Below are 144,179 nucleotides of genomic sequence, written 5' to 3' on the forward strand. Positions count from 1 at the left end.
TAAGGTGTGAGATGGTAATCCTCTTCATTCGTTTGCATATGGATATCCAGTTCTTCAAGCACCATTTGTTGAAGAGGCCATTCTCTCCCAGTTGAGTGGACTTGGTGGCCTTGTCTAATATCAGATGACTGTATATGTAAGAATCTATATCTGAACTCTCAGTTCAGTTCCATTGGTCAGTATGTTTATCCTGTGCCAACACTATGCTGTTTTGACCACTATAGCTTTGTAGTATGTTTTAAAGTCAGGTAGTGTGATTCTTCCTATTTTATTTTTCTTTTCCAATATGCCTTTGGCTATTCAGTGCCTCTTTCCCTTCCAAATAAATTTCATAGTTAGTTTTTCCAGTTCATTTAAAAATGCTGTGTTTATTTTTATTGGGATTGAATAAAAATGTAGATTAGTTTGGGTAGGATAGACATCTTAATGATATTTAGTCTTCCTATCCATGAACAGGGAATATTCTTCCATTTACATAAGTCTTCTTTGATTTCTTTTAACAGAGTTGTGTGGTTTTCTGTGTATAAGTCTTTTACATCTATAGTTATATTTATTCCTAGGTATTTATTTTCTTATTTTCAATTTCATTTAGATCTGCTCTAATTTTTGTTACTTCATTCTTTCTACTTCCTTTGGGGATAGTTTGTTGTTCTTTTTCTAATTCCTCCAGGTGTGCAGTTAGGTCTTTGATTTTAGCTTTTTCTTCTTTTTTAATATAGGCATATATGGCTATGAATTTCCCTCTCTGTAGTGCTTTTGCTACATTCCATAGGGCTGATACATTGTGTTATCATTTTCATTCATTTCAAGGTAGTTACTGATTTCTTTGGAATTTCCTCCTTGACCTACTGATTATCTAAGAGTGTGTTGTTTAACTTCCTTATCTTTGCGCCTAATCTGCTTCTCTGCCACTTACTGATTTCCAGCTTCATTCCATTATGGTCAGAGAAATTACTGTGTATAATTTCAATCTTTTTTAATTCACTGAGAGTAGTTCTGTGGTCTAGCATGTAGTCTATCTTGGAAAATGATCCATGAGCACTTGAGAAGAATGTATATCCTGCTGTATTTGGGTGTAATGTTCTGTATATGTCTATTATGTCCAGATCCTTTAATGTATTATTCAAGGTCTTTGTTTATTGATTCTCTGTTGAGATGTTCTGTCTAATGGTAATAATGGTATATTAAAGTCCCCCACTATAATTGCAGAGACTTCTATTTCTCCTCTTAGTTTTTCTAGTATTTACCTAATGTATTTTGAGATGCCCTAGTTAAGTGCATGAATGTTTGTTCTTTCTTCTTGATAGATTACTCCTTTCATTACTATAGTGGCCTTCTTTGTCTCTTACAATAGTTTTGCATTAAAAGTCTATTTTGTCCAATAATAGTGCATCTACTTCCACCCTTTTTTGGTTATTGTTTGCATGTAAAATTGTTTTCCAACCATTCACTTTCAGCCTCTTTGTGTCCCTAAGTCTAAGGAGGGTTTCTTGTGGACAGCATATAGATGAGTCATATTTCCTTATCCATTCTTTCAATCTGTGTCTCTTGATTGGAGGGTTTAATCCATTAACACTTAATACTATTGCCGTCAAGGAATTACTTATACTAACCATATTTTCTTTAGGTTTATGTAGGTGTTGCAACTCTGCTGAAATTCAGGGCTAAACTGGTACATGGATGGAGGAAGGTTCAAGTCTCTGGGACATGTATTTTTCAAGTATAGTGCTAATTATAGGTTCAAATAAAAGGGACAGAATAGCCATGTATAAAGAACCTATAAACTAGTCTAACTCTCTAACACTGGGGAGCATAAATTCCAAAGTAAAGCCTACTGACTGGGTGCTGAATTCCTGAGCCTGACATGCTTTTAGTTTCTGGATGTCTCTAGAGCCCTCAGGAACCCTGCTATTTGAGGCATTGTTTACTGTGGCAGTCAAGGTGATCCTGTTGCAACTTGCATAAGGATCTCTTAGCCATAAAAATGCATTTGTAGTTACCTTTTCCTACTTTTGATCAAGGTCTTTTTCCAGATGCATTGCTAGTTGGTACTTGGTAATAATATCTTGGTGCCAGGGAGGCACATCCCTGGGAGTCATGTCCCATGCTGGGAGGATGGTAATGCATTTATATGCTGAGTTTGGCTTAGAGAAATGCCACATTTGAGCAACAAGAAGGCTTTCAGGAAGTAATTTTTGGGCAGTATATAATACGATATAATTCCATCTTTATCTCATAACTTTTTTTTGCATTTAAAATCTGTGTTAGCTGATATTAGTATAGCTACCTCTGGCTACCTGGCCACTTGGTTTCTTTCTTTCTTTCTTTCTTTTTTTTTTTGTATGTAAATTATCTTTTTCCAACCTTTCACCTTCAGCTGGTTTGTATCCCTGGGTCTAAGGTGAGTCTTTTGTAGGCAGCATACAACTGGCTTATGCTATTATGATATTTTTATCCATTCTGTCAGCTAATGTCTTTTGAATGGGGACTTTCACATTCAATCCTATTACTATAAATGCATTATTTGCTTCCACCATTTTGTTCTTTGGTTGTCTTATGTCTTATCTTATATTCATCTGTCTTTTTACTCTCTATGCCTCTATTCTTGCTTCTAAACCACCCTCCATATAACTGCTATATTACCTTATTAAAGTTCATTTTACATGTTCTGATTATGTTATATCTGGTCCCCCAAAACATCCATAACCTGATGCTTCTCTTCATTCTTTCGTGCTGCATCCTTACCTTCTAGTCTATTCTCTCACTAACCTATTTTCCCCCCCGAGTCTTGACAGACAAAAATCTCCTACTCATCCTTTAACACTCATTCCTCATGCCTTCTCTTGTCTATTTCTTTCTCTGACTGACAGGCTCCAAACCTCAACCTACCTCATTTCTCCTTCATCTATAATGATAATCACATTGTATTCTATTCACTTATGTAACTGTTGTTCTCTGCTTCTAAAAGTAAGCACCTTGAATTCATGAACTCCCTCATTCACTGTAATCCCCCACAGTCAGCACCATGCCTGGCAAATAGTAAGTGCCCAATAAATATTTATTGAATCAAATTTGATAGACTAAGTACATACTTGTCATTCTTTTTGATTGCCTCTATCTGAAAGCACTTCCTGTGCTGGGTGAACTTCTCACTCTTAGAAGCTGTACGAGAAACAGCATCTGCTATCCTTTATTGAAGTTGAAATTGACTTGCTTTCCAAGTTCATTTTGCTAGTATTGTCTGTGACTGAGGATCTACCAATCTTACATCCACTCTGGACTTCAAAGGAGGAAGGAGTTATGGTGAACTCTCTTTGGCATCCATGGTTACACAAGATATAATTTTGAGGATAGCAGAGGCAATGGTACCTGCTACAGGAGTATACATTTGCCATGCCAACAAACATGTTAACACTGTTATGTACTGTAATTCATGGCATTGCTTTAGGAAGTTTCTTAGCCTGTTCCTTCAGCCTTCTCTGAGATACTCTCCCCAAACCAACTCGTTTTATACTTAAATTGGACAGTCTGTTTCTGTTGTTTGAAAGAAAAGAGCCCTCAAAAATTCAGAAATCCTGCTACTTTCTGCCCTTACAGCTTTGCTCAAGTCAATTTATTTGTTGGGAATGCCTTCTCCTGCCTTCCCTTTGCCTGTAAATTATGACCTTTCTTTGGAGATCCATACAAAAGGTCATTATTGCCATGCATCCACCTTGATACTTCTAACTTAAAATTCTCTCTTTCTCTCTCATTTGAACCCTCTCAAATATGTAGTTTCTTTAATATGGCTGTTATAGCCTCATGTCCTAATCTTACAATAACATGCACTCTTGCTTTATTTATTTTGAGGGCAGAGGTTGGGTTTTACCCAGTAGTCTATGGAGAAATTATTAATAATGATTGCTCTGGGGAAAATGTATTTATGCATATGTATCTTTATCTAACTATAGATAGATATAAATGGATATACCTGTGATTATTTATACATGTATGTTTATATATCCACATAGGTTTATTAAAAATCTTACTGATTGTGGTGGTTTGGAGCTGTATGTGCCCCAGAAAAACATTGTGAACCCATTTAAGTAAAACATTTTAATGACATTAATTCAGTTAAGATGTGTTCCACCTTAATCAGGATGGGTCTTAATCCTATTACTGGAGTCTTTTATAAGAAAATGAAATTCAGAAAAGGGAGGAGAAAGCCACAGGAAGCAAGAGGTGTGGATATCAATGGAACCTGGAAGGAAGGGTAGAGTTCATGAGATATCACCATGTGCCTTGCAATGTGACAGAGAAGTCAATGATTACCAGCAGCCAGTCCCAGAATGCCAGTCTCTGAGTAGAAAGAGTTGCCTTGATGATACCTTGATTTGGACATTTTCCTGGCCTCAAAACCCTGTGTGAATAAGTTCCCATTGTTTAAGCTGAACCATTTCATGTTATTTGCTTAAGCAGTCTAGGAAACTAAAACAGTGATATAACCAATTGATTCTCAGAAAAATTCTTGTAACCATAGCCAAATTATTCCTGACAAAAAGTATGTTTCCTACATGGATATGTTAGTTTATAACATATTTATATATGTTATTTAGTAAGACAAAATTAAAACAATGGAGATGTATATCAGAATATAATTTGTAAATGACATAAGTGACTTCTTTGCCAATTTGGGTAATAGTTTTTGAATATGGAAGAATATTTCTCCAATATTTTGTGCTATTTATAACAGTTACAGATATGATAGTTTTGAATTTAATCTGCCTTATCAACATTTCTGCATCACTTTCTTATATCTAGTTGCAACAACAGAACAATAGCTCAAGCCTTGATTAGCAGTATTTGTCCATTTTCAAGCTATAAATACTCCCTCCATAACTGATTTAAAATTACCAACTTAATACTATTCAATGCAAAAATGGGAAATGATAGGCAGTAGCATACCATTATTTCCACCATAAACATTCAATAGATGTAAACAACCTCAAGAGCACAGATAAAAGTAAAATGTAGAGACAGATGAGTTTTCAGTATGGTATTTGTATTTAATATAACTTATTCAACTTTAAGTTTATATAATTTATTTTTAACAGCTGGCTCATAAAACTGAAAATTTAACAGAAAGCTCCCATGAGATGATATAAGCCAGCATTAGCACACCATTGAATTACTGGCTGTTTTCCAAGACACTATACAAGCCACCATGGGGATATAGAGTAGGTGCTCAGTAAATTTTTACTAATTGGCTCATAGTGGAGCTTATCCTCTTTAGACTATGCCATTTTCAAAAGCAACTACAAGGTCTGAATTGACCTTAAGCCCTATGACATAAAGCATGGGTTAGGTGTTCACATCATCAGCCTCTTGTGGCACAACATTGCCTTGGAGGTTATGAAGAGGTGGAAAAAAAATGAGTTTTCTGTACCAGTTACCTGAAATCAGCACAACCACCGGGATTCCCATAGTGTTCTTAAATGATTCCTATTGAATACATGTCCCTTGGATTTTCTTAGAACTATTTTTAGTTTATCACTGGGAGTCTGAAATGTCCTGTGCCCCAGATATTTGAAAGTGGAAAAGGACAAGGTGATGGCTAAAATTTTGCAGTTAAGCAGATCTATGTTAATATTCCACTTTTCCCTTGAGGTTTTATGATTTTAGGTAAGTCCTCACTAAATGTGAACTAAATCATTGGCTATTAAGCAGTCCATAAAGTCAACTAAATGAAATTTATGCAGGCCCACGGATTCAGTTGCCTGCAGAACTGGATATGTGTAAGAAAATTACAGTGACCAACTCCCACCCCCCTCAACACACTCCAAAATACTATTTTTTATTAAGGGAGAAGACATTTTTTAAAAGGAGGTACTAGAAATTGAACCCAGGGCCTCGTACATGCAAAGTAGGCACTCAAAAAAAAAAAAAAAAAAAAAAGGTAATAATTTTTCACTTAATTTCATGTTATTGTGAAACTATTCTTTAATAGTTTAATATTTGTATGTCTTCTTGCCCCACTTCTTCATCCTTCTCATCACTTCACATCACATGTTCACCCCAAGCTGGAGTACAAACTCCCTGAGTGCCGCAGTATTACCATAAAAATAGTTGTTGTTCAATTGTTTATGTTATCTAATAAAAGTTTAGACTCAAGACATTGATATGTATTTATACAAATTGATCCCTTAATCCTGGGGCAGAAATAAGAATACTTCAGATTTTGTAGGTTTGAGTGGTGGTGCTTGGAGACTATCTGACCTGATTTCCAAGGAAGCTGGATTCATTCACAGCTGGAGGTAATGAACTTCGATAAGAGGTTGTCTTACTTGCTTCATTACCCAACAAATTAGCAGTATAGCAGAATTCAATAACTCCAACTCCCAGTTTATATTGTGACTAAACCACATCATCATAGAGGCAATTACTTGACACAGATTGCTCAGCTAGACCAAACGAATATTTTCCTCACCTTTTCTTCGTTCAACATAATCTCCCCTACAGAATCCAGAAAACATCAAGATGAATTTTAAAACAATAATCAGCACTTCCTTGGCAGATATGAGAAATGGTGTTCTATGAAAAGAAAAGATTTTCCGATGGTCTGTCACATTAATTTAAAAAACTCAAAGCTGAATATGATGAGCTTCTGATAAAAATGAAATTTGTTTATAGTCAGTTTGAGGTGAGTAATAATCTATGATGTCAATAGCTCAGGCCACGTCCTGAGTGCCTTAAAAAAATTCAATCACACTTTCTACTATAAAGTATGTGATGATTCTACAAATTTTCAAAACCAATTTAATTTTAAAAAATTTTATTGGGACATAATTTACACACAATAAAATGTATCTATCTTAGGTGTTCAGTTCAATAAGTTTTAATAATGGTATACAACTGTGTAATTACCAATCAAAAGAAGATATAAGGAAATGCATTTGGCTCAAGCAATTAGGCTCCTGCCTACCACATGGAAGGTCTGTGGTTCAGTTCCTGGTGCCTCCTAAAGAAGACAGCGATCTGGTGCAACAGAGAGGCAAGGTGAGCTGATGCAACAGGATGACACAAAAGATACACAAAGAAAAACATAATAAGAGACACAAAAAGGCAGGGAATGGAGGTGGCTTAAGTGATGAGGTGCCTCCCTCCCACATCAGAGGTCCTGGGTTCAGTTCCTGGTGCCTCCTAAAGAAACAAAAAAGAAGATAAACAGGCACAGCAAGTGTAAATGAGGTGGTGAGAATAAATAAATAAATGAATGAATAAATGAATGAATGATACAGAACTTTTCTATCACCCCAGAAATAAAAATGTCAAAAAAGGAGTGTTTTCTAACAAGCCTTTTCAGCCAATTTTCTCCCAAAGGGAAATTCTTTCTTTCCTTTTTTTAATGTTACATTAAAAAAATATGAGGTCCCCATATACCCCCTACCCCCCTCTCCCTACTCCTCCCATATCAACAATTTTGGGACATTCATTGCATTTGGTGAATACATTTTTGAGCACTACTGCACCACATGGATAATAGTTTACATTATAGTTTACACTTTCCCCCAGTCCACCCAGTGAGACACGGCAGGACATACAATATCCAGCAACTGTCCCTGTAGTACCACCCAGGACAACTCCAAGTCCCAAAAATGCCCCCACATCATATCCTCTTCTCCTTCTCCCTACCCTCAGCAGCTACCGTGTCCACTTTTTCCACATCAATGCTACATTTTCTTCCATTACTAATCACAATAGTTCCAGAATAGAGTATCAGTAAGTCCACTCTAATTCATACTCTATTCCTCCATCCTGTGGACCCTGCAGTGGTTATGTCCACTCCACCTCTATATCAAGAGGGGGCTTAGATTCCACTTGGATGATGGATGCAATTCTCCTGCTTGCAGTTGTAGGCACTCTTGGCTCCCTGGTGTGGTAGTTGCCCTTCATCACCTCCCTGTTAGCTGGCTGGGGTAAGACCAATAAACCAGAGGGTAAGAGTTGCAAGTTTGTTGAGGCTCAGGGCCTGGTTATCACATGGACAGTCCAGAGATTCAGGTCCCCTGCGTACAGACTAAACTCCAGCACCAACCACAGACAGGTCCGGTAAAAGTAACTGGAGAGGCTTGTGAATTCTGACTAACAACAACATAGATTCATAGATTTGTTTTGCCTGTTCTAGAATCTCACATAATTAGAATCATATCGTATGTCCCTTCTTGTGTCTGGTTTATTTCACTGAGAATAATATCTGTGAGATTTAAACATGTTTCAGGTGACTCAGTAGTTTGTTCTCTTTACTTCTGAGTATTGCACTGATGCATATAACACACGCATTTTTATCCATTCTTCTCATGATGGACATTTACTTTGTTTCCAGGTTGTGGCTATTATAAATAAAGCTGCTAAAATATTGTTATAGTAGTCATATTGTGGGGATGTGCTTTCCTTTCTCTTGGGTGTATTTATAGGAGTGGAATTGCTAGTTGTAGGAGAGATATATGCTTAACATTGTAAAAAATAGTGAAATAGTTTTCCAACATGGTTGTGCCTTTCCACACTTGTACCAACAAGGTATAGAAGTTCCCATGGCTCCACATCCCTGTCAGCATTTGCCAACATGTCAGACTATTTTATTTTAGTCATTCTAGTAGGTGTGGAATGGTTTCACATTATGGCTATACTTTGCATTTATCTGATGACTAATGGTGTTGAAAATCTTTTCCATGTGCCTATTGGTCATTCTTATGTCTTCTTTGGTGAACTGTCCAAACTTTTTACTCATTTTCCATTTTTTGATGAACTTTTTCATTTACAACAGTTTTGGATTTACAGAAAAATTGTCAGGATAATACTGAGAGTTCCCACGTATCCTACAACCAATTCCCTCTATTAGTAAAATCTCACATTACTATGGCACAATTAATAAATATTAATATATAATTATTAAAGTCCATATGTTATTCAGATTTCCTTAATTTATCCAATCTCCCTTTTCTGTCCAGGATTCAATCCAAGATGCTACATTACATTTAGTTGTCATTCCTCTTGGCTATGAGAGTTTCTCACACTTTCCTTGCTTTTGAGGACTTTATAGTTTGCAGGAGTACTACACAGGTATTTTGTAGAATGGACCTAAAAGGAGATTTGTCTTTTGTTTTTTCTCATGACCACAGAGGTAAAGTGCCATTCTCATCAAATCATATGAAAAGTATATACTGTTAACATGATTTATCACTATGTTAAACTTGGCTGCTTGGCTGAAGTGGTGTTTGTCAGATTTCTCCCCTGTAAAGTTACTCTTTCTTCTACCCTTTCCATCTTTGAAAGAAAGTCACTATGTACAGCCAATGTGAAAGGAAAGGTGAGTTATATTTTACCACTTTGAAGGTGGAATATCCATATAAGTAATTAAAATTTCTTCTGCACAGGAGACTTTTCAATTCTCCCCATTTATTTTTTAATTATTTATTTATGTCACTATGGACTCGTGGGTATTTATTTTATATTTTGGGTTATAATTCAGTACTACTCTATTTATTTTGTGGTTCAAATTTTTCCAGCTTTGGCTATTGGGCACTTTTTTCATTTGGCTCATGTGTCCCTTTGACATACCCCCATCATTGAAGGGTTTTTGCTTTGTTTTGTTTTGTTTTTTGAGACTCTCTTACTTTCTGACACTACAAAACGCTCCAGACTTACCTTGTATAGTTCTTGCCCCAGTCCTAGAAGAAGCCATTTCTCCAAGGAGCTCTGGTTCCTTTCATCAGAGATTAGTATTAGAAAGGATTTCTTGTTGCAATGGAGAATTTTGTTGCTTCTAAGACTTCTCAGCTGATAAAGCAAGGAAATGTGTGTGGGGGTGTATCCTAACCCATAAATATAAACGTATTTTTAAGTATTTCTATAGGTATCCATCTGTAATTATACTAAGCTAAACATGAGTTTGTACTGATGTCTCCAACCTTATATTATTACCACATGGATCATTCTAGACTTCTCCTCTTGCTTATATGTAATATCACACTCCCAACAATGAGAAATCAAGCTCCCACCATCCACCATCCATTTACTAAACTGTTCAATACCACTATACATGCATGGTGATATATGCATTGTTAAGCTGTAGGATACAAATTTGTCACCTGAGTGTAGTGCTTATGTAAGTTTCTTTTTCCTTTAATCGTACAGAATCAATTTCCAAAGTTTCTTAGGTCAGCACCTTCTTCAGAGAGATTGTTTAATACTTTTGTAATATAGTTAGATTCTTTTGCAACATTCTGCAATCCATCTTCGGATCCCTGACCTCCTAAATGATTTTTAAAAATTTGAATATATTAAAGTTCACTCTTTATGCTGTAAAATTCTATGGGTTTTGACAAATGTGTCGTGTCATATATCTACCACTACAATATCACACAGAATAGTTTCACTGTTCTAAAATATTCCCTGTGCTTCACCGATTAAATTCTTCCCTCACTATGAATTACTGTGAAGCACAATCCCTTTACCATTACTCTTGTTTTACCTTTTCCATAATGTTATATTGGAATCAGAGAGTATGTAACCTTTTCAGATTGGCTTCTTTTACTTATATATATTTAAAACTCAACTATGTCTTTGCATGGCCTTATAACTCATTTTATTTTATCACTGAATAATAATATTATGTATAGATGTACCACAGTGTGTTTATACATACTTATTATACATTCATACAAAGCACATCTTGGTTACTACAGTTTTTAGCTATTATAAGTAAATTAGCCATAAACATTTAATGCAGGTTCTCAAGTGGACACAAGTTTTCAAATCAGTTGGGCAAATACCTGCGAGTTGGCTGAATCATATGGTAAGACTGTGTTCACCTTTGTAAGGAACTGCCAAACTGTCTCCCACGGTAGCTATACAATTTGCATTCATTGAATGCAAGTTTTCTACATTCTCTCTAGCAATTGTTGTTGTCAGTTGTTTTGTTTTTATTTTAGCCATTGTAATAGGTATGTTGTAGTATATTATTGTTGTTTGGTTTGAAATTTCATAATGACAAATTATTTTGAGCATCTTTTCATATGCCTACTTGCCATTTGTGTATCTTCTTTGGTGAGGTTTAGATAGTTTGCCCATTTAGTTCATTGTTTGTGTGTGTGTGTGTTGAGTTTTAAGAGTTCTTTTTATATTATAGATAAAAACTCTTTACCAGATATGTGTTTTACAAATATTTTCTCCCGTTCTTTGGCTTGTCATTGGATTCTCTTAATAGTGACTTTCACAGAGCTGAAGTTTTTATTTGAATAGAGGCCAACTTACCAATTTTTTTCATTCATGGATCATGTTCTTGGTACTGTGTCCAAAACTTTACCACCAAACCAAAGTCATGTTCATTTTATCTTCATTTTAAAGTCTGCATTTAAAATTTAGGCTTGTGATCAATGTTATTTAGTTTTTATGAAATAAGATACAGAGTCTGTTTCTAAGTTAATATATTTTTATTACAGAAGTTGTGAACTTTTAAAAAAATCATACACGTGGAGAATTCCCATACAACAACATTTCACTAATACACCACACCATTATGAAACATTTGTTACAGATTATGAGATAATATCATCAGACTATTACCACTGTAGAATACATATGGCATATTTCCATATCCCTCTATTATTAACACTGCACATCTTTGGCATTGATACAAGTTTTGCTGTTAACCACAATCCATAGGTCACACCAGTTATATTTTTCCCATACTTTCCCACAATTTCCCACAACCTTGCAATAGTAATGTACATCTGCTTTAGCTCACAGAAGGACACTCTTACATCTGTACCATCAACCACAATTCTAATCCACCTCTGGGTTCACTGCATTATTCAGTGCCCAGATTATTTCTAACTTTCTTTCAATTGACATTTACATCCCTAGACTACCCTTTTCAGCCACAATCATATTTACAAACCAGTTGCTAATCACTATAAAGTGTTATAATCAACTCTATCCATTTCCACCTTTCTACAGTCCAGTTAATTAAAACTTCTACATACATTGTCAGTAGTCCTTCTCAGCCCTCCTCTTATCTCCTAATAACCTATATTATAGGTTTTAACTCCATGTGTTTATTCTTCATACTTATATTAGTGAGACCATGCAATATTTGCCCTTTTGGGTATGGCTTATTTCATTTGCCATATAATGTCCTCAAGATTCATCAATGTATTGTATGTGTTCCAATGTCATTTCTTCTCATGGCAGTATTCCAACATACATATATACAACATTTTGTTTATGCATTCATTAGTTGATGGACACTTGGGTTGTTTCCATCTTTTGGCAATTGTGAATAATGCTATAAGCATTGGTGTGCAGATGTCTGTTTGTTCTGGATATATTCCTAGTAGAGGAATTGCCAGATCATATGGCAGTTCTATATTTAGCTTCCTAAGGAACCGCCAAACTGTTTTCCACAGAGGCTGCACCATTTTACAATCCCACCAACAGTAAAGGAATGTTCCTATTTCTTCACATCCTTTCCAGCACTTACAGTTTTCTGTTTTTCAAATAATGGCTGTTCTATGCAGTGTGAGGTGATATCTCATTGTCATTTTGATTTTCATTTCCCTAATAGCTGGTGATATTGAGCATTTTTTCATATGCTTTTTGGCCATTTGTATTTCCTCTTTGGAGAAATGTCCATTTAAGTTTTTTGCCCAATTTTAAAAATTGGATTCCTTGCTCTTTTATTGTTGAGTTGCATGATCTCATTATATAGAATGGATATCCAACCATGAGATATGTGGTTTCAAAATATTTCTGCCATTGAGTCGGGCTGCCTTTTCACTTCTTGATGAAGTTCATTGAATAACAAAGGTGTTTAAGTTTGAGGAGGTCCCATTTATCCATGTTGTCTTTTGTTGCTTGTGCTTTTTGGGTAAGGTTTAAGAATGTATCACTTACCACCAGGTCTTGAAGAAGTTTTCCTATTTTTCCTTCTGGAATTTTATAGTTCTTGCTTTATATTTAGGTCCTTGATTCATTTTGATAAAATTTTTGTATAAGGTGTAAGATAAGTGTCGTCTTTCTTGCTTTTGGATGTAGTAATCCAGGTCTCCCAGCACTGTTTGTTGAATAGGCTGTTTTGGCCCAGCTGGGAGGACTTGACTGTCTTGTCAAAATCACTTTACTGTAGATGTCTGGGTCTATTTCTGAGTTCTTGATATGGTTCCATTGGTCAATCTGTCTGTCTTTTATACCAGTACCATGCTGTTTTTACCACTGTAGATAAGTAATATGCTTTAATGTCTGGAAGTGAGAGTCCTCCAATGTCATTCTTCTTTTTTAAGATTTTTTTTGACTATTCAGGGCTCCTTACTCTTCCAAATAAATTTAAAAATTGGAATTTCCATCTCTGCAAAAAAGGCTGTTGGAATTTTATAGGGATTGCCTTAACTTTGTAAATCAGTTTGGATATAATTGACATCTTAATGATATTTAGTCTTCTAATCCATGAATACAGAATGTCTTTTCATTTATTTAAGTCTTCCTCAGTTTCTTTTAACAATGTTTTGTAGTTTTCTTAATACATGTTCTTGAAAATTTTACTTCTTTTCCTATTTGAGTGCCTTTTATTTCTTTATCTATCCTAATTGCTCTAGCTAGATCCTCTATCACAATATTGAATAACAGTGGTGACTGTGGGCATCCTTGTCTTGTTCCAGATCTCAGCAAGAAAGCTTTCAGTCTTTCACCATTGAGTGCAATGCTAGCTGTAGATTTTTCATATATGCATTTTACCGTATTGAGAATGCTTCCTTCTATTCCTATCTTTTGGGGGTGTTTTCATCTAGAAAGAGTGCTGTATTTTATCGAATAACTTTTCTAAATTGATTGATAGTATCATGTGATTTTTTTTCCTTCAATTTATCAATGTGGTTTTTAAAACTAATTTATTTTCTTGGTTGAACCATCTTCATACCTGGGATAAAACCCACTTGATCATGGTGTATGATTCTTTTAATTCTTTTAATTTGGATTCCATTTGTAAGTATTTTGTTTAGGATTTTTGCATCTATACTCATAAAAGATATTGGTCTGTAATTTTCTTTTTTTGGAGTATCTTTATCTGGTTTTGGTATTAGTGTGATGTTGGCTTCATAGAATGAGTTCAGTAGCATTCTTTCCTGTTCAATTTTTTGGAAGAGTTTGAGCAAGATTGGTATTAGATCATTTTTGAATGACTGGTGAAACTCACCTGTGAAGTCATCTGGCTCTGGGCTTTTCATCTTTAGGAGGTTTTTGATGACTATTTCAATCTTTTCACTTGTGATTGCTTTGTTGAGGTTTTCTATTTCTTCTAGGGTCAGTGTAGGTTGTTTGAGTGTTTCTGGGAATTTGTCCATCTTCTCTATATTGTCTAGGTTTTTTGGCATACAGTTGTTTATAGTACCCTCTTATGATCTCTCATTTCTGCGGTCAGTGATAATGTCCCCCTTCTCATTTCTGATTTTATTTGTATGTATATTCTCTCTTCTTTTCTTTTCAGTCTATCTAATGGCTTTTCAATTTTGTTGATTTTCTCAAAGAACCAACTTTCAGTTTGGTTGATTCTATTTTTTTTTCATGATTTTATTTATTTCTTCTCTGATCTTTGTTATTTCATTCCTTCTACTTGCTTTGAGTATACTTTGCTGATCATTTTCTAGTTCCTCCAGCTGTGTAGTTAGGTCATTGATTTTAGCTTTTTCTTCTTTTTTAATGTAAGCATTGAGGGTGATAAATTTCCCTCTCAGCACTTTCTTTGCAGTGTCCCATATGTTTTGATATGCTGTGTTTCCATTTTTGTGCATCTCAACTATTTGCTGAATTTCTTGCAATTTCTTCTTGAACCCATTGATTATTTAAGAGTGTATGTTTAATCCTGTTATTTATGAATTTTCCCTTTTCCCCATCCATTATTGAATTCCACCTTTATTCAATATGATCAGATAAAGTATTTTGTATAATTTCAATCTTTTTAAATTTTTTGAGACTTGTCTTGTTACCCAACGTATGGTCTGTCTTTTTAAAAAGGATTCATGAACACTTGAAAAGAAAGTATATTCTGCTGTTTTGGGGTGCAATCCTGTATAGATATCTGTTAGGTCTAGTTATTTATCATATTATTCAAGTCCTCTGTTTATCTTTTATCCCAATGTTCTGTCCAATACTGAGTGGTGTACTCAAGTCTCCAACTATTATTGTAGAGACATCTATTTCTCCCTTCAGCTTTACCAGTGTGCGCCTCATGTATCTTGGGACGCTCAAGTTAGGTGTGTAAATATTTAATATGTTTATTTCTTCTTGGTGAACTGCCACTTTTATGAATATATAATGCCCTTCTTTATCCCTTATAAGAGATTTGCATTTGAAATCTATTTTGTCCAACATTTGTAACACTGCTCCAGCTCTTTTTTGATTATTAATTTTCATGGAAAATTTTTACCAAACTTTTACATTTAACCTGGCTATGTCCTTATGTCTGAGGTGGGTCTCTTACAGACAACATATGGAGGCTCATATTTTTTTCTTTTTGCCTTGTGGGGCACCAATAATGCATAAGTTTTTTTTTTCACATTGTCATTTAATTCCTTGAGACCCTTTCCATTTTTTCCATTCTTTTCTCTTTCTGTTCTCCTGTCTTTTCCAGTTCAGATGTTCTGTCTTCAAAAGTATTAATTCTGTCTCCAAACAGTTCAAATCTGCTTTTAAGTGCCACTAATGTATTTTTAATCTCATCCATCATGTCTTTCATTCCCATAAAGTCTGTTTCTTTTCCTTGCAGGCTTTCAAATTGTTCTTTATGCTCACCCAGTGTCTTCCTAATATCTTTTATTTCTTTAGTCATATTTCTTATAAATTCGTTTAACTGGTTTAAGAGAGTTGTATGATTATCACTGATTAATTATCTTAAATCCTGAATCTCTTTAGGATATTTGATTGGTTCCTTTGGTTGGTCCATCTCTTCCTTTTTCCTAGTGTGACTCATAATTTTTTGCTGATTTCTAAGCATCTGCATTGGTTGGTAAATTTACTCTGATGGCCAATTCTCTCTCTTGCCAATTTCTCCACAGTTCTTTGATAATTGGTTCAACTTATTCTGAGTCTTAAAAATTGTCCAGCTCAAGGTATCAAAATCTGGCCAGAGAGGAGGCGCAAGATGGCGTCTGAGTGAGTGCACCTTATGATCTCTCCTGCCAAGAGGCAGCTGAGTGGGAGTGAAGTCTTGCCAGAGCGGGCTGTCTTGGGGGTTTGCAGTGCAGAGGGTGTGTGGACTTAGATTTGGAGAGAGAGTGGCAGAGGTGGTGCTTGCTAAAGGTAGAATTGCAGCTTACAAGTACAGAGGTTGGAAGCTGTGGGCTGGCAGGACCCTTCCCTCTGGGGCTGGCGGCTGCGGTGTTTCCTGAGATCTGTCGGTTGTGCGGTGGCATTCCTGGGCCCTGTGGTCCCCGGATACGTGGTCCCCAGGCCCATGATTCTGAGCCCCCATAGCCTGTGTTCCACGGACCTACGTGCCCTGGGTCTGCAGAGTCCTGGACTTCCCTTTCCCAAGTCCAGCGCTCCCGGAGGTCCGGGATTGCCCTAGCCCTCCGGTTTTGGACTGACTCCGTGGGTGGGAGGGATTCGGTTAGGGGTGCGGTGGGGGGGCCTGGCTAGTGTGGGTTCAATTTTCTGGTGTTTACCCCCTTCTTTGTTCTTTTCTTTTTTTCTTTTCTTGTACTCGGAGGTGCATACCGGCTGGTTGGGGAGAGTCTGGGAAGAGAGGAGGATCGAATTTGCTGAGAAAGCCCGAGTCACCTAAATACCCTAGAATAGGAAACTTGGCCTGGGAGAAGGTGGACTCAGAAAATCAACAAGCCCTCTCATAGCACACCTAAAGGACAGGGACTGTAAGAGGTGCTTCTCAAGCCTCCAATAGCATACTTGAGGTTCCTGGTGAGGTGTGGGTGCTCTTTCTCTGGAAATTCAGAGTCATTGTTTTCTGTGTGGAGCTGATTCAACAAGGACCCACTTAAATCTCCTACTGGACCTCTCAGGCAGCTTTCCTGCTGCCTGGGAAAGAGGGAAGTGAGGATGGGAGAAAATGGGAAATGTCAGATCCCTAAGCATTTTATTTAACTACAAACAAGATTCCTTGCTTGAAACTTTCCCTAGTATTTGGTTGGTTTTTCCTTGTTTTTCCTTCCTCTTTATCTCCCCAAGGCCCTTTTTTCTATCTTTCTCTTTTTCTTTTTCCTGCTTACTTTCCCACTCCCTTTTGTCCCTTTTTTCCCCTCTTTCTTTCTTTCTCTGCTTTCTTATTTTTTTTACATTAGGTGCTACAGGGAGATCTTCACATTTGCTTTATCTCCTCATCCTCCATTTACTCTTTTCTGTGTGTGTTGATTTTGGCCACCAACACTATTTCCTTTCCTCTACATCTTTCTATCCTCTATCATTGATTGTTTCTCTTACATTATACCTCTTTTTGTTTGCCTCCCTATTTTTTTGACTTTTTTTTTTTGCTAATACCTTTGTTCTGTTTTCTACCTTATATTCACTCTTTATATTATTGTCCTCTCTTTTCTCCTTCCCTCTCTCCTGAACACACGGGTCTTTTAATTCACACTGTATTCCTCCCAATATTCAGATTACCATCTCATTTTACGTACACTACTTTTCTTACTGTTATAACTCTACATACCTTACATGAGTCTAATATCCATTCTCCTATATCTCACATGGTTCCTCTGTTAATATTTACTATCAATACTACTATTATTCATTGTCTTTCTTGCTCCTTTTGCTTTTCCTGGCACTAATATTTTCCTTCAAGTGAACTTAGCCAACAACAAGGAAATAGAATAAGAAGAACAAAGTGACAAAGAGAAGAAAACGACAACTAATTAAACTCCAAACTAGACAAAGAAGCTAAGCAACTGACTAAACCCATCAAGATAAAATGATGACCAGACAGAAACAAAAAACTACAAACCAAACCAATAATCAGGAAAATATGCCCCAATCCAATGAACAAACTAAAAATCAGGAAGAGGAGCAGAACATTGAACAAATAATTAAAGATCTCAAAACATATATTAGGGACCAATTTGATGAGGTGAAGGAAGAGATTAAGAATATGAAGAAAACACTTGGAGAGAATACAGAAGAAATTGCAATCATACACAAAAAGATAACAGATATGATGGTGATGAACAGCACAATTCAAGAAATCAAAAATACACTCTCAGCAAATAAAAGCAGATTAGAAGAGGCAGAGGAAAGATTAAGTGATGTGGAAGACAGTACATCTGAAATCAAATAGATAGAATTAATTGATAAAAAGATAGAAAAAATCGAGCTGGGACTTAGGGACCTGAATGACAATGCAAAACGCAAAAACATACATGTTATAGGCATCCCAGAAGGAGAAGAGAAGGGAAAGGGGACAGAAGGGGAGTTGGAGGAAATAAAGGCTGAAAACTTCCCAAAACTATTGAGGGAGATGGGTGTACATGTCCAGGAAGCACAGTGCACCCCAAACAGCATAAACCTCAACAGGCCTACCCCAAGACATATACTTGTCAAATTATCCAACACTCAAGACAAAGAAAATACTAAAGGCAGCAAGAGAAAAGAGAACCATCAAATACAAAGGAAGCTCCATAAGATTAAGTGCGGATTTCTCATCTGAAACCATGGAGGCAAGAAGACAGTGGTATGACATAGTCAAGATACTAAAAGAAAAAAATTTCCAAATGAGAATACTCTATCCAGCAATGTTATCATTCAAAACTGATGGAGAGTTCAAAATATTCACAGATAAACAGAAACTAAGAGAGTATGCCAACAAGAACCCTGCCCTTCAAGAAATACTAAAGGGAGTTCTGCAGGAAGAAAGAAAAAAATGAGACAGAGTTGGAGGAGAGTGTAAGAGCAACTAAAAAGTCAAAAAGAGAAAAAGAAAATCAAACAGATTATGACAAACACAAATCCAAAAAATATGGCTAATATAAGTAATTCCTTGAAAGTAATAGCACTGAATGTCAATGGATTAAAATCACCTGTCAAGGGATTCAGACTGGAAGATTGGATAAGGAAATATGACCCATCTGTATGCTGTCTGCAAGAAACACATCTTAGACCCAGGGACTCAAGGGGGTTGAAAGTGAAAGGCTGGAAAACAATCTTACAAGCAAACAATAACCAAAAAAGGGCAGGAGTAGCTATATTAATAGCAGACAAAATAGACTTTAAATGCAAAACAATTGTGAGAGACAAAGACAGACACTACATATTAGTGAAAGGGATAATCTTTCAAGAAGAAAGAACAATGATAAACATTTATGCTTCTAACAAGGGTGCCTCCAAATACGTGAGGCAAACACTGGAAAAACTAAGTGAAGGAATATATGCTTCTACAATTATAGTGGGGGACTTTAATACACCACTATCAACTTTGGACAGAACATCTCAAAAGAGAATCAATAAAGAAATAAAGACTTTGAACAATATATTAGAGGAGCTGGACCTAATCGACATATATAGAACATTTCACCCAAATACAGTAGGATATACATTCTTCTCCAGTGCACATGAATCATTCTCCAAGATAGACCACATGCTAGGCCACAGAAAAAGTCTTAATGAATTCAGAAAGGTAGAAATCATGCAAAACAATTTCTCTGACCACAGTGCTGGAAATCTGCAAGGGCCAGAGACCCAGATTTGGCACCAAGATTTGGAAGTTAAACAACAGACTCTTAAAAAAACAGTGGGTAAAGGAGGAAATCTCAAAAGAAATTAATAACTACCTTGAAACTAATGAAAATGATAACACAACATAGTCAAACTTATGGGATGCAGGAAAAGCAGTAATGAAAGGGAAATTTATAGCCATAAATTCATACATCAAAAAAGAAGAAAGAGCTAAAGTTCAAGAACTAAATACACACTTGGAGGAATTAGTTAAAAAACAACAAACTAACCCTACAGGAAGAAGAAAGAAAGAAATAACAAAGATCAGAGCAGAACTAAATGAAATAGAAAATAAGAAAACACTTGAAAAAATAAACAAAACCAAGAGCTGGTTCTTTGAGAAGATCAAAAAAATTGACAAACCCTTAACTAGATTAACAAAGAAAAAAAAAAGAAGAAACAAATACACAAAATAAGAAATGAGAAAGGAGATATCACCACTGACCTCACAGAAATAAAGACTATCACAAGAGGATACTTTGAAAAACTATATTCCAAACAAAAACAACAATTTAGAGGAAATGGACAAATTCCTAGAAACACATAAGCAGCCTACATTGAAAAAAGAAGTTGATGATCTCAACAAACCAATCACAAGTAAAGAGATAGAATCAGTTATTAAAAACCACCCAACTAAAAAGAGCCCTGGGCCAGAGGGCTTCACAGGTGAATTCTACAAAACATTTCAGAAAGAACTAACACCGATCTTGCTTAAACTCTTCCAAAAAATTGAAACAGAAGCAACATTGCCTAACTCATTCTATGATGCCAAGATTACTCTAGTACCAAAGCCAAACAAAGACACCACAAGAAAGGAACATTACAGACCAATCTCTCTAATGAAACTTGATGTGAAAATCCTCAACAAAATATTTGCTAACTATACTCAACAACACATTAAATGAATTATACGCCATGACCAAGTGGGATTCATTCCTGGCTTGCAAGGATGGTTCAACATAAGAAAATCAATTAATGTAATACACCACATAAACAGATTGATGGGGAAAAAATCACATGATCATATCTATAGATACAGAAAAAGCATTTGACAAACTACAGCACCCTTTCTTGATAAAAACAGTGCAAAAGATCATAATAGAAGGAAACTTTCTGAACATGATATGAAAAACCCACAGCCAACATCATTTACAATGGTGAAATCCTAAAATCTTTCCCTCTAAGATCAGGAGCAAGACAAGGATGCCCACTATCTCAGCCCTCCTATTTAAATAGTCTTAGAAGTACTTGCTCAAGCACTGAGGCAAGAGCCAGACATAAAAGGCATCCAAATTGGAAAGGAAGAAGTCAAAATTTCACTATTTGCTGATCCTATACATAAAAAACCCTGAGAAGTCTACAACAAAACTTCTAGAACCTAAAATGAGTTCAGTAAAGTCGCGGGTTACAAGATAAGTGCACAAAAATCAGTAGCATTTCTGTACAGCAATAATGAGCAATCTGAGGAGGAATTCAGTAATCAAATACCATTCACAATAGTAAATTTAAAAATCAAATACCTAGGAATAAATTTAACTAAAGAGGTAAAAGACTTATACACAGAAAACTACACAATACTGTTCAAGGAAATCAAAGAAGACCTAAGTAAATGGAAGAATATTCCCTGCTCATGGATAGGAAGACTAAATATTATTAAGATGTCTATCCTACAAAAATTGATCTACAGATTCAAAGCAATCCCAATAAATAATTCTTTAATAAACTAGAAAAATTATGAAATTTATTTGGAAAGGAAAGAGGCCCCAAATAGCCAAAGATATATTGAAAAAGAAAAATGAAATTGGAGGAATCACACTACCTGACTTCAAAACATACTATAAAGCTACAGTAATGTAAACAGCATGGTATTGGCACAAGGAGAGACACACTGACCAAGGGAACCAAATTGAGAGTTCTGATATAGATCCTCATATATACAGCCATATGATATTTGACAAGGCCACCAAACCATCTGAACTGGGAGAGAATGGCCTCTTCAACAAATGGTGCCTGGAGAACTGGATATCCATATGTAAAAGAATGAAAGAGGATTACAAACTTACACCTAATACAAAAATCAACTCAAAATGGATCAAAGTCCTAAATATAAGACCCATAACCATTAAAGACCTTGGAAAGCAAAGTAGGGAAGCATCTACAGGACCTCGTAATAGGAAACAGCTTCATGAACTTCACACTGAAAGCATGAGCAGCAAAAGAACAAATAGATAAATGGGGCCTCCTCAAAATTAAAGCCTTCTGCACCTCAAAGGAGTTTGTCAAGAAAGTGAAAAGAGAGCCTACACAATGGGAGAAAATATTTGGTAACTATATATCTGATAGGAGACTTATATCTTGCATACATAAAGAACTCTTATATCTTGAAAATAAAGACAAACAGCCCATTTAATTAATGGGAAAAAGATTTGAACAGACACTTCTCCAAAGATGATATACAAATGGCTAAAAAACACATGAAAAAAATGCTCAAAATCCCAAGCTATTAGGGAAATGCAAATCAAAACAATAATTAGATACCATCTTACTCCCATAAGACTGGCAACTATCAAAAAATCAGAAGACTACAATTGTTGGAGAGGATATGGAGAAATGGGAACACTCATCCCCTGCTGGTGGGAATGCAGAAGGATCCAGCCATTCTGGAAGACAGTTTGGCGGTTTCTCAAAAAACTAGCTATAGATTTGCCATATGACCCAGCAATTCCACTGCTGGGTATATACCCAGAAGATCTGAAAACAAGGACACAAACTGATATATGCACACCAATGTTCATAGTAGCACTATTCACTACTGCCAAAAGTTGGAATCAACCCAAATGCCCATCAACAGATGAATGGATAAATAAAATGTGGTGTATACATACAATGGAATAGTATGCAGCTATAAGAACAAATACAGTACAAACACATGTGATAACATGGATGAATCTTGAGAACCTTATGGTGAGTGAAGCAACCCAGGCATTGAAGGACAAATACTACATGACCTCTCTGATATGAAATAAGTAAACCAAGCTGTCTCAGAGAGCTAGAGACTGGATGATAAACTTAAAGGTATTTGGGGGGTAGAGGAAGGTTGTGAGCTGGCAGCTACTTGGGTGAAACCTGTGATAAGCTGGAGGTAAGTATTTGTACAGGGAAAGGATAAAATTGGATCATAGGGATAACTTTGGGTGGGGCTGTGTTGGCTTTAGGGGGACTAGGAATGGGAAGATGGGTCAGATTGCCCAAGAAATTGGGGAGAGGATGTGGTAACATTAGATCATGGGAGACTGTCAGGTATGTGGTTGAAATTGTGGTACAGAGAAAACTCTTTAGAGAATGTAATGTGGAAGCTTGCCTGTTTGGGGTGCTTGGGGGAGCATCTTACACAGGGCAAGCTTCTGGGGAGTGTGTGAGTGTTCATTTTGCCATACTGGATTATATCATTGGGTGGAGACCCATACAATGAGAGTGAAGGTATACCCACATCCTGGGGAGGACTGATGTTCTCAAACAGAGGGAATTGTATCTCTTGAAAGAATCTGTGGCTCCCAATGGGTTAGGGCAGTCAAGTATGTCAAACCCTCAACATTTTTGCAAGTATCTCTGAATATGGTCCCTCAAGTAATGAAGATTGATTGTTATGGTGGGCCCTGAGGGGAGGGGGAAAGAGGTGTTGAATACATGGAATCAGGGTAACTGTGGGGGAATGGAAGTGTTCCACAAGATCATGCCATGATGGATATAGGACATGTTAAATACACCAAAAATGTATAAAAGCCTATAGGCTAAAATGTAAACCATAATGTGAAACATAAGATAACTAAAAATTTAGAAAATTGTATAGTCTAAAATATAAACCATAATGTAAACCGAAATGGAACCATGTTTGAAAACTATCATTTCAATATCTGTACATTAGCTGCAGCAAATATAATACAAACATGTAAAAAGATCACTGTTGGGGAAGGGACAAAGGGTTTGATGTTTGATATGTGGGAGTACCATATATTGTATATGTGAATTACTGTAACCTAAAACTTATGTCAAGAGAAACTTAATAATCGGGAAAAAAAAGAAAGGAGGTAGACACTGAGGAAGAAATGAAAGATATTGCCTTGCCACTGTACATACAGGGCAATACCTATAGCAGTAATGAAAGGCAAGATATCAAAAACAAAGCTTTTTCATTTTTTCATTGTTTGATACCCCAATTTATTTTTCCTTCATTTAATTTTTCTAAATTTCTATGTATTCTATATCTAACCTTTAAACCCATCACTATCCATTTTTCTATTAATGGAACCTGGCAATATATTGGGCTTCCTTTTTGAAAAAGTTTTGGACTACAGAGAGGTTCAACTATGGTTGGGGAGGAGCACTTGCGTGGGGTATCATTGGTCGGGGGCACACGGTTGGAAGGGAGTTCTCCAGGGCATGTATACAGGGAATATAGAAAGGTTTGGATATTTTCATAGTGGTTTCAGTTGTATACAAGAGAGGAGAGAATGCTGAGTTCCTGACTAGGGGAGCTCTATCACATTCCCCAATGGAACAACAACAATCCTCCAAATGCAATGGCAAAGACCAATAAAGGTGGATGGTCCCAACAGTGAGCCCTTGATACTGATGGCTCCAATTATGAGCCTGTGTACCTGAAATATGAACTAGGCCTATCGCTGTGGGGTGCCTAAGAGTTACCTCCTTAGAGCCTCCATGTTTCTCAAATGTGGCCACTCTCTAAGCCAAACTCAGCATGTAGATGCATTGTCTTTCCCCCACGTGGAACGTGACTCCTGGGGATGAGCCTCCCTGGCACCAAGGGATTACTACCAAGCACAAGCTGATAATGTAACTGCAAAAAGACCATGAACAAAGAGGTCAACTCAGACTGGCAGAATATCTCAGCCTACATGTAATATCAAGTGTTCAAAACTGCTTTTTGACTCTGGATAAAAAGGGGGAAATGGGGAAAGTACAAGTGAGTTTATATGGCTAAAAGTCTCCAAAAAAGAGTCGGGAGGTCATCAGAGGGTAATGCTTATGCACCCCTCAGAAGGGTACCAGAGACAGCCAAGGTAGATGGAAACCCAGGTGCTGGTTCTCCTGAGGGCTGCAGTGACCCACAGATTCTATTGTCAAGGCATATGGCTCTGGAGTTCAGGGCCATATCAGTTTGCTCTACTTTGGAGTTTGTGTTTCTGAATGTAATGGAGTTGGACTCAGATATAACCTTTCTACACATGCCTCTTCTGTTACTTTTACCAGACCTGTGGTTGGCATTTGGGTTGGTGTATACTCAGGAGACCTGAATCTCTGGACTGTCCATGTGACAGCCAGGCCTTGAGCCTCAGCAGACTTGCGGGTCCTACCCTCTGGTTTCTTGGACTTACTCTGGCCAGCTGACATGGAGGTGAAGAGGGTCAACCACCACACCAGAGAGCCAAGAGTGCCTACAGCTGCAAGCAAGAGAATTGCATCCATCATCCAAGTGGAATCTAAGCCCCCTCTCGATGTATAGGGGGACTGGACATAGCCATCCCAGGTCCACAAGATGGAAGAATAGAGTATGGATTAGAGTGGACTTACTGCTGTTCTGCTGGGGAACTATCATGATTAGTAAGGGAAGAAATTGTAGTAGTGATGTGGAGAGGGTGGCCACAGTGGCTGCTGATGGTAAGGAGAGGGAAGAAAAGATATGGTGTGGGGGCATTTTCAGGATTTGGAGTTGTACTAGGTGGTGCTGCAGGGATGGATGCTGGATGTTGTGTGTCCTGTCATGGCCCATTGGGTGGACTGGAGGAGAGTGTGGACTACAATGTGGACCACTGTCCATTTGCTGCAGTGGTGCTCCAGAATGTATTAGCCAGGTGCAGTGGATGTGCCACAATGATGGAAGAGTTTGTTGATGTGGGAGGGGTGGCGTGGGTAGGGTGGGGTTATATGGGGACCTCATATTTTTTTAATGTAACATTTAGAAGAAAATAAAGAAGAAAAAATTTAAGAAAAAAAAGAAAAAAATTCAGGCCAGAGACTCACTAATGGGGCACAGATTTTCTCCCAGTAATTAGGATACAGAGAAACAAAGATTTTTGTCCATGCAATTTCTAGACCAGCCAGCAGTTGGTACTTATCAACCCACTTTTCTGGGAAGGTGTGTTTCAGTCATAGCTTTCCTATGTTCCTGTGTTGACTCTCCAGAGTGAAGATTCAAAGCAATCTCTGTTGGCAGAATTCACTGAAGAAAAGGCCCCCAACTCCCCCTCCCTTTTTCCTTGAACTAGCTGACATTGTGGTAGATGTTTGTTCTCCTGTCAGTCACCTGTAGTGAGCCAGGGGTTTTATCCCTGCTTAATATGGTGGTAGGGGAGGGAGCCCTTCCAGCCACTGTGGGGTCTTGGTAACTCATGTTTGTTGTTTTAGCTTCTACGTCTCCTGTCCCTCACCCTGCAAGTTGTGTAGCACTGTCCTAGTCCACTGACCCCCAAAGCAGGTCCCTAGGACAGATTTTGGCTCTTTCTCAGTTGTTTTTGTGAGAGCATTGAGCTCTGCCTGTTAGTTAGATGCCATCTTCCCACAACTCCCTTAATTTATTTTTAATATGAACATCAAATTGTTTCATTTGTTGCAAGATTATCCTTTCCCCATTGATTCACCTTTGCTCCTTTCTCAAAAATCAGTTGCCTATGTTGGTGTGGATTTATTTCTGGGCCCCCTATACTGCTATATTGATCAATGTGTCTATTCTTTTTCTAATACTATACTGTTTTATCTTTTATTAGAGAAGTTGAGGGTTTACAGAAATATTGTGTATAAAATATGCCCTATACAGCCTATTAATTATACTTTGTATTGGTTAAAATTGATGAAAACAGATTTTTATAATTACAATTTCCCATTAAAAAATATAGTAGCCTTTATAGTAGATGTGAAATGATAACTCTAACTGCTTTGATTTGCATTTCCCTAATGGCCAGTGATGATGGACATCTTTTCATGTGCTTTTTGGTCATTTGTATATCTTCATAGGAGAAAAGCCTATTCAAATATTTTACCCCTTTTGTAATTGAGTTATTTGTTTTTGTTGTTGAGTTGAAGGATTTCTTTATATATTCTGGATATTAAACCTTTATCACATATGTGGTCTCTAAGTATTTTCTCCCATTATGTATGTTGTCATTTTGCTTTCATGACAAAGTCCTTTGAGGCACTGAAGTTTTAATTTTGATGATGTCACATTTATCTATTTTTCCTTTTGTTGCTTGTGCTTTGGGTGTAAAGTCTTAGAAACCATTGCCCTGAAGATTCTTCCCTTCATTTTTTTCTAAGAGTTTGATAGTTCAGCTCTTACATGTAGGTCTTTGATCCATTTTGAGTTGATTTTTGTATATGTTGTAAGGTATGGGTCCTCTTTCATTCTTTTGTATGCAGACATCCAGTTTTTCCAGCACCATTTCTTGAAGAGACTATTTGTTTCTGATTGAGTGGTCTTTGCCCTCCATGTGAAAAATCGTTTGGCCAAAATTGCGAGGTTTTGATTTCTGAACTCTCAGATTCCATTGGCCTATATGTCTGAACTTGTGTCAGTATCATGCTGTTCCAATTACTGTGGCCTTGTGATAATTATGAACAAGCATAAGTAGGGAATGCAATTATGGAGTAGACCTTATTATTCTAGCAATGGAAGAACTGTAACATTGCTATAAATACAGTGGCCTCAGAGCTTGTGAGCGGTGGGAGAATTGGTGTAATGTGGCATTTTGAGGACATTGGAATTGTGGCATAGCAGTGATGGATACAGACCATTATACATTCTATTAAAACCTATAAAATTGTGTGGTGCAATATGTAAACTGTAATGTAAACTATAGATTATTTATTGTTAGTAGCAGTGCTTCAGTATGTGTTCAAATGTAACCATGGTAATGAAGGACGTTGTTAATAGGAGAAAGTGGGGAGGGGATGGGAATGGGGTATATGGGAATCCCCCTATATTTTTGATGTAATGTTTGTGTAATCTAAAGCTTCTTTCAAAAAAAAAAAAGAATACATTTTGATAAAGGAGCATAAACCAAGATGTTTTCCCAAACCTTGCACACAAGCCCCTGGTATTTAGCCACTTTTGTTCCTCCACCATATATAATCTGTAGACCAGTTGCCATAGGTGTAGACTTATTCAGGTGAAACTCTTGACAGTCTTGCTGCCCATCATTATGTAGTTGCAGCTCTTTGTATGTCAGTTCCCCTAATAAATGCTTTCAACTGCTCACCCTGGAATTTACTATTTCTTTTTTCAGTACTTCCACCAACTCTCTTGTAGGGCAGTTTGGGGCAGTTTCAGCTGAATCTTCTGCTATGTCTTCTTTCGAGGTTAGTCCTATTGCTGGATTAGTGTATGGCAATCATATCCTTCTATCACTTTAGATGAACTTAACCTGTTTTTAAACTTCATATAGATGAAATCATGCAACTTAACTCTGTTTTTTATCTAGCTTCATTTCCAGATAGTAAAGGGAAAATATTGTAAGGACCCAGTTACTTTTTCACAGATCAAATAATAAAGGTTGAACTTAGAACTGAAAGGCAATGAATTAATAACTGGCACGGTATGTCATAAACGCCACAATATAGTGTTGTTATTTTTGTTTAATGTAATCAATTTTCTCTCAAAATTAAGGACAAAGTGTATTTAACCACATGGTCAATATTTCTGTTTCTTTTATTCTTTTCTCTAGACCAACTTTTCCGTTTGATGTCATTTCACCTCAGCTCAGAAAGCTTATACCTTCAGTCTTTGCATTGTGTTCTCTTCGTTCTTCAGTACTTAATCCCCAACTGCCCTAGCTATAGAAGCTCCCTCACTCTTTTATTCTTTTAGTCCCTTATTTGCCTCCTTTATAGCTCTAATCACAATTTATAACATTCTGTTTGCTCATTTGTTTCCTCCATTAGACTGAAAGCTCAGGATCATGGTTGATATTATAAGTATTTTTAATTATAGCCTTTCTAATAGTGCATAGTGGTATCTTACTGTTTCAATTTGTATTTTCCAAATGACTAATGACATTGAATATCTACTCATATGCTTGTTAGCCTTTGGTATATTTTTTTTGATAGAAGTCACAGTTACTACCTTTTTCACATTTAACACTTTTTGGTCTTATTATAGAGGTATGTCTTCACTATATATTCTGAATACAAGTCCTTTTTCAGATATATGACTTACAAATGTTTATTCCTAATTAGTAAATATTTAATTTTCTTGGTGGTATCTTTGGAAGCAAAAATATTTTCAGTTTTAATGAAATCTAATTTATCTTTTTATTTCTAGGATGGCTTGTATTTTTGCTTTTAGAAATAAGTAACCTTTGCCTAACCCAGGGCTATATTTTTTATGGTGTAAGTAAAGATAAACAAGTTTTCCAGCATTAATCACTGAAAGGATTATCCTTTTCCTATTGAATTGCCTTAGCATCTTTGTTGAGAATCACATAAATGTGAAGGTTGAATGCTAGACTATAGTCTGTTTCATTCCTCTCCATGAATTTCTTATTACACACTGTCTTGCTTAGTGTAGTCAGAGTAAAATTCAGATTCAGGTTTTCCACTTAGTTATTTTCCAAAATTTCCCTTGTTTTTCTAGTCTCTTTGCATTCTAAGTAAAATTTCAGAATAGCTTGTCAATTTCTCCAAAAAAAGTCTGCTGGAATTTAAAGAAGGATTACATTGAATCTATCTATCAACCTGGAGATAATTGTCATCTTAACAATATTGTCTTCTGGTTTGTGAATATATCTTTCCATATATTTAGATTTTCTTTTCTTTTTCTCAGTAATATTTTATAGTTTACAGTGTATAGGTCTATACTGCTTTTTTCAAAAAAAAAATATTCCCAGCATTTTGTTCTTTTTGATGCTAATGCAATGGAATTGTTTTCTTAAATTCATTTTAAAATGTTCATTGCTAGTTAAATGTATGTGTGTACAGTAATTACATAATTTTGTGGTGTCCTGTGACTTTGCTGCACTTGCATATTAGATTTAGTGGTTCCTTTGAAGATTCCTTAGAATTTTTCTAAATCAAGATCATGTCACCTACGAATATAGACTATTCTACTTATTTTTTTAATCTGAAGGTTTTTAATTTTTTTCTTAACTTTTTACCCTAGCTAGAATCTTTGGTAAAAAGTTGAATAGAAGTGGTGAGAGTGAACACCCTTCCCTTGCTTTTGATTATAAGGGGGAAACATTCAGTATTTCTCACTGAGTATGTTAGATATAGGTTTTTCATAGGTGCCTTTAACAGTTTGAGGATGACTCCTTGCATTACTATTTGTTTTCTGCTCTGATCATATGTGAGTGATGGATTTTTCCGCATGCTTTTTCTGTATCTATTAAGATGATCATGATGTGGTTTTCTCCCTTATTTTCTTAATAAGATATTACTGCCTTAATTGATATTAGGCTGTTAAACTAACCATGCATTTCTGTACTAAACACCACCTGGACATGGTGTACTATCCTTTATATATGTTGCCATATTGAGTTTGTTAAGGATTTTTTTACTTCTATATTCATGAGAGATATTGGTCTGTAGTTTTCTTTTCTAGTAATGTCTTTGTCTTGCTTTGATATCAAAGTAAAGCTTGCTTCATAAAATTAATTAGAAAATCATTTCTATTTTCTGAAAATTTTTGTGAAAGATCAGTATTATTTATTCTCTAGGTATTTAATAGAATTGATAATAAAGATTTATTTTATTTATTTCTCTCATCCCCCCCCCTCACCGTTTTCCGTTGTCTGCTCTCTTGTGTCCATTCCCTGTGTGTTCTTTGTGTCCATTTGCATTCTCAGCAGCACCACAAATCTGTATCTTTTTGAGCGACATCTTGCTGCATCAGCTCTCCATGTGTATAGCACCACTACTGGGCAGGCTGCACTTTTTTCGTGCGGGGCAGCTCCCCTTGCAGGGCGTATTCCTAGCACCTGGGGCTCCCCTATGTGGGAGACACCCCTGCATGGCTTGGCACTCCTTGCACGTGGCAGGACTGCACATGGGCCAGCTCACCACATGGGCCAGGAGGCCCTGGGTTTGAACCCTGGACCTTCTATATGGTAGGCGGACACTTTATCAATTGGGCCACATCCACTTCCCTGGCTTTTTCTTTGTGGAAGATTTTTATCTTTTAATTCAGCTTATTAAATTGATATGATCTATTTAGAGTTTCTGTTTCTTATTTTAAATATTGGTCATTTGTGTCTTTACAAGAATTTTTCCATATCATCCAAGTTATTTTATCTATTGACATAAACTTGTTAATAATATTCCCTTGTAATCTTTTCTGTAGTGTCTCTAATGCTGTCTTTCTTTTATTCCAGATTTTAGTAATTTTGTATTATATTTTTTTATAAGTCTATCTAGAAGTTTATCAATTTTTTGGTATTTTCAAACTTTTGATTTCTTTAACTTTATTTCCTCTTTTATTAATTTCTATTTTCTTATTCATTATTTCATCCTTCTACTTTGAACTTGAATTGCCCTTATCTTTTTTTTTAGCTTCTTAAGATGGAAGCCTAATTTTTGCATTAGTTCTTTCTAATGTAAGTATTTAATGATAAAAATTTCCTTCTAGTCTCTGTTTTAGCTGCATCACAAAAATTTCAATATATTGTACTTTCATTTTCATTCAATTAAAGATGTTTTCTAATTTCTCTTGTGATTTTTCTTCAACCTATGGATCTTTTAGATGTCTCATAATCCCTAAATATGTGGGATTTTATAAATTTGTTGATGTTAATAGCTGGGTTCTCATTTGCCATTCTGCAATTCGTTTTCCATATATCATATGCTTAAGAATATTTATTGGTTGCCATCTACTGATTATTTGTTTTAGCCATATTTTTTTAAAAATATTTTCTAAGTGTTTTTTTCCTAGGGATTACAGCATGAATATTTAACCTGTCACAACATACGTCAGATATATTCTTACTTAATCCCATTAAAGTATAGCCTAGTTGCTACAGTGTTGCTCTATTTCCTCACTCTCCATTGTGCAATGGTTATCATATGTATTAAATCCATATATACTGTAAACCCAACAATAAAAGCTGTAATTACTGTTTAAACAATCATATTTTAAAAATTAAGAGAAGAAAATACTACTTCATTCTTGAGTCTTGGTCACACTTAACTATTCTTTCTTTTGACTCACAATATTTTATTTAAAACTGAACATTTCAGATACTGCATTGTAGCAACTCTGGATTCTGATTTGTATAGCCACATACTTATGATATCTGGTGATCTTTTTCCTTCCTGTAGAATAGAGTTCCCATCTGGTGTCCTATATTTTCAGCTGAAGGACTTCCTTTATTTCTTGTAGGGGAAGTCTGCTAGCAACAATTCTTTCAGTTATTTTTAATTGTATGAATAATTTAATTTAACCTTCATTTTTAAAGAATACTTTCACTTGAGTGCTTTTTCTCCTAGACGTACATTGAGTATGTCATTCCACTGCCTTCTTGTTTTCATTGTTTCTAATGAGAAGCAAATATTTTCTCCAGCTAGAAAAATGTGGGAGAAAGAAAAACCTGAAATAAGATTTGGAAAGAAATTTCACTGGTAAAATGAGTCAGGTAAGAAATAGTCAATATTACACTACAATATCTTAACTTCTTCTATTTTAAGTTTTTAAAGAGCAAAAATATGCTTCCAAAGTAGAGTGAACAGAAAGGCTTACCACCCTCTTTCATTCTCTTATCTCTTTGTATCTATGAGTATATATATGTGTGTGTATATGTATATGTATATATATCTATACATGTATATATATATATAATATGTATACATATATAAAATTACTTTAAGACCTTAATTGACTCCATTCTCATAGTTTGGGTTTCTTTAGCAGCAGATCCTGAGACAAAGATTTGAGTACAATCTTTGGGATATATTAAATCTGTATATACTGTAAGACCAGCAATAACCTTCTTTGACTAGTCTCCAATTCTGCCCCCAAGTAGAGTACCATTGTCCTTTGCTGCATGAACCCTGGCTCTAAATTCTGGAATGTTATTCATTTTTCATTATCTCTTTTGGCTAGATCTAAAGTATGTGCTGGGGAAATTCCCTCCTTGTAATATGAGCATATTTCTTCGTTTCCTTCTTTCCCATGTAAGGTTGAGGGCCCATAGGTTATCTTAAGTCTTAAGTAAGCACATACCCTTAGTCTAGGACAATGATTCTTTCGGCAGTAAAACTCTCTCAAAAACTCAAAAGGTTTCCTAGGTTTCCTATAAATATTTTATTGTACTCTGTTCCATCAATAACAAACTCAAAATTATTTTCAAGATACAATCCTCATGTCTACTATAATTCTTCCTACTCACTCCATGCCTTTACTTCTCCGTGGAGTTACATATATTTTGAGGGTATAAGGCTATGGTGGGCAGCCACTCTATTAGTCTTTTCTCTCCTCTATGAGTAATTTTATCCATTTAAAAGGCTTTGTGGGGTGCTACCTTAATCCATTCAGAGGTTTTTAAAAAGACTGTATGATAGCTTTACCCTTGGTTTGATTCTTGCTGCAATTTTGAGTTTTAAACTTTTGTTACTCAAAGCATTTTTCAATTTTATCTTTCATATTTGGGTTGAGAAGAATTTTCTCCACTAACAAGTTTCTAAAGTTGTGGGACCTCTGTATTTTCTTTCATTCCTTCCTGAAACCTGCTCATTTCTTTTTTTCTAATACCTTGCTGAACATAGTTGCTAGCAACCAATATAGACTAATAACATTCTCTGTTTCAACTCCTTCCCTATTGCCAAGAATTCATTAAGTGCATGATTGGCCTTCCAAGTTATTCTAGACATTAGTTCTACCAAATATTTTGCCAGCATATAATATGGAAAGATTATGAATAGTTATTCCCACCCACAATCTGATCCTTAAGTTAATGTTACATACTTTAAGTTAATATTGTGGTGTCATCCCATTTCTAGGTATATACTTCTGCTTTAGTCAAGAGAGTATAAATTATATTGTGATAAGAAGCAATCTCAAAAAAAAAAAAAAGCAATCTCAGTGGCTTCAAATAGCAAATAACAAATCTCAATCATGCCACATATCCATCATGGGTTGGCCAGGAGTTCTCCTTGGTGTCCATCTTACTCTAATGATACACTTAATAGACAAGCAATCATCTTGAAATTTGCTATTGAGGATTAAAATATATGCTCTGGAAGGTCTCACACCAGCAATGAAATACTCCAATCCCAAATGGACATGGGACTTCTGCTCACAATTCATTGGCCAAAAATAGTCACATGGCTCCACCCAGACATAAAAGGGCCTGAGAGGAGAAAAGAGCCTAATATTTATTAAGCATCACAATGACTACCAGAGCCAATCACTAGGGGACGATCCTTAGCAGAAGAGACTCATGCATTGTCTTCTCCCATCTCCTAGTGGTACCTGAAGTAGGGAAGCAATGATACTCTATCTTCTGAATACATTCATCAGGCATTACCTACCAACACAGCCATACATAGTCCCAGTCTTTTGCCAGCTCCAAACTGCTTGAGAATGTAGGATCTGGAGACCAGTAAATGTTAGTAGTTGATGGAATACTTGATATATTAATAATATAGTCATTATTTTTTAGAGATAAGGAAACTGTTTATTTTTACCACTTATTATTCATAATACTAATAATTATCACTTCTTATTTTTTTTAGGAGGTACCAGGGATTGAACCTGGGACCTTGTATATGTGAAGCAGGCACTCAACCATTGAGCTACACCCACTCCACAATTACCACTTACTGAACAATTGCTATGTATCAGAAACTGTGCTAATCACTTTACTTGTGTGTTCCCATTTAATCCTTCAAACAAACCTTGAGGAAAGCACTATTATTTTCAGCTGCATTTTATGGATTAAAAACTTGAGGCTAAGGGAGGTTCAGTGACTTGCTTAAGGTAGCACAGCCAGCAATTGCCAAGTCTTGGATTCCACAAACCCACCTGTGTCAGAAGTCACCGTTGTGAAACATTGCCTGATATCTCCTTCTGTGTCTAGTGTTTCACTTACCATTATTAGATTTTCATTCTCAGTACATTGTATTTTAATGCAATAATTTGTCATAAAAACCCATTATCTCTCTTAATAATAAAATTAATATCTCTGAGTTATATGTTAAGCATAAAGGAATACATTTGTTGAACTGTTGCCAGTACAGACTGAATCCCCAAATCCCTGGATGTTTCATTATTGTGTCCAGATGCTGAAATGACAAGTTTTATTTACATGTCCCTCATTTGTTTTCATGCTTGGTCTGATCCTTGGGGGCATTTCTGCTTACTGGAACAAGATCAATAAGAAAATCTGTTTTATTAACCTCAACAAATGGCAGAATAACTGGCCTGATGGTCACATTTTTGTAGCTCTATTATCAGGGTTTTGTTGCTTTGGATTTTTTAATTGCCTTTTCTCAGGGAAAGCAGACAGAGAGATGGGAAGAGAGTCCCAAAGAAATTATGTGAATCCATGGGTCCAGCCATGCTTGGAGATAGGTTACTCCCTATTCTTCCTGATGAAAGTCTTTTTAGTCCTTAAGGAGTTTGCCGTGAATTCTATCACTTGAAACTGAAAGTATTCTAATTAATATAGTTCTTTTATAGTATTATGTTGTTAATTTAATTCATAGTGATCAAAGTCCATTCACAAATATGAAATTCTATGGAAAAATAGTTATACTTTCTAGTCTTCATTTAATTTCACTTGAGTAAATAATTCTTTTCACCCCAAATCTATATGAAGAAGAAGTATTCTAAAGGACACAGATTAATCCCCACTTCTGGGTTTTAAGGCCTAGCTTTGCATGAATTTAGTCTGACAGAAGATAGCTTACTTTGGCAAGACCGTCTAGCCTTCTAAAAATTTATCTTTACTAAATTGCACTTTGACATTAGCTTTCATTACAGGTCATTATAATGAAGCGCCTATATCGGTTTCCTATGGCTGCTGTAACAAATCATCACAAACATAATACCTTAAAGCTACACAAATATCTGGAGGTCAGAAGCGGATATCAGTTTCACTGGATTAAAATCAAGGTGTCTGCAAAGCTGAGTCCTGAGGGCTCTAAGGCATCATCCTTTTTCTTGCTGTTTCTAGCACCTATTGCTATATTTTTTTCACATTCCTTGGGGTATGGCCTTTTTCTCCATCTTCAAAGCCATAGTGCAGCATTTTCAAGTCTCTCTGCCACTTTGCCTTCTCAGTAATGTTATCTCCTTCTGCCTCCCTCTTAAAAGAATATTTGTGATTGTGTTTCAGACCCACCGAGATAATTCCAGATCCTCTGTTCATATCAAGATCCTTAACTTAATCCGGTATTTTTGCCATATATGGTAATATTCACCTTTTTGTTATATAAGGTATTGCTCACAGTGTCCAAGGATTAGGAAGTAGATATCTTAGAGGGACATTATTTAGTCTACCACAGAGTCCTATGGAAACTGCTTCTGTGTTTATTATAAACCCTAATTTGAAGAACTTGTCTCATCATATATAATTACTATATGTGAGGGATGCTGTTTTGAATTTCATACTGGGAAAAAAATCTTAAATAGTAAGTAAAATTTTGATACATTTTATATAAAATATCATGGTTGCATCTTTGTCCTGAATTTCAGAAAGCTGAAATTAGGAATCCTAATAATGGAAGTATACTGATTTTATGGGCAAATATTTACCTCTCTTCCCTTTGTGGTCATATTTTCAAATTATAATATTTTAACTATAACTATATATTATATACATATATATTTATATGTGTGCCAATACATACAGCACACACACATATATACACAAACACACATATTGTCAATCCTCATTATTCGAGGATTCCATATTTGTGAAGTTGCTGACTCACTAAGATGTATTTTAAACCCCAGAATCAATACCTGTGGTGCTTTTGTAGGCATTCGTGAGCATGTGCAGAGCAAACTTTGAGTCACCTGACAGATGAGCATGTTGAATGAAAAAGGCAATACCCTGCTTTCTTGTTTCAGCTCCCATGCCATAAACAAGTGTCCTTTTCACAGTATATTTAGTGCCATGGTTTTTGTATTTTTTTGTGATTTTTGTTGGTGATTTTGCTGTTTCAAATGACCCCTAAGTGTAGTGCTGATGTGCACTGTGATATTCCCCAATGCAAGAAGGTTGTGATAGGCCTCAGGGAGAAAATACATGTGTTAGAGAAACTTTGTTCAGACATGAGTTTGTTATAGAGCTCTTGGCCATGAGTTCAATGTTAATGATTCAACAATATATATTAAATAATATATTAAATAAATAAGGTGTCTTTAAGGACAACCACACATAAAACAAGACTATCTAAATGTCGGTTGACAAAAATGTTGTGACTAGAGGCTTGCAAGACTCTAACCCTGTATTTCCCATAGGAGTGATGGTTCAGTTGCTAATTCAGTGTCCACAGCAACTTTATGGAAATAGTTAGTGCTATTAACATGCATTGACTGTATTTAGTGCAAGTTATTTTGATCTTTTTAAACAGAAACGGGCACTAGGCAATGTGCTAGAGATGCAAGTTGTTTACAGGCCAGAAAAATAAGGTAGGTGTGCAAACAGGGTAAGACAAAATGTGTATTGAATAGCAATATAAATTTTCTTAGGGTGAAGTGAGTATTCCTGGGGGAGTTAAAAAATTTTGAGTAGATGAAAGAAAGGGAGGAATAGTAATGAATTCCAAATTGAAGAGAATGCTCATTCATTATTTAATAGAGATCTCTTGAGCTGTTGTTATGGAACAGACACTGTTATATGACTGGGAATATCAGAATCACCAAGAGAGATAAAGCCCTATTCTCATGGTTTTTGTATTCAGTGAAAAAGAGATGGACAATTAGCACATAGACAAATGTGTAGTTAACAAAGCAAAAAAGTATAATGAAGGAAATTGTCATGTTCCAGGGAGCATAAATATGGCCTATATGCCTAGAGCAGTAGTTCTCTACCAGGGCTGATTTTCTCCCCCCATGGATTAGAGTGCCTAGAGACAGTCTTTGTTATCATAACTGGAGAGGTGTTACTGGAATCTAGTGGGGAGAGGCCTGGGATATTGCTAAATATCCTATCACGCACAGTACAACCCCCATGCCAAAGAATCATCAGATCCACAATGCTAATAGTGCAAAGACTCAGAAACTCTGGGCTAGTGCATAGAAAATGACAGTGAAATTGATAGGAATTGCAGTCAGAAAGTTTGGCTGAGGCTGTTGGCAGTGGTAAAAATTTGGATTTCATTCCATTTGTAATGGATAGCCATCGGAAAGCTTCAATCAGGGAAGTTAAATAATTTCATTTACATTTAAAATAATGTAATGTCTGGTGTAGACTGAACTGTAGTTAATTCCACAAGAATAACAAAACAATTATAAGGCCATTAAAAGAATCCATATAAGCTAATCATGATGACTGTACTGCTTTTAAAATATGCCCACAAATTCTTGAAATTCCTCCCTTCACAGGGCAGAGCTGAATTCCCCTTCCCTTGAATGTGGACCACATTTAGTGACTTGTGTCTAAGGAATAGAATACGATGAAAGTGACAGCATGTACCTTCTGAGATTAGGTCCCAGAAGGCATTACAGTTTCTCCTTGCCCAGTCTCTAAGGAATACCCAGGTGTTATGCTGTGAGAACACTTAAACCCTGTGAAAAGTTTCATGTTGCGAGGAACTGAGCCTTCTGGCAAAGAGCAAGCAAGGGACTGAGGACTCTGCTCAAAGCCATGCAAATGGGCCATCTCAGAAGCAGTTGCTCCAGTTCTAGTTAAACCTTCAGATGACAGCAGCCCTGGCCAACATCTTGACTGCAATTGAATGAGAGACTCTAAGCCATCTAGCTAAGCCACCGCCATATTCCTGACCCACAAAAACTAATGCAATACATGTTAGTTATTTTAAGCTGCTGCTACGGTTGGGGGTATTTGGTTATGCTGCAATAGACAATCATTACAGGCAAAGAACCAGGACCAACTGTGTTGCTTCCTCAGGACAAAGGAATTATGAAATGGGTAGAAGAGAAAGAAAGTTCTAAATACCAGCTACAAAAATGCAACCCAATAACAGAAACAAGGACAGTAATAGTTATAAGCATTTCTTCCACCATTTGATATGTTCATGTATAGATTAACTAAATATTTTTGTTTCCTTTCTCTCTCCTATTTTCCTACTCTCTAATATAAGATGCGTTGATAATAAGTAACTGTATTTCAAGATTTAAGTTGCAGGAGTTTGAATAGCTACAAAAAGAGTGAACATCACCTTAAAGAGAAAAAAAAATGGATTTCGCATAATTTCAGGGAGAAAGGATTAGCATGTTTTCAGTTACATGTGGAAGAGCTATCTAATGTTAGGTGGAACATGATTTTCTTTATTTGGAAGTTAGTATAGGTATGGTTTAATGAGGTATGTATGGGTGCCAAATTGATAAAGTGTGTACTGTGATGGCTTTGTAATGTTGTCATCTTCCCTAGGTTGAACTAAGTTTACTAGAGTAATCCTCACTATATTTTTCTGGTTAGAGTGAGCCATAAGAGACATTTCTAAATGCTGTTTGGAGGGCAGAAATAATATCCCAGCCATTTTGTATTTTACACTTAGAAATTTGGAATGGGTACCTTTGTAACTCAACTTTTTAGTACAGGGAAGCAATCAGGCCTGCAACTGCTTGAATTTACCCTGGATTCTCAGTCAACATCTGTGACTCATTGTCAGGTGTGTGCTTAGCTCTTATTAAAGCACCAGGACTCCCCCTTCATCAAGGTTGGAAGCAGTGAATACAGACACAGAGTCCAACTTGTCCTATGGGTTCCCTCACACGTCCCCAATTTACATTCATTTTCCTTTACTCACAGCCTATATTGTAGATTTCAAGATCCTACATCAGATGCAATGACCACAGTTTTATAGAGGCTGTTTAACTGGCTTCCTCAATTGAGTAAGGTCAAATCTCTGCAATAAACAATACACGCACACACATGCACACATATCCTAGTGGATCATCTCTGAATCCTGACTCTGGGGTTAGTGAAGAGGTAGTAAGAAGTGGTTAGATTTGGGATGTAGTTTGAAGGTAGAACCATTGGAACCTTCTGGGGGTTTTGATCAGGAGACTGAAAGACAGACAGGAATCAAGGATATCCCTTAGGTTCTTGGACTGAACCACTAAGTAAAATTAGAAAGAATGAGAGTTGGGGTGGGGGTGGGTGGGTGGGGAAAAAGGGAATTATAAATTCTGCTTTAGATACCTTAAATTTGAGATGATGATAAAGCATCTAGGTGAAAGACCCAAGCAAGTAGGTGGATACAAAAATGTAACCAGGAAAGAAGTCCAAGTTGGAGATAAAGAATAGATGGAGAAAAGAAGGGCAGTAAAAGCTGAGCCCAACATTAACAGAAAATCAGACATAGTGCTTACAAGGTCAATTGGAAGGTAACAGCAAGGGAGAAGAAAAACTGGGTGTGTGAGTCATAAAAGCCAAGAGCAAAGAGCATTTCAACAAGAAGTGAAAACTGAAACCCAGAGTGACTGATGTTTCAGGAATAAGGGGAAGGCCCTAAACTCTAGGCATTTAGATAAGATCACGGCTCCCTACATCCACACCTTGATTGACTGGAGTCAGTGTAGACCTAAAACCCTGAATATTTTTCAAGTGCCTTCCTTCCAACAACATTCACAGTTGCCACTGCTAAACTTATTATGCTATTTTTCCCTTGACTGACTTAAAGATTAAGCTCTAGAAGACCAGAACTCCCATGTCATTCCTCATCTCCTGAAATCTCATCTCCATATGGCTCGTTGCCTCTCTAGCATTGCCATCAGCTTCTGTTATCCCTCGGCAACTCTGAAACATTTCCATCATGACTCCAGCCTTCACAGACTCCAGTAAAAAAGATCCCAAATTTTCCAACATCCTCTCTAAAAGCTCAACTGAAAATTGGTGGCTCTCCACCAAGGCTTCTGGTTGTCCTTTGGCCCTCTCAAATAATAGCATTTTGTCTCTCACATTCCACATGCCACAGGGTCAAGAGTGGGTTGAGTGTCCCCTTGCCACTTCCAAACTGAAATCATCAGCTGTAAATATCATGCTATTAGACTGCCCCACCTTTCAGCCGTTTCCTGACACCCTCATCCCCAAGCTCAGAGAACTCCTCCTAGCTCGTCAAGATTTTAGCTCTTTGCTCACTGACTCTCTCCAACACTAATTCTGTCATAGTTCTTGGGGAATATCAATTTTCATGAAGTCAATCCCCCCAGTATCCTGGACTGTCAGTTACTGAATCATTTCAGCTCCAATAATCTTGGGCTGCACCACAACTCAGTCACCCACTCCCATAGCTGTACCTTCTATCTCGTCATTACCATTAACTCTCCACTAACCCAATTTCAAGTACCTTCTATCTTTCCAGTTCACTCCCTAAAATACCTCACATCCAGCAACTGAGCTTTCAGTCCCCAGCACCTGCAGTTGATTGATCTTACAGCTCTTTCACTGCCCCTCACTATTCCCCTTACATAGTTTAAATTCCACAGCTCATCACCATAAATTGTCTTACATATATTCTCACTTCTCTGGCACCTCTTTCTGTGTTTATTATGCTTGTCTAACAAAATCCCAACCTTGGTTAAACCCATTCCTCTATCTATTTTTGTACTCCTCTACCAATTACTGAACATGGCTGGAGAAACTAATAAACATGATGACTAATTAAATTTTAAATTCTTAAGTACTAGCTTCAAGTAACCCTTAGTGGGACTTGACAATCATATTTCTCTAGTTATTTCATTCTCTTAGTCCTCTGGATGACAGTTCTGTGCCATATTCTTAGTCTTCCAACAGCTTTACTCTCCCAAATCTCATCTAATAGCCTTGCTTCCTATTTCATTGTGAAAGTACAAGGGAAAAGAAAAAAAAAACTTCAAGGATGTTCACCACAACTAACCACGTGCTTGCATTTGTGCACATTTATTATCTCTCCCCTGCCTCCCTCCCCCCCCCCCCCAGTTGTTTGCTCTGTGTCCACTCACTGCGTGTTCCTCTGTGACCGCTTCTATCCTTATCAGTGGCAGCGGGAATCTGTGTTTCTTTTTTGTTGTTGTTGCGTCATCTTGTTGTGTCAGCTCTCCCTGTGTGCGGAGCCATTCCTGGGCAGGCTGCATTTTCTTTCGCCCTGGGCGGCTCTCCTTATGGGGCGCGCTACTCGCGCATGGGGCTCCCCTACGCGGGGGACACCCCTGCATGGCAAGGCACTCCTTGCATGCATCAGCACTGCACATGGGCCAAGGAGGCCCGGGGTTTGAACCGTGGACCTCCCATGTGGTAGGTGGACGTCCTATCCATTGCGCTTCTCCTATTATGCATTCTTGTCTGTTATTATGGATGAACTGATCTTTTAGTCTTTACAACCCTTCCACTTATACATTACATCTCATTTTCTCTCACTTACTCTGGAACATTTTTCTGGGAATTCCCTCCTCTCCCATGCATCATCAATTCTACTCTCTTTATTTGATCATACTCTAAATTTACAAACAGCTTATTATTTTTCCTACCCCAGTTAAGCCTTTTTTTTTTTACCTTAATTCTCTCTTCCATCTACAATGCCAATTTTCTGCTCCTTTTTATAGCAAACATTTCCAAGTGCTTGCCTATATTTGCTATCTTTAATTCCTCTTCACTCTTTCTTGAATCCCCTCTATGTACTTTCACTTCCCGCTACTCCATTAAACCTACTCTTGTCAAAGTTACCATTGACCTTGCTGCTACATCCAGTGGTTAATCCACAGTCCTCATCAGCTACCTTTTACATAGTCAATCGCTTCTTAAATATTTTTCTTTCTTGGCCTTCCCACATCCTCTTTGTTTTTAGACTGCCTAATGAGTTACTCCTTCCCAGTTTTCTTTGCTGAGTCTTTCTCATTGTCTTGACTTCCAAACTTTCTAATGCCCAGGGCTCAGTCTTTGAATACCTTTACTTGTCTAGCTACTTTCTTCTTTAGGTCTTCCCTTATAGTCTCATGCCCTAACTCTCAGGGTTTTTTTTCTCTATAGCTCAGACCTTATTTCTTGATTTCCTAATTATTTCTTGAACTGTTCCCTTTCCCATTTAGAAATCTATTAGGTATTCCAAAGGCACATGTCTAAAATCCCAACTCCTGATCTTCCCCACCATATGACAGCCTATGCAAAGCTGCCCTTCCCACAATCTTCTCCACCAAGTAAATGACAACTCCTTTCACCAAATTGTTTAGACCCTAAATCTGAGAGTCATCCTTGAGGTTCATTCCTCAGAATCTTTGCTCTTTATATTTCTTCTGCTTATTAGACTTACTTTCCAGACAAGACAGAGGTAGTTCTCTCACACCTCCAGGTCTTTATTTTCTTGTCGGAATTTCCCTTACCACCCTATTAAAAAAATTACACCCTCCTCCTTCTTGCACTTCTCTCTCTTTCCTGATTTATTTTTCTCTATAGAATTTATGATCTTCTGACATTTTATGTATTTTCCATATTTTTTGTGGTCTGCCTCCCTTCATCGCCATATAAGATCTACAAGGACAAGTGTCTTTGTTTTTCACTCTTGTATCCCTAGTGCCTAAACACTGACATATGGTAGGTGCTCAAAAAATATTTGTTGAATGTGTGAATGTGCCTTGACTGGCTCTAATTCCTTATGTATATTTAGGTCTCAATGAATGACTGTTGAATTCATCTTTGTTCAAAATGGAAAAGAATCATCCAGTCCAATTCCCATATTTTGCAAATGAGGAAACTAAAGTCCATAAAGGCACGAGACTTGCTGTAATCCTACAAATAGTAGAGGACCAGAACTAAAAGTCAGATCTCCTACAAGTACACTGACATTTGTTTGACCAAAATTAAAGCATCGGTTCACATGATCCAGATAGTTAGCAGTGGGGGTCATGATTCATATATTCAGTTTTATATTCACTGTTCAAATATTTATCAAACACCTGTTCTTGGGTCTGTGAATATAAGGTTGAACAAGGTAGGACAGATCACCACCTTCATTGAACTGTCAAAAGAGATGATTAAATAAGCACTTATAGCAAAACCTAATAGGTGATAAGAAACGGAATGCTCTACAAGCGTATAGAGAAAGACCTAACCTGGGAAAAGACTTCCCAGATGAAATTACTTTTAAGTTGGAACCTAAAGATGAGTAAGAGAAACTGATTTTAGGTATTCCCTAAGTGAAATGTCGAAATTGTAACTAAAGTCTTTCCATTTGATAATCTTAGAATCCAGAATGTTAGACAATCTAATTGGATTTCCATTAACTTCTTTACATAATCCTCTCAATGTTTATTACCATTGTTATCTCTGCCATCAGCATTATCGTCATTACTACCATTGTTTTAGTTCCTAGTACAGAGAGAACTTTGAACCTTATCTGGAAAAAAAGTGAGTATTTTTAATGTAATTATACAGTGTCATGAAGGTTGTAGTTGTGTTTAATTTCCACGAATGAAACTTGAGAATAAATATTTTCCAAATACCTCTGAAAGTCATTATATAAAAAATCTGTACTTGCTGGATAACCTGTTAATCTCAAAATACCCAGTATATTAAGATCTTTTTTTCTCTCCTATCTACTTCAGCAGCACTTTAAATTGTTTATTAGAGCAGTTAGGCATTTAGAATATTAATGCAGAATAGTATATTTACCTATTAAGTTACAATGACATGTTAAAATTTAGGAATTTGGTGTCATCTTTACTTGGGAGTTTGGACCACTAATAAAGGGAACACAGAGCCAAGGTGATTTTCAGATCATTTTAACAGGATAACTAATGTAAAATGATAAGAATTTCTATCCTGGGCTGCTTTTCATTTCAAAGTTGATGAGGACGCTGTTCTGCTGGCAATAAAGATAGAAAATTTATGAGGGCATGCAAGGCAGATTATGGTACAACCTAAATGCTGAATTTTTCATCTGTACTATAAACAAAGAAGGATGAGGAGCAGCATTTACTCTGCTTCTCAAAGAAATAAACATGAAAAGAGACTGTAGGGTGGGAAACCAGCACAATTACATTTCAGTCTTTAAAATGTCACTGCATTTTGGGCATTTCTGTATACAGCTTCTCAATTTTACTTTTTCTAAAACTTTATAAAACTCCTATCTCATTTGGAGAACAAGTCACTGATGAGCAGCAGCCAAGGGATTGTCGATCCCAACTGCATTATAGTTTCTGAACTAAATGTCACTCCAGTATTTCAGTGCTGCTGTGATTAACATTAGGAGATTTTCCTATCTTGGTAACCTGCTTATCCTACAAGACTCTACAAGACTAAATCCTGATAACCATCCCTGAGCCTAGGCAAGATCTTCACAAATGTTGGCAGAAAGTGAAAACTGGAAATGCAAAATTAACTGTCTGAAATTTTAGTGGCCACCTGTCATTACCATAATGAATAGTTGTGGAGATTTTGGCACATGCTCAGAAGATGGAGAGAAAGACTAAACCAAATGCCTCTGACAGTGACATCAAGGGACTTTTAAAGGTTAGGATGTTTCCCTCTTATATCAGACTCTCTGACGCCACCTGGGATCAGTGTTGTCTTCGTATTAACATCAGGTTAGCAGTTAGTCGTTTCTTCTGAGTTGAGTAAAATTGATCATAGTCTTTCACTATTTGCCTTCCCTTACTGTTTGTGTGATGACCATCTGTCCTCTAGGTATTGTTTTTATTTCTTTATTTTCTTTGTTTTTCTGTGTATATACCCATATGTATTACAGTAAACTTTTCTCTCTAATTTACTTTACAAGGTGTGTTATTCAAGGGGGAAAACTTCATTAATACCTATGAGTCACTTTGGTTTAACAGATGGAATGATTCAACCTTAAAACTGACTTTTGCATACCCACAGTGACTTCTTAGTAAATGATAATGGATGTGTATGCTTGTCCAAGGACGTTAAAGATGCCACACCTGTGATGCATTTTAATCATTAGGAATTTAACAAATGTACTTTGGCTTCGTTGAAACTCTGTTGCTCCATGTTTATAGGCATAAATTAGAAATCTGAAGTCATATAGAAGGCTATGGCATAAGGTGAATTTTGTGAGCAGGTGGCCCACAGTTATGTTTTATTTTTCCGATACAGTATTTTAACATTGTTTGATTGACCAAAATTTAAAAATCAAGAATATTCACAAAAACAGCTGCATTTATGTTTCTCTTGAAATACTGGGGAATCTGGAAAAACTTGGTCTGTATTCAGTAGTGAGGTGGTAGATGTTTAACAAGCAGCTCTCAAAAAAAAATCCTGATTTATAGCGTTTGATTTGCCAATTTCTGTAGTGTAAATATTTCTACCATAGCAGATGTCAGTCTACCATTGTGGCATTTACTAAACTGGAATTCGGGATATGTTCTTCAAAACTGGTGTGAGCCAGCTCCAATGTACCACTGTCTGTTTTTCTTCAAAAAAACTGGCAGAAGTTAGTAGTTGCCTCCTTCAGATGAACCACAATCCCACTAGTTCTTCATATTCCCTATCCCATCTGTGCCACTTTCTTAGGTGACCTAGTAACTCCCATGAGAATTTTGTTTGTGTTTCTGATCTCTGGCATAAGGAATAATTAGGTTGATAATTAAGACATGGAATCTTGGAAAATTAAATAAACTCAATGCTACTTAAGTACAGATTGTGTAGTTAAGTATAGGCCTTACTACAGGAAGCAGGTGCTCAACTGCTTAACATCCACTCCCTACCCAAGTTTTAACTTATACCTTCAATGGAGGGGTTTCCACCTAAAATAAAAGCTGATCTTAGGGGCCCATCCTCAATTATGCAAACCAGTAAAGAGATTAAATACATTTTATATCTCTAACTTCTAAGGGTGCAAGTGAAAGCTAAAGAGGCTAGTGTAAAAAACAACTAAGTAAATTATATGGAAGTAAATAAAAAAATATAAAAGCTCTGCTTGTTATTCTCCCTTGCAGGTGATATGCCCTCCTATAGAAATTTCTTTCTCTTTTTGGACTTGATTATTTCTGGAGTAACAGCAGGAGCTGGGCTCTCTTTGTGCTTTGTAACTACCCACAGAGCACCCTGGGTGCTTCCGTATGTTCCTGCTGATAGACTCTAATGCAGTTTTGAAAAGGAAGGTGTTGGACCTGACAAGATCCAAGCAACAAGCTGTATTATGTCAGTGGCCAACACCATTAGCTTTTGAGAGATTGCCGTTTGTCTTAGTTTTCCAGACTCCTATAACAAATATCATGCAGTGGTTGGTGTAAACAATGGGAATTTATTGGCTCAAGGATTTGAGGCTAAGAAAGGCTTGCTTCTCCCTGGGATTGGTACCTTCTGGTACTTCACAGTCCTTGAGGTGGCTTGGCTTGACTCCTTTCCTCGTGTCTCATGGTGATGTCCTCTCTTTTTTTTCTTCCAGTTCTATTGACTTCCAGATTCTTGCTCCTTCCTGTGGCTTTCTCTTTAAAAGGCCTCCAATAATCTGATTAAAATGACTTCTTCAAGAGAGTCTATTTACAATGGGTTCACACCACAGGAATGCAGATCAAGACCAAGAACATGTCTAAATTTGGATACATAGTTTAATCTGCCACACTGTTGATCTCTGATCAGGTCTAGTGAGAGTCTAGGTTTTTTGTCCACTGGTCCTCATCCAGAGCCCCAGTCCTCATCCAGAGGAGCACAGACAGTAACCTCTGCCACTCTAATTCCTTAACAACTTGACAAATGCTGTGAAGGGAGTTGAGCTTCCAAACACTTACAATTTCATGTTAAAGATGAATCCTTGCAAGTTTGAATTTCCTGGATTCTGTTTTTCATTCTATTTCCACCTTGCTATTCTCTATCCTTTTAATATTCTACTTTTTCCAACCCTCAGACACTGAAGCTTGCTATGATTCCCTCCTTCTTTTCTCTAAAACTCTACCTTTTAAAGATATTTCCTTTGCCAGTTATAAATGACAAAGTCATTTCTCCCTAGTTTTGTCTTCTCTTGTGCAATATGAAGACCTTCCCTCCTCTTATTCTTTCTTTTCTCCCACTTCCCTCTTTTCCTTTATTTTTTCCATTCTCACCCTTTACCTTGTCTGTGAGCCCTTTGCCCTAGCTGTGCCTGTAAGTTTGGTTAGTGTTAGCAGAAGTGCAAAGGGCATGCATATGTTTTTTGTATCTGCTTTGAACCACATCCAATGCCACATCATATCCAGCTGTGTTTTTCTGATTTGACAATAATACCACCAGAAAATACATTTTTCCCCCAGGTGGCTCATTGAACTTTTCAACTTCAAACCATCCATGCTAGGTCTCTGGCAGGAAAAAAAGGCCCATCACTTGACTTTATTTATGGTGGTGTCTGTTCAAATACAATAACAGGTGTAGAAAAGCAAAGGAAATAGGTTGGGAATAACAAAGGCATTAAGGCTTTCTTCTAAACTTGTCGTGATATTGGGAAGTTATTGGCCTTTTATTTTCTCATAGTGTTTAACGTAAGATAAGCTGTTGATAAATCAGCAATGCTTTGGGTTAGGGTTCAAATGGTTAGGTGTCTTTAAGCTAATGATGTCCTTTTCCATAGGAAAAAACACAACACAACAAAACAAACCCCTACCATAGGGTATATAATGCCAACTTGGGCAACATGGCTCAAACGTGAGCAGAAGGTGCTTGTGTGAGACAAAAATGTCACCCACATGTCCCATGCTAGGATGGCATGAGGCAGGACAAATACTGGAAATGCTGAACTCCCATTCTCCTTTACCTCTTTGGCTGGGTGGCTGTAGGAGAATTCCCTATTCAGGGTAGGTCCCCCATCATCCATTAGTTATGGTTCCACCAAAGAAACAGAACTAACAGGATATATATTGAGAGGTTGTGAGGGCTGGCTAGGCACGTCAGAAATCCACAGAGCAGGCCATCAGGGAGGGCAGCTGGAACTCATGGGCATGAGTTGAAGCTGCATCTACAGGTAGAATTTCTTCAGAACAGCCTTGTTCTGCTCTTACTTAATAAAGTGATTATAGACTCTGATCACATCTACAAAATACCTTCAGAGCAACGCCTAGATTAGTGATTGATTGAATAATTGGGGATGACAGGTGAGCCAAGTTGACACACGAAAATGGCCATCACAGCTGCTAAGTGTGCATAGCTACCTGTTTGCCACAGAATTGCCTTCAGCTAATGGGGGCCACCTTAATCAAGAGGATACACACCCACTTAAGCGCAGCCCACAGTCAATGACTGACTGATAGGGGGTTACAAAGGCCTGCCCTTTGCCTCAAGGTAGGACAAGTCTGTGGTACAATTTATGCTTAAGTCCCATGTTTCCCACCAAGAATCAGATGAAGATGAGACTTTACCATCGGAGGCCATGCTCTTGACGGCTTCCCCTGCCCTACCTGATTTCCCTCATTTGCTTACAGGTTTTCCTTGAGGAGCACACCCTCAGGAAATCACCTGCACCAGAACCCCTGCCTCAGGCTCTGCTTCCAGGGAGCCCGACCTACGACTGTGTCATTGTGCCATGCAAGTGCCATTCAATTATCCAGCAGCCCTGTGTGTGATCCTCCCTTATTTTCTTTTCAGCAGCATTCATCTTTTTTCTCCCATTTTATTTTTACTAGAAATACTTTCTTGATCAGGTTTAGTCTACCTTTGCAATGCTCTTAAGCTTCAAAAGCATAGAGTACCCCTATAGTTAGGACAGGACATGGGCCTGGGTTTAGTTGCTCATAACAATATTTTACTCCCAACTCTACTTTATTTCATTTTTTGTTATGTTCTTCCTCTCCCTCGCTGTCTCAGCTCCATTTCTTTCTCTTTTCTCCATTCTCTTTCCTGTTTCTAATGCCTTGGGCCTGCCAGTGGCAGCCTGTGGGCATGGGCATTGTTGAACTCAGCCAGGAGCCTGCCTGGGAAAGGAGGCTGCTAACCTTTGTTCTACTGCATGGTGTTAGATCAACTGTCCACAGGGCTTGTCATCACAAGAGACAGCATACTGTAGTGGAAAGAGCAGAGGACTCAGAGTCCCCTACGGTATTTATCTTTTGATTTCTGCTTTTTTAGGTCATTTTTTCGAAACGCTACCCTGGTCTCCCCTGCCATTAATGTACTATGGTCTAGCTCCCTGTACAGCGAACCCAGTGCCAGTGGCACTGTGCTTCACCCCCACCCCTTAGCCTCCCTGGATGCAGTGGCTGAAGTCTTCAGGGGGCCATTCCTGTTACTGTTTGTCTCACTAGAGAACAGAAAGTAGGTGCCTGGTTCTCTCAGAATCCAGAAAGAGAAATCCTAGGGACAAACCCTATCCAGATGGAAACCTCCAGGGAGGTCCCAGAGGGAACCCCCCAAGGGCCTCAAGCTGCTTAGGCTTAAAAGCCCTTAAACCAGGGGTTCTTAACAAGAGGCCCATGAGCTTGAATTGAAATTCAAAAAAACATTCCTTTGTAGAGACATATTGGTGCAGGTGTGATAGATTTATTAAATAATACACAGTATAGTGTGGACTTCGTAAGGACTCCATGGTTCTCACCTGACTGACAAAGGGGTCCATAGAACACAACAGGTTAAGAACCCCTGTCGTAAACACTGTAGTGAATTCATGGCATCCACATGCCTTATTCTTACCCTTCTTGGGCCAACTCTTCTAACATCTAGTGTTCTCACCCAGCTCAGTTCTTCTTGGTTCATTTTCCTTCTGTGGATATTCCTTCCCATTAACATTTGTTAGTATGCTTTCTAAAATTGTATTCTGTGGTTTAATCTATTTTTGCCCTTCCCATTTCCCTACACTTCCTGTCTAGGGATGCCGTTTTCCTTGCAATCCTCTCAAATGGAGGAGTTTGTCTTCATTTATATGCCTTATCTTTCAGTCAGAAGTGGTTGGGAAGGCTAAGATGTGTTTGATTCCCTACAGCCACTTTCAAACTTTTGTTCTTCTCTTGAGAAAAACAAATGTTTACAATTATTGTCAACATCACAGTACAATAGATTTCCCTTGTTCCTTATCACCACCTTGAGTAGACCTTCTCTGTGACCCCAAACCCCAGTCTTGCTCTCTGACCATAGCCTCCGTTCTTTCCTCTTGCACACTCTCCATATCTGGTCAGGTTTTTCCCTTTACTTGAGTGCCCACAAGTATCTTGTCCCACCAATTCCCTCCTTGTCTATTAAGATACCTCATCTCTGTATCTACCTTCTCTTTCTTCACTTACACCCGGAGTCCTTGGCTAATCATGTCACCTACTCCCTACCTAGCCCTCTCTCAGCACCCCTCCTCTTCTAAATGTTGCACGAAGGTGGAGAAAAACTACCTAAAGGTGGAAACTGGTGCCATATGCATTTTGGCATTGACACTATTAATTTCCTTCACAATCAATTCTGTGTATCCTTGGAGAGACCTCTTGTCTATTTCAATCAATAGCTCTCTCAAAACTGCAGGTATTTACTAGTATTAATTTAAAAGAAGTTATGATTCTAATTTATGAAATTATGACTAATGTTTTCTAGCTAGGCACAGAGCAGACAGATGCTATAAGACATGAACTCTCTCAACTTCTTGCTGCCCTCCACTATCTACAAAAATAAAATGAAACCTAATGGGTTTTGTAAATAAAGTGGTAAAGTGGACTTTCCAGTTCTCAGAATCCCACAGATACTTTTTGGAGAGAAGGACAAAGAAGATAGGTAGAATGTACCCAGTGTATGTTCTCTAAATCATTAGCAAGGTTAAAACTGAAGGTTTGTGTGGTCTTGCAGCTGTGACAAGGAATTTTTGCAGTTAACCAAGTTTTATGAGGAAGTCATTCTATATAGTTTTTGCACAGCTCTGTTGATAACAAAGACATGCTACAGAGATATTTGACAATTTTCTTTACAGAGCTCATTCTCAACACAGCTCTGGACTCAGAGCTTAACTTAGCTTGCATATTGCCTGTCAGAGCAGGGAAGAAGACTGAAACTTCAAAGTCTTTGAAGGCAGTGAAGGAGAGAATGAGATGTACAAAGGCATTTTGACTTTCACTGTCTTTTCACAGTTTTGACCAGAGAATTAAAAATAATTGCTATGGTGAAGATTTGGATATTTAGGGGGAAACAGAAATAGTGTTATTTTGATTGTTTGCTGTTGTTCTTTTCAAATAAGTGATAATTATGACACAAGTGATCTGTGGAATTATGGTTAGGAACAGTTTAAAAATTAGGTTGTAATAGAAGAATGGTAAAATATAATATGCTCCATTAATACGAGTAATAGGTGACTTTTAAAAAAAATTATGGATTTTGCAGGATATTTTTTGACTTAGGAAAGGGTGAAAAAGAACAGATTATCAAACAGGGCAACCCAGCTAAATATATGTCACAATTGGTATGCATGTATGCATAGACACATTGAGATAGCCTGGAAATAAAAACAGCAAAACTTTAATAGCATAGTTTTTTTATCTGATATAATTATGGATAATGTTGATTCTTAAATATGTACTTTTCTTTAAATTCCTGTAGGATTTCCTTTTAGCTCTTTCCTGATTTCTCCCAAAATACCAGAAGAAATTGGAAAACAGAAGACTCCACTTAATTTGACCTAATAATATAATAGCTAACGTTTAGGAGGTTACTATGGGCCTAGGTATACTTCTAAGCATTTTTCATAAATTATCTCATTTAATCCTCACAGTAACTCCAGTATTATTGAAATTCATTTAACAGATGAGGGAATCAAGGCATGGAAAAGTTAAGAAAGCTGTTCACAGTAAACCAGGTAATAAGTGGCAGGGTTGGGGTTTAACACAGGCTCACTCACTCCAGAGCTTGAGCTCACGATCATTAAACTCTAGGGGGTGAGGGCAGAGGCAATGGGAGGACGCAATGACCTGTGCTTGTATTGTTTTGGGGAAACCATATTCCAAGTCCCAGTCTGTTGAGAGCAGTGAGGAAGATTAGAGACTGAACTTGGTGAGGAAAAAGAGGGTCTCTGAAATAAGAGGGCAGTAGCTTTGCCCAGATGTGTGAGCTAAAACTTCAGATTCTACTTCAGCTCGAATAAGCGCCCACTTTTTTTTTTTAAGGATGTATCGGGGATTGAACACAAGACCTTGTACATGGGAAGCAGGCGCCCAATCACTGAGGTGCATCTGCTCCCCAACTCACACCTTTTGTTAGCCTGAATGATGGCAGCATAATTTGAACTTAATTCCCAGACAGTGGGGAGTCTTTGAAAGTTTTTGACAGGATAGTGGCATACAACTTTGTTTTATTCAGCAACTATTATTTGAAAATGTATCATGGGCACAAGGTTCAACGAAAGGGCTTTTAAAGCTGGCTTGGAGTGAAGGGAGTCTGGAGGCTGTTATGATATACTGAGCTAAGGTTCTGGAGCTTAAGAAGACAAGTTAGGATTATCAGACAGATAAGAATGGTCACTGATATCTGCATGCTATGTAACAGTCTCCAACGTGACTTCTTAAAATTCTTTTCATTTTACCCACCAAAGAACCTTATAAAATGGAAAGGCAAGCACTATTTATCAAGTACTCACTATGCACTAGGCTCTGTGCTAGGACCTTTGCTCACTCTGGCTCATCTAACTCCCTTAAAAGCTTCTTTCAGGAGGTCCAGGTCACATATTAAACAACTGACGCTCAGAAGAGTGAGTAAATATCTACCAGGTCACATGGTTGGAGTTGTGGAACCTCCCAAGCTGAAACCATATGCAGAACTCAATCCACGGCACTGTACTTACCTCATGGGATCTGAGTCACCAAGGCTGAAGTTGTTAGAATAGATAACATTTCTCCAAGAGAGATTATCTTAATCAACTTGCTACTTCTTTTTGCTCTTTTTCTACCTATAAAAGAATTTCCAGCCCTAGATACCAGATGGATTCTCAGAAAATCTCCAGTTTTACCTACCATTCACCATCTGGGTTGGGATCCACTTGATAAGCTTGTGGACCCCGACTCCAGGCCTTACACCTTGAATTTAATTTTTCATCCTCATTTGGCCTCCATTAGATTTAGGGATCAGCAAACGGTGGCCTGCAGGCTGCTGTCTGTTTTTATAAATAAAGTTTTATTGGAACCTGCTCATTTGCTTACCTATTGCCTATAGCAACTTTCATGCTATAATGGCAGAGTTGAATAGATGTGACAGAGACTAACCTGCAAAGCCTAAAGTATTTACTATTTGATTCTTTATAAAAATGTTAAGCATTAGATGCTTTGTCATATTATCTGCCTTAGTCCTATATTTCTATTCTTCTCAGATGCTATTTTATTTCAGTTTTATCTTTGCTCTAAGTCTAATAATATTTTTAAGCCAATCCTGTCCCCTGCCTGCCTCCACCCCATAATTAGCCTTAGACATGGGTTTTTTTCCCTCTGTCACAAAAGATGTTTAATGATCTTTTTATGGTTCTTTTGTTCACTTGTTCTATTAGAGTTGAATAAACTTTAATAACTTATTTGACAAAAGGAAGCCATAGGTATAACGGATAAACCTGGCAGGTGGTCCAGAAATGAGGGTGTCGCAACTTAATTACTTAACAGAAGGGCCAAGGACCTGCTGCAGGCAGACCTTGGCTGGTCCAGAGAGCTGTCCTAGCCATCACTCATGCCCTCGCCCAGGACACACACATAGTCAGTGTGCAAGCCTGAGCTCTGGATTCCGTTTGGTGGGAAGAGGCAGGCCCACACAGCATCTGTGGGTAAACCTTACCACTGAGCAAAGATGCCCAAGGAACATGGTGCATCCTCCACTCAACGCCCCCCCCCCGACTGCACTGCTGATCTGACGTGCAGGCCCTGATCTCACCCTGCCTTTGTGAAGCACAGTGGACTCCTTATACATGTCCCATATGTGATCCTTGCAGTAATCCCTGTGAGGGAGGCAGAGCCTGGAACTAACCCCATTTTAGGCATGGGGAAGCTGAGCCAGTGATGTTCCCAAGGTCATACTCAGACTGAAAGTAAAATGCCAGTTGACCCTCTTTCTCCCATGCCACGTGGCCTGCTGTGTCTGAGTGAAAACCTTACTTTTCACCTAAAATGTCCTGGGTTAGGGGCCCAGGCAGGATTCTGTGCCAAGGGCTGGCCAAGGTCTCACCAAAGTGCTGACCCCATAGTCAGTCCCAGTGATGAGCCCAGGCCAGGGAGGCAGGTAGAAAATTTGGGGGATGTCTGCTTCTCTTCAGGCACCCCTGTTGCCTCCAGATATAGTTCTCCACAAATGTGGGAGTCAAATTCCGTTAGAATTACTCAAGGGAACAAAGGTCTCTGAAGGGATCCTACCCATGAAGTCTTCTTTCAGTGTGTTTTTTAATGAAGCCTGGCTTTCCAGCCATCTGGCTAGATGTAGAGAAGAACCTGTCTCTAGTTTCTGCTTCTCCCATTACACTGCTCCATCTGTTGTCCCATGGACCTGGAGCAGGGAAGTGAGATGTCACCCAGGGGTGCAGACCCAAATCTTGGAGTGGAAGATTGGACCTGTTTCCTTGCTCCATGGTTTTCCCACTGCACTGGGCCAAGATCAGGGTCAAGAGTCATCCTCAGTACGAGGCCCCTACCCAAATCAAACTCTGGCCACAACTTCAGGGCATGAATGCCAGGAAACCACCATATGTGTACAAATATGTGTGCATGTATATATACAGATGCATGTGCATGCGTGCATGTGTGCTTGTGTACATGTGCATGTATATATGTGTGCATGTATAGGTAGAGCAAGTGCTTGGGCCTAGGTCTGTGACCAAGTTCCAATACAAAGATGCTCTGTACTGGGATACTGGAGCCATTCCAACATGAAAACCAAGAATAGAACCTGGGGAATGAAGAATGCTGTGCTTGCTTGTCTGAGATCAAACCTCAGAATGTTGGTTTGAAGAAGTCTTTCTTCAAAAAAAAATTGGAATCTTAATAGGCAAGACAGATAAAAGCAGAGTTGTTCTAATGGAAGTGGGAATGAACCTATCCTTTGCCTCCACCCCTTCTTCCCCCCCTTAGCAGCCTCTGATAGAGTTCTGTGCAATACCAGAGGTTCCACAGCACCTGGTTTAAAGCCACTGTTGGTGACATGAACATTGACACTGATGAGTTCTCCATGCTAATTAATCTCCTTATCCAGAGAGTTTTCTAGGCACAAGGGCTTGTCTGACATGAGGAACTGCTCCTGATGTTCTTATAGTAACTGTGGGCTGGGAGCTAAGCATATTGAACCCTCCAGATGACAGGAGCACAGAATTCTTCTCATGGATCGTCTCCTCCAGATTCTCTGCAAAAGGCTTTGACTTCACAGTCCATAGCACAAGCCTTCCCTGTGCCTTCAGGCCCCACCTGCAGAGCATGGACAATAGGTAGAGATCTCAAAGGTGAAAGGGTAAACATGGTTGACCAGCTTCTTGATGAGGCATTTCTACAGCCATGGTGTCCCTCTCCTCTGGGGCCAGTGGGGAGGGCCACACATTGGTCACAAGCAGGTCCTTGCAAAAAGTCAGGCCCAGGACATCCAGGTCTCCTTGCCATAGCACACAGATTCTTCTCTCCTTGAAATACTCAGGATCCACCAGGACCATGCCATCCACAGGGTCCACAAGGTTGATGTGGTCCAAAAAGTCCCACTTTCTCAGGTGGATGGTGAACTTTTTCCATTTCTGCTTGCCATCCTGAACACTCATGTCCCTTTGTCGTCCAGGTCTGGCAGCCGCAGGGAAGTTCGTGGTGTCAGCAACCCCTTCTGGGGCTCTGCTCTGCGTGCCCCTGGTGCCCTGCTCTGCGTGGATGTGAGAGTAAGAAACACACAGAGGGGATGCTTGAGAGTGTCCACAATTATAAGGAAAGAGGAAAAGCAGAACTGTCAGCAAACAGGGTAGCATAGCCTCATAGAAACCAAGGGGCAGATTTCAAAAATTATCAGGCATTTAATGGTGTCTAGAATTGCAAAAAAGCTCAAGAAAAACAAGAAATGAGAAAAGGCTACTGAATTTGACAACGGACAGGTCACGGGCAACCCTTACGGTTATGTTATTAGTAGAGTGAAAGGGGTGGAAACCAAAGTTTCTGCAGTAAAGATAATGATTTGGATTTTCAGAATGAACTTGGCATTACTGGACTGAGAAGGTTAACACTTCCTGCCTCACTAATTTCTCATGGGCAAATTCGTGATTCTGTGTCTTTATTTAACCTCTCTACACATTGAGAAAGGCTCGTTACACGCATCACTGTAAGCAAGCAGCTGTCATTTCTGGAGGATCTCTCAATAGCCACAGTTCACACACTTGCACAGTTTCTCTAATTGAGTGTTTTGGTTTATTTGTATTTTTTTCTTCTTTGATGTAGAGATACAGCCTTTGCCCTGGTCTGTGCTCCTTGATTCCTTTGCTAGCAGATGCTCTGAAATGTTAATGAGGCCATGTCTTTGCTGGTGGACAGAGAGATCAATGGCTTTCAGGTGTTAATGAGATGTCCTCAAAATTTATGCCCATTGTTAGAGAGCTGATGGCTCCCTGCTGGATTGTTAGACCTTGCTTAAATGGACAACCAAAGGCATCTTTCAGCCCTGCATAAATTTCAGTCATCAGTCAAGGATATTCAGTAAATGCAACAAAAATTCAAGCTATCTCAATCATAAACTTTCTTCCCCTCCACCTTCAAACTTTGATGTCTCTGACCTCAAAGAGAATTGTTCCTCTTCCCTTCCAAGGTTAACTTCTCCAACTGTGCTTTTGATCTCAGTTCCTATCACCTGCTCTAGGCCTTCATCCATCATTTATCCTGTCACTCAGACATTTTCAATTTCTTTTCTTCAAATACTTCTTTCCTTCAGCCTCCCCCTCCTAAGGAAAGTATCCCACTTTTCTCAAGTTATTGCATTCTTTGCTACGTTTTGTGTATCGTTTCCTCATCTTCTTTTCTCTTCTTTATCCATTTTGGCTTAGGCCTCACCTTGATTTTGAAAATGCTTTAGAAAGGTCACTAATTACCTTCCAACTGCCAATATCAATGAATTCATCTTGGCCCTCTTCTCCCTGACCTCTTGAGCCACATGGTTCTTTTCATGACACTCTCATAACATTGCATCCTGTAAAGGAAATGTTTTCTGGTTCTCCCTTTCTGATTACTGGCTTCTTGTGTCATCATATGTGGATTCCTGTTTCTACGTGTATTTTTTTTTCTTTTTTTAAAATTTTTTTCCTATGATCTCTTTATTTTTTTTTCAATGTTACATTCAAAAAATATAAGAGGTTCCCATATATCCCCAATTCCCTCACCCAACTCCTCCACATCAACAGCCTCTTTCATCATTGTGGCACATTCATTGCATATGGTGAATACATTTTGGAGCACTGCTGCACCACATGGATATGTATATTTCTTAATACTGGGATTTCTCAGATTTCTATTTGAGGCCTTCCTTTCTTTCTTATTTTAGAAATTCTTCCTGGGACCCCTCATACTCATAAATGAATTCAAATATCTTCAAAATGCCCATATAACTTTCAAATCTGTATTGGTGGTCTTTTACTCTCTCCTCAGCATTGGACCAGTAGTATCCAATAGAACTTTCTGCAATGGTAGAACTGTTTTATGCACTGTGTGATAATGTTGGCATTAAACACATGTGGCTATTGAGCAATTGAAATGTGCCTAGTGTGATGGTGAATTTAATTTCTTATTTCATTTAAGTTTAATTTAAATTTTAATAGCTACATGTGGCTAGTGACTATTTTATTAAACCCTTTGTTTGAAATCCTGCATGAGATATTATTTTTCAACATTTTTCCTTAATATATCCCAAACCAGGGAAGTGGATTTGGCTTAACTGATAGAGCATCCACCTACCACATGGGAGGTCCAGGGTTCAAACCCAGGGCCTCCTGACCCGTGTGGTGAGCTGGCCCACGTGCAGTGCTGATGCATGCAAGGAGTGCCGAGCCATGCAGTGGTGTCCCGGTGTAGTGGAGCCCCACGCACAAGAAGTGTGCCCTATAAGGAGAGCCGCCCCGTGCGATAAAAGGGCAGCCTGCTCAGGAGTGGTGCCGCACACATAGAGAGGTGATGCAGCAAGATGATGCAACAAAAAGAGACACAGATTCCTGGTGCTGCTGACAAGAATACAGGCAGACACAGAAGAACACACAGTGAATGGACACAGAGAGCAGACAACTGGGGAGTAGGGGGAAGGGGAGAGAAATAAATAAAAAATAAATCTTAAAAAAAATATATCCCAAACTAAACATATCACTGAATTCCCCAAGTATCTCCTCTTCTTATAGTCTCCTTTTCATGAAATAGTATCACCTTCTATATACGTTTACCCAAATGCCAAACCTCAGAGTCATATTTGGCTTTTTCCTTTCTCTCACACAGATGGCCAACTGATAGTTTCTGTTACCATATTATCTCTCACATCTGCTTTCTCCTTCTGCTACTGCTGATTCTGCTTTCCCTCCACCTTTCATTATTAGTGACTTGTTCATACATTATCCGATCACTTCACACACACACAAATACATACATACACTCTTGGTATTACCATTTTAAATGCTATGGCATACCCACCTTTATCCAAAGGGAATCACTTTATTCAGGGAGATAACTCTGGTTCTGAATATAAAAAGAATGGAATAATAAATCAAACTATAAAGAAATGTTGAATTCCTGTTTTCTGGGCAGTGTATGTGATTATAACTCCCTATTACTTCATAAGCTGCCTAAGACACCAACCAATGTTGCAATGGCAAGAGTCAGTCCTTCATTTTCCATGTACATTAAAGACTAATCAATAGCTTGCTACTATTCTTTCTCACTCTAGTGATTTGAGAAGCAACTGTGTACTAAGGAATAAGTGGCCAGAAGTCATAATGAGTGTCAGCATTCTGGTTCTACAGAAACTGTAAAACTGACCCTTAAGTAAGAACCATATTAGAATTGTCAGGATCAGAGCCAAGAACTCCTTGTAGCAACACACCAGTGGAATACAAGCCTCCAATTTTCTTTCTAATCCTGAGGTCCATTGTAGGAATCAAAAAGTCCATGCAACATAGAAAGAAACAGGAATACTCAGAGAAACCTTAGGAATCCACAAAGGTGATCCTTATATTTCATTTTTAGGTGAGGTTGCTGTTTAATGTTTCTCCTTTCAGTCAGGACATTAATAATCAGAAATATTCTCTTGTTTAAATGATAAAGATCATGAGTTTCCTTTTGCTGTCAGCACGCTCATGAAAAGAAAAAGTCAAACCTCATAGTGTGGGGGAAAACACCCAATATGAAAAAGATCATTTGAATATTCCTATAACTATAAAGGAAATTGAATTCATCTTTCAAAATTCCCCAAAAAGAAATCTTCAGGACCAAATGGTTTTACTAGAGAATTCTACCAAACATTTAAAGAATTAACACCAATTCTAAACAATCTTTTCTAAAAGAATGGAAGAGGAGGGAATGCCACTTCTTAATTCCTTTTATTAAGCTAGTATTAACTTAATATCAAAACCAAACAAAAACACAGCAAAAAAGAAAACTATATACCAATATCCCCCATGAATTTGGTGCAAATATTATTAATAAAATATTAACAAATATAATTTAGAATTATACACCATGATCAAGTGAGGTTTATCTGGGGATGCAAGGTTGGTTTAACATTCAAAAATCAATCAATGTAGGAGGAGAGGGCAAGATGGTGGCAAAGAAGGGAACTCCAAGATTCAGCTCATCATACAGGGCACTTAGTAATCAGCCAGGCTCTATCTAAGTCACCTGTTTGGGGTTTTCTGAAGATCTGAAGGACGCTATTCACCATGCAGTGAAGAGCAGAAGGTAGAGACTGACAATCTGCAGTGAAGATTTGTGAGTAGATCCCTCCATGCTCTGGAGGTGATTGCCCATCCCCAACTGGCATGGAAGACCACTTCAGGAATCACTCTTTGGCTGGAATTGGAAACTTCATTTCCCAAAAGCAGGAGAGGAGGAAATAGCTGAGCACTGACTATGGCTATTGATTAGCAAATTCAGCTAGCTAGATTCCAGTTCTAAGAATAGCTAAAATTTAAACCCATCCAAGTCAGAAAGAAGCCAGCAGCCTCCATTTTAACTCCACCCCCAGCAAGAGTGAAAGCAGGGCTGATTGGAAATCACACTGACTTCCTGGACAGTAAAGATCCACTGCATTCTGCCTAGGTCATATTATCACAAGCAGCCAGGTTTCCATCCCTGCTCACAACAGGGGAAAAAGGTGGGCAGAGTTTGATGTGTTTCTGGCAATTGAGGACAGTTTTGGCCTGCATTGCTCACACTATCACCAGTAGCCTTGGCTACATCCTCATCCCCAACAGGGGAGAAAGTTTGGCAGAGTTTGATCACTTTCTCTGGGCAACCCTGTCAAATCAGATAGCAATTGGCATTCTCTGTCTCAATCTTGCCTCTGGCAGGGGATAAACTGGTGCTAATTTAGAGACACAGTGCCATCTTGGAACAATGAGGAACAGCTTGTTAAAGGGCAGCTCTTCCCCAAGAGAAGGGGAGGGCAAAACACAGAACAGGTTGTGGCTGTTGACTAGAGTACTCAGATAATAGGGTCTGGGATCTGTGCAACAGTTTCATCCAAGCACAGCTAGCAATCTCAATCCCAACCATACCCCTGACAGGGGCTAACTCAGCTGAGAATTAGAGGCACAGAACTACTTTTAGGGCTGCAGGAAACAGCTGGCTGAAGAGCGCTGTCTTCTGGGTACATCCAGAAAGTTCATATTTGGGGAGTCATCAAAGAGAAATTTGGTGGCCTTTAGGATATTCTCCCTGAGGCATACTGGGAATGATCTACACCCCCTTCCTTGGTTCATAGGCCTGTTATGCCTAGAAAATCTGATCTGAGAAAGTTGTCTTTAGAGGGACCCCTCTGCCAAAATTAGCCCCCCAATATATCAGATAGAGTAAATGAAAGAAGTTAAAAATATATAGAAGCAACAAACACAATAGATTAACATTCCCAGAAGAGGAATAGGGGAAAGGAAGCTTTCTCCTGGGGACGAAATAAATGTGCAAATAGAGCAAAATCAAGAATTGTACTGTATTTTCAGTGCAGGAATCAGATAAATAGGATCTGAAAATATCTGACTCATTAATCAGTAGTTATTATAAAGTTCCAGAATAAGTTGGATCATGTGTCAAAGAGGAGCTTTATCATAAATCCAAACCGCAAGAAAGCCCTAGGCTAAAGAGAGAAACTGAGCCCAAAATAAACACATCAGAAAATCAGATACAGAGACACCAGCAAACAATTATAAGCCATACAAAGAAATAAGAAGATACTGCCCAGTTAAAGGAAAAAATTAAACTTCCAGATGACATACAGGACTTGAGACAATGAATCACAGATGTTCAAACAAATCTCTTAAATAAATTCAATGAGATGGCTAAAGAATTAAGGATATTAAGAAGACACTGGGTAAGCAAAAAGAAGAATTTTAAAGCATGCAAAGGAAAATAACAGCTCTTATGGCAATGAAAGGCCCAATAAATGAAACTAAAAATATCCTGGAGACATACAACAGCAAATTAAAAGAGGCAGAAGAAAGGATCAGTGAGCTAGAAGATAGGGCTTCTGAAATCAAACACAGTAGATAAAAGAATGGAAAAAATTAAACAGGGTCTCAGGGAACTGGATGACAGCAAGGGGTGTATAAACATACATGTCATGTGTGTCCTAGAGGAGAAGAGAAGTGAAAAGGGACAGAAAGAATATTTGAGGGAATAATGGCCAAAATTTTCCCAACTCTTTTGAAAGACATAAATATCCATGTGCAAGAAGTACAGTGTACTCCAATCAGAATAGACCTAAGACACATTTGGCATTTGTCAGATGTCAAAGAGAATTCTTAAAACAGCAAGAGATTAGCAATTCATCACATACAAGGATGCCCAATAAGATTAAGTACATATTTCTCATCAGAAACCATGGAGGTGAGAAGGCAGTGGTATGAATTTAGCACATTGAAAGAGAAAAACTGCCAGCCAAGAATTCTATATCCAGAAAAAATGTCCTTCAAGAATGAGGGTGAGTTTAGAGTATTCACTAAACTGAGAGAAACCATCACCAGGAGGCTGGCCTTACATGAAATACTAAAGGGAGTGCTGGAGCCTGAAAGGAAAAGACAGGAGAGAGGGGCTTGGGTGACAGTCTAGAAATGAAGATTATCAATAAAAGTAACTAATAGTATAAAAAGAGTGGAAAAAAGATATGACATATAAAACCCAAAGGACAAAATAGGTGGAGTAAGTACTGCATTTATGGCAATACTAATGAATGTTAATGGATTAAACTCCCCAATCAAAAGAAAAACACTGGTAGACGGGATAAAAATAAGAACCATTTACATGGTATCTACAAGAGACTCACCTTAGACCCAAGAATCAAAATAGGTGAAAATGAAAGTCTGATAAATGATATCCCATTCACACAGTAACCAAAAAAAAAAAAAAAAAAAATGGAGTAGCAATACTCATATCAGAAAAAATATATTTCAAATGCAAACTGTTATAAGAGACAAAGAACAGCATTGTGTGTGTGTGTGTGTATATATATATTTATAATCAGTAAGAACTTTTTTTCTGCTTTTTTTGTCTTTATTTATTTTTTTAATGTTACATTAAAAAAATAAGAGGTCCCCATATATCCCCACCCCCCTCACCCCACTCCTCCCATATCAACAACCTCCTCCATCATCATGGGACATTCATTGCACTTGGTGAACACATCTCTGAGCACCGCTGCACCACATGGACAATGGGCAACACTATAGTCATCAATCTCCCCAGTCCACCCAGTGGGCCATAGCAGGACAGACAATGTCCAGTGACTGTTCCTGCAGTACCACCCAGGACAACTCCAAGTCCCAAAAATGCCCCCACATCACATCTCCTCTTTCCTCTCCCTACCCTCAGCAGCTACTGTGGCCACCCTCTCCACATCAATGCTACATTTCCCTCCATTACTAATCACAATAGTTCCAGAATAGAATATCAGCAAGTCCACTCTAATCCATACTCTATTCCTCCATTCTGTGAACCCTGCAGTGGTTATGTCCACTCCACCTCTATATCAAGAGGAGGCTTAGATTCCACTTGGATGGTGGATGCAATTCTCCTGCTTGCAGTTGTAGGCACTCTTAGCTCTCTGGTGTGGTGGTTGACCGTCTTCACCTCCCTGTTAGCTGGCTGGGGTAAGTCCAATAAACCAGAGGATAGGAGTTGCAAGTCTGTTGAGACTCAGGGTGTGGCTATCACATTGCATGGACAGTCCAGAGATTCAGGTCCCCTGAGTATACACCTAATCTCAGCACCAACCACAGGTCTTGTAAAAGTAACAGAAGAGGCTTTTGAACAAAGATCACATCTGAGTCAAACTCCATCACACTCAAGAACACAAACTCCAAAGTAGGGTCAACTGACATGGCACCGAACCCCATCTGCCATGACCATACAACCTGTGGGTCTCTGTAGTCCTCAGAAGAACCAGTACCTGGGCTTGTATCTACTTTGGCTGTCTCTGGGATCCTGCAGAGGTGTGCATAAGGGCAACCCCTCTGATGACCTCCCGACTCTTTTTTGGAGAGTCATAGCCATATAAACTCATTTGTCCTTTCCATTTCCCCCTTTATTCAAGGTCAAAAAGCATTTTTAACACCTGATATTACATATAGGCTGAGATATTTTGCTGGTCTGAGTTGACCCTTTTATTCAAGATGGTTTTCTAGTTACACCGTCAGCTGGTACTTGGTAGTAATTCCTCAGCACCGGAGGAACTCATCCCCAGGAGTCATGTCCCATGCTGGGAAGAAGGCAATGCATTTACATGCTGAGTTTGGCTTCAAGAGTGGCCACATTTGAGCAACATGGAGGCTCTCAGGAGATAACTCTTAGGCACCCTGCAGCTCTAGACCTAGTTCTTATTTCAGGCGCACAGGCTCACAAGCAGTCAAGGGCTCATTGTTGGACCTTCCTTCTTTATTGGTTTTAGCCATTGCACTTGGGGGATTGTTGTTGTTCCATGAACTCAGCACTCCCTCAGTTGTCATTTTTAACTGTAACCACTATGAAAATATCCAAACATTTTTATGTACCCTGTACACATGCCCTAGAGAACTCCCTCCCAACCATGTGCCCCCTATCAATAACACCCTTACCAGTATTCCTTCCCTGCCATAGCTGAACCTCTCTGTGGTTCAAAACTTCTTTGAAAATGAAACCCAAATATATTGCCAGTTTCCATTAATAGTAAGATGGAATATAGTGATGGGTTTAAAGGTTAGATATAGAATACATACTAATTTAGAAAAATTAAAGTAAAAATAAATTGGGATATTAAAATATTTTAAAATGAAAAACATTTGTTTTTGATGTTTTGCCTTCCATCACTGCAAAAAGTGTTGCCCTATATGCACAGTGACAAGGCAACTTCTTCCATTTCTTCCTCAGTGTCTATGTCCTTTCTTTTTCTTCTAATTATTAAGCTTGTCTTCACAAAAGTTTTAGGTCACAGTAATTCAAATATACAATGTACAGTACTCCCACATATCTAACATCAAACACTTTATCCCTTCCCCAGCAATGATTTTTTTACATGTTCATATTATATTTGCTGCAACTGATGTACAGATATTGAGACAATAGCTTTCAAACATGGTTACACTTGGGTTTACATTATGGTTTATATTTTAGACTACACAATTTTCTAAATTATTAGTTATCTTATGTTTTACATTACGATTTACATTTTAGCCTATAGGCCTCTATACATTTTTGGGGTAATTTAACATGTCCTATATCTATCCTTGCATAATCTTGTGGAACACTTCCATTGCCCCACAGTAACACTGACTCCATCTATTCAATACCTTTTTCTCCCTCCCCTCAGGGCCCACAGTGACAATCAATCTTCATTACTTGAAGTACCGTAGTCAGAGATGCTTGCAAAATGTTGAGGGCTTGACATACTTGACTGCCTTAATCCATTGGGAGCCACCAATTCTCTCGAGAGATACAATTCCCTCTATTTGAAAACATCAGTCCTCCCCAGGATGTGGGTATACCTTCACTCTCATTGTTTGGGTCTCCATCTAATGATATAACCCACTATGACAAAATGAGCACTCACACACTCCCTAGAAGCCTTCCCTGTTTCAGATTCTCTCCTCAGGTAACCTTCCTTATGACATTTTTGAAAAAGTTTTCTCAACATTATACTTTCAACCACATACCTGACACTCTCCTATGTTCAAATGTTCTTCCCACCCTCCCCCCAATTTCTTGGGCCATCTTACCCTTCCTCCCATCCCTAGCTCCCTCAAGCCCACAAAACCCCACCCAAAGTTATCCCTATGCCCCCATTTTATCCCTTTTCTATACAAATATTTACCTCCAGCTTATCATAGATTTCACCCAGATAGGTGTCAGCTCACAACCTTCCTCTAACCCCCAAATTCCTTTAAGCCTATCATCCAGTCTCTAGCTCTCTGAGACAGCGTGGTTTACTTATATCATATCAGTGAGGTCATGTAGTATTTGTCCTACAATGCCTGGGTTGCTTCACTCAACATAAGGTTCTCAAGATTCATCCATGTTATCACATGTGTTTGTACTGTATTCGTTCTTATAGCTGAGTAGTATTCCATTGTATGTATATACCACATTTTATTTATCCATTCATCTGTTGATGGGCATTTGGGTTGATTCCAACTTTTGGCAATAGTGAATAGTGCTACTATGAACATTGGCGTACATATATCAGTTTGTGTCCTTGTTTTCAGTTCTACTAGTATATACTCAGCAGTGGAATTGCTGGGTCATATGGCAAATCTATAGCTAGTTTTTTGAGAAACTGCCAAACAGTCCTCCAGAATCTCTGGATCCTTCTGCATTCCCACCAGCAGTGGATGAGTGTTCCCATTCCTCCACATCCTCTCCAGCACTTGTAGTCTTTTGTTTTTTTAATAGTTGCCAATTTTATGGGATTAAAATGGTATCTCATTGTAGTTTTGATTTGCATTTCCCTAATAGCCAGCGATTTTGAGCATTTTTTCGTGTCCTTTTTAGCCATTTGTATTTCTTCTTTGGAGAGGTGTCTGTTCAAACCTTTTCCCATTTTTTAAATGGGTTGTTTGTCTTTTTAACTTCAAGACATAGGAGTTCTTTATATACGCAGGATATAAGTCTCCTATCAGATATGTGGTTACCAAATATTTTCTCCTATTGTGTAGGCTCTCTTTTCACTTTCTTGACAAACTCCTTTGAGGTGCAGAAGGCTTTAATTTTGAGGAAGTCCCATTTATCTATTTGTTCTTTTGCTGCTTCTGCATTGACTGTGAAGTTCATGAAGCCATTTTCTATTAGAAGGTCCTGTAGATGGTTCCCTACATTGCTTTCCAAGGTCTTTATGGTCTTGGTTTTTATATTTAGGTCTTTGATCCATCTTGAGTTGATTTTTGTATAAGGCGTGAGTTGGTAATCCTCTTTCATTCTTTTACATTTGTTAAATGCGAAATCTTGGTCTCTGGCCCTTGCAGATTTCCAGCTTCACTCCAATGTGGTCAAATGAATTATTTTGTATGATTTTGATCTTTCTGAATTCATTGAGACTTTTTCTGTGGCCTAGCATGTGATCTGTCTTGGAGAATAATCCATGTGCACTTGAGAAGAACGTATATACTGCTGTATTTGGGTGTAATGTTCTTTCTATGTCTATTAGGTCAAGCTCCTCTAATACACTGTTCAAAGTTTTTGTTTCTTTATTGATTCTCTTTTGAGATGTTCTTTCCAAAGTTGATAGTGGTGTATTAAAGTCCCCCACTCTAATTGTAGAGGCATCTATTCCTTCACTTACTTTTTCCAGTGTTTGCCTCACGTATTTGGAGGCAACTTGTTAGGAGCATAAATGTTTATGATTGTTCATTCTTCTTGAAAGATTATCCCTTTCACTAATACGTAGTGTCCATCTTTGTCTCTCACAATTGTTTTGCATTTAAAGTCTGTTTTTGTGATATTAATATAGCTACCCCTGCCCTTTTTTGGTTATTGTTTGCTTGTAAGATTGTTTTCCAGTCTTTCACTTTCAACCTCCTTGAATGCCTGGGTCTAAGATGTGTTTCTCGTAGACAGCATATAGATGGGTCATATTTCCTTATCCAATCTTCCAGTCTGAGTCTTTTGACAGGTGAGTTTAATGCATTGACATTCAGTGTTATTACTTTCAAGGAATTATTTATGTTAGCCATATTTTTCTGGACTTGTGTTTGCCATATTTTGTTTGTTTGTTTTCTTCTCTTTTTGTCTTTTTTGTTGCTCTTACACTCTCCTCCAACCTGCCTCTCCTGTTTCTTTCTTTCTTCCTGCAGAACTCCCTTTAGTATTTCCTGAAGTGCAGAGTTCTTGTTGGCATATTCTTTTAATTTCTGTGTATCTGTGAATATTTTGAACTCTCCATCATTTTTGAATGCTAGCTTAGCTGGGTAGAGTATTCTTGGTTGGAAATTTTTTTCTTTTAGTACCTTGACTATATCATACCACTGCCTTCCTGCCTCCATGGTTTCAGATGAGAAATCAGCACTTAATCTTATGGAGCCTCCCTTGTATATGATGGTTCTCTTTTCTCTTGCTGCTTTTAGAATTTTCTCTTTGTCTTGAGCATTGGATAATTTGACAAGTATATGTCTAGGGGTAGGCCTTTTGGGATTTATGGTGTTTGGGGTGTGTTGTGCTTCCTGGATTTGGAGTTTGTGTTTTTTTTGTGATGGAACTGGACTCAGATGTGATCTTTGTTCACAAGCCTCTTCTGTTACTTTTACTGGACCTGTGGTTGGTGCTGAGATTTGGTGTATACTCAGGGGACCTGAATCTCTCTGGACTGACCATGTGATAGCCAGGCCCTGTGCCTCAACAGACTTGCAACTCCTACACTCTGGTTTATTGGACTTACCCCAGCCAGCTAAGAGGGAGTTGAAGAAGGTCAACCACCACACCAGGGAGCCAAGAGTGCCTACAATTGAAAGCAAGAGAATTGCATCCAGCATCCATGTGGAATCTAAGCCCCTCTTGATATAGATTTGGAGTGGACTCAACCATTCCAAGAGCCACAGGATGGAGGAATAGAGTATGGATTAGAATGGACTTACTGATATTCTACTCATGAACTATTGTGATTAGTATTGGAAGAAAATGTGGCATTGGTGTGGAGAAAGTGGCCATGGTGATTGCTGGGGGTAGGGAGTGGGAGGAAGAGATGTGATGTGGGGGCATTTTTGGGACTTGGAGTTGTCCTGGATGGTGCTTCATGGACAGTTATCAGACATTGTATGTCCTCCCATGGCCCAGTGGGTAGACTGTGGGAGAGTGTGCGCTATGGTGTGGACCATTGACCATGAGGGGCAGCAGTGCTCAGAGATGTATTCACCAAATGCAATGAATGTCTCATGATGATGGAGGAGGGTGTTGTTATGGGGTGAGGAGTTGGGCGAGGGGGGTGAGGATATGTGGGGACCTCATATTTTTTTTAATGTAACATTAAAAAATAAAGACAGAAAAGAGTGAATAAAAGACAGAAAACAGAATAAAGGTATTACAAATAAAAAGTCAAAAAATTTGGGGGCCAAACGAAGAGTGGTGGAATATGAGAGAAACAATAAATGGTGGAGGTTAGAAAGATGTACTGGAAATGGATAGTGTTGGTGGCCAAAATCAATACACACAGAGAAAAGGAAATGGAGGATGAGGAAACAAGCAAATGTGAAGTGTTCCCTGCAGCACCTAATATTAAATAAGTAAATAAATAAATATAAAAGAAGAGAAAGGATGAAAAAGAAAAAAAGGGAAGGAACAAAAAAGAGGGGAGGAGCAAGCAAGAAAAAGAAAAGGAAGAAAAAAGAAAAAAGAAAAAAGTAAGGGCCTTGGGGGGATAAATAGGAAGGAAAAACAAGAAGACAGATGAACAATAACAACAACAAAAAAACCCACAAAATTTCAAGCAAGGAATCCTCTTTGCAGTTAAATAAAATGCTTAGGGATCTGACTTTATCCCTTCCTCGATTCCCTCTCTCTCAGGGCAGCAGAAAAGTTGTGTGAGGGGTCCAGTAGGAGATTCAAGTGGGTCCTTTGTGAACCAACTCAACACAGAAGACAATGACTGTTTATTTCCAGCGAGAGAGCACCTACCCCTCACCAGGACTCCCAAATATGCTATTGGAAGCTTGGAAAGCACATCCTACAGTCCCTCTCCCTTAGGTGTGCTAGGGGAGGGCTAATTGATTTTCTGACTCCACCTTCTCACAGACCAAGTTTCCTATCCCAGGGTGTTTAGGTAAATTGGACTTTCTCAGCAGATTCACCTCTCCTTTCTTCCCAGGCTCTCCCCAAGCCAGCTGGTATGCTCCTCCAAGCTCAAAATAAAAGGGGGTGGGCGATCAGAAAATTTAACTGGTGCTCACCTTGCCCCTCTGCATCTCCCACCAAATCTCTCACACTCACAGAGTCAGTCCAAAACCAGAGGGCTAGGGTAATCACGGACCTCAGGGAGTGCTGGATTCAGGAATGGAAAGTCCGGGATATTGCGGACTCAAGGTACATGGGTCTGTGGACTGTGGGCTATGGGCACTTAGGGGACATGGACTTGGGAACCATGCATCTGGGAAACACAGGGCTTCAGAATGCTGCTGCACAACCAACAGTTTTCAGGGAATGCTGCGGCTGCCAGCCCTAGGGAGAAGAGTCTTGCCCACAACTTCTGACCTCCATGTCAGAAACCCAAAATTCTACCTCTAGCAAGCACCACTTATGTCACTGTCTCTCCAAACTGACGTTGAGACACCTCCTGTCCTGCAAGCCCCCAAACCAGCCCACTCCAGCAGGACTCCAACCCAACTCAGCCACTTCTTTGCAGGAAAGATTATGAGGTGAACTCACTCAGATGCCATTTTGCCCTGCCTCTGGCATTGTATATTAATAAAAGGGGTGATCCATTAGGAAGAAATAACAATCATAAATATCTATGTACTGAACCAGGGTGCTCCAAAATACATGAGGCAAATGCTGGCAGAAATGAAAAGAGAAACAGATGCCTCTACATAATAGTTGGCGACTTCAGTACACTACTCATATAAATAGATAGAATATAAAGAGAGAAAATCAGTCAGGAAATGGAGAACTTGAACAATTTGATAAATAAACTAGACCTAATGCAAAAATACAGAACAGTGCACTCCCAAACAGCAGGATACATATTCTTCTCAAGAGCTCATGAATCATTCCTCAGGATAGACCACATGCTGGGTCTTAATAAATTTAAAAAGGTTAAAATCATGTAAATCAATTTCTCTGCTCATAATGAAATGAATCTGGAAATCAATAATAGGCTGAGGACTGGAAAATACACAAATTTATGGAGGTTAAAGAACACACTCTAGAGCAATCAGTGGGTAAAAGTAGAAATTGCAAGAGAAATCAGTATGTCAAGGCCATTGAAAATGAGTACACAGCATATAAAACCTATGGGATGCAGCAAAGACAATGGTGAGAGGGAAATGTAAAGCCTTCAATGCTTACATTAAAAATTCAATGCTTACATTAAAAAAGAAGAAAGAGCTAAAATGAAAGACTTAACTACACACCTGGAGGAACTCCAGAAAGAAAAGCAAACTAATACCAATTCAAGCAAATAAAAAGAAATAACCAATAGAAGAGCAGAAATAAATTAAATTGAGAACAAATAAACAAAACAATATAGAAAAACAATGAAACCAAAAGTTGGTTCTTTGAGATCAACAAAATTGACAAACTCTTAGCTAGACTAACAAAGGAAAAGAGAGAGAATATCCAAATAGATAAAAATCAGAAATGAGAGGAGACATTACTACTGACCCCACAGAAATTTAAACTATCATAAGAGGATATGATTAACAACCATATGCCAACAAACTAAAAAACATAGAAGTAAGCAAATTTCTACACTGACCTACACTGACCCTAGAAGAAATAAAAGACCTCAACAAACCAATTACAAGAGATGGAAACAGTCATCAAAAACCTCCCAGAAATGAAAAACCCAGGAGATGCAGAAATCCTCAACAAAGTATTTTCTAATCAAATCCAACAGCACATTAAAAGAAGTATACAACATGATCAAGTGGATTTTATACAGGTATGTAAGGGTGGGTCAACACAAGAAAATCAATTAGTGTAATACACCACATTAATAATTTGAGAAGGGAAAATCACAGGATTATCTCGTTTGATGCAGAAAAGGTATTTGGCAAAATACAGCATCCTTCTTGATAAAAATGCTCTGAAAGATGGGAATAGAAGGAAACTTTCTTAATATGATAAAGTACATATATGAAAAACAAACAGCTAACATTGTACTCAATGGTAGAAGACTGAAAGTTTTCCACTGAGATTGGGAACAAGACATGGATGCCCACTGTCAAGTACTGTTACTCAGTATTGTACTAGAAGTTCTAGCTAGAGCAGTTACACAAAAAAGAAAAAGGAAAATAAAACTCATCAAAAATTGTAAAGGAAGAAGTAAAACTTTTGCTATTTGCAGATGATATGATCCTATGTCTAGATAGTCATGAACTATTTGAAACAAAGCTACTAGAGTCAATAAATGAGAAGAATCAAGTTGTAGTACTCCCACTTCTAACTTAAAAGCATATTATTTAGCTACAGTGGTAAAAACAGCATTGTACTGGCATAAAGATAGACAAGATAGACATATTGATGAATGGATTCAAATAGGGTTCAGAAATAGACTCCACATCTTATGGTCAAGTGATTTTTTACAATGCTCTCAAGTCCACCCAGCTGGGTCAGAACAGTCTATTCAACAAATGGTATTGGGAGAACTAGATATTCATAGCCAAAAGAAAGAAAGAGGACCTATCTCACACCTTATACAAAAATTAACTCAAAATGATTCAAAGATCTAAATGTAAAACTAGAACTATAAAACTCCTCAAAGAAAATATAGGGAAACCTCTTCAAGACCTTGTGGTAGGTGGTGGATTCTTAAATCTTACACCCAAAGTATAAGCAATGAAAAAAAAAAATAGATAAACAGAGTCTCCTCAAAAAAAAAATACCTTTGACCTTCAACTATGTGTTTGTTAAGAAGGTGAAAAGGCAGCCTACTCAATGGGAGGAAATATTTAGAAACCACATATCCAATAAGGGTTTGATTTTCATGTTATATAAAGAGATCATACAACTCAATGATAAAAGGACAAGTAACCCAATTTTTAAAGTGGGCAAGAGATCTGAATAGACATTTTTCTGAAGAAGAAATACAAATGACCAAAAAGCACATGAAAAGACGTTCAACATCACAAGTTATTAGGGAAATGCAGAACACAATTACAATGAAATATTTCCCACCTTATAGAATGGCTATTATATAAAAAGAGAGAGAGAGAGGGAGGGAGGAAGGGAGAAAAACAACAAGTTCTGGAGATGATGTGGAGAAATAGGAACTCTCTTTGACTGTTGGTGGGAATGTAGACAGGACAGCCTCTGTGAAAGATGGTCAGTTCCTTCAGAATATAAATATAGAACTACCATATGATCTGTCAATCCTGATACTAGGAGTATATTCAAAAAAACTAAAAGCAGGGATGTGAACTGGCATTACACACGGATGTTCATAATGTTATTATTCACAATTGCCAAAAGATAGAAACAACCCAATCGCCCATCAACTGATGGATGGATAAATAAAATGTGGTAGGTACATATGAAGGAATACTATTCAGCTGTAAAAGAAATGAAGTCCGGATGCATATGACAACTTAGTTGAACTTTGAGGACATTATGTTGGGTAAAATGAGCTAGACACAAAAGGACAAATATTGTATGGTCTCACTAATATGAATGAAATGCAGTGAGTAAACTCATGGAGTTAAAATCTACAGTGTAAGTTACTAGGAGATAGAATAAGGGTTGAGAAGAGGTCTGATGCTTAATGTCTATAGAATTTTTAATAAGGTTGATTGTAAAGGTTTGGAAATAGAGATGATGGTAACACATTATAGTAAGTATAATTAACACTGCTTATTTATAGATGTTATTGTGGCTGAAAAGGATGGTCTAGGGTCATAAATGTCAGTAGAATGAAAGGTTGAGAAACATGGGGCTGTATAACATACTGAATTCAGTTAATAGTACAAATATAAGAATGCTCTTCCATTAACTAGAATAAATGTACATCACTATTGCAAGGAGTTAATAATATGGTCATCAATAATAGTCAGGTATAAGGGCGTATGGTATTTTTCATTTCAGAGTAGTAATGACATTCTAAAATTGGCTGTGGTGTTGACAGTAAAACTCTGTGATTAGACTGAGAGCCAATGAGTGTACGCTTTGTATAAATTGTACAAAATGGGATTATTGTATAACACAGTGAACCCTGTGGTGGATGATGGACTGTGGTTAACCGTAAAAATGTATGAATTTTCACTCATGAAGTATTATAAATATACAACACTATTACAGGGTGTTAATAATAGGGTGCTCTAGGGAGAAAATACACCTACTGTAAGTATGGACTTACGTTAGGACTATAGTCACTTGTAATATTTTAATACTCTGATCAATTGTAACAAAGCTGCCACACTAATGGAAAGTGTTAACAATAAGGGGGGATATGAGAACATTGTAATATTACATCACTTTTCTAAAAACCTACTTCTTTTCTAATTAAAAAAAAACAGTGTAATCCACCACATTGAGAAGTTATAAAAGTCATATGATTATGCCAACAAATGAAGAAATAATATTTGACAAAATTACACAACTGTGGTAGGATGAATTGTGTTTCCTGACAAACACATGTCCTTGATCTAAATCCACATTCCTGTGCATGAGAACTCATTCTAAGTAGGACCTCTTGAAGATGTTATTTTTAATTAAGATGTGGCAGCTGAAGCAGGATGGTCTTATAAAGAGAATGTAGAAGGTTTTTTGTTTTGTTTGTTTTTTTTGTTTTGTTTGTTTTTTAGGCAGGTGCTCTGACACCAGGTCCTTTCTCTAATGGAGGAAATGAATAGAGATATTTTAACTTTATTTCAAAGGAAAATTGTCTATGTTTAATAATTATCCTGGCACTTATGGACTATAAGTATGTATCAACTCTAATTTCTATGCTTCCTGTTTTCAGGAGGCCAAGTGTGATTTATTGCATCTATTGTCTGCTCCAAGGAACCCCAAGGATTGCTGGCAGCCAGCACCAGATTAGTCTTTGGGGAGAAAGAAAGTCTTGCCAATATCTTGAGTTTTTACTTTTGCTCTCAAAATCATGAACAAATAACTTGTTGCTGTTAAAAACAACTCATCATGTGGTATTAGTAGCATGGCATACTAAGCAGCATGTTTGGCATCATAGCAGCATGGCAAACTAAGTATACATTCATGATTAAAACCTCTCAGAAAACTGGTAATAAAAGGGATCTTTCTTAACTTCATAAAGAGCAAATATGCCTTATTTTTTTATGAAGATGCAAAAGCAATCCAATGGGAAATAGATAACCTTTTCAATAAATTATGCTGGAGCAATTGGACATAGGAGAGATTGAAAGAGAGAGGAGGAGAGAGGGAGGGAGGGAAGAAAGAAAGGAGGGAGAAAACCTTGAACTAAGTCTCATACCTTATGCAAGAAATAAATGGATCAAGGACCTAAATGTAAATCTATAAAAATATCAGATAAGAATATAGGAAACATGGCCCACTGGGTGGACTGTGGGAGAGTGTGGGCTATGGTGTGGACTATTGACCACTGCAGCTGTGCTCAGTGATATATTCACCAAGTGCAATGAATGTCTCATGATGATAGAGGTTGTTGTTATGGGGGGAGGAGTGGGGTGAGGGGGGTGGGGGGTATATGGGGACCTCATATTTTTTTAATGTAACATTAAAAAATAAAGACAAAAAAAAGAATATAGGAAAAATTCTTCAGAATGTAGGGCTATACTGAAACTTCCAAAACATGGTACCAAATGTAAAATACAGAAAATGAAACATTAATCAGTTGGACTTCATGAAATTAAAAACTTTTGCTCTAGGAAAGACCCTGTTAAGATAATGAAAACGCAAGCTTCAAACAGCAAGAAAATGTTTACAACCCACATATCCACAAAGGACTAGTATCTAAAATAATACAGAACTGTCAGAATTTAAAAATAATAAATTGTCTAATAAGGAAATGGGAAAAAGACACGAGTAAACATTTCACTGAAGAGAAAATATATATGGCAAATAAGCACATTAAAAGTGGTCCAACATCATTAGCTATTAAGAAAATTAAAAGTAGAGCCATAATGCACTATCACTACACAACTATCATAATGGCTAAAAAAAAAATAGCAACACTACCAAGTGCTAGTGAGGATGCAGAGAAACTGGATCACTTGTATATTGCTGGTGTAAAAGTAAAATGTACAGACACTCTAAAAAGCAGTTTAGCAATTTTAAAATGAAAATGTGAGTGATTGAGAAGTCAGCAAAAATGGTGAATGAGACATGTTTACTGAAAATCCTCTCATCTGTAAAATTAATGAGAACAGAAACAAAAATCAACTTTTCCAGAACTCTGGAAATTAAACAGTCTTGCAATAATCTAGGGGCATTTATTCAGGAAAAACAGATGAATCTTGGTAAGAATAGCAAGCTTTTGGCTTTTTAAATTGCCCCATTTCCATCTCTTCTAACTAGCTCTGAAGTAACCTTGAAAACCAACAGTCTACAATTACTATGAAAACCAAGACCCTGGCAGCCATCAGACGGGGATTAGAGTTCCTTCAAGTCCTCATTCTCACAGAATGGTTATTATTTGACCTGTCTGATGGTTTTATGAAGGATACCACTTATGAGGCTGTATTTATTAGACCTGACCCAGCGTGCATCCAGCAAAAACAAGCCTTTTCACCAGAAAATAGAAAAGGGTAGAGAAAGGAAAGCTGAGGATTAGCCTGTGCAGAATTGGCAAAAAGGTTGTTTGTAAGTCTTTGGAAATAAATAGAAATGATGAAAGCACATCATAGTGTTTGTAACTAATAGTGTTATTATGTGGGTACGATAGTAGTTGAAAGGGAAAATCTAAAGACATGTATATTACTAGAAGGAAAGCTAAAAAATGTAACATGGAACTGTAAAACATAGTGAAACCTCATGTGAACTATGAATATGGGTAGTATTGCATATATAAGACTGATTTTACAAAATATAAATACAAATAAACTAGAGAGAGAGAAACAGACTAGCAGCTATGTATGTCAGGGGAAGCATAGGGAGATTGAGGGGTGATGGGGTTTTGTCTGTTTTTTTGTTTGTCTCTTTTTTGTGTTGTTATTATTATTATTATTGGAATAATGAAAATGCTCTAATAATGACTGAAGTGATCAATGCACAGCTATGTGATTATATGAAATACCACTAATTGTATACTTTGAACGGATTTATGCTTTTTTAATATGTATAAATAAAATTGATTTGTTTAAAAAAAAAAACAAGCTTTTTCCCAGGGGGTGTTTGCTGAAAATATTTAGAGACATTTGTTCAACTTCCCAGCTGTCTAAGACCATGGATAACAATTAAGATAAACAATAAGCTACTCAAAAATCGTAAAAGGAAATGCTGGGGAATGAAGTGTTCATATAGGCTTTGAAACACTCCAACATATTCCTGAGAATTTAGAAGGCCAGGTGCATATGTAAGGCTGTGAGCAGTCCCAGGGTTGTGCACAGGCTCAGGGAAGGCCTGAGAAGGCCCTAAGGATGCACAGCTGATTGGCCTCAAGGGACTGTGCTAGCAGGAAGTGAAGACTAACACAGAACTGAAAACTCCCCGGCTAGGTGTTGAAGGTGTACTGAAACAAGTACATTGAGCCCCTAGGTAAAGATTGGGAGATTTATTCATTCTTGGCATTTGAAGAAATCTCTGTCCAGTCATTAGCTGAGCATTAAGCTAACCAAGCAGAGACTACAGTAGCCCTACATTCAACAAAAAATAAAACTTTATAGAATTAGTTCAAAAAGGCACCAAACAATAACAACAATAAATAGCAACAACAGTAAACCTCTCGGAGGAGTGGAGGATCAGACTTTCAGAGTTGTCATGTTATATTATCTAAAATGCCTAGTTGTTGACAAAAAATTATGAGACATACAAAAGAAAAAGGAAGTATGGCCCAAATATGGAGAAAATTTAGCCAATAGAAACTTTCCTTGAAGAAGAACAAATATTTGCCTTATTAGACCAAGACTTTAAACACAGCTATTTCAAATATGTTCAAAATTGAAAGGAATCCTGTCTAAAGAACAAAAAGAAAGTGTTGAGTATGATCTCTCTCTAAATAGAGTATATCAATACAAAAATTAAAATGATAAGAAAAAGAAACAAAAATTGTGGAGATGAAAAGTAAAAAAATTAAAATGAAAAACCTAATGTAGGGGCTCATCAGAAGGTTTGAGCAGCTTAAGAGATCAGCAGACTTGAAGAAAAGGCCAATTGGATTATCCAGTCTTGGAAGAGAAAGAAAAGAATGAAAAAAAATGAACAGAACTCAGATACATATGGGACCCCATCAAATGTTCCAACTTAAGCATACAGGGAGTCCCAGAGGATAGAAAAGAAAGAAATGTGAAGAAAGAATACTTGAAAGAAATAATGGCAAAAAGCTTCCCAAATTTGATGAAAACCATTAATTTAGACATCCAATAAACTCAAGAAACTTCAACTAGGATAAATTCAAAGACATATTATAATCAAACTGTCAAAAGACAAAGAGAAAATCTTGAAAGCAGCAAAAGAGAATTGACTTTTCAGGTACAAGGGGCCCCATATATGATTAACAGCTTATTTCTCATTACAAATGATAAAGATCAAAGATCAGAAGGCAGTGGCATTGCCAATTCTCGCTCTCCCTTTTTTTCTCTCTCCCTTTCTTTTGTCCTTTGACCCTTTCTTCCTTCTTTCTCTCTGTCTCATCCCTCCCTCCCTCGCTCTCTCCCTCCTTTTCTCTCTCTCTTTTTCTCTCCCTCTGTCTCATGTTCATCAAACTTCCATTGAAATTTGGCTAAGTGCTAGGTACTCAGGTTACTAAGACAAATTATCTGAGTCCTATCTTCTTTCAAGGAATTTCTTATGATCTTTCATGGAATTGATTTTTTTTTTGAGGTCCTGGGACCAGGGATTGAACCCAGGAACTTGTATGCAGAAGACTGGTGCTCAACCACTAAGCCAGATCTGCCTCCTTGAATTGGCTCCCTCATCTATTTATTGTTTGCTCACCATTTTGCTCGTTGTTTTGCTCATTGTTTGCTTGTTGTTTATGCTTATTGTTTGTTTGTTTTTTCTTTAATAGGCACTGGGAACCAGACCTGGGACCTCCCATGTGGGCACTCAACTGCTTAAGCCACATCCACTCCCACAATTGATTTTTACAGAATCCCTTTCTCTCAGCAAAGAGATTAATCTCTACATCTTTAGAGAACCATTTCCCACTTAAGTGTGTGTGGCGTCCATGATTTTAAATAATCTTTGACTAGCACACTTGACACCAAAGAACAAATTGTGACAAATTATTGGGTTGTTTTACATTCTTCATTCATGACCTATGCTTGCCCTGATGACAACGATAGGGGAATTTATTATACCAAAGTAGATTTTCTGGAGTACTTCCCCATTGATACGTTATTTATCAGTTTTTCTGCATAGATGGAACATAAAAATCTGATCATGCTTTCTCACATGATGACAGTGCTAAGTTCATGGTTCAGATGGCAAAGTAGTGGGCTCCATGGCGTGCAACATCTGTTTAGGTTTTGGTTTTAACTGCAAAAGCCCTATCTGATGTTTAATGGTAAATTTGTGTTTTTGTTCACATGTATGTGTTTGACTTTAAACCTGCAGAACAGTTATTTTTTCTTTGCGAGGTTCTTTTATTAGGGATCATAAGTTTAATTTACTTGTTTAGGGGCTTTTCAGAGCAATTAAGCACAGTGGTTAAGGGGGTGGCATTGGGGCCAGAATGCCAGCCTTATACCATTTAGCCCCAGTTTCCTCATGCATGAAGCAGGATAATAATAACAGGCCTGTGAGGGTTTAATGTAATGATTCATGTAAAGTGCTTAGAAATATGCCTAGCATACAATGAGTACTCTGTAAATCTCAGCTATTGTTATATTATCCCAGCAGCACTATAGAAGTACCTGTATTGTTTACATCATGTAAGTCAAACAATATTTATATGGATGGAGTTTATCCAAAGGCAGGCAGCTCATCATCACCAATAAATATCTTGACTGTGTTAGAATAATGTAGGTCAGAACAAATTAAATAATCTTATCTAATGTTCAAAACAACCCTCTACAGGTAATGGCACTTGTAATTTTTAAACTATTCACATCCATATGTTCTGCTTTACTTATCACAATCATTTATATGGCCTACAGAAACATGCCTAGTTCTCTGTTTCACATGCAAAGAAGCAATTCTCAAAGAAACAGAGGAATGTTCTTGATATAAAAATATCAAATGTAGAAGCGCTTGAACTGGAACTCTGGTTCCAGTTGATTCTTCATCTTTGCATCACAGCTCACTTATTTTGTCTAAATCAACAATTCATATTCTTTGAAAGTGAAAAATCTGAGTCTAACAAAAATCTCACCACTTTTCAGTGACTTTATTTCTTTTAAGCCTCACCAAAGATTGGAAATATATAGTCTGTGTCTCTCAAGATTTACTCTGGTTAAACCTGCATGAGATGCGCTCCTGCGCTCTCTTCTGCACAAACCTTTCAGTCATTTTGTCTTTCAAGGCCTAATTTAACACTCATATATTCCATGAAGGTCTCCCTGACCACACTAGTCTGAACCTCTGCTGCTCTTTTTTCTATTCAGCTCCCTGAGCTTTTATCCTTTGCTTCCTTTGATTGCTCTTTATCTTTTTATGATCATGTTTATCTCTTCAATTTGACGCCTAACCTCTTTATTCAGAGGAACCATCACCTAGCACAGTACCTGGCTTAAACAAGTTAATAATTATTATTATTATTTATTTTTTAAAGGTACTTAGATAACATTAATGATATATAAAAAATGTAGGGGATTCCCATATAGTAACAACATCCTTCATTAGTGTGGTACATGTTAACAATTGATAAACACATATCGGAACATTGCCACTAAATGTGGATTATAGTTTACATTATAGTTTAAACTCTCTCCCACACAATTTCATAAATTATGACAAGATATATAATGGCCTGTATCTCATTGCAATGTCATTCAGAACAATTCCAATGTACCGAAAGTGCTCCCATATTACATCTATTTTTCCCTCTCCTGTCAGAATCTCTGGTGACTACTTCCTCCACATCAGTTTGATGATGGTGATAATGGTGATGATGGTGATGATGGTTATAATGATGGTTATACCAACTCTGACCTTTCTAGTTAACCTCATTGGTCTTCTCTCCATACCTGTGACCCTGGTGAGAGATACTTAATTTGTTGGTCATTGATCATTTTTCTATTCACTATACTCTTTCAGTTTGAGCAGTATTTTCTGAGAGGTTGCTATGTGTCAAGCCCTATCAAGTCACCAGAGGTATGGAGACAAACAAGGCCTGAACTCAAGGATTTACATCCTAGTGGAAATGACAGATTGAAAAACAAATAAATATAACAACATATTTCAGATACTATAATAAAAATATTATTGGGGTGGCAAAAAAGATGGAAATATTCCTAAGTTATTTATGGTAAGGGAGGAGAGGTAGGTTCAAGAATAGCTTTAGAGAAAAGATATAATAGTATTTGAGCCAAGTCTTAACAGAGGAGTAAGTGGAACCAACCTGCTTAGGCCTGCTTTTCCAGCTGTTGGCAGCAAATATGCCCAAAGGCTTGACAGGACCACTAATTTTAAATGCCCAGAGCTAAACAGAACTGAAGATTTTGTCTTTAAACTTTTGGAGTAGGAGGTAATGACATGATCTAATTTAAAGAAACAAATTGCCTATTATTTGGAGAAGTTACTGTGAAATGACCTGGAATTGTGTTGAGATCACTGTGGCCTGCTCTTTCAGAATAAGGGCTCTCATCTCTGTCACTGTGTGGGATTCTAAAGGGCTCATAAAGAAAAATAGACTTGCTCTGCTCTCTATTTTTCCAGAAAAATATTGCATAGATATGTTTCATTTGTACCCTGGTAAGCAAAATCTCTACAGTAATGTTTTATTCAACATATATTTATTTGGCACCTGTTTCACCCCAGTCACCTTTCCAGGATCTGAGGCTTTATCTGTGAATAAATGGACACATGTCTTTGCTCTCATGAAGCTTACATTCTAGACACTAAACAAATAAGTAAACTATATAGTACATTAGAAGGGGAGTGTGCTATGGATAAAAATAAATCAGGGAGAGGAGCAAGAAGTATTAAGTGAGGGGTAAGCAAGATGCAATTTTAAATAGGCTGATTAGGAAAAACATTATTTGGAAGGGGACAATCTAGCTAAAATATGAAAGACAGGAGAAAGTAAGATAAATATGTAATGTAAATATCTGGGAGAAGATAATTCCTGGCTGAGAAAATAGTATGTGCAAAAGGCCTGAGGTGGGAGTAGGCTTGGTTTGTTAAGGAACAACAGGGAAGCCAATGTGGCTAGAATGAAGTAAAAGAGGGTAAGAATATGAGGTTAATGAGGTAAGAAGGGGCCAAATTGTGTAGCATGTTTACATTTTTGTAAGTGGGTTGGCTTTTACTCTGAATGAGATGGGGAAACAACTGGAACTTTTGAGCATGATCTACCTTATGGTTCAGTGGGAAAATATAGACTACTGAATTGACTTTATCTTCTGGGTCAGGGAGGGTGAAATCAGAGAGCATGGTTAGAAGTTTTTCAGTCCCTCATGTGGGACCTGATGGTGCCTTTGTACAGGATGGTAGTAATTGTAGGTAATAATGAGAAGTGGTCAGAATGTGAATGTAGTTTGTAGGTAAAGCCAACAGAATTTGCTGATAGATTAGATATGTAGTAGGAAAGAAAGAAAAGTAAAGAATGACTTCAAGGTTTTTGTCCTGATCTACTGCTTGCCATTAAATGAAATGGAGAAGACTGAGGGAGAAGCAAGTTCTGGGGTACAATCAAGTTTTGGACATGCTACATTTGAGATGTGTATTGGACATCCAAGTAGAAATATTAAGTAGAAATTGAGTATATGAGACTAGAATTTAGGGGAGAAATCTAGGGTCGAGACATAACTTTTTTAGTCATTGGCATACACATAGAATCTGAAGCTATAAGACTCGATGAGATCATTGACAACATATATGTAAAGAAATAAGAGAGTCCTGGGTTGCCCCAGCTCATGGAGGTTATAAATATGAGAAGGAACCAGCAAGGGAGACAAAGGAAGGGCAGTCAGTGAGGTAGGAGGAAACCAGGAATGTGTGGGGTCCTGGAAGCCAAACAGAAAGTTACAGGTGTCATCAGTAGTGTCCAATACTGCAGTTGTTCAGAGAGAAAGAGGACTGAGAATTCATTATTGCATTTAGCAACATGGTAATCATGAGATTTGACAGGAACATTTTACAGTGGAGTAATAGGGATGGAAGCTGAATAGACTGAGTTAGGAGACTATGAGGGCAGAGGAACTAAAGACAGGGAGGTAGACAACTCTTTTAAAGAATTTCCTTTATACTGATCAGAGGAATGGACTTGAAAAGTATTGTAGTGGGTTTGTTTGTTTCTAACATGGTAAAAATATTATATCCCTACAATCTCTGTGGCACCATTATCTTTATTAGAATAAAAAACTCTATGCCCAGTGTAGACAGACTAAAATGTGAGTCCTTATACCATTGTACTGTTCTGTATGATATTTAATTTTTTTCTTTATTAAAGAAGTTATAGGATTACAGAACAATCTTGAATAAAATACAAGATTCCCATATACAACCCTATTATTCACAACTTGCAATGATGTGGAATATTTTTTACATCAATAAAAGCACACTTTTATAATCATACCACTGTCCATGGTTTAGGGCTCACAGTTTGTATAGTGTAGTTCCATGTCATTTTTAAAAAATTTTCTTCTGTTACCATATATACAATCTAACATTTCCCCTTTTAATAACATTCAGATATATATTTCAGTGCTGTTAATTACATTTTCAATGTTGTGCTACCATCACCACCATCCATTGCTGAAACATTCCATCATTTCAAATAGGAACCCAGTATATTTTAAGCCTTAACTGCCCATTCCTGTCCCCTGGTAACCTAGATTCTAGATTCTGACTCTGTGAGTTTGCTTATTCTAATTATTTCAAATCAGTGAGAATGTATAGTATTAGTCCTTTTGTATCTGGCTTATTTCACTCAACATGATGTCTTCATGGTTCATCCATGTTTTTGCAGTATCATAATTTCATTCATTTTTTACAGCTGAATAAGTTTCCATTATATGTATATACCACATTTTACTTACCCATTTTATCAGTTGATGGACACTTCAGTTGCTTCCATCTTTTGGCAATTATGAGTAATGCCCCTATGAATATCAGTATGCAAATATCTGTCCTAGTCCGTGCTTTCAACTTTTGGGGTTATCTACCTAGTGGTGGGATTGCCGGGTAATATGGTAGTTCAACACTTAGCTTTCTGAGAAACTGCAAAACTGTCTTCACATCTACTGCACCATTTTACTTTGCCACCCACAATGAATGAGCGTTCTTATTAATATTTCTCCACATATAAATTGAGTGGTCTTTGCCACCTTGTCAAAAAATACATTGGCCATAAATATGAGGGTTAATTTCTGAGCTCTCAATTCGATTCCATTGGTCTATATGATGGTTCTTGTGCCATTACCACGTTGTTTTGATTACTGTGGTTTTGTAACATGTTTTAAGATTGGGAAGTGAGTCCTCCAACTTCATTCTTCTTTTTCAAGATGGCTTTAACTATTTGGGGCCCCTTACACTTTCTTGTAAACATGATGATTGGCTTTTCTATTTCTGCAAAGAAAGTTGTTGAAATTTTGATTTGGATTGTGTAGAATCTATACATTGCTTTGGGTAACATTGACATCTTAATGATATTTAGCCTTCCAATACATGAACACAGAATATACTTCCATTTATTTAAGTCTAATTTGGATTCTTGTAGCAATATTTTGTAGTTTTCTGTGTATATAAGTCCTTTGAATCCTTGGTTAAATTTATTCCTCGATATTTGATTCTTTTAGTTGCTATTGTAATTGGAAATTTTTTTCTTGATTTCTTCCTTAAAATGCCCATTGCTTGTGTATATAAACATGATTCATTTTGGGGCATTGACTCTGTACCCCACTACTTTGCTGAATTCACTTATTAGCTCTAAGAGATTTGTTGTGGATTTTACAGGATTTTCTTTAAACAGGATCATGTCATATGTGAGTAGGAAAAGTCTCACTTCCTCCTTTCCAATTTGTATGTCTTTTATTTATTTATTTTTTGCCTAATTTCTCTGGCTAGAACTTCTAGTTCAATGTTGGATAACAGTGGTGACAATGGTCATCCTTGTCTCGTTCCTGACCTTAGAGGGAAAGCTTTCAGTCATTCGCCATTAAATCTGATTTTAGCTATGTTTTTTTCACATATGCCCTTTTTCATGTTGAGAAAGTTTCCTTCCGTTTCTAGTGTTCTAAGTGTTTTATCAAGAAAGGGTTCTGGATTTTGCCAAATGCCTTTCCTGCATCAATTGAGATAATCATGTGTTATTTTTTTCCTTCATTGTGTTAATATGGTTTCTTACATTAATTGATTTTCTTATATTGAACCATACTTGCATACATGAATAAATCTCACTTGATCTTGGTGTATAATTCTTTTAATATGCTTTTGGCTTCAGTTTGCTAGTATTTTGTTGAATATTTTTGCATCTATATTCATAAGAGATATTCGTCTGTAGTTTTCATTTCTAGTGGTATGGTATTTTTTCTGTTATTGGTATGAGGATGATATTGGCCTTGTAGAATAAATTAGTGAGTGTTACATCCTCTACATTTTTTGGGAAGATTTTAAGCAGAATTGGAGTTAAGTCTTTTTGAAATGTTTGGTAGAATTCTCCTTTGACGTCATTGGTCCTGGAATTTTCTTTGTTGGGAAGTTTTTATTAGTGATTCAATCTTTTTATCAGTAATTGATTTGTTGCAATCTTTTATTTATTCTTGAGTCAGCATAGGTATGTTGTGTGTTTTTAAGAATTTTTCCATTTTATCTAGGTCATCTAATTTATTGGCATATAGTTATTTATAGTATTCTCTTATAGTCCTTTCTATTTCAGCAGGAATGTTAGTAATGCCCACATTTTCATTTATGATTTTTGCTATTTATATCCAATCTCTTTTTTTCTTTGCCAGTCCAGCTAAAGTTTAGTAAATTTTATTGATCATTTCAAAGAAACATCTTTTGGTTTTGTTAGTTCTCAGTTGGTTTCTATTTCATTTATGCCAGCTCTAATCTTTTTTATTTTCTTCCTTCTGCTCACTTTGGGTTTAGTTTGCTCCTCTCTTCTAGTTCTTCTACTTTCGAGCTTAGATTTCTGATTTTAAGTCTTTATTTTTTTAAAATATTAGCACTTAGAACTATAAATTTCCCTCTCAGCAGTACCTTTGCTGCATCCAATAAGTTTTGGTATTTTGTTTTTTCATATTTGTTTACTTCAAGGTATTTCCTAATTTCACTTATGATTTCTTCTTTAACCTGTTGATTATTTAAGAATATGTTGTCTAATTTGCACATATTTGGGAATTTTCCATTTCTCCCTTTGTACTGATTTCTAGCTTTGGTATTGTGGCTAGAGAAGATGCATTGTACAATGATGCAATGTATCAAGCTGCTTTTATCTGAAGGGAAAATTTTGGGAGGAGGGACATGCCAGAGTGAGCTCTTCCCAAGTCAGTCTTTCCCAGATGAAACAGGTCTAGGGACTCATGAAGGAGAGACAGATCAGCTCCAAGTGCCCTGGGGAGAGGATTCAGAAGGGCGCCAAGAATTTCTTCAATGGCTCTTTAAAGTTGCACTTTCCTAGTCTACCTCACAAATGCAGCCCTTCAACTAGCTGTCCCCCACAGCCCTGAGGAAGTATAGCATCTTTAACACTCCTCTACTGCAACCTTTGTCTGGAGCTGAGTCCTAGTTTCATCATCTTTAAAATAGGCATAATACTAATTTCCACCTCATATAGTCATTGAGAAGAATAAATCAGATCATGTACATGAAAGTGCTTTAACAACTCTCAAGTGCCATGCAAATATTTATCATCATTCTTACAAATATTTTAAAATTTCTGAATGCAATCTTAGGTTCTTTGATAATACCTGGTGTAGCAGTTTGATATTATTGATGAATTCCAAGAAGAAATATTGGATTATGCTTCTAATCTGCTGTGTACCTGTGCATGATTAAGTTATGATTAGGGTGTTGAGGCCCCACCCCTTCCTGGGTGGGGACTCATGGATAAAAGGCATGGCAAAGAACAGAGTTGAGGGTTTTTGATGTTGGCGTTTTGATGTCTGAGTTTGATGCTGAAGCCTTAGGCCCCAGGAAGTAAGTACACAAAGGAAAGAGAAGCAAGACCTGGGAAAAAAGGAAGACTGAACCTAGAGAGAAGCAAGACCCTGGAGGAACCCAGGAAGCCTGAACCTTCACAGACATTGGCAGCCATCTTGCTCCAACAAGTGAAAATAGACTGGTAAAGGAAGTAACTTATGCTTTATGGCCTGGTATCTGTAAGCTCCTACTCAAATAAATACCCTTTATTAAAACCAAATGATTTCTGGTATTTTACATCAGCACCCCTTTGGCTGACTAATACACCTGGTGTTTTAGTTTGCTAAAGACTGCTAATGCAAAATACTAGAAATGGGTTGGCTTTTATAATGGGACTTGATTAAAGTAAATGCTTACAGTTTCAAGGCTGTGAAAATGTCCAAATCAAGGCATCATCAGAAATGCTGTCTTACCAAAGCTTGGTTCTGTATATCCTGGACTCCTGCATGTGGCAAGGCAACATGGCACCCAGCCTCTGCTTTCTCCTCCAGCCTCACTTTCTCCGTAAGCTCAGCTGTGACCAATCAGACATATGGTTTATCTGTCCCCTGTCCCCCTGGGCTTCATTGCTTCAGCTTTGGCTGCTCCACTGATTCTAGCCACCCTCCTCTCTGACTGTCTCTTGGGGTTTCTCTGTCTTTCTGCAGCTACAGGTGATCCCAGAGTCCTTTCTCACATGGCAGGGTAAAATGACAGCTTTCTTTCTGTCTGTGTGTCTCTGCTTTCTGTCCTCAGTTTATATAGGATGCCAGTAAAAGGATTAAGACCCACCCTGGGTTCTTCATTTAACCAAAGGCCCTTAACTGAAGTGATTTTATCAAAAATTCCCTCAACTGAATCTAACCAAAAGGTTCCACATATGGACACAGGATTGGGTTAGCTTAAGAACATAATTTTCTGGGGTCCACTAAAGTCTCAAACCAGTACACAAGAAACATAGAGGAATGCTTATTCACTTCCCTTGGTTTTAAGCACCAAGGTTTCGTCTTGGGTGACATAGAATTATGAGGTCCAGTTATGTCTCTTGGGCCACTTCAAAGTATCCATAACTACCCAGGAATTCTATAGCTCTTGGAGCAAACTATGAAACTTGGGTAGCACAGACTGAAATCTCATTCCCAGAGACTACCCAGTGCCAGATTTAACAATGGGCATAAGTTATATAGAGTTTGGAAAATGTGGCACTACTTTGGGGGAGCTATGAGTTGGAAATCAATACTGCAATAAAAATGGAAAGTGCGGACCATTGTTAATGAAAAATATGCTTTTACATGCTATCAATGTGTCTGGATTCTAACATTGGGTTACTTCACTTGATTATGTACTTCTGGCTCCTAGAAAGGTGGAATTTCCAATATGCCAACTAAATAACAGATTTTCTTTGAAACAAATAAGTGATTAGTAAAATATTCTCAACATACTGAGATGGTACATGGAATTCTAATTCATTTCCTTATTTTGCACAAAAATTTCATTTAAAATCAACCCTATAGAAGTTGAAAGGTAAATTATTGTCCTAGAGATGTGAAAGGATTTAATTAGAATACTGGCTCACTTTTTAAAATTAAATTATTTGCCTTTATTGTTTTCCACCTCATTATTGTGTTCATGATTGCAATGGATGGAAGGTAAATTATTCATTCAGTCTTAATGGATTGAAGTTAATGTGGAAAGATTTGATAGTTGGTGTTCTCCTTAGTTTCTTGTAATTAAAATAGATTTGCACTAAATATGCACTGCTAACAATTTAAATAAAATGCTTTTCATCAGCTGAGAGAAGTTTTTCACAGGACAAAGTTGATCTTTTCCCTCGCTGACTTTGTGGGCAAAGGGTTTGAGTAAAATTGACCAGCTAAGTATGACTGCCCTTTAGAACAATGGACCATTCTAATGAAAGACCCATTTTCTGGGGACTATCCACTGGTGAGCAATAGCTGACTGGAACAACTGTGCGGTTTGGCTGAAGAGCTATTTCTCTGTTTGAAAAGCAAATCAGGGAAGCAAAATAATCATCATGGGCTAAAGCCCTTCATGAGCTAAAGTTGGTGAAATGAAACTATGATTGCTTTGGTCAGTAATTGTTAGGTCACAGGCAACAGAAATCCACTAAGAACTTAAATAAAAATGAGGTGCTAATTGCCAAGAAACAAGATGCCTCTCTGAGCAGGGCATGTGAACAGCCTGACAAAGGGCTGGAACCAAGACTGGGGCGAAGCAGCCTGTTTTGTCTTCTCATCTCAGCATCATTCTTTGGATTTACATGGTTGTTATTTTTGCTTTTCTCTGCACATCTGCTTCATTCTTTTCTCTCTGAAGACCGGCTATCTCTGCATCACTTCGGGTGGGCCACATATAACCACTCCAACCTTGAGATAGCACAGTCAACTCCTAAGGTCTTTGTGTTCCGATTCTAAATTTCTGGGAGTTTGAGACCTAATCCTGTACATGTAATTCCCTTTGGAGATGATGGTAGATTTCTGGACTTTAGATCCCTCAGAATTCTGAGTGTGTTCTAGAACTTCAGAGAGCCAAGAGTTCCATCCACCTCCACTGCAATTTATACCTTCCTAGCTATGATCCCCTCTTATTTATTCAGGTATGCGCTGAATGGCACATTCTAGCAAACATGGAGCCCTTCACAGTCAACAAAAGTGACTGTTTTAAAAGGACTTTAAAATTCCATCCACCTCCACTGCAATTTATACCTTCCTAGCTGTGATCCCTCTTATTTATTTAGGTATGCGCTGAATGGCACATTCTAGCAAACATGGAGCCCTTCACAGTCAACAAAAGTGACTGTTTTAAAAGGACTTTAAACAATGACTCAAATGATATTCAATGATATGAGAATATCAGATACCAGGAAGAAAGTATTTGGGATAAGATGGGTCTTTCTGAGACACTCTGGTAAAATGTAAAGGGTGAGTCAGATTTGGATATGAGTCCCAGCTTCTTTAATAATAGTTGCAAAATATCAGAAACTTGCTTAGAATCTTCTGCATTTCTAATGGTCTTATCTTTAATTACCCCACATAGTTGCTGTGAGGATTAAATAAGGTAAAGTATATGAATATGTAAAGTACCTCAAAGTGGCAGGATCTCAGTAAACGGTAATCCCTCATTACTCTTTTTCCCTCCCATCACATCACACAATTCTCATCACAAGGATGCCCACCTTAGAATAAGACCCACATCCCGGGAGCACCTTTAGAAACACTACTGCTCCTCTCTCCTGAGACAGGTATTTCCCACTCCCTCATGCAGAGGTTGAAGCATTTGAGATCAGATATCATCCTCTTCTAACAAAAACTATAATGATTTACAGCTGTCAAGAAAGTAAAAGGATCCCAAGACAAAGAGGCACTTCTCATCCAAAGGATGTCTTCTGGCATCATGGACTATGGGAAAATGGGGGCATGTTTCCAGTGGTTCCATCTTTTAACCCTGGGAGCCTCTTTATACAGCTCTATTAACTTCTTTATAGTTATTCCCCAAGCATAATCATGAAGATAATGGTCATATTAACAACTGCTATGTATTCACCACTTGTTTTTTATTTACTATATATATCAGCCACTATGTCAAACATTTACCATATTGTCTCACACAAAAACTCTTAGAAGCATTATCCCATTTTACAGATAAGGGAATTAAGACTCAGAGATGTCCAGTAACCTGCCTAAGGGACAAGATTGTATTGAAGGCTATAGGGATTCAGACTCCAAAATGATGCCTTTCACCACATATAATTTATGATGCTGAGCCATACTGCTTCCTGTGCTTCCGGCATTGTCCCTGTCTCCCCTCACAACTCTCTTTAAGCCAACTAGAGGCTCCAGCTCCCTGGAAAGCCGAGCCCTGCTGCGTTTCATGGAGAAATTGCAGCTCCACAATTGGGATCCAAACCTTGTCAATCTCGGATTTAGAATCTTGTTAGGCACAGCATGGGATTTAGACTGGAAGCATTACCTGAGAGCTTGTTAGAAATTCAGGCTCTCACCCCAAGCCTACCGAATAAGAGCCAGCATCTTACAAAGCTCCCCAGAGCTTTTAAAGCCAACAGGGGACTTCCCAGACTGCACTCCGTGTCTCCTGCTTCTCTCACAACCCTGATGAGAAGGCCACAGGAAGGAACTGGTGTAGGAGGACAGGCTGCAGGACCGGCTAGGAGAAAGGTTTGTTGCCAGGGCTGCTGAGCACAGTGCTTGTGGGGCTGAGGAGATTACTAGAAACTTCGACAGGGGACTCCTGCGTGATTTCACTATTTGCTCTCAGTGCTTCCTGTAATGATTTTTAAAAAGTGCTTCCTTTAGGAAGGGATATAATCTGGGAAAGGTAGGAAAGAATAGTGTTGGAAAAGGACTCAGTCATCATATATGCTAAGAACTATTTTATTTCTTGGTCATAAAACTAAGACACACATTATTGAAAACTTAAAAAACAAAAATGTTCAGAGAGGGAAATAAAAATTGCTGGTAATACCACTAGCCAGAATAATCATTTTATATTGGGTTATATTTTCTTGCATATATACACATTTTTTTTTAGTTATTATCATTCATGATCATTAGTAAATATTTTTAAAGGCACGATTTTAATGATCACTTCATATAATATACCCAGTCTTGATCACTTCAGCAATTTTAGATTTCTAGCTATTTAAAGCTATCTCTGTTGTGAATATTCTCATATACAAATCCTTGGTTATCTGTGATTATTTCTTTACAATAAACTCCTAGAAGAGGGATTACAGAGTGAAACATGATTTTTAAAAAAGGTTTTTTATGTCTATTACCAAATTACCCTCTGGAAAGGTTGTTTTAATCTATATTTTCACCAGCCCAATTTGATAGTGCCCATCAAAGCCTTATCGGGTGAAGTAGTCAGTATGTTTTCTGTTATAAGTAATAAAAAATAACTCATTCAAACTGACTTAGGAAGGAGATTTGTCTCATGTAGCTGAAGAGTCACAATCTTATTTCGCTGTGCCTCACCATTATCCTCCCTATGTTAGCTTCATCCTCAGTCTGAGTCCATCTCAAAGTTCCTTGTGTCTAAAGTGGGCTGCCTGCAGCAATTGAAGCTCTGAGCTGTGTCTTATATCTAGAGGAAAAAGAGGATTCAGTCCCACAACCATTGATGGTTATGTTAGGATCACCAAATATTGATGTTTGGGGAATCCTGTTACCTTGATGTTTTTATACTACTTAAGACCACCCTAGGAGAAGAGTGAGGTCAAGTCCATCCTCATTGTACTGCTTTATAGCAGGAAATAGGAATAATGGGTGTTAGTAAGGCAACCATTGTGTTGTTTCATCTGTTAAATACTGTCAGTTTTAAAACTTCACTAGCATGAAAGGCAAACATGATATTCCACTATTGTTTTACTTTGCATTTATTTGATTACTATTGAGATTTAATATATTTGCTAAAATGTATTGGCCACTGGTTTATCTCCTTTGGTGAATTGTTTCTCATACCTTTTCCTCAGTGAAATCCATTCTCTTATGGACTGTAAAATCAGCTTTAGAATCTAAAACATGCAGAACAGTGACTCTCATCCTGGCCCTGCATTAAACTCATCTAGATAGATTCAAAAAAACATGATACCACAATCTCCCCTCTGATGATTCTGATTTAATACGTGTGAATTGCTTTATTTATTTATTTTTATTATATATATATATTTTTTATTCATTTTTTAAAAATATTACATTCAAAAAATATGAAGTCCCCATTCACCCCCACCGCCCCCAGCCCACCACTCCCCCCACAGCAACACTCTTCCCCATCATCATGACACATCCATTGCATTTGGTGAGTACGTCTCTGGGCATCGCTGCACCTCATGGTCAATGGTCCACACCATAGCCCACACTCTCCCATGTTCTATCCAGTGGGCCCTGGGAGGATCTACAATGTCCGGTAAAGAAACGCTAATCTTTTGAAACACCTTCCCTCAAATTTATCTATATTTGGTTCACATAAACCTAAACTTTACTTCTTACTCTAGAATCCTACAAGATATCATAAAAAAGCTGTAGTAAAGGAAATGCATTTATTCAAGCCATGGCAAAAAACAGAATGAGATGCATATTCATAACCACTTAGTATAAACTAAGTTAAGCCATCAGCAACTTCTCCAGCAGGGTCAGGGCAGCACTGGAATTGTCTTTGGCCTCATCCTTTCTGATTAGGGCAAAAGGAAAAGATCCCTGAGAAACCCAACCCAGGACAGTATATTTGTAAACAGGGAATTAAATGGGAATGTGTTCTTGTTGAAAAGCAGAAAAATATGTACTTCTACCTTCGTTGTTTATGGCATGGTAGCTGTGCTACAGAAACAAATGGTGTTATGCTTGGCTTATTCCCACTCCTCAAGAGCCCAAGGAAATGTAAGCAGACATTTCTTTTAACAAACGATAGCTCTTCTATTAAGCAGCTATTCTGCATGCATCTGCCTTCTCCATGTTTGGGGAATAGCAGCTTACTTGTCATTCCCAGGATGTGTTAATCCAATGAAATCAAATGAGAAACTTTTTTCCTTCTAACATTGTACTGACAAATTGGCTGGAATTTTTAAAAATCAGAAACACCTCGCTGCTTCAAATCATTAATCAGGAGAAATTGCTTCGTAAATGTTCCCTTTCTTGGCCATAACTAAGATGTGCTTCCTCCTTCAGTGTTCAGAAGGGCTATTAAAGCCTTTGAATACAAAGAGGAAAGCTAGCATTCCATCCCAGTGGTTCCTGCCATTGCTTTTAAGTGTTTATTTGATAAATAATCATGTGTACTTGAACTCTTCATACATGCATCATTGATCGATCATCTTTAATTATCTCACTCAATCTCCTTGTAGATGTATCCCTAAGCTATTTGCTAATGTTTTATTTATCAAATTATAAAAATATTTACCATTTTAAACAAACACATAAACACCATCTGTGCAAAATTGTTGCAAGTCTTACTAGATAGAAATAACTAGCACTTAGAGATGGTTACTTGACAAGTCCTTTTTTTTGTTCTCAGGAAAAATGACAGAGGATAATGTATTTTAGGGGAAGGTAAGGGAAGAAGAGGGCCTTAGGAAAGTCCTCACCCTGTGAAAGACAGAGCCTGGTGTTTTATACATTTAACTCAAACTTGTATACCTACTGGTCCAACAGGTGTAATGGAAATGCCGAAAGCATTTATAATTCTAGTAGCCTAATCTCACCTACAAGCCGTGAGCCATATTCAGTTAGAGAAAGGACGTTTTTGCTTCCTTGAGAATTAATAATACAAACAAGCAGATTTTTGAAAAATGTAATCAGTCCCCAAGGAAGTTTCTCCTATCTTCACAATTTGCAAATCCTGCAAAGTGCAGCAAACTGTGTAGTTTAGGAAAAATCCCAGTCCTCACAGAGGCAATATAGTTCATTACTGTCTGAAAATTCAACTGTCAAACTACTGAGATTTTCTTGCCTGGCAGAAAAGAAGGAAAGGCAGGCAGTAGCCCTGGTGATCTTCAGCGCAGCATTTTCTTGAAGTGGAAGGCAAAAAGTAAACAATCTTCCAGGGCAGGAGAGTGCAACTATGATCCAAAGACATCGAGTGGCCTCCACGACTGCTGCAGGCACTTCTCTTCCATCTTTTCCTCCCGTCTGTGCCTCTGCCTTCTCCACCAGGCCCCCCAGGCCTCTCTCAGGCAGGCCAGTGTCTAGCAGAAAGACAAAGGGCTGAAGAAGCAAAGAACTTGGTTCATTTCTCCACACCATGTGATCCTGAGCGAGTGACAGATCTCAGTTTCCTCATTAACAAAATCGACATAAATAAAAGTAGGGTCTCAAGTAATGTAAAGGAAGGACAAAGACCACATAGAAGAGGTGGCATTGGATTGGGAAAAGTCGACAGGGTGGCTGATGGGTATGGGGAAATACAGGAAGAGACGAGAGGTGGAGGCGTCTTTGGGACATGGAGCTGCCCTGGATGGTGCTTCAGGGGCAATCACTGGACATTGTAAATCCTCACAGGGCCCACTGGATGGAATGGGGGAGAGTATGGGCCATGATGTGGACCACTGACCATGAGGTGCAGAGGTGCCCAAAGATGTACTTACCAAATGCAATGGATGTGTCATGATGATGGGAACGAGTGTTGCTGGGGGGGGGGGGGGGGGAGAGGTGGGGGGGGGGAGAGGTGGGGGGGGGGGTGGGATTGAATGGGACCTCATATATATATTTTTTGTGTAATATTATTAAAAAGTCAATAAAATAAAAAATAAAAATAAAAAAATAAAAAAAAAGGAAGGACAAAGAGAGGAAAGAAGGAAGAATAGGAGAGAAGGAGGGAGGGAGGAAGATGGGTTTATCCTTAGAATCAAATGAACTTGTTTCTTAACCATCCTTAGTCCCTCATCTGTTCCCTTTTGCTTTAGCCCCTCTCATCCCCTCTTCCTTTACATGGGTCTTTTTCATTTCTAGTCTCAGGGCAGCCGATAACTCCTCAGAACTTCAATGACAGCCATCAAAGCCTCCTGAAGGAAGGCCCTACCAGCTCCAGGGGTACTGATGGGCAAGGTGGGGTAGCCCATTCGTGGCAGGGGGATGTCAGATGGCATTGGTCTGCTTGAGTCAGGTTAGCTTCGGCAGTGGCTGTCTTCAGTGGAGGGAAGGTTGACTATCAAAATGTTGGGAAGCCTGTGAGTGGTCAGTTGTTGTTAGGCTTTGTTGAATTCCCGTCTCTCCAACCCAAGCTTATTTTAAAATTGTCATTTTTGTGCTTTGCTGAGGAAGAAAAGTAAAACACAAAATAAAACCAAAAGACCTTGGGTTTTTTCCCTGGAAGCAGCAGGCAGCAGGGAAATGGGGACAATAAAGAATAGTAATAACTAACGTTGTTTGAGCACATAAGTGCCATTCATTTCAAGTGATTTGCATTATTACTTCATTTTATCATTGTAACAACTTCCACAAAGTAGCTACTATTATAGATTACCTTCTAATTACAAAATCAAGGGATACACAGGGAGATTAAAAATGGTTTCAACTAGACCTTGAGCTAGATCTGGGATTGAAACCCCAAAATTCTAAAACCCGAATTGTTGAGCTTAATCTTTATGTTGCACATGAGCATGAGCTTGGAGTTGTGCAGTCCTGAATCCAAAGCCTTGAATATGCTAATTAACCTTTGTGAACCTTCATTTCTTCATTTATAAGAAGAGGACACTAACAGAACTTTGCCATCAGAGATCTATTTGAATATTAAATGAGATAACGCAAGTCAAAACCCTTATCACAGGGCTTGATATAGAGTAATCTTTCAATAAATGTTAACAGCAAATAGTTTCATTTCATTCTGCAGGTAACTGACATGCAACACTATTTTGTATTAATTTGCTACTTTTTGTACGCTTTGTTCATCACAAATAGGTACCATTGATAGTAATGCAATTAAGATTGTATTTCTTATTAAGCATGAATTCTTACTTTGGAAAAAATGAATTATATTCTGAAAATGGTTCATGTATTTGGATGAAATGGTTTCCACTGTTAAGATTGAAAAACAAAACAAAACAAAAAAACCACTCCTAATGGGATTTTAAAAATCATGCTGGAGAAGAGTGGACTGTGAACAATAATAAATTGCTACCCTATTATCCCGCTTCCTAATACTATCTAATCCTTGTTGTTTTGTCTAGGTCATTAAGAAACAGTATCTGAAAGGCTCAGAGAAAAGCAATGTTGCAGAAAAAATTAGAGTTCAAAATTCAGGTACTAAGACTCTGTGCTTAGACTTAAGGCAAATTCATGATTTGGCTTCCCATGCTGGTTATACTTGAATATACATAGGCAAACTTTGAGTTTTCTTTGAAAAGGGATATTCTGAAAAATAATAGCTCATGAGGAAGCAACCTTAAAAGGCTGCAAACTCTATCAAATCTAGTTTCATAAATGTGTGCTCTTTATTGGCTTTGAGCTAGCAGGTTGAATAAAATAAGGGAAACAATGTAAGCACCTTTTCTTCCTTTTAATTTGTTGAAAAGGGTTCCCAATTCTCCTAAATACTCCCAATCATCATACCTGAACAGTATTTCACATCTACAATTTGAGCTATTTTACACAATGTTTCCTATCAATGCATATTGTTTTCACACCAACCAATTTTAAAAAGCCTTTAGTAATTTCCGTCTTTACCAAAAATCCCTGCAGGTGAGAAAAACTAAGATTTCCAGGAGAAAAATAAAACACGTAGAGAGAGCAGGAGAAGGGAAATGAAAGCAGGGCAGAAAGGCTCATGGGAAGAGAGGCAGGGGAGGCAGGTTGGAGGAAGAACCTCAGCTTCTCTAATTGCTAGCCCCTTCTCAGCCACTTGAAAGGCCCCATGACTCCAAGGAAGAGAGCAACCTCCTGTCTTTTCTTCAAAACCATATGGAAGCTAAAGAGATTCTCTTTATTTGAAAAGATTGCTATGCTCGCAAACATGCTTTGTTTCATTTCATGGTATTTAAAACAAACGGAAGAAAGAAGGAGACTGAGGGAGGTGGGGAAAAAAGAAGGGACGGAAGGAGGGAATGGAAGGAAGGAGAAAAAATGACACTGGATATCTTTCCCCTTTGCTGAAACACTTCCTAATTCATTCTGATACTCACTAACATTAGAAGGTAGTAATAGAAGGAAAGAGGGTGAGAGTGCAAATGAGAGGGGGTTCAGGGAAAATGGAGAAATGGGGAGGGATAAGGGGAGAGGGAGAGACTGGCTAACAGAGCAATCAAAGCTGAAATCTTTCCAATCCTGCCTGATTGATGTTTACAGGGTTTGTTTTATCCTACATAAATCAGCTTCCAGAAGGCAGTCCCACTGTGATACCAGCAGATATAGCCCAGGGCCAGTCCGGGAACTAGCCACCATGCACTTTAGTGTACCGCCAAGAAAATCAGTGTGACACATTCTGTGTGTGTCATTCTGGAAGATAAACTTCTTTTTAAAAGCAAATTTTAAGAGCCAGCAATTATTTTCTACTCACAAACAAGACATTTGCTTTATGGACACCTGTATGCAGAAAAAGAATTAGTGGTACTGAGAAGGAAAGTCATTTCTTACATCTACCAGGAAGCATTTGGATCCAGGATTCTTCCCGAAGAGTGAGAGAGAAGAGCAAGGAAGGGAGAGAGAGAGAAAAAAAATAAATTGCCATGGTTCCCTATACCTATGTCTGCAATGGAAACACTTCTTACCCAGCAGACATAGGACTTGAGGGATTTGTGAAATAAGCTAGTCTGGTAACTCCAATTTAAGGTTGAAGAAACTGCAGTCTGAACCAAAATTGTCTTGTCCAAGGTCAATGTTCATTAGCTGGCATAAACAGCAAAAAGTCCTGATTTACTCAAACAGGCAAAATCATCCTCCTTTTCTCCTCACTCTGAGAGTTAACAGATCTGAGGATTGATCTCCCCATGTCTTAATGTCTATCAGTATTAAAAAGTGAATGCTCAGTTGTATCACAGAAACAAGAGAAAGAGCCAAAAGCTGTCCAAAGTACCTGCTTTGGGGGTTAGCAGACCAGGACAGTGCTACACAACTCCCAGGAGGGTGAGAGATAGAGAGACAAAAAATAGGAAACAATAAGCCTCAGTTACCAAACTCCTGTGGCAGCCAGGAAGGGCTCACTCCCCCTACCCTCAAGATATTAAGCTGGGGTAAAACCCCTGATTCACTGCAGCTGACTGAGAAGGGAAATGACATCTTCCTCCTTGTCAACTGTTTCAAGGGAAAAGGGGGAGGGAGCAGGATGGGATTTTCTTCAGTGAATTCAGCCCACAGAGCCCACTTTGAATCCTGGCTCTAGAGATTCAACACAGGAACACAGGAAAGCCGAGACTAAAAGACCTCCTTGGAAAGGTATGCTGACAAGAACCATTGGCTGACCAGTCTGGAAATTCCATGGACAAAAACTGTTTTGGTTCTCTCTGTATCATAACCCCTGGGAGGAGAATCTGTGCCATACTAGTGAGTCCCTAGTCTGATTTGATAAATTAAGATGGGCAATTTTAAAGACTTAGAATAAGGTGAACCAAATATCAAAGAAGAGCTGTGAAAATAAAACAATTGACAAGAGAGGAAATTGGCCATCAGAATAAATTCACAAACATATTCAGATGCCTACACATCAGCAAAACTTACAATCCATACTAGGAAACAGGAAGACATGGCCCAGCCAAAGGAACAAACCAAATATCCTGAAGAGATATAAGATTTAAGAAAATTAATCATTGATAATTGCAAACCTCCCAAATCAATTCAAAGAAGTTAAAGAAAATATGACTAAAGAAATAAAGGATATTAGGAAGACACTGGGTGATCACAAAAAAAAAAAAATTGAAAGCCTGCAAAGAAAAGTAAAAGACCTTATGGGAATGAAAGTCATGATGGATGAGATTAAAAATACATAAGAGGCACATAAGAGCACATTTGAATTGCTTGAAGGGAGAACTAGTGATTTCAAAGACAGAACATCTGAACTGGAAAAAACAGGAGAACAGAAAGAGAAGAGAATGGAAAAGGGGCAGAAAGAATATTTGAGAAAATAATTCCAAAAATTTCCCAACCCTTATGAAAGACATAAATATCAATATCCAAGAAAGGCAGTGCACCCCAAACAGAATAAATTCGAATAGACCTACCCCAAGACACCAACTATTCGGTATGAAAAATATCAGAGATAAAGAGAATTCTGAATGCAACAAGAGAAAAACAAAGCATCACATACAAGGGAAACTCATTAAGATTAAGTGTCAACCTCTCATCAGAAACCATGGAGGTGAAAAGAAAGTGGTATGATGTATTTAAGGCACTGAAAGAGAAAAACTACCAGCCAAGAATTCTGTATCCAGCAAAACTGTGCTTCACAAATGAGGATGAGTTCAAAGTCTTCAAAGGCAAATAAAAAATGATAGAATATGTTACCAAAAGACCAGAATTATGAGAGAGAATAAAAGGAGTGCTGCAGATTGAAAGGAAAAAATCAAGGATGAGAGATTTGGAGAAGAGTGTAGAAATGAAGATTATTAGAAAGGATAAATTAAAGGGTAAAAAGACAGATAATAGAACAATATGATGACAGATAGCTCAAGGACAAAATGGATGAAGTAAGTAATGCCTTTACAGTTATAGCATTGAATGTTAATGCCTTGAACTGTTCAATCAAAAGACATAGACTGATAGAATGGATGAAAAAAATATAAGTCATCCATATGTTATCTATAAGAGACCCATCTCAGACATAAGGACATAACCAGGTTGAAAGTGAAAGGTTGGAGAAAGATATTCCATGCAAATAGTAACCAAATGAGGGCTGGAATAGTGATACTAATATCAGACAAAATAGATTTCAAATGCAAAACTGTTATAAGGAATGAAGACAGTCATTATATATTAATAAAAGGGGCAATTCACCAAGAAGAAATAGCTATACTAAATAATTATGCACACACTGGCAAAACTGAAGGGAGAAATAGATGTCTCTACAATAATAGTTGGAGACTTCAATTCCACTCTCAGTATTGGAAAGAACATCTGGACAGTGGATAAAGAAAGAAACAGAGAACTCGAATAATATGATAAATGATCTAGACCTAACAGACATCTCTAGAACATTGCATGCCAAAACAGCAGGATATACATTCTTTTCAAGTGCTCTGGGATCCTTCTCCAAGATAGACCATATGTTGGATCACAAGACAATTCTCAATAAATTTAAAAAGATTGAAATTATACAAAATGTATGTGCTCCGTCCCTACCCTAGTCTTCCTACTGAAACTCTAGTTTGCTCTCTCCACCTGCCTCCTTGCCCAAATACATATCCGGTTCATTCAGTTCTCCTTTGTGTAATATTTTGGGTCTTTGTATGACTTGGGATGAAGAGGGTAGTTCATTCATGCTAATAAGCAGAATTACAACAAATATTGCAACACCTCAAGAAACTTGATCTAAAACTCTCAAAATAACTATTCTTTAATGTGTCAAAAACTAACAGCTAGTATGTATACCTTTCAACATGAAAATACTCCTTGAAATCCCTTCTCTTCTGTGTCAGGAAGTGAACTGATTATTTCTTCCTGTCTCCATTCCTTCCAATTCTGCAACTCCATAGCCGCCTCTTAATCACTGAGTCAAATCAATCATCCCTAGTCATCATGCCTGCTTTATGTGCCTGCTCTTGGCATGATCTAATCCCCCACCACCACCATTAGAACAGAGAAGAGCTGTTGCCACTCCCTGCCCTCAGATTCAGGAATTGTTTTGGCTTGTTCCCCATTGTCTGCTTGATTTCATTCACTGATTTTTCTGCCAGTAACCTTTCCCATATAGGTATAAGATATACCACAACCAAAATGAAATATGTTTCATGCCCTCAGAGAGCTTTTCAGTTAAGGGAAAAGATAGACCCTTGCTGCTAAAATTATAGTCCTAGGGCTAACAGCATCAGCATCTTCAGGGTCTTGTTAGAAATACAGAATTTCAGTCCCCTTCCCAGACCTATGGAATGAGAATCTGTATTTTAATAAAATCCTGGTGAGTGGAATGTGCATTCACATTTGGAAGGCACTGAAAACATCACCAGATAAGCAAGTGTAATACAGGCTAGCCTTTAACATTAAAGGGACAGTGCTTGTTATGGAAGCACACTGGTGGTCACTTAAACCTGACTTAATGGGTCAAGGAGGACCAAGCTGAAACTTGAAAAACATGTTTGTGTACATTTATGCTGGGGGCAGGGTAGTGTTATCAACAGAACAAACCAGGTTATGCAGCAGTAACAAAAATTCCCAAATCTCAGTGGCTTAAAAATATCAAAGGTTTCTTACCTACTTGTTTTACTTGTTTATCATGGGTCATACCCAGAGGTTCAGCCTAAGGGAGAATCCTACTCTTCTTCCATGTTTGCTGAAACAGAAACAAAGAAGATTCAATGAATTATACCCTGGATCTTAAATCTTCAACCAAGAACTTATATATATGTCACTTCTATTCAAATTCCATTAGTCTTAAATATTTATATGGCAATGCCTAATTAAAATGTGGCAAGGAAATGCAACCCTACCATGCCTGGGTGGAGAAAATGCCAGAATATTGATAAACAACACTTATGACTGCTCTGAGAGAAAAAGCCTTTAGGGAAGTATTCTGGGGAAAAGGAACAGCATGTCCAACTCCTAGAGACAAGAGATAGCAAAGAGTCTTCTAGACTCTGATAAGAAGTTCAGACTAACTAGAGCATGACTTTTAAGAGGAGAAATTGTGAAGTTAAAACTTGAGACCTAAGCCAGAGGAAGATCATTCAGAGTCTTGTAAGCTATATTAAATAACTTGTAATTTTATCCTAAAAGTAATAGGAGCCATTGAAAGATTGATTTAAAGCTTTGAGGTAAGCATCCAGGAGGAAGACTGGATTGGAAAGTCCATCAGTTGGTCCAACACTTGTGTCATATGAAGGGTCTGAGCAGAGAGGCTCAACCAGTTGAGACAGCAGAATGACACCAGAGATACCAGATGCAATCTAGAGGGTTGGGAATAGATGAAGGAGGAGGAATTTAGGAACTTAGAATAGGTTCCCTGAAGGGTTGCTGGAGCACAGCTGCAGGGGCTTTGTACAGGTGCCTCTGGCCTCACGTCACCCAGGGTGGGAAAGAACTCATTCAGATAACGTCATCTTCCGTTCATTTAGTTCAAGGGCCTTTATGCCATCTATCATCTTCATAGGTCCTTTTATTTCACTGTATAGTATTGAAAGACCCCAACTGCATTTAATGGCTTTGGACATCCAAGTCAATGTGATGATGCGGAGCAATGGGAACTTTTCTGTAGGAATAACAAATCACATCACACACTCTGACTCAGTAAATCTACTTCTAGAAACACATCTGAGAGAAATTCATGCACATATGTAGCAGGAAACAGGAACCAGAATGTGCATTGCAGAATTTCTTGTTATAACTAATATTGGAAAGATCTAAATACCCACGAAGAGCAGAATTTGTAAATAGATTTGATACATTCACGAAGTGGCATACCTATAGTAATGAACATGACTAAATCAGAGCCATAGTCAACAGTGTAGATGAGTCTCACAAACCTAACACTGAGTGAAAGAAGCAAGACAAGAAATATTACATACAATATGATTCTATTTAAACAATGTTCAAAACAGACAAAGCCTCATATTGTTTAGGAATGCATACATAGGTAGTAAACCATAAAGAAAAGTGAGAAAATGAGTATCAGAAAAGTCACGATAATCATCATCTCTGGAAGGAGTGTTGAACTTGGGACAAAGGGAGACACCCAAGGTTGGGAGTTTCTGGAGGACTGTCAGTGTTCTACTTCTTGGTGGAGAGGAATTAAAATAAATTCTGTTTTTAAACTTTAATTCTGAGCTCGAACTTCAATCTTGCCTTTACTGGTCCTAGAATCTCTACAATAATCAAAATGGAGGTTTAGAGTGTTGTTTAGATGAAGAAAATGGAGCAAAGATATTGGTTGACATTGGATCATAGTAAGTGATGAGATGACATTAATGTGTGGGGGACAGATTCTTTGACCAACTTTATTCAGAGGAGTGTTACACTGCTGTCCCTGGTATCTGAGGGTTGCATCTTTCCCCCCCTATGTTCTGCCTAAAGGGAGCAGCCTATAATTTCACTCTTTTCGTTTAATTTGGTTTGCAGTCACAGTGAGTTTCAGGGTCTCTTCCTATCATCAGAGGACAGAACATGCCCCAGAGGCAACTTTATTATAGAATGGTGGTTTCCTAAGGGTCTTGTCTGGATTATGATTTCATGCAGAGATACATTCCTTCTTTGCAACTTTTTATTACGTTTCTTTTCTTTCTAATTATAGAAATAACACATAGGGTCTATATGCATTAACCTAAAGTACCCACTAAGACATAATATTGAATTAAAAATAACAAGTTTTAGAATATGCACAAAATAATACCATTTATTTATTTGATTAAAAAAACATATTTAGAATTAGCTAGCTGGACTCAGTTTTAGATGATCCCAATTTTGTTGGCAGCATCCAAAGCAGCATAGTCAGAAACCAGTCAACATATGCCTTCTTCTCTCCTTTAGGCCAGATCAGGGTGTTGACCTTGGCCGTGTCAATACCACAGAGCTTCTTCACAGCTTGTTCGATCTGGTGCCTGTTGGCTTTGACATCCACAATGAACACAAGTGAGCTGTTCTCTTCAGTCTTCCTCAGGGCTGACTCAGTGGTCAGGGGAACTTGATGATGCACTAGAGGTCAAGCGTGTTTCTCCTGGGGGCTCTTTTCTGAGATGCAGTATCCTAGCCGCTGGACAGTGGGTGACATGCACATCTTTTTGTGTGTGTGGGTGGGTGTGGACACCTTTCAGTACTGCCTTCCTGGCTTTCAAAGCCTTTGTTTTGGCTTCAGTTTTAGGAAGGGCAGGGGCTTCCTTCTTTGCTTTTGGCATCATCTTTGTGAAAAGAGTTCAATACCATTTATTTTTAATGATATGTTTTTATATGTATGTATGCATAATGTATTTATTTTTGTGTAAATGCAGAGGAAAGGCCTGGAAGGCAATACTCCAGGGGTTCTCAATTTTGTCTCCCCAGGGGACATTTGGCAATGTCTGGAGAAATTTTCATTGTTACATCTGGGGGTGGGGAGATGTTTGCTACCGGCAACTAGTGGGTAGGGATCAGAGATGCTACAACTCATCCTGCAGTGCACAGGATGGCAGTCAGCCCCAGAAGTTATCCTTCCCAAAGTGTCCATAGTGCCACTATTGGGAAACTGCTATGCACAAAAATTAATGACAATATTAGTGTCTGGGAAGGGACTGAAATGGTAAGATATTTAAGGGGTATTTTGGCTGTTTTAGTGTTATAATGTTTTAAATTTTAAACAAAACACTTCCATAAAATATTAATAAACAGAATATAGTGTAAAAGTAATATGTATCTGCTATGAAACATGGGAAATACAGAAACACTAAGAAGAAATAAAATAAAACTTTCCAAAATCTAATCCATCATCCACAGATACCTGGCACGTTTCTTTCTGATAGTTTTTCCTATGTGCACGCATAAATTTATATTTTTGAAAATGATGCCCATGCTCTACATAAGTTTTCATATATTTTCCCATCTATATTATATTCTGAATATTTCTCATCTTAGTAAATACTATTTAAAAACAAGGACTTTAACTAGCTGTGAAACATTCACTCTACATGGATATATCAGAGCTACCTATCTAAAAATAAATTCAGAAATATTTCTAATAAGACAACATTTATACGTTTAGAATATGTTCAAGTAGAGACCAATTTCTGAAGCAAAGAACTCTGTGGGAAGAATTAGCCATAGTACAAAGTATCAGACTTCTGATTTTTAACCTCTTTCCATTTCCAATCCTGAGCAACATTAACAGAAATTAATAGATAGCGCACTCATTTGAAAATAGAAATTTGAGAACTGGATGTCAGCTTAGAAAAGATATTACTTAATAATGTTGCTATAGCAAGAAGCTGACTAAAATGCAAGTAATTGCCACTTGTGGTTTAATTATTTCATTTTCTCAAGAATGGAGTTTGGAGCTCAAGTATGCATATTGGATAGCGATTAACCTTCAATAGTCCTGTTGAGGACACCAAAGAGCTTGTTTAAGCATCTCCCTTCTCAAAATGTGACTAAAATGAATTAAGTTCCAATTTCTATTCATGAATTAGAGCAAATTGCTCATTATGGTCAGGCGAGTAGAGACCTTGTGACAAATGGGAGGACACTGGAGTTAGAGATGATTGCCTACAAGGAGGCTTGTGACAGTGACAAGATGAGGAAGGTGAAAGAGCAAAGGCCCTCCTAGCTAGAAGGCCCCCTGCAGTCCCTAAACTTGGCTTTCCCACACTCTGACAGGCCCATTAATTCAACTTGGGCTGGCTTGAAAAATACATCATGATCACCATCAGATTCTCATTTGCCATACCTTTGCCCCATGCACTTGACCTTACATCGCTTCAGAACAACAGGAGGATCCAGTGGAACAATTGGAATTAGTTTTCTAAAGTGCCATCTATTCAAATAATTTTTTTCTCCCCTCTGGCAACAAAGTGATGAGGTAATGATTCTTTAAAGCCAAGGCAAAACTGTGAAGAAAGCAGTTTCTCTGGGACTAAAGGTGGGGACTGAAGAAGCAGCCTGTCGTTATTTCAATTCTAGTTCTGCACTGATTAACTGCATCTTTCGGCAAGTCCCCTAACCTCTCTAAACTCCAGTTTCCTGTAACTGCCTGGTGGTCATAGCACTAATGCCCATTTCTCATGATGGCTTAAGTGCCTAAAGCATTGAGATGGACGCTAAGAACTTGCTCACTCAGTCTTACGAGGTATTATTATTGCTCTCTGTCTTACTTTTCTGGCTACTGTGACGAATACCACACAGTGGGTTGGCCTTAAACAATGGGAATTGACTGACTCATGGTTTTAGAGACCAGAAGTCCCAATCAGTGGGCTGGCTAGGGGCTTGCTTCCTCTCAAGGTCAGTACTATTCTGGCTGGCTGGCAATCTTTGTGCTCCTTGACTTTACCATCGCTTGGCGATTTACTCTCCTTTCTCTTCTGGGTCCCTGCTGACTTCAGCTTCCAGCTCTCCCTGTGGCCTTCTCTGACTGTAGCTTCCAGTCCCGATTAAGACCTAACCTCATTTAGTAACTTAAAATAACATCTTCAGGCGGCGGACTTGGCCCAGTGGGTAGGGCGTCCATCTACCACATGGGAGGTCCATGGTTCAAACCCTGGACCCCCTTGACCCGTGTGGAGCTGGCCCATGCACAGTGCTGATGTGCGTAAGGAGTGCTGTGCCACACAGGGGTGTCCCCCGCGTAGGGGAGCCCCACGTGCAAGGAGTGCGCCCCGTAAGGAGAGCTGCCCAGCGCGAAAGAAGGTGCAGCCTGCCCAGGAATGGCGCCGCACACACGGAGAGCTGACACAACAAGATGACGCAACAAAAAGAAACACAGATTCCCATGCCACTGACAACAACAGAAATGGACAAAGAAGACGCAGCAAATAGACACAGAGAAGAGACAACTGGGGTGGGGGGTGGAGGGGAAGGGGAGAGAAATAAATAAATCTTAAAAAAAAAAAAAACATCTTCAAGAGGTCCTATTTACACTGGGTTCATATCCAAAGGAATGTGGATTAAGATTAAGAACAACAACAAAAGATTAAGAACATCTCTAATTGGAGTACGTAATTCAATGTACCATATTCTCTGTCCTTATTTCCTCCACGCCATCGTTCCTTTACACAGGATTCTCCAAATGAGGCAGGCTAAAATAAGGGCAGAGAAGAATGTTTGAGGAAGAGAGAAAAGAAGACTGAAGGCATCTGGGAAGCTTTCATGCAGAACATGCCTCTGACCCATATGCCTCTGGATGAGCCTTGGTGCTCTCAGCATGCCGGCTAGGATGATTTATCCTTTTCTGCTGGTTTAGGACAGGAAAGAATAGCTTTCTGAACCAGAGTTTACAGGAAAATTTCCATTTACACAGTGATTCATTCATTCATTTATTCAAATGATCAACAAATATTTATTGGACCCCTGTTCTCTGGGACAGGTGAGACAAATGCAGACAGTACCTTGACAAAGGTCTATTGAAATAAGCAGACATTTGAACAGGCCTTAACACAGCAATGAAGGCTTTGAAAAGTAAAACAAAAAATCCTGACCCCTTTCTCTATTTAGCCTTTCCCTGCTTGCTGGTTTTAAGAGAAACATCTGCCTCTTCTCACAGCTGCTAGTAAAAAGACAGAATATTAGCATTCAACATACAAAAGCTGTGTTTTACATTCAAATTGTTGGCCATCTAGGAGGAAATCTTTTTGGAATTCTTAAATCAAGTAGCTCCTTTTCTGCCCAGTCTTTCAGAATGAACTAGTGTCTGACTGTTGAGTCCCTTTCCCCATTTTTCTGTTGACAAGAAAATATATCAACAGTAAGGACAAATGTGTGGTTTGCATTGATTCCAATTCTAGGACTTAAATCCAATGTTAGGAAATATTGCTTTCTAGACAATACTCTCTATTAGGTTGTCATGATGAATTTCCTAATTCTGGTTTGACTGCACGGCCTATTTTGTTTAAGGTTGGGTTTTTTTCTGGAAGAGTACCAACACACAAAAAGGACAAACATTTTTTGCAAACAACTTGGTCCTAGGGTAAGTAGGCAAATTCCAATGAAACAGTGAATACGAACTATACTTCAGACTTGGGGATCTGCTCTTGCTTTGCTTCTTTCCCCAGCTTCCAATGGATAGTCTATGTGAATTAGCCATAGAAGTAGCCTGGCTGGTCAAGTCAGGTTGGCCTTCTTACTGACTGAATTGACCTGACAGGAGTAATCACTTCCTTGGCTCTTGTCTGAAATCCCTTGAACAACTATAATAGGAACCCCTTAACCTCTATCTACAGGCCCAGCTTTTCTCCAGGCTCTGGAGCCAAAAGTTTTCCTCAGTTTGGGGGAATCCAAAGATTGCTAGGTTCCACATCATCTGCCATGCTCTTGGCTGTACTCACCTTGTGAAACTAACCTAACAGCTGTATTCTCACCTTGCTCTTGTACTATACACTGATTCTAGTAATTGTGTCTGATTTTAATACCTTGACCCATACAGATTCCTTAGGGACTGGATTTCTCCTTTGCATTGGATAATCTTTCTGAAGACAAGAATCTGGGTCCTGAACGTTGCTCCCCATAGCCAGGCACTTGAAGCCCAAAGCCAGACCTCTGAATTCAGGTTCCCTGTCTCAGGGACATCTATCTATAGCCGGTAGCTGGCACTACTACTGTATCTATCTAATATGTACTATATTTTGAACCAGACCCATCTACTTATCTACCTTAACGCTGTCTGCTCAATTTTTTTCTCTAATTCCTTAATGTTGGTACCACTTCAGATGATCTTAAGCTTATTTGTGATAATCACTTTTAACACAATAATATATAATAGATATTGTGGACACATTCTGTTCACAGTACTTGCCATCTAGTGAGGGGTGTAGATAAATAAACGAGCGATTACAACAGTGCCAAATGCTGTGATAGGGGAAATGTTGGATTCTCTGACTTTGGGTGTCAGAGGAGACATCCTGGAGAAAGTGAAGTATAAACAGGCACTGGAAGGTTAAGCCAGGCAATGGGTGAGAGGTGAGAAAAATGTAAGGAGATGTTGTATCAGGCAGAAGAACTACCATAGGTGAAAACCAGAGAATGAAAAGAAGAGAGCATGGCATATTTGAGGCATTGACAAACACATGGGAGGATGCATGGTGAGAGAAGAAGCTGGCCAGGGCCCATATCATAAAGGTAAGAGGTTTGATCTCTATCCTAACAGTAATGGGAGAGCCTTGAAACGTGTTTAGATCTCGGAGCGGGATGTCATGTAGGTGTTTAGCCTCCTCATCCTGGCCCTAGATCTGGTTCATCCTGTTTGCAACCAAACCCAGGATTCTGACAGTTATATCAAAGACCATTGAACTTTTTGTGGAAATGGATCATGCCATATACATATTCTCATCTTGATAGTTGATACAGATGGTTCCAGGAAAAAATAACTCTCCTTTGATGAGCACAGGCAATTTTGGTGCTGATAACTTCACTATTACCTCTAACGATTGTGAGGTATATTTTGAAATATCAATCTACCAAAGGCATCTTATTGTAGGAAATGAAGTCAGATGGTTCTCCAGATGCCATCCTCAGAAAGAAAATACTGGAGTCTAATTAAAATGCGGCTTAGGTTATAAGGCTTTACAATAATTACTTCCAATAATTAGAGAGAAAAAAATACTTTACTTATGACCTATGATCACACCTTCTAGTCGGTCTTAGGATTATTTTTAAATATTGAAAGAAGGAGCAAATGAACTTACAAGAATCCAGTCATGTCTTCTTTAAATGAACAATATCCACTAATTAAGTCTTAATAAATATTCCAGGAAATCTTTACCTTGTGAAGCTGAAAACATTACCACTAACCCTTTATAAGAAAGAATTAATATAATATGTCAATATCATGTCAATAGGATGCTGCCTTTTACAGTGTTGTGACAGCAAATTTTCTTTACCTTTCTATTGCTTACTTGGAGCTAGAGTGGATGGATAAAAGAAATTGCTTCTATCTTCTTACACAGAGATGAGGAATGTTTTTTAGTCTGAGTCTTTGCCTTACCTTTAGCCCTTCTCCCCATTTTACACCCACACAGATTACACACATACACACACACATGCACATTCAATTAGCTCTACATAGGTGACAACGCAGATTCATTGTTTTTTTAACTACAAAGAAATTTAAACAATTTCACTTTAACTTCTTTAACTTTTAAAAAACTATTTGGGAGAAAATACATTATGTTCAAGAAACTATCTGTAGCAGTTTGATATGGTTCATGAATTCCAAAAATAGACATTGTAGATTATGTTTGTAAACTGATCTGTACCTGGGCATGATTAAATTATGATTAGGGCTTTGATTGGGCCACATCAGTAGGGTGTTGAGTCCCTGCCTCTTAGTGGGTGGGAACTCACAGATAAAAGACATGGCAAAGGACAGAATTTGAGTGTTTGATGCTGGAGTTTTAAGCTGGAGCCTGGGAAGTGAACACACAGAAGAAGAACACAGAGGAATAGAGACGGCTCCTTAGAAACAGCACAAGCCCTGGAGAGAGAGACAGAGCCGTTCACCTGATAGTCCACATCCAGCCTTGTGGAAAAAACAGAGTAGCTGATCCCGCAGAGAAATGAACCCCAGGAAGAGAGGAGCCCAGGAAACCTGAACCCTCACAGATGTTGGCAGCCATCTTGCTCCAGCATGTGGTAAAAGAATTTAGTGAGAGAAGTAACTTGTGCTTTATGGCCTGGTAACTGTAAGCTTCTATCCCAAATAAATACCCTTTATAAAAGCCAACCAATTTCTTGCATTTTGCATCAGCACCCCTTTGGCTGTCTAATACACTCTTTTATTCAAGAAATACAAAGTGTATTTTTCAGTTCTATATTACAGAAAATTAAAGAAGAAAAGTAAACGGAGAAGAGAAAGAAATCATTGAATATGCACACATATTCTAGAGACACATAGGGTAAGACCCCACAAGAGAGAAGGTCACAGAGGGAGATCCACAAAGGCAGGCGAGAGGTAGTGACTCAGAAACCAGGGAGAGAGACCAACAGCCTGGCGGCCTTGGAGAGGCCTTGCTGCTCTCCTGGCCCGAGAGCACCAGAAGAAGTTAGCTCCTCCTGGAGCCACCCTGCAAAACTCCAGTGAACGCTCCGCCACCTGGAAATCATCCCTTTTCCACGGCAAAATAATTTTTCTCCTTTTATTCACAGATTTTAAACATGAAATTTTGTAAGACTTGTTCTATATAAAAGAGAAAATTAAGTTGAGGCTCAGGAAAACTCCAGAGGTGCTAAGTTCCCAGACCTGTGTCTAGGGTTATAGGATGTGTGTCATTTCCCCGCTAATGTTTTTGCTATTGTGGTTGTTTCTTTTGTGACCCCTCTGACAGCCACTGCCTACACACTCTGGCGGGGGCGCTTCTCTCATGGTCTCTAACTAAGACCCTTGTATATAGGCTCCTGTATGTTTGTGCCTTTTCAGAATCCTGCACTACTTACTGTTCCCTCACTAACTGCAGATGAACCTAACAAAGAGCCAGGCAGGGCACCATGTGCTCTACTCTAGCTGTGTTGTCCTAGCTGTGTACTTGGTCCATGAGAGGCACCAAAAATGTTTTAGGAATGTTAAATCAGTTGAGAGCTATACTTACTTATTCTTACTGAATAAGTAAGTTGTTATTCTTACTGAATAAGTAAGTTGTTATTCTTACTGAAAAACAAAGCAAGCAACATATAAAAAGTCCTAATATTTACATTCCAAATCCTATTCGTTTAAGGCATTATCCATAGAAGCTCCCTGTATTGTCTTATGTTGATTAACTCTCGAGATCAGCTTGAATTTGGAGTATATGTTAGTCTCAAATATTTGTGAAGACCCAATTTGATTTTTCAAAATGCAGTAGCATTTTGTTCTCCAAGTATTTTTTTCCTTACATTCTCATGTTATAACTGGAATGCTTCGGCATCTCCTCTTGAAGTAAAATTATTTAAATATTAGCTTGATAACCCCTGATATGGATGTACTTCAGAATCTAACTTTGGCTCCATGGGAATTTGCAAATATCTGTCCTGGGCCAGCTACACGGATGTTAAGACACTGGAAGATAAAATGGAGGCATTTTTATTCAGAATTCTCACTATAATCCAAAATGTATTTTCAGCCATCCAGTTCCATTTTCAAGCTTTAGTGCAGCTCTCTAGGCTAGGAATTTTATTGAAGCCTTTATTTTTTCAACTCTGAAAGCTTTCTAATATAAGATTTAAGATTGAAGTGTAGCAATGGTCTTCACTGATTTTTTTTTTCTTCTTCCCAACCATGAGCATCCATACAATAGATTAAGGAATGAACTGGAAAGAAGTCAGCCCTTCCGTTCTCTCCCCCACTGCCTTTCTCTATATTTCCCTTACCTCATGCAACTTTCAAGCTGAGATGAGGACAGCAGGAGGGCTGATGGATAGTGCTCAGATAACAATGAGTCAAATGACAGCAGAACTTAGCAAACTGATATATGGATCTTGGTTTTGATAGGTTAGTTTGCTATAGTTAATTACTTTCATGATTTCTGAGTTTCTTATAAGAATATCTGAATTTTTACAATATTTCTATTTGATCATATCTTCTGTTCCTCAATCCAACCCTGAAAGCCAGGTGTAGGGAAAACTATTACCTAGCTTTTCTAGCTTTTCTGCTTCAGCCCATAAAATGGGAACTTTTGACCTATCATAATCCTCAGAAGATGGGGAAATAGCATCATTCCTTTCTTCTGTATCTTACTGAATCCTCTCTATGAGAGAAGAGTGCTCTGGTTTATTGGTGATATATGCTTGGTGTACATTGATCTGGGGTTTCTCCATTATGTCAAGTTTTTATGTTTAAAGGTCTGCACAGAAGTGGCCTCAGACTTTGGGGTTTTTAACTCCTCTCTGACTTGCCCTTTGGACTCTGTACCCAAGAAGTGAGAGGTAGACAAAGTTCTTCTTGCTGCTGGGTAAGTGTTTCTGCATAGCCATCCAAATTCTCACTTTAGATGCTCTTAAGATCTAGGGTCATTAATCTCCTTGAAGCCCCCAAAATGTTTCATTCTCTACATTTTCCAAATGTAGAAAATCTCTCAGAGAAGTTAATAACTTGTCCAAAGCCATTCAGCTAGTGAGTGGAAGAATTAAGGTTTGAACCCAGAAGCACCGGGCTCTAAGCATATACTTTTTATTCTCCCTCTCCTATAGCACAGGCCCTGTAATTCCTGGGTGGACACTGTGGTTAGGAGGCACCAGAATGCATTTTTCTGGTTTTATGGGTCAACTTCTTTTTATGTCTGGGGATAGATATAGGAGAGAAAGCAGTGGTCCAGGATACCTGCATAGTTTTTCTTCTTTCCTTCATGTCTGGAAATGTCATCACAGAAACCTCTCAGAAATCTCTTAGTGTTTAGCATTGTGGGGACCATCCCAATCTATCCTTATAGTCCATATACCTGGAAAAGGCCTTGCACTATACCTATCATACAAGGTACGCTGCTTAACTGGTGAAAATCCAAGCTCTCAATAGCTTTATATCAAAAAAGCATAACTCATATAGAAAAAAAAGTGTGGAGCTTGGCAGTCCAGGGCATGCATGATCATTCCTTGGTCTTCAGGACCCTAGCTTCTTCTATCTTTATTTTCTGCCATCCTTCACATGTCTCGTAGTGATCCAGATCAGTTGTGAGGCTTTAAAGAGAAAAGTCGAATGATGCTTGTTGCCATGGATATGACTTGTGGAAACAACCAATTGAAAATAACAGTGTTAATGTAAGAGATGTGGGAAAGAGAGAATGTTCAGATGATGTAACATCCCCTGGAGTTCTGGTCATCCCTTGCCCTTCCTGCAGTGAGCCCATAATTTTCCTTCAGCTAATATGAGTTGGCTTATTGCTATTTGTAATTAGAAACTAATATCTGGACTGTCATCATGTTGTAGTACCATGACACCACATCTTCATATTGTTGAATGCAAAGAGATATGAAACTCTAATTGTCATTAGCTATTTGTACCCCAAACCTCTCAAATTTCTATGTGGTTGAGACCTTCTTGAGAAGTTCCATGATCCCCAGAAGAAATAAACATGGAGAATGGGCCTTTTCCATCTCCAGCTCGAGACTGGAAATGCCAGTCTACTCTTAGAGATACAAGAGTGGGGTGAGTTATAGTGAAGGGCTATTTGTCATAAGGTGGTTATGAGACTGGAGTTAAGCATATAAGATTGCAAGGGTAATATATAAAGGAATTGTTAGCATGCATTGGGGATATTTTCACTCTTTTGTGAGTAGATGTTTTCAGCCCAAAACACAGCAATGAGAATTATAATCACATTTGCAACTGTAACCCCTGTTCAGAACACTGCGTCTTTTAAGCCTTAAGCTGCAAGACCTCATCTCTGAGTGAGTGGGAAGGGTACATACGTTTTGCCCAGGTATTACATCAAAGAAGTAATAAAATCTTCAGATGATCTGAATCTCCTTCTAAAAAGACAAGTTTCAGGATCTTCTCTCACTTATGCCATTTTCACTAAAAAGCTGCAGTATTTATGGCTTTTTTGTTTCATCCCCTTTATATTTTCTTCTTACCTCCCAGATAATTGTTAATAAGCAAAAGAAGCAAATGGCATGGAGAATCCAAAAGAGCACAGACTTTTTCTCAGTAATCAAGTGCTGCTGATTTGCAAAATAATAGTGCATTCTAGACAGCCTGTTGCTTTCCAAAGTCTGCACACTCGACAGTAATTACCTAATCAATAACCACAATCCCCTGCACTGAGCTGATTTGCAATTTGCAGGTAGAAGTAGAGGAAACAGAGTCAGTGAGGGAATTATTTTAAGAAATCTTTGCATGGTACAAGGTTTCATAGCTCACAGTGAACTTCTGCATTCATTATCTTGTTGTGTCTGTCAGCAATGCTGTAAAATACTTAGGAAAGATACAGTTACTCTCGCTCATTATATGAGCAAGCTCAAACTCACAGAAGTTCTATAGGTAGGCAAATTTCATACATCTGGAAAATCTTAACAGTGGTACGTCAACACACGACTTCTATTACTAGTTCAAGAGTCCTTCTATTAAATTGTGTGAGCTCTCGATCTCAGTGTGGGTCAGACACATTTGTCCCTTTGGAATACTCCGTTTTTAAAATAAGAATTGTTCCGATTATTTAACCATGTCATTTGTGGAAATTTTTAATATAAAATAAAGCTCATACAAATCACTCAGAACAAATAGCCTGGAGAATGAACACTGAAAATATTTTACTATGAATTTTTTAACATCTTTTTTGCATAATTAATAATAATTGCTAACATCATAAATGTGCTAGGCACTGCTCTAAGTGCTTTATACGTATTAACTTACATAACCCTCATAATAATCCTTTGATGGAAACACTGTTATTATATTCATTTTATGGATAACAAATCTGAGGCATAGAAGAGTTGAGAAACTTGCCCAACATTTCTTAGTTGGGCATATCTGCTATACTAAGTGTGTGACTCTTGAGCTTACACTCTTCATTACAATGAGATATATATACTTCCCCCATAAACACACATGTATACAGTAACACACAAGTCTATACATTTGCAAATTTAGGATCACTTTCTATTGTTTGGAAACTACTTTTTCATTTATCTATATTTCTTGCATTTTGGCATGTATTAATCTACACACATTAGTATATATTTAGGTTTTACTATAATTTTCTTGACCTTCCCATGTTAATAAATATTTAATTTGCTATTTTTACCTATAAATAAAATAAAAGTGGGTATTCTTAAACATAACCCATTTCGTCTGGCTCTGATTATTTTAAGATAAATTCTTAGTCCCTGACTACAGTTTGGTACATTTCTTTCCACTAACTTTTCTTTGCTTATCTACATTGTTGAGCTCAAACTGCACTTGTAGTTTTTACCCTGCTTTTTCATTTAGCAGTATAGCATCATCATTTTCTCCTATCGTTTAAAAATTCGATATAAATATCAATACATCTAAGATGAGAAAAAGACCATAAAGGAAGGAACGAGGACCCAAAAGGAAGATGTTTATGATGAGACTTGCACCCAGTTCTGCACCCTCAGATCCATCCTGCACACCACAGCTGGAGTTAGCGATCCAATACCAGAGGCAGCCCTGCTCTGCCTCCGCTCTCGACCCTCCTTGGCTCCTGGTACCTGTCACACGGTTAAGGGGCCCTGCGGCGTGATTTCCCATACCCTGGTGTTTTCTGGTTCCTTTCCCTGGACCACCTTCTCTGTCTTCTTCTCCAGATTAGCTGCTGTTAATTCCGCGAGACCCTGCTCAGATGTCATCTCCTTCAGCACACGTTTCTTCCCTGACACCACCGCTCTCTGAGCTGAACTAAGTGAGCCTGTTTGTCCTGGCATGTGGCACCTGGGGACAAGAAAGAAGCTTGGGCGCCCGTCCCGTTTTGGAATAAGTCCTTTCAGGGGTATGGATGGACCTGCCTACACGTGACCTCTGGGTCCTCCCCAGGCTCTCTCTGTGCAGTCTAGCTCCACTCTTGACTGCTCCTGTGGAGTCCTGACGGAATCTCGAGTCAGAAGTGTCCCTGGCCCTGAGCGTGCCCTGGGAGTCCTGGCCGCGCCTCCTTCGCCCCCTCACAGCAGCCGATCAGGCTTCCGAGTACCGAGGCCAGACCACATCTGAGAAGGCTTGTCAACGAGGTTTTCTTCCTCCACTGCTGCAATTGCCACTACTTCTCTTCAGCTTCCGGCTTACGCTAGTGAGACACACAAATTCCTTGCAGGCTATTGCTACTTTTATTAGTTTTCTGTACCTTAGTGGGAATGAAGGGTCTGGGAGGAGGATTCAGAGAGGAGGGAAAGCGACCTGGCCTTCTGGGCACTGCTGAGATCCCACAGTCAGAGCTGCAGTCACAGCCCTGGGGATGCCAGCCTGGGCAGAACTGGAAAGCACCTTGCCCTTACTAGGTCATGTCGCAAATCGCTACCCATTAGCCTTCACTGCCAGCTCGAGCAGCCAGGTGGTACTCCCAGGGCCTGCCCTGACTACCTCGCCTCCTGTTTCTGAGGTCCCAGTGCCTCCTTCCTCAGAGCTCACAGAGGGGCTACCCTGCCTCCGATGCCAGGACCTGGGCGCTTCCAATATGCAATTAGAGCCAATAATTTTTGTCCAGAAGATTGTTGCTTGTGGAGCTTAAGTCATAATAAATGTATCTGCCTCTCTATGACTCCTTGGTAGGTGATTTATTAAGCAGTATATGCACCTTTATGAATGGAACAAAGATAGGCCATATATTGCTATTTTTAACTTTGATGTCCTGTTCAAAATCAAAGTAACCTTGTTACGGTTACTTCCTGCCCCTCTTATCTTTATCTCAAGCCCCTTCCCTGAGGCCACTTACAGAAATCAGCCTCTAAAAATAGCTTAGCTCTTATAGCAAATATTGTTCCACCAGAGACCTGGTAGGAATTAAGGTTGCTAGGGTGATACCTGGCTTTCATTCCCCGTCTGAGTTTCAATTCCCAACTAAATCAGAGAATTGGTACTTCCCTCCCTCATCCAGGTGCTGATGGTGAGCAGTTGACAAATGTTCCCAGAGCACTGGAGTTACGTAGTTGCTTTTTCTAGCAGCATCTCTTTCTTTCTAATGGTTCTCAGGAGCTCAGCGTGGCTCAGGTAAAAATTACCTTTCATCTATTTCTTTTCTTGCTTTCCAGATAATCCGTGGCTAAAATTAGCAATGCTTAGTTCAGTGAAAAATATTGTTACAGCAGGCAGCCAGGGTAACGGTGACTGAGCAGCCTCCCCTTCAGGGAGCTGCCTTTTGCGGGATATGCTTTATCACTGATTAAATGAAACAATTCACTGCTTTTGAAGCTGGAGTTTGGAATTAGTTCAGAGTAGTGGAAAACCTTGCAAAATAACCGTACCCTTCATATTTTTTCCTTTCCTTCCTTTAGGGAAGCAAAACCTATCTCAAATTGGGGGGAGGGTCTTGTTTTGAATAGAGGGGTCTTTTCAGTCGTAATTCTGATACCTCTTCCTCCATACAGCATTTTATAGTTTATAAAAATGCTTCCCTATGCACTGCCACTGAAGTCCTATAACAGGCCGGAGAGGTAGAGGGAGCATGAGTCCTGAATGAGAAGAGGAAACAGGCTTGGCCAGGCTTGCCACTCGGCTTGTAACTGGAAGAGATGGAGTGAGAGCCCAGTTGACATGGCTGAGGGAGGGGAACCTTCCCAGATGGAAAGCTGACTCTCCGCTGCGCACAGACTTGAATTCTGACTCTGTCAGGGCCTTTTCCACTTCAGAGAGCAGAGCATTCTTGGTATCTCCAGGGAGGGAGCCCATGTTTGAATGCCACTTTCTGGTCTGTCTGTCCTCCCTTCAAATGACACTTCTGGGTCCTTGTTTTCCTTCCATTTCAGCAGTCCCAATTCATTTGCTGTCATCTCTTTCTTTCTAGTCTCTGGTCGCCCGACAAGGGTATCTAAGAAATTAATTAACCTAAATGTGTTCTTAAAGACTGACAAATTAATAGGTCCCAGGGCAGAGGTTTTTGTACTTTAACAGAGAGCCAAGTGACTGGCTCTTTAATGCAAGTTTGGCCAACCTGGCCAAGGTCAGGAGCTAGACTCCAATGTCCTCCACTAGGGTTGCAATGGGGATTGAAGGGTGCTGATTTGGGGGAGATTGAGAGCAATAAACTCTTCCTTTAGAAAGGTTTTTCTCTTTTTTTATTTGGTAGAATATCCTCAGGAAATTGCAGTTTAGGTTTTTCAAAGGATTTGCTATTATCTTAAATCTTGTATCACTGTAATTTATCATGCAGGTTTCCTTCTCCATCTCCACTCCACTCCCCATGCCCAACTCAAATGCTTCCTGGGTGTTCCAAGAATCTCCCATGCCAGAGGGGAGTTTCTGATCACTGTCGTCACTGCTTTCACAGCACATAGCCAGCTTTCTTCTCACCCTGCTGCTACAAATACTACAGACCATTTGATTTAAACAACAGGAATTTATTGTCTCACAGTAAATAGTAAATCAGGATGCCAGTAGGCCATGCCTTCTCCAAAGTCTGCAACATTCTAGTGGTGGCTGGCTGGTAATCCATAATTCAATCCCTGCCTCCATCACATAGCCGTCTGTCCCCCTCTGTCTTCTACTCCTGTGTCTGCAACTCCTCAGCCTGTAAGGACTCCAGGCATATTGGATTAAGGTCACCCTGATTCGGTTTGGCCTCACATGAACCAGGATCTTCAAAAATCCTATTTACAAATGAGTTCACATTCACAGATCAGGGGTTAGGACTTGAATATGTCATTGGGGGACATGAATCAATCCATAACATGCCCTGACCACAGAGCTTCATCATGAAATCTGAGCCCACCAGCCACATGCCGCTTTATCAGGTCAGGAAAGGGAGGAACTCACCCAGTATGGGTCCCTTAGTCCAAGAAGGATCCAATTCTGTGAAGTTGAGTTTTTTCATCCTCTCTATGTATTAGATGGACTTTTCAAAATCATCTTTATTTTGATGAGTTTTAAAAATTGACATCATGATCAAGTGCTCATGTGGCACTTCTCAGCCTTCGGTAGTGCAGGAGGACAGTTTGCATACCAAGGCTCTTTTTGATGCTACAGGTCTGCAAATTAAGCTGTCAGGCCAGCTCTGCTGCATGGCAATAGTGTGTAACACTCACCGTCAAACACACTGTGTTGAATGGGCCAGATATAACAACCACTCACATGGCCTCTCTTTCTGCATCAGAAATTGTTTATTCTCAGTGTATGAGCTCAATGGCTTCTTCCTCCAAGAAGTCTCCCTGTGTCTCTTCCATCCACCACTCTGCTCTCTTCTGGGTTCCCATGGTGTCTGTGTTCATCTCTAAGGTCTAATGAAACTATTATAGTGTCCATTTTCTTGGTTTTCTCCTGAGGGAAATAACTCTTTCCTTATCTCTGTAACCCCAATGTCTATTATTATATCTGTTGAATGAATTTACATTACGGGTTTTCAAGAAAATACTGATGACAGATAGGTCACATCTCACACATTAGTTCTGATTTGCTGAAAGTGACTCCCCAAGTATAGTGCAGTGATTGATTGCTAATGCCTGACCTGAGCAAGGATGGAGGTCCCGGTGGTTCTTGTTTAATGTTGGATGTATGCCCTCTGAACTAAAGCACGCATGGTAGAGAACACTAGTGTGCTGTGACTTTGTCATACCTGGCCTAATTTGTAAAGTGGGTTTTTTTAAAATGTTGGGTTGGGTGGATGTAGATTCGGAAGGCCACTCTGCTATGTTTTCACCTTTCTTTTTCTATTCCTAATAGAGAGGTGCTTAAGTGTCTATAACTGGAATCATCTGGGCTAAATTCTTTCAAATTAGGATTCATACATGCAATACATTTTTTGAAAATTCTTGCCTCTCCAGTTGAATTGCTGTCTTTAAGCTTTTTTCACATTTTTCACATTTAAGATATAATGAATGCCATGCCCTGAGGAAAAAAATACCAATGTTTTGAAGCTTTTATATCCAATATGGTAATATTCCTAGTCTCTACATTTGGAAATATATCTGGAAATATATTAGTTTCTTGGATTATCTTGTATTTTCTAGCACCATGATCAACTATAATTATATATATAATTATATATAAATATATGTAATATTCATATATAATTATTAATATTATATATTGTTATACATATAGCTATTATTACAAAATAAATGGTTAGACATTTGAGTATATAGTACCAAAACTGGTATCTTAAGGATACCTAACACTTCTAACTGAAATGTATACACAAATGTCTAATGTATCTAACCCATACAGTGACTATTTTTCTCATTAAAAAATAAATCATTACTGATGGTTCTAATAAGATTAAATGACAATAAAAGTTTGTGAAATATAAAGTTATGTGTGTGTGTGTATATATATATAGTAACATGGAGTATTGAAATTCTGAGAGAAAGATAAAACAGCCTGCTTCTAAGGGTGAGTAGTCTTAAATGATACGAGTAAACAACTAGCTAAATTTTCTGTGCTTGCTGTAGTAATGCTTACCCCCTTCTATACCTCTGTGAAGCATCTATGCTGGGCCAAACTCAGGATTCATTCATTTTATTGACTGTGGCAGAAACAACTAATGCTTTCTCAACTCCCTTCTTCTTTCAGTAACAGAATTTTGTTTGTGTGTATGGGTGCATGTATCCAAGCTAAAGACTGCACTTCCTAGCTTCCCTTTCAACTAGGTCCGCCCATATAACTCAGTACTGACAAATAGGTTATGAGCAGAAGTGATGTTTGGAGCTACCAGTTGTGTGTTCCATTTCCTTTTTTTCCCCTTTCAGTAGATGCAATGAGGATTTGATGGTGAGAACTAGGGAAGCCATCGTAGACCACAAATGGTATCTGTACATTAAAGATGGCAAACTTCTGAGAGGAAAAGAAGCCTGGGCCCAAAAGATTCAATGTCAGTCCTTGCCTCCCTATGCTCAGACTATTGTGAGAGAGATATAAACTTCTCTTTTGTGTGTTAGCTACCATTATTTTGACGTTGGTTATAGCAGCTGTCTATCCCAACACTTACAGTGACTTCTGTTGGTTACTCTTCCTCATGAGAACATGGAAACCAGGGTATGTTGTACTTGGGTAGGAAGAGTCTTAGATACTGCACTGCAAGAATGGGAGATGATGGCTCCTGAACCACAAAATCCAAGGAAGAGCCATACCCAGCTGGTCAGATGTAGTCTCCTGGCACTTATCTCATGAACTGGGAAGGAGAGTATGAGATTGCAGGCTTGGTTGTTAAGATTCCTGAGTCTGTCCTGGAATCCGTCTTTACGGTGTCTGCCTTTATTGTCTGTGTCAGAGATGGTTCATTTCCCCCTTGTATCTATTTTCCCTTCTTTGTTTAATATTAGAGCCCCCAAGTCTTCACTGGCCACATGGCTTTCCACCTTCCCTTTCAGCTTAGTGGGCATGAAATCTGTGCAATCACACAGGGCTCCAGTCGCAGAAGCTTCCCCTCTCCCACTAGGTTTAATGCTCTTTTGTCACTGTCCTGAAATTCTCTTTGTTTCTTACAAATAATTTTATTGATACATATTAATAAAGCATAAATCCATCCAGTGTGTACAATCAAGGTATTTGACATAATCACAAAGTTGTACATGCGTCATTTCAGTCATTATCAGAGCATTTTCGTTATCCCAATAATAATAATAATAAAAAGCAAAAAACAAACAAAAGTCCTCATCACCTCTCCATCTCTCTATGCCTCCTCAGTATTCTTAATAATTTTTGAGCAAGAAGTCTCACATTTTCATTTTGAACTTATCTCCATCGATTACATAGCTGATCCTGCATATGACTAATGAAATGTAAATAGAAACTTGGAAAATGTGTTTAGTATTTTGGAGCCCCCTTCTTCTCATCTAAAATGAGGAATAATAATTATATCTCATGAATAGTTGTGGAAATTAAATTTAAACTATATGTATAGGAGAACAATATCTGTTACATAGAAAGTACTCAATAAGTGGCAGATATTCTTAACTGAAAGCAATCAGTCTTTCACCCACGCCACTGTAACCCCACCACACTTAACCAAATTCCTTTGAGAATTTACTTGTATCCCTCATCTGATAGAAACTAGTGATACAAAGTATAATAGAATGTATAAACTTTGCCTATTAATAAAACAAACAACTTGATAAACATTTATGGCTCAGAAGACTGTCTCAGGTATTAGAGAAGTACAGAGATAAGAAAGAGACTCATAAGGACCTTATAACCTAATGGGGTAGCCAGGGGCACACGTAATAGCCATGGTACACTGTTGAGTGGGCTAGAGGTTTAGTACACTGTGAGAGTTTGAGCATAAAATGAGTGTCTCAGAGATTAATCACATGGCTGGTTGAATTGAAAGCTCCGACAAGTGATAAGGCAAATTCAGGGCATTTCTGTGGGTAGGATTTAGGGGATTCTGTTGTCAGGCTCCCTCGGGCTACCTTGACCTGGAGTTGAGAAATGGACAGGGTGCAGGCCCTTGGAGACCTCATTCCTCCATAATCAAGTTTTCTAAGACAAATGGTGTAATGGAGATGGGTGAGAGGGAATGATGGGGAATAAAGAACAGGCTGTCAGGCAAAGGTCCAGAGGACACTGAGAAGGGGATTCTAGTAAAGTGAGCTACACAAGCATGCGCCTCTACACCACACCCAAACACACACCAAACTGTCATTACAGCAGCTGATGATGGGTGCTGCTACAGTGGACAACCTGACAGAGGCAGAGCAAGAGGAAGGGAAACGTAAATTATAGCTGCTAATGATACAGTGGACCTGCTACATACCTGGCATTTATTCATCCAAGAAGTTACCAGGCAGGAACCATTATTACTTCCACCTTCAAAAGAGAATGCTGGAGCTCAGAGGGGTTGCAGAACGGGCCTGAGATTGCACAACTAGTAACCAGAAGCTGGGTTCCAGCCCAGGTCTGTCTAACTTCAAACCTGAGAGATTCACTGCTTTGTTTTACTTCATTCCTCTGTTGAAGTCTTCTAAAGAGAAATACTCTTGCTGCCTCAGTTTTAACCATGGGAGAAATGTAACTCTAGGTGACCAAAAAGAAAAAGTTGAAAATATGTTTATTAATAGTTAGAGTACTATCCTAAAGTAGGGTGTTTCATCCAAGTCTTGTACTGGAACAGCCCTTAATGAAAGGCCTCATGGGAAGACTAGAGGGAGGGAGTCCAGCTGGGATGCTAGAGGCATGGAAAGGCACATAGATAGCACCCCTTAGCTGAGTGAGAGCACATGAGGCATGTATAAAATGATGCCAAACACTTCTTTACTTTCCTTTGCAGTTCATGTAGAATTCATCTCTAGCTGGATTGGTGACAGGAATCCTTTTGCCTTCTAGTCTTTTTCTCTCCCAACATATTACCATAAGATAATGTGGGGGCAATGTAAGTGGTTATATGCAGGGCAGTGGGGGTGGGAAATCCAGAGAACAAGGAAAGAGACATTCAGGCACCATGCTGCACGTAAGGTTAAGAAGGGTTCAGGTGCTGTAGCAGTTTGATATTATTGATGAATTCCAAAAAGAAATATTGGACTATGTTTGTAAACTGGTCTTCTCCTCTGGGCATATTTTATTGGATTCAGAGATTATATTGGACTCAGATTAAACCTTCAAGGTTCCTTGATTAAACCTCTAGTGTCATTAGGGCATTGAGTCCCTGTCCCTTGGTGGGTGGGGACTTGCTGATAAAAGGCATGACAAAGGACAGAGTTGAGGGTTCTTAATATTGGAGTTTTGATGTTAGAGTTTGATGCTGAAACTGGAACCCTGGGAAGAGAGGAATCCTAAGCCCAGGGAGAAGAAGACCTGGGAAGAGAGGAACCCAGGAAACCTGAACCCTGTCAGATATCAGCAGTCACCTTGCTCCAACACGTGGAAATAGACTTTCGTGAGGGAAGTGACTTATATTTTATGGCCTGGTATCTGTAAGCTCCTACCCCAAATAAATACCCTTTATAAAAACCAACAAATTTCTGATATTTTGCATCAGCACTCTTTTGGCTGACTAATACAGGTGCAAAGGGAAGATGCCATTGCTCAGAAACCACTCTCTGCAGGTGGGAGGGAGATGTGATTCCTGTGATACAGGCAGAGTGCAAGAGGCCATCTACCAAGGGGTGAGGCTACCAGTACTGAAAGAAAGCTGAGGAGCATAACAAAGGCAAGGCCTGACTAGAAAGTGAACCCACTGAAGCTCTGAGGTGAGCCATGGGAGTTTCCAACTGCAGAGTCAGAATTTTTCTTGTATACTAGTTTTAAATCTGCTCCAGTGCACAGAGATTCAGGCTGTCAAGGAACCGGACACCTCATGTTAAACATAGTGATTCCTCCTCCCCATGGACCTCTCTTGCCGATGCTGTTCTCCCTTGGTCTCCTTCTCACCTTCATATGCATCTGCCCCAATTCTGTCCAAATCTGACATGCACACTCATCCAAACGTTTCTTCCTTTCAGTGGTTTGATTCCGACCAGTCCTGTAATGATTCTCCTGTATTCGATGGCTGTCAGCTCTGCTTACATTAAAATGAGTAAGAAAAAGAATGAGAGAAAGAGAAATTACAGAATAATCTGGTCACTAAAGAATTAAGTAGTCTTGAAGGGTCATGCATATACCTTGGACTAGACTTAATCTACCACAAGGAAAACAGTCATGTATCAACACCTGCAGGATTTGAAGCTACAGGGGAAATATCTGAATGCCATGTTAGGAAAGGTTTTTCTCTATCTTCTCTCTGACTCAGGAGGGTGGGAAGAAGGAGAAGCATAAATGCATTTCGGGGCATTGACATGGTATTCCAAGAGTCTGGCTAAATGGAATCTGGTCTGAATAGCAAGTACCACCTGCTCAAAGATTTCTTAGAACTTGACTAATCCATGCCCATGCCTTTTCTGTTTCAACAACAGATTTTATTCACCAAATCTTAGCTTGGGCTTCTTATATATGGAGTCTTGTTTTGCGAGACAACAAGTAAGTAAGAGTGGATTCATTCTCTTCAGCAGGATCAGTGCAGATCTGAGCAAGCACTCACCACATATGAACTCTTGCTATTAATTTATGTGCAACTTTCTCCCCACCTCTTCTCCAACATACACATATGCCTTCCCTATCCCTGGCTACTATGATACTGTACACTCCTCTTGGGAAAGAACAAATCTTTTTATATCTCTGTTTACTCCCACAGTACCCAGAAGATTTTCCATAGAACACACCTTTAAACTGTGTTTTCCAAAGATGATTGCACTAATAAATTCCATATCACATACTATTATGACAACGTGATGTTGACATGCCTCCCGTTAAAAGGTGAGGTCTTGTGCCTTGAATTTTAGTTAGCCTGTGGCTACAAATAAAGTGGCACTATGTAGTTTCTGAGGCTAAGTTATATAGAGGTAGTACTACTTCTCCCTGATCTTCTTTGGGTGTTTGCACATGAAACCCAGCCACCATTCTCTCAGAAAGCCCAAGCCACATGGAGAGGCCATGGCAGCTCTAGTTGAGGTACCAGCTGTCACTTGCATCAACCTCAGACATGTAAATGAATCAGTCTCTAGTTAGTTCCAACCCTCTCCCACCTCCAGCCTTCAAACCGCTTTGATAAATGTCATGGGAAATAGAGACAAGCCTTCCTCTGCCCAAATTGAAAATTCATGAGCTAAATATGTGATCATTATTGTTTTAAGCCACTAAATTTGAGGATATTTTGTTATGCTACAATAGATACTCAGAACAGCTCCTATCAAAACCTCTTCTTTATTGCATTAATTCATATTCATACCTTTTCTCCCCCAAAAGACTATAGGTTCTTCAGAGTCAGGAGTGTGTTCAGTCTAAACTTAAAGCATTTTCTTCCACACCGCACTATATTTAGACAAACCAAGTTCCTTCCCATTGTCATACATGATCTTAGTTTTCTATTCTTTGTATATTTGACCATGATATTCCTTTGTCATGAATGTTCTTGTGCCCATCTGTGCTTACCCAAGTCTTACTCATTTTCAAGCCTGAGTTACATGCCACATCTGAAAGAATTTCCTGATTCTATTCCCTCTTTGGAACTCCCTTAGAACTATAGAAAAATTTCTCTTACCAGTATTATCATATTCCACTTAATGTTGCAACTACTTATATACAAATGTTTTTTCCATTTCTGGACTGTCTGGTCTATCTTTATATTCATTTATACAAAAATTTTAAGGAGTACTTGCCATACACTGTTCTAGGCACTGGGTATATAGAGCAACAAACAAAATTGACCTGACCCCTGCCTTGATGGAACTTAAAATGTAGTGAAGGAGACAGAATGAATGAATGAATAGATAGATAGATAGATAGATAGATAGATAGATAGATATAGATAGATAGACAGACAGATAAATGGCTAATGTCCTGTTTCATTTATTTTAACTGAATTTATCTATCAATCAATCCAGGACTTAGCATGATACCCTACTTTCTTTTTGGCCTTGGGAGACAACATGGACTATTAGAGGTCTGAGTCTGATTTCCATCAACACCACTTACTAGCTCAATATAGGGCAAAAGCCTTCACTCTCTGCTTTACTTCCCTCATTGATCAAATGGAAATAATTTTATGTACTTCTTTATATTATTAAAAACTTAAACTCCAGTTTTATGCTGGGCACATAGCAGGGATTCAACTAATTAACAGTTCCCTTTGTTCCCATCTCCTCTGTATAGAGCTCAGTCCTCATCTTGTACTTAACTAATGAGGTTGACTAGCATCAGATTTTCAGGTCCTGGACTTTCCTATATACAAAAGTCCTTCTCTGGTGGGGGCGGCACAGAATTTCTTCAGGCATCTTCTACTCATGCCACTTGGGTGAGAGGAAGGACCTCATCCTTTGTCATATGAGTGACTCCTACACATTAAACAAAGTATAACTGAAATGGCATTTCCTCAAGGAGACTGTGACCACCACCCACCCCAGTCCCCACCAGACTAGATTAGCACCCCTTTTCTATGCTCTCATAGCATCCTATTCTCCTTCACAACATTTGGCACAGTAGAATGAATGACTTTATTTCAATTGTATCACTTCTGTTCAATAGTAAGCTCCATAAGGGCAGGGGCCAGGTCTGTGCTCTTGCTGTTATCACCAGTACCAAATAGAGTGTCTACCACATAGGAGGTACGCAATACATTTATAGAATGAATGAATTAGGGCAGGTTCTTCAGTAGCAGCCAGAATCCCAAGCAAAGAGTAAGCTCAGAGGGTCCTAAGTCAACAAATTTTCATGACCCATTCTTCCCTCCAACAATCCCACCACCACCACCACACCAGAGATAATTCTCCTTGAGCATTTTTATGTTCAACCCTCAGAAGATTCTGAAGTCAGAGGTTGAAAGCAGTCTTCCTGTAATGCACTTGACAAAAAAATTCTCAAAATGATATTGCCAGCTAGCTTGTTTATCTAAACAATGCCTCTGGAGTGCCTGTGATGACCTATGGAAGGTATAGTGAATGAACTCCTCTAAATCTGATGTTTTCAAAAAATAGGCAACCTACTTCCAGCTGAGTTGAAAATAGCAAACCCAGAAAGATACTTGACAATTTGAGAGAGTTGTGGCTGGGCAAAATACACTCTCTGAGACCATCACACCATAGTACCATAAACTTTCTAGAGATACCAAACCACACGATCTTCAGAAACTGAGGGACTCACAGAATTTTCACTTAAATAGGTAACAGGGAGCAGCTGTGGCTCAGTCAGTTGGGCTCCTGCCTACCATATGGGAGCCCTGGGTTCACGTCCTGGGGCCTCCGTGTGAAGGCAGGCTCGCCTGCACACCGTGGAGTGCCACCCAGCCCACGTGCATCACGGAGTGCTGCCCAGCTTGCAAGTGCCACGGAGTGCCACTGGCCTGCAAGTGCTGTGGAGAGCCGACTCAGCAAGGTGAAACAACAGAAAAGGGAGACAAGTAAAAATACAGAAGAGCATGCAGCAAATGGACAGAGAGAGCAGACAACAAGCAAGCCACAAGAGGGGGAGGGAAATAAATTTTAAAAATAAAATATAGGCACACTGAAGAATGCACAATGAATGGACAGAGAGCAGACAGCAAGCAAGCTGCAAGGTGGGGGAGGGGGGAATAAAATAAAAAACAAATAAGGAACAGCTATCCTCTCCTGCCCTGGCAGGGAAAGACCATTCTCCCAACAAACTCAAAAACAGGCTTTTCTATTCTCGGCTCATAGATAAAGTGTTCCAATAAAAGACCTTTCTTCCTCAAAATATGAAGCCAGATATAGCAAAGTAACAAAGAAAAGAAAAACCCTGGACTCTTTTTACAAATATTAGCATTAATTATCTGTCTAGCACTATGAGGCCAAAATCCCCATGGGGTCCAACTAAAAGAATTGCCCCTATTATTACCAAAATGCAGGACACAGTTCTAGATCTGTTTCCTTGCTCATACCACACTGCTGAAGCACTATTGTGTAATGTTGTGTTTAGTCAAAATTAACACATTTACTGACTTAAGACCCTTAAGGCCACCCAGATTTATTAGATGATTAAGCCATAATTTTAATTCAGGTTATATAATTTGCATAAAATTCCACATACATTTTATAACAGGTTGGAAGTGCCTCTCCTTAGTAAGAGTTGGAAAGGGCAGCTGAGACTGTGAAAAGAGAGAATAAAAGAGACCTGGGCCTTGTTATAGGCCTTTTTTTCATGAGTCTGAAAAATAATGTGCAGAAATTGAATAAGTTCTATTCCCGTTTTACTCTCCCTGGTATTTTTTGATTGCTAGATCCCGGGAAATTTCTCAGTTCTGCTTCCTTTTTGTTCCAGATGTGTAAATGCTATTAACATGAAACAGGGAGGAAAATAAGACTCACACATCTCATTTTGTCATGAAAATTTTCCTCAGAGGAGCAAAAGGCTTTCTTTTCATCTTCCATGCAGAACTCGTCCTTGCAAGTGTCTATGAAGTTTCTCTTGCCTAATGAGAGCTGAATATTGTACCAACTGGAGGAAGCATATATTATCTCTTAGGTTTTATTCTGCAAACAAATACTATTTTTGGTTCCAGTAGTCCCTGCTTAATAAAATATTTCATAATATTAATATTGGAAATACAGAAACAATTCCTTCATCATAAACTTTTTCATTTAGACACATTTAATGAACACTGCTCCAGGCACTGTGGGAATAGAAAATCTAATGAAGGAAAGACTTCAGTTTCCAGCCAAGATGGCGAGAACAGAAACACCCTCCTGAATATAAGAAGCAAACACATAGACAACATAAATAAATCAGTTGTTTTGAGGACACTGGACCTCAGACAATGAAGTAACTTAACTGCATCCCAAAACAAAGCTTGATAATATTCATAGGAATACAAAAATATCCAGCACCTAGCAAGGTAAAATTCACAATATTTGGCTTCCAATAAAAAATATTGTAAGATATGCAAATAAGAAATAAAATAGGCTCCTTAATAAGGAAAATAATCAGTCAATTGAAACAAATGTAATATTGATACAGGTTAGAATTAGCAGACAAGGACCTTAAAATATGGAATAATGATATCCCATAGGGTCAAAATGTTAAGGAAAGAAAAGGAAATATAAAAAGACCCAAGTCAACAACACCAAGAGCTGGTTCTTTGAGAAGATCAATAAAATGACATCACTACAGATTCTATGAATATTAAAAGGATAACGGAACATTATGAACGATGTTGTCAACATAAATCAACAACTCAAATGAAAGAGACAAATTTCCTTGAAAGACACAAATTACCAAATCTTACTAAGGAAGAAATAGATAACCTAAATAAAGGATTCAAAAATGCTAGCTCAAGATGGCTTCATGAGCGAATTCTACCAATCATTAAAGGAAGAAATAGAACCAGTTCTACATAAACTCTACCACAAAACTGAAAAGGAAGAATGCATCACAATTCATTCTAAGAAACCCACCTCACTCTGATATCCAAATTGCGCATGTAGTGCAGAAAACTATAAACTGACATCCCTAGTAAACCATAGATGCAAAAAAATCGAACCAAAATTATAACAAATACCATTAAACAATATATATAGAAATATAATGTATCATAAGCTATTGGGGTTTATCTCAGAAATGCAAGGTTGGTTTAACATTCAAAAACTAATGTTGAGCATATTAATAAGATAAATAAAACCAAACTCCATTTACATTCCTCCCCATTGAGTCATGGTCCAGATATTGCCTTCAGATGGAAATCCAGAGTAATGATAAAACTCGTTTCATTTATTTCCTTTCTCTCATTGTTCACAGTCCTGGACTGCTTGTTTATTATCTGAAAATTATTTCATATATTTCCCCCAGTTTTCTAGTTATTTTTGGCTATAGTTTAAATGCAATCCTTATTACTGCATTATATCTATAAGCAGAATTCCCAATCTTTAATTGTAGCTCTTATGCATTTCAGTTTCATTAAACAATTAAATGGTGTATGTAACTGAACTGAAATTTAATGTAAATACAGATGTATTTTCATTTTAAGTGTACCATCTTGCTAGACTTTTTAAATATTTTTTTTATTTTTAAAAGAGCTTTAGATTACAAAATGTTAAATAAAATATATAGGGAATTCCCATATTCCCTCCTCCCCCTCCCACACTTTCCCAAATTAACAACGTCTTTCATTAGCGTGGTACATTTGTTCCAATGGATGAAAACATATTGAAGCATTGCCACTAACTATGGAATATAAATGGAATTGCATTAGAGTTTACACTCTGCCCTTTACAATTTTATAGGTTTTAACAAAATGTATAATGGCCTGTATCTGTCATTGCAATGCCATGCAAGGCAATTCCAATGTCCCAAAAGTGCCCCCATGTTACACTTATTCTTCCCATCTCCGCCCCTCCCCCCTTCAGAACCTCTAGTGGCCACTGCTTTTATATCAATGATATAGATCTTCCATTGCTAGAATAATAATAAGTTTATAATAGAAAAATAAGTCTACTTTAGTCCATTGTTCATTCCCCTATCTTGAAGAGAAAGGGCTTAGATCCCATGGGACAGATGGATGGCACTGTCTTGCTTGCAGTTGCAGACACTCTCTGTTCCTTGGGATGGGCATTATTCATCACCATCTCCTTGTTAGTTGTCCTGGGTGAGTCCAATGAACTGGAGAGTAGGTGTTGCAACTCTGCTGAAATTCAGGGGTCATCTGGCCCATGAACTGACCAAGGATTTAGGTCTCTGGGCATATATTTAACAATTATAATGCAAATTATAGGTTCAAATAAAAGGGACAGGAAAGCCATGTGTAGAGAAAGCATAAATAAGTCTAACTATGTTATACTGGGGAGCATAAATTCCAACGTAAGGCCCAGTAACAGGGTACTGAATATCTGAGACTGTTTGCCCTGCTTATAGTGTCTAGATGATTCTAGAATCCTCAGGAGTTCTGCTGTTTGAGGCAGTATTTACTGTGGCAGTCAATGAAATCCTGCTGAGATGTGCATAAGTATAACCTCTGGAATGACCTCCTACTCACTTTGAAGTCTCTTAGCAATAAAAATTCATTTGTATTTACAATTTCCCCCTTTTGGTCAAGGTCTTTTTCCAGATACATTGCTAACTGGTGCTTGGTAATAATGCCTTGGTGCCAGGGAGGCTTATCCTTGGGAGTCATGGAGTCATGTCCCATGCCTTGTGGAAGGTAGTGCGTTTTATTATAAATATAATATATGTATATGGCCTAAGAGTAATCTTCTGAAAGCCTCCTTGTTGCTCACATGTGACCTGTCTTTAAGCCAAACTCAGCATATAAATGCTAATTTGTTTTTAATTCTCTCATTTTTTTCTGTTTTTCTTTCTCCTTTTTTGATGATTCAAGTATGTTTTACTCAGTGTCTCTTTATTAAATTTTGTTTTACATTCATGTATAATTCTTTTACTTATTGTGCTCAAAATGACAAAATGAATAATTCCCATACTGCAGCCTATCTTCTTTTTACTATCATTTCCCAAACAATGAAAAAAAATTAACTCCAGTTACTCATTTCGAGTGTTTCTGATATTATTGTTGTAATTTACTTATACATGTTATAAACCAAAAGATACTATAGTTATTTTTCTTTAGTCACCATTCTTCTATATTTTTTAATTAAACATTATTTATATTTATATTTTTTTGTATATGCACACATTTACTAATTCTGGCACTCTTCATTTCTTCCAATGGTTTTAGAGTTCCATCTAGTTTCATTTTTCTTCAGTCTGCATCATAGGTGTTTTGGTGACAAAATTTTTCAGCCTATTTTCCAAAAATAATTTTATTTGCCTTTATTTTAAAAGGATTTTTTGCTGTATATAGAATCATAAGATGGTACTTTGTTTTGTTTAATGTTTTAATTATATCTCTCTATTTCCTCTGGTTTCCATCATTTCTGTTGATGTCAGCCATTATTATACTGTTCCTTTTTGTAAGTATTGGGTCTTTTTTATTCTTACTGATTTTGATTGTCATTAGCTATTTTATTATGATGTCCCTAGATATGTTGTTCTTTATATTTACTCTGTGTGATAGGCAGAATAATGGCCCCCAGGATATGTCCGCTGTCTGATCTCCACAACCTGTGTATATGTTCTGTTACACAACAAAGGGGAATTAAGGTCACAGATGGAATTAAGGTTGATCATCAGATGACCTTAAAAAAAAAGAGATTGTCCACAATTATCCAGATGGGCCCAATGTAACCACAAAGGTCCTTGTAGGTGGAAAAGAGAAACAGAACAGTCAGTGACATAGTGATATGATGTGAGACTCGACTGGCCATTGCTGTATCTGAAGGTGGCAAGGGGCTATGAGCCAAGGAATGTGGGCAGACCCTAAAAGTTCCCTAGTTTCCTTGTAAAGGAATGCAGCCAAGCTGAACCTTTAATTTTAACTCAGTGATACCTCTTTTGGATTTCTGACCTATAGAACTCTACATGATAAATTTGTATTTTGTTTTTTTTTTTAAGATTTATTTCTCTCTCCCACCCCCCACCCCCTAGTTGTCTGCTCTCTGTGTTCATTCACTGTGTATTCTTCTGTGTTTGTTTGCATTCTTATCACCAGCACCTGGAATCTGTGTGTTTTTTTGTGTGTGTCATCTTGCTGCGTCAGCTCTCCATGTGTACGGTGCCACTTCTGGGCAGTCTGCACTTTTTTCTCACTGGGCGGCTCTCCTTACGGGGCTCACTTCTTGCACAGGGGGCTCCCCTATGCGGGGACACCCCTACATGGCACGGCACTCCTTGCATGCATCGGCACTGTGCATGGGCCAGCTCATCACATGGGTCAGGAGGCCCTGGGTTTGATCCTTGGACCACCCGTGTGGTTGGTGGACACTCTATCAGTTGAACCAAATCTGCCTCCCAGTTTGTGTTGTTTTAAGGCACTAAGTTTATAGTAACTTGTTATAGCATCAATAGGAAACTAATGCATCTTGATCTTCCTGTGGATTGATAGCTCTCATTGCTAACTGAAAATGTCTGGCCATTGTCTACTCAAATATTTCTTCCTCCCCACTTTCTCTTCCATTTCCTCTTGGGATGAACTCCAGTTACACATATACTAGACTGTGTGACTATGTTCCACATGTCTTTCATGCTCTGTTCTATCCCTACCATTCTTGTTATTTCTTGATACAGTTTGGATTTTCCTAGTAGCTGTTTTTGAATTCATTAATCTTGTCTTCAGCCATGTCCAGGCTGGTTCTCAAACTAACCGATGAGTTTTAACTTAATATTTTGTCTTTTTTTTTATTTTTTATTTTTTTTTATTTTTTTATTTTTTTATTTTTTATTGACTTTGTAATAATATTACATTAAAAATATATATGTGAGGTCCCATTCAACCCTACCCCCCCCACCCCCCCCTCTCCCCCCCCCCCCCCAACAACACTCGTTCCCATCATCATGACACATCCATTGGATTTGGTAAGTACATCTTAAAATCTGTTTTCATCTGCATGCTCTTACAGATTTTACCATTAGTCCAATTAGACATGAGAGAAGCTAGTATATAGCAGGAAGTTAATTGCAATTATAGGAAAATGGAAATACTCTTCTAGTTTTCTTTATTTACCATCCTTTTCCCTTTCCTACTGAAGAGTTAACTTAGTTTGCATAGTTTAAGCCACTGCTATATTTTTTTATTGTATGTTAGACATTATAAAAAAACAAAACAAATCATGGATACTACAAAGGATATTATCTTCCAGGAGGTATGATTTTCTCTTTCCTCTAGTAGAGTCAGATAACCTTAATCTAATGAAGAATTGAACTGGGTTTGGGGTAGACTGAGGTTTTCGTCATACTCAGTCTACTTCTGATTCATCTCTTTTCCTTGGGTATCACTACCCTGGACTTTTAAATTTTTTTTCCTTTTTAATTTTTTAAATTATAGAACTAGTTTTACAGAAAAATCATGTAAAAATATAGCATGTCCATAATCTCCCCTATTGTTAACACTTTTCATTAGTGTGCTACCTGTGTTACAAGTGATGGAAGACTATTAAAATTGTAATATTTACTATAGTCCATGGTTTACATTAGGGTATGTTTTTCCCATATGCCACCTTATTACTAACACCTTGCATTAGTGTGGCACATTTTATAATTGTGCTATTAACTATAGTCTTATCATTTACACTGGGATTTATTGTGTATGTTTTATCCTTTAATTTTTATTCTGGTAATCTATATGTGACCTAAAATATTCCCTTTTAACCATGGTCACAAATATAATTCAGTGCTGTTAATTATACTCACAATATTGTGCTACCATCACCAACATCCATTTCCAAAACTTTACAATCAGCCTAAATAGAAATTCTGTACTAATTAATCATTAACTCCCCATGCCTTACCCCTGGTTATATATATTTTAGAATCTGTGAGTTTGCTTATGCTATCCTTTTTTGTCTGTGTATGCACTTGCTCATGATGTACAATTCTTTTAATGTGCTGTTGGATTCAATTTGCTAGTATTTTGTTGATGATTTTTGTATAAGAGAAATTGATCTGTAATGTTCTTTTCTTGTAGTATCTTTATCAGGTTTTGGAATGAGGGTGCAGTTGGCCTCTAAGAATGAGTTAGTTCCTTCCTCTTCAATTTTTGTCTTTAAAAGTTTGAATGGAATTGGTGTTAAGTCTTGGAATGTTTGGTCGAAGTCCCCTGAGAAGTCATCTGGTCCTGGGCTTTTCTTTGTTGAAAGGTTTTTGATGACTGGTTCAATCTCTTTACTTATAATTGGTCTATTGAGAGCTTCTGTGTATGTCATTCATGTGTTTCTAGGAATTTGTCCATTTCATCTAATTTGTTGTTCATAGTGTCCTCTTATGATCCTTTTTATTTCTGTGGAGTCAGTAGGAATGTGCCCCCTCTCATTTCTGATTTTATTTATTTGCGCCTTCTCTGTTTTTCTCTGGTCAGTCCAGCTAAGGGTTTGTCAATTTTATTGATCTTTTTGGAGAACCAACTTTTGGTTTGTTAACGCTCTCTATTGATTTTCTTATACTCAATTTCATTTGTTTCTGTTGCAACCTTTGTTATTTCTTCCCTTCTGCTTGCTTTGGGTATAGTTTGCTGTTCTTTTTTCTTATTTTTAGTTCCTCCAAGTGTACAGTTAGGGCTTTGATTTTAGCCCTCTCTTCTTTTTTAATGTAAGCATTGAAGGCTAGAAATTTCCCTCAGCACTGCCTTCACTGCATCACATAAGTTTTGATATGTTGTGTCCTCATTTTCATTTGTCTCAAGATATTTATTGATTTCCCTTGTAATTTCTTCTTTGACTAAGAGTTTAGGACTTCTAAGAGTTTAACTTCCATATCTTTGGTGATTTTCCAGTTCTCTGTCTATTATTGAGTTCAGCTTCATTCCATGTGATCAGAGAAGAAGCTTTGTATAATTTCAATCTTTTTAACTTACTGAGACTTGTTTTGTAACCCAGGAGAAAGATCCATGTGCCCTTGAGAAGAATGTATATCCTGGTGTTTGGGGATGCAATATTCTGTAAATGTCTGTTAGTTCTAGTTCCTTTATCATATTATTCAGGTTCTCTGTTTGCTTATTGATCCTCTGTCTAAATGTTCTATCTATTGAAGAGAGTGGTGTGCTGAAGTGCCAAATATTATTGTAGAGATGTCTATGTCTTCCTTCAGTTTTGTCAGTGTTTTCCTTTTGTATTTTAGGCCACTATGATTAGGTGCATAATTCTTGATCATTGTTACTTCTTCTTGGTAAATGGACGCTTTTATTAATATACAGTACCTGCTCTATCTCTTCTAACAATTTTTTTATTAAAATCTACTTTGTCCAAACTTAGTATAGCACCCCTACCTTTTTTTTAAACTTATTTTTTAATGGTCTTTTTTTTAAAAGATACATAGATCACACAAAAAAAGTTACATTAAAAAACTTAAGAGGAGAGGTTCCCATATGCCCCACACTCCACTCCCCCATTTCACCCCCCTCCCACTCCATCCACATCAACAACCTTTTTCATCATTGTGACACATGCATTACATTTGGTGAATACATTTTGGAGCACTGCTGCACCGTATGGATTATAGCTTATATTGTAGTGTACACTCTCCCCCTGTACATTCAGTGGGTTATGGTAGGATATATAATGTCCAGCATCAGTCCCTGCAATATCATTTAGGACAACTCCAGGTCCTGAAAATGCCCCCACATCACTTCTCTTCTTCCCTCTGCCTTCCCTCAGCAACTACCGTGGACACTGTCTCCACATCAGTGATACAATTTCTACCTTTTTGCTTTTGTTATTATTCGTGTGGAATATTTTTTTCCATCCTTTCACACCCAACCTGTTTGTGTCTTTGTATCTTAGATGATTCTGTTGTAAACAACATATAGATGGATCATGGTTTATATCCATTCTGCTAATCTGTATCTTTTGATTGGGAAGTTTACTCTATTAACACTCAGTGTTATTACTGCAAAGGCAGTACTAACTTTAAACCTTTTGCCCTTTGGTTTTTATGTGTTGTAGCTTTTGTGCCTGTCTTTTCCTTTATTGCAAACTCCTGTCCTTATAGTTCATCTTTTGTGATGTATCTGACTGATCCCTTTCTTATATCTTTATCTGTATATATTTTTCTTTTGTTAAAGAAGTTGTGTGTTTACAGAAAAATCATGCATAAAATAAAACATTCCCATATACCACCCCTCCATCAACACCTTGCATTGGTATGGTACATTTGTTACAAGTGATGATAGCATATTTTTATAATTGTACTATTACTTAAAGTTCAGGTTTAACTTAAGATTCACTCTTTGTATAGTATAGTTACATGAATTTTTATTGTTATATTGTTGCTATATGTACAATCTAGCATTTCCCCATTTAATCATATTCATATATATAGTTCAGTGCTATTAATTACATTCATGATGTTGTGTTACCATCACTACCATCCATTACCAAAATATTTCCTTCATTCCAAAAGAACCCTGTACTTTATAAGTCTTAACTTCCCATTCCCTATCCCCACCCCATTCCCTGGTAACCAATATTCTAGATTTTGACTCTGAGTTTTCTTATTCAATCATTTAAAATCAGTGACATCAAACAATATTTGTGCTAATGTGTCTGGCTTATTTCACTCAACATGATATCATTAAGGCCGATCTATGTTGTCACATGTATCAGGAATTCATTCCCTTTTATGGCTGAATAATATTCCATTGTATGCATATACCACATTTTATTTACCCATTCATTGGTTGATGGAAACTTGGGTTGCTTCCATCTTGTGGCAATTGTGAATAATGCTGCTATAAACATTGGTATGCAAATATGTGCCCTAGATCCTGCATTTAATTCTTTTGGGTATATAACTAGTAGTGGGATTGCTGGGTCATATGATAGCTCTATACTTAGCTTTCTGCAGAACCGCCAGACTTCCATAGCAACTGCACCATTTTATGTTGCCACCAACGAGTGAGTGTACTCATTTCTCTGCATCCTCTTCAAAACCTGTTTTTTTCTCTGTTTTTAATAGCCATTCTATTGTGTGAAATTGTATCTCATTTTGGTTTTGATATGCATTTCTCATATGGTTGACGTTGAGCATATTTTCATGTACTTTCTGGCCATTTGTTTGGAAAGATCAAGTCCTTTGCCGATTTTTTAATGGGTTGTTTGATTTTTTGTTTTGTTTTGTTTTTAAGTTGAAGGATTACTTTATATATACTGGTTATCAATCCTTAATCAGATATGTAGTTTCCAAATATTTTCTACCATTGTGTAATCACACAATAAGTGTATAATAATAGTTGTGAACTTACAAAACAAACATATATAACATCATACAGGACTCTCATAACTCACCCTACCACCAATAACTTGCATTGTTGTTAACCCTTTTTAACTAATGATTAAAGAGCATTGTCAAAATATTACACTAAACAGTATTTTCCCCCAACCAATTCTCTTATTATCTTTATATCATTTGTATATGAACATACATAAACAATTAAGTATGTAGTAAAAGTTGTGAACTTGCAAAGCAAACGTATAACATCATACAGGGGTTTCATACATCAATCCTCTACCAACACCTTGCATTGTCATGAGATGTTTGTTATAAATTATGAAAGAATATTGTCAAAATCTTACTACTAATCATAGTCCTTATCTCACATTCCATGTGTTTTCCCCCAACCCACCTTATTATTATTTTTTAAATATATTTTTATGACAGAAGTTGTAAACGTATAAAACAATCATGCACATGTGCAGAATTCCATCAACACACCACAGTGTGGTGTGTCCTTTGCCCGAGCTGTGTGAGTTTGACAGGCTAGCCAAAAATCACTTGACCATAACTGTGAACGTCTGTTTCTGAACCATCAATTTGGTTCCATTGGTCTATTGGGTCTTTCTTTAGGTCTATACCATGCTGTTTTTACCACTATAGGTATTATGATTTAAAGTCTGGAGATGAGGGTTCGCTTTTCCTTTTTATGATTTTCTGGCTATTCAAGACTCCTTACCCTTCCAAATAAATTTAATGATCATGTTTTCAGTTTTTTCTTTAATGCTGGTGGAATATTTTATCAAGATTGCATTAAATCTGTGATTACTTCCTTGACTATTCTTTCTGCCCCTTTCTCTCTTTCTTCTCTTTCTGGGACTCTCATAATGCTCCTTGATGGTGTCTGTGATGGTTAGGCTATTGTGTCAATTTGGCCAGGTAATTGTGCCCAATTGTTTGGTCAAGCAAGCACTGGGCTAACTGTGGTACAAGGGCATTTATGGACTTTAGAGTCACCATTGACTTTACTGCAGTGGTAAATCATAGATAGCTGGTTGTAATTATACCAGTCAGGGAGATTGCCATCAGCAAGAGTGACACTTAACCCAATCAGCTGAATGCCTTAAAAGGGGAAGTGATTCCAGCATTGAGAGAGAATTTCTGAGCTCTTCTTTCAACAGCCAGGATCTCCCAGAACTCATCAAGAATCTTCATTGGACTTTCATCGGAGCTCCTGGTTGCAGCCTGCCTAAAGAACCTGGACTTGTGCATCCCTACGGTTGTGAGAGACTCTGATAAATGTCTTACTATTGACAGATATCCCTTGTTGATTCCGTTTCCCTAGAGAACCCTGACTAATACAGGCTAACTGGCTTAGGCTCTTTTTTGCTTTTATTACTTCTTTTTTCTTTCTATTCCTCAATCTGCTTAATTTCTTCTCTTCATGTTTGCTATTTTGTTTTGTTTTTTTTCCCTCCTGCCAACTCTGTTCTGCTCTTGAAACCCTGAAATGAAAAATGGGCATATGGGCATTTTTCATCTCAGTTACTGCGGTCTTTAACTCCAATCGTTCTGTTTGATTCCTTATTAAAATTTCTCTCTTTATTTAGACTCATATTGTTTTCCCAATATCCTATAGTTCTTCCTCTGTAATTTCTTTTGTCTCCTTAAGCTTTTAAAGATCTTTTTTTTTTTGCTTGTTCCACAGAGCATTTATTCAGAATTGAAAACTTGAGAGTAGGAGAGCCCCTCTTTTATCCTGTTATTCTAATTCGACCCCTTCATTCATTCTTCATCTTTTTTTTTTAATTATTTATTTATTTTTAAAAATTACATTAAAAAAATATGAGGTCCTATTTAACCCCACCGCCCCCACCCCCCACTCCCCCCACAGCAACACTCGCTCCCATCATCGTGACACATCCATTGCACCTGGTAAGTACATCTCTGAGCATCACTGCACCCCATAGTCAATGGTCCACATCATAGCCCACACTCTCCCACGTTCCATCCAGTGGGCCCTGGGGGGATCTACAATGTCCCGTAATTGTCCGTGAAGCACCACCCAGGACAACTCGACTCCCGAAACCGGCTCCACATCTCATTAAAGATCATTTTTAAAGGCTTTGTTTTTTATGTCCACATTCTCTCTTTTTCATTGGTGTTTTCTATATTTTTGTCCTCTTTCTTTGAATGAGCCATCATATCCTGTCTCTTTAGTTGTCTTCTACTCTTTCGATGCACAATGTACATTTTAGTATTTTAAAATGTCAATACAAATACAAGAATGTAACTATATTCCAAGGTGTTAAGAATAAGGTGATACATGGGAAAAATACAACTAATGAAACTTACAGAGTATAGTTATCATTAATATTGTAATTTTTTAAGCAAGGGTAAAGAAGGTACTATGTCAATGCTAAAGGTCAAAAAAAGTTTTATGAGATGTGAATATGATCAAGCATCTTTTTTTTTTCATTAATAAGGAGAACTTGATAGTGTCATTTAACCAATCTGTGATCATTTATTATTCTTTCTGAGCACTATAGAAACAATTGAGTTTGTTTTTAGGATTAAATAAGATAAATATGCTTGGACAGTATATTTTAAAGTAATTCTTCCGTAATTTGTTAAGTTGCCTTTTGTCTGTTACTTTATTTTTTGAAGATGAAATAAAGTTTACTAATTTTGAAAAATAAATGTTAGCTCTGGGACTTACTTCCTGGTATATCTCTTTCCTGTTTTTCTAACCAGCTGCTGATAAGACAGAGATTTTCTTGAGCTTCAGCCCCCACCTGCATCAGTGACGTCTGTCTAAGCTGAATGCTGCGTGTATTGTTTTCCCTTTCTTTCTGGTCCTCTGTCTTGTCCTGAGTTTTGCTTCTTAGTTGTTTTGGAGTTTCCCTGTTTATAGGAGTTTTGTTGTCCCCTCTGTTTCTTGGGGACAAATCTCTCTCTCCTAGGTACTTGAAGCCAGCAGGGCTTTGTCCCAGACTATGCACCTCTACCTTCTACAGTTTATTACACTTCTTTCATTGTCTCACGTAGCTTTTGCCTGGAGGGCAAATTCCAGGAGAAGGGTCACCCCAAAAAAGTCTTTTCCAATTTGGTCTTTCCCAGCTAAAACAATGCCAGGGACCCTTGAAGGTGTGCAGGTAGTCTCCAAAGAGCCTGTGAGAGTGGAAATGGGTGCTGGTATCCACTGCATAGAGAGGAAAATTTGCAGTTCTTTACTATAATGTATCAACCCCTTCCTCTCACTCTTCACTGGATGCTGTACAGTGTTATTCTGTCATCTAGAGTTTCAAAATAGTTATTTCAGACAGGTTCTATATGTTTAATAATTGTTTTGATGGAAGGACTGAGTCCTGGAGCTCTCTAACCCACCATCTTCCCCAGAAGTCTCTTGTTTCTGTAAATTTTTAAAAATACTTTCTTCATGGTTACCCCAGGGTTTGTATTATGCAACCTACATCTATAACCTACTAATTTGAAAAGATACCAACTTATTAAGAGCTTCAATAGCATACACATTCTCTGCTCCCATATCCTTGTTTCCCCTCTATGTTGCTTTTGTCTCATATTCCCTCTTCATATTTTATGTGTCCATTATCAGAAAATATGCCTTTTTCTTTTTCTTTTTTTGTCTTTATTAATTTTTTTAATATTACATTAGAAAAATATGAGGTCCCCATATACCCCCCACCCTCCTCACCCTACTCCTTCCCCCATAGCAATATTCTCCTCCATCATCATGAGACATTCATTGCATTTGGTGAATACATCTCTAAGCATCGTTGCACCTCATGGTCAATGGTCCATATCATAGCCCACACTCTCCCACGTTCCATCCAGTGGGCCATGGGAGGACATACAACGTCCAGTAATGTCCCTGCAGCACCACCCGGGACAACTCCAAGTCCCAAAAATGCCTCCACATCTCATCTCTTCCTACCATTCCCCACCCCCAGCAGCCACCATGGCCACTTTCTCCACACCAATGCCACATTTTCTTCAATTACTAATCACAATAGTTCAAGAATAGAATATCAGTAAATCCACTCTAATCCATACTCTATTCCTCCATCCTGTGGACCTTGGATTTGTTGTGTCCACTCCACATGTATATCAAGAGGGGGCTTAGATTCCACATGGATGCTGGATGCAATTCTCCTGCTTTCAGTTTTAGGCACTCTTGGCTCCCTGGTGTGGTGGTTGACCTTCTTCACCTCCATGTTAGCTGAGTGAGATAAGTCCAATAAACCAGAGTGTAGGAGCTGAAGTCTTTTGAGGCTCAGGGCCTGGCTATCACATGGTCAGTCCAGAGATTCAGGTCCCCTGGTATACATTAAACCCCAGCACCAACTACAGTTCCAGTAAAAGTAACAGGAGAGGCTTGTGAACAAAGATCACATCTGAGTCCAGCTCCATCACAAAGAAACACAAACTCCAAAGTAGGGCCAACTGACATGGCATTGAACTCCATCTGCCATGACCAGAGAACCTGTGGGTCTCTGTACCCCTCAGAAGAACCAATACAGGGGTTGTATCTACTTTATCTGTCTCTGGGATTCTGCTGAGG

At 38.2% G+C, this 144,179-nt stretch overlaps 1 pseudogene; it reads right to left on the minus strand.

The window, feature by feature from the left end:
• Positions 1-53,156: 53,156 nt before the first annotated feature.
• On the minus strand, positions 53,157-117,090 carry LOC101433340 (beta-arrestin-1-like; annotated as a pseudogene).
• Between the last annotated feature and the right edge of the window lie 27,089 nt (positions 117,091-144,179).

This window comes from Dasypus novemcinctus, chromosome 27, assembly GCF_030445035.2.
Source record: "Dasypus novemcinctus isolate mDasNov1 chromosome 27, mDasNov1.1.hap2, whole genome shotgun sequence".
NCBI classification, from domain to species: Eukaryota; Metazoa; Chordata; class Mammalia; order Cingulata; family Dasypodidae; genus Dasypus; species Dasypus novemcinctus.